Source organism: Acartia tonsa, chromosome 8 (genome assembly GCF_053477335.1).
Source record: "Acartia tonsa isolate MP-2025a chromosome 8, ASM5347733v1, whole genome shotgun sequence".
Lineage (NCBI taxonomy): Eukaryota > Metazoa > Arthropoda > Copepoda > Calanoida > Acartiidae > Acartia > Acartia tonsa.
The window spans coordinates 14760115-14870789 of NC_137267.1; the positions used below are offsets into that span (position 1 = coordinate 14760115).

The 110675-nt window shown below is 31.4% G+C and overlaps 5 protein-coding genes across 5 annotated transcripts; 4 read left to right on the forward strand and 1 right to left on the reverse strand.

The window, feature by feature from the left end:
* The first annotated feature begins 2197 nt into the window (after positions 1-2197).
* On the forward strand, positions 2198-76653 carry LOC145326080 (uncharacterized). Its single transcript, XM_080169183.1, has 17 exons — positions 2198-2250; positions 38135-38317; positions 49275-49396; positions 62650-62758; positions 62948-62992; positions 63326-63407; positions 63989-64032; positions 64558-64737; positions 65057-65147; positions 65349-65525; positions 65874-65983; positions 71418-71573; positions 71930-71989; positions 72304-72486; positions 73129-73260; positions 75390-75520; positions 76080-76653. The coding sequence occupies exons 1-17, from the start codon at positions 2233-2235 to the stop codon at positions 76135-76137; spliced, it is 1881 nt and encodes a 626-aa protein (XP_080025309.1). The 5' UTR covers positions 2198-2232; the 3' UTR covers positions 76138-76653.
* Positions 76654-79496: 2843 nt separating this feature from the next.
* LOC145325423 (uncharacterized) lies at positions 79497-84472 on the forward strand. The gene is made up of 11 exons (XM_080168410.1): positions 79497-79646; positions 79953-80042; positions 80669-80770; positions 81191-81277; positions 81674-81759; positions 81856-81885; positions 82673-82740; positions 83196-83281; positions 83509-83615; positions 83870-83898; positions 84282-84472. Exons 1-11 carry the CDS (start codon positions 79551-79553, stop codon positions 84377-84379), a joined length of 879 nt encoding a protein of 292 aa, XP_080024536.1. The 5' UTR covers positions 79497-79550; the 3' UTR covers positions 84380-84472.
* A 4803-nt stretch (positions 84473-89275) lies between these two features.
* Positions 89276-93856, forward strand: LOC145326081 (myosin light chain 1-like). Its single transcript, XM_080169184.1, has 5 exons — positions 89276-89541; positions 89947-89977; positions 91386-91781; positions 92090-92160; positions 93097-93856. The coding sequence occupies exons 1-4, from the start codon at positions 89536-89538 to the stop codon at positions 92122-92124; spliced, it is 468 nt and encodes a 155-aa protein (XP_080025310.1). The 5' UTR covers positions 89276-89535; the 3' UTR covers positions 92125-92160; positions 93097-93856.
* On the forward strand, positions 89836-98104 carry LOC145326082 (myosin light chain alkali-like). Its single transcript, XM_080169185.1, has 5 exons — positions 89836-89889; positions 93953-94119; positions 96494-96580; positions 96978-97119; positions 97385-98104. The coding sequence occupies exons 2-5, from the start codon at positions 94060-94062 to the stop codon at positions 97438-97440; spliced, it is 345 nt and encodes a 114-aa protein (XP_080025311.1). The 5' UTR covers positions 89836-89889; positions 93953-94059; the 3' UTR covers positions 97441-98104.
* A 5469-nt stretch (positions 98105-103573) lies between these two features.
* On the reverse strand, positions 103574-107338 carry LOC145326083 (myosin light chain 1-like). The gene is made up of 5 exons (XM_080169186.1): positions 107199-107338; positions 106713-106725; positions 105623-105801; positions 105034-105235; positions 103574-104865 (listed from the first exon to the last, which is right to left on the reverse strand). Exons 1-5 carry the CDS (start codon positions 107199-107201, stop codon positions 104816-104818), a joined length of 447 nt encoding a protein of 148 aa, XP_080025312.1. The 5' UTR covers positions 107202-107338; the 3' UTR covers positions 103574-104815.
* Positions 107339-110675: the final 3337 nt, after the last annotated feature.

Below are 110675 nucleotides of genomic sequence, written 5' to 3' on the forward strand. Positions count from 1 at the left end.
AAATGTATTATGGTAAAATGGTTGTTGATAGAGTTTTAAAAATATGCTTAAAATGGACCTTCTTGTATTTATTAGAGAAAAGCTTCGCTTTAAAAAAAATGTTTTTTTGCTCTTTCTTAACTTTATTCCTGATATAATTAAATATTTGTTAATATATGTTAAACTAGCGGCTTCGCCCCTAGCCTCTAGGGGCTTTGCCCAAGAGGTGATAAAAAAAAATTATTGCGAGAGACCATAAAGGACCATGGAAACTCCTTCAAAAAAAAAAAAAAAAAAAAAAAAAAAAATGGGGGGGGGATTTTTTGGTTTTTGGGGGGGTTGGGGGTGTCCCACCCCCCGAGAAAATAGCTTAAAACCACCACAGGACCAATAGGTAGATACCCTGAAGAGTAGAATCCGATCGGTTCAGTGGTTACCGAGATCTTAAGGGACAGACAGACAGACGGACGGACAGACGGTCAGACGGACAGACGGACAGACAGACATCGTTCTACTTTGTATTATAGATTGCAAATCAATCTGTAAATAATTCATCCAAAATGTCTCACTGTTTAAATGGAAAACCCATGAATTTAAATTTACAAACAAGGATGACAACATCTATAACAGCGAAGCTCAACAAATTAAATGTAAAGTGAAGTAAAAGACAATCGATATACATATTACAATTCTTGGTTGAAACGTTTAGACTACACGTAACTTAATGAATCAACCAATCAAAATTAGTGAAAAGACTCGAAAGTTGTTGGGTCAACGAATAAGAAAACGTTATTAAAAACTTTGGGGACTATTGTACTAAATAATGCATTGTCCCCTTCCTTCTTGGATTATGATACTTTTATCAAATAAAAAAGGCAAAAAAATGATTATATTTAGATTGCAACTGTTATGGATGAACGGACGTACGGACTGACCCAAAATTTAGAAAACCTAAAGCATAAAAGAGGAACAAATAAATGCACACAATTAACCTAAGACAAATATGTTTGAAAAACGGACTGTAATGAATCATAGAAAGCTATCGTAAAATATTACAACTGAATTACAATGAAAAATGCATCTAATTCTAAAGTTCAATATAACTTACTAAGTAGTCATGGTGTAAGAAAAGACACTTTTATACATAGTCACTAGGGTCAGCCTCGTTCCAAATATTTTAAAATCATATTATTTAACACTAGGACTTGCAGACCCACGTAGTGCAATGAAAGACCAGCTTACGTCTAACTTTAAGATTGAACTGTAATATAATATTTAATTCGCTGCTGTTTGGGATTTTATTGTCCTTGTTTTACATATATTACATATGTATAGATATTCGTCTAGTAGTATGCATATAAAGATTGGTTGTCTGATAAAGAAACAATTGTTGAAAGCATCTTCTTGCAGTAAAAAAATCGTCCAAATTGCCTAACCCCCCCCCCCCCCCCCATATTTGTATATTGTATATATATAAATAGATTTTAGGGGGGTGTAATGTTCATTCTGAAGATTGACTTACGTAGTTGGTACACAATACAACATGAATAAAATCATTTGTACAATAAAAATGATCTGACAAACAAATTGAATACAAATATTTTAACTATGTGCAAAATATTACCTTTTGTAGCTAGCTAGTTAAGATTTTGGGGAAGGAAAAGTTAAAGCTTAATATTACATTCTTTTTTAATGGCCAGGGATGAATGGTTCATTACAACTGTACAGTAAAGTTTTAATCAACGTTATCTTATTCGTTGGGTAATTTTATTCAATTTTGATTGGATGGTTCGAAACTTTTCAACTACCAATTTAATCTACAGAATAGGGAATTTTGTTTATTATCATTCAAAATTTGGGTAAAAGTTTAATGTAAAGTCCAATTTCCTCTTCAACCCTAAATATTTTTTGTTCAAACGCCTCTATACTTCTTTATGACATGATCATTCTTATATATACTCTATTTTGTTTAAATTTGTTTTTAGTAGTTTCAAAAGTGCATCGTCTTACAAATCCCACACCGCGTAGAACACATGAGTAAACAACTATAGCTTAGTGCAACAACCACCCAGGATTTTTCGGCCCCCTCTTCCATTCACCCCACAGGCGCGTATCATAAGGGCTCCCATTGCGCTGCGTATATCATGATGTTTTGACGGACGGGTGGGTGGCGTACCATTTTTGGGAGGCTATCTATAGAGGTCCAAAAAGTTGGGTCATTTTCATTAGTTCCTTTCTAGCCTTCAATACACCATGAGGCAAATTGTGTTGGTAATGATAATAATTAGTTTTATCAGTTAAATACATAAATAAATTTCTATGTATTGGGAGATATACTACAATGCTATAACTGTTATAGATCTTAGAGTAGTGAAATTGCACTTAGATTTTATGCTTTAAAGAATCAAGAATCTTGAATCCTTCTATAGCATAAAAATTCTTATAAGTGATGAACAAATTAGTAGTCTTCATAAATTAATTGAGTACTCGACTGTAAATTGCTTTTTGTTGTTTTCTATTTTATTTTCTATATATTTTATAACAAAGTACTATAGACATAAGAATAAATTAGCTACTCCCAATACACAGAAATCTATTCGTGTACATAACTTTTCCATAAAATAATATTCAGTGAAATTTCGTCGTAATTGTGGTTATTTGTTGTTCTTGCTGGAAAAGTTAAACCAAATTATCAAGTTATAATCAATATGAAAATAGATCTTTTTCATGAAAGTTTGCTTAAAAATGATAAAGCGGTTTATTACTAACAGAAGATTGATTGAATTTTATAGAATTCATAACTATTTTAGAATTTGGCTAAAATCAAATTATTTTAAGTTATTTAAAAGTAAACATTTTTTGAGAAATTAAAATTCAGATAATTTTATTCCAGAAAATCAAATAAAACATAAAATTATTTAAAATAATTGAAATTTATTAGAATTACTTTAAGATGAAGTTTTAATACTCAGATCAAAATCAAATGTTTGAAAAGGACACATTATGCAAAGTCCAAATTAGTTTTTTGATTAAATATTTTTGTGACTTTAATCCCCACGGGTTGTCTGGTAGGTGGCTGTCTGTAATCTGTCAAATGATACCCTTAAACCTTTTCAAAGAAGTTTTATCATGTATAGGGGCATAGCCACTGAAGAAAAAAAACGTTATCTTATCAGATGCTCTAAAAATTAGCAAAATGATTTAAGGGCATAAATAATCAATTTACAAAAATATATTCATTTAAGTGAATCAATCTTTTGGAAACACTAATCAACCTAAAAATATCTACTAGTTCAGTCGTTTTCGAGAGCTTTTTTTTACACGTAGACCCGCTTAAAGATCATTAACAGGGTGTTTTAAAACAAAAAGTCTGTAGAGTACTGATAATCCATCCCTATTATATTCCAACCAAATAGAAAATTATTGTGGCTGGTTATTTAACCAGTGCAAATTCCTTGTGGGGGGGCCCTAGTACTGTAGAGCCTATACCTGCGTTGTCCTAACCCTGCTGGGCCACAGTATCCAATATAACCTAACCAAACGTGACCTAAAGTAATTAACAAACTACCCCCATTATTTTTAATTTATTAGTTAAAAATAAAAGGGAGTGGGTGGTATGAGAGCTTAATAAGTTAATTTCTGTGAGAGCGCCAATCCCTGTTATTCTGATTTTTTAAACCCCAAGCATCAAGAGGGATAAGTACATTCCCAATAATGTAAAACAAAATTTCTCCTTCTGTAGATTAAAACTATTGGTTGACTAATTGAACACTAGAAATTTCGAGCCAACTAATTTAATTTTATGAAAAATACCCAGGGTTAACGAGCCGACGAATAAGAAAAGGTGCTTATAAAACTTTGGGTACCAGTGAATTTTAGTATCTAATATCTCCTTCCTCCCTGGGGAAGACCAAAAGTTTAAATCCATTTGAATTAACAAAAGCTAAACATTTATGTCTAGGGAGGAAACTCAGGGAATGAGGGAGGGGATGATGAAAGTTAAATTAAAATACAACCCTAATTACTAATATCTATCCAAAAGCAACGTTTAAGACATTGGATTTTTTGGTGAAAGAATGAATTTCATTCTATTGTCCAATCCCTGTATACCTTATGTTTGTCTAAAGATGGTCAAACATGGAAACATGGAAATGAAGTCTAGTTCTTTAGTCTGTCAGGGATGGAAAGACTTGATGAACGTAAAAAAAAGAGCTTTGGGTGATTGGTTGGATAATTTTATACTTAGTGGTATCTATTCAGAGGGTGTTGCAACTCCCTGAAAAAAAGCTTAAAACCTGGCCTGACCTATAACTGAAATTTCTCTGAAAGTTATAAAATGATGGATCCAGGATTTTACAAAATAAAGCATTTTTTAAATAGTTAGACACCAATTTTACTTACAATTTAATAAAAGTACCCAAAGTTTATATCTAATGAATTCTTATTTTTAAAACTTATTTACAGGCCAATAATTGTCTGCCTATAAAAGACTAATAAACCAACCCTTTAATACGTAATAACAGACATAATCCTAATGGAATACCCCTTCTCTGACGTATGTTAATATCCTATTGTTATTCTAAGGCACATGTTTAACATCAAAGGGTGTAAAAACTGATCCCTACTATAATTATCAGAGAGAGAGAGGGGACGATGGGCTGTTTATTACACTAGTCTCCATAGTCATGTAATAACGTTTTCTTATTCGTTGGCTTATCAACTTTGGGAACTTTTACTGAATTTTGATTGGTTGTTTTATCAAGTTGAGTGTTAAAACGTTTCAACCACTAAATAAGGGGTAATTTTGTGTTTCTTCATTGGGCATGTTCATCAATTTATCGGCCATAGTCTTATCCCTTTAGTTCCCTTGTAATTATGAACATTTAAAAGTCTTCATAATTCACGTCTCTATGTGTGTATTTAAATTTATAAAATTGGCTGTAAAAATAAAGATAAAAATGGAAAGTACATATTTTTTATGCTAAAATTTTAAATGATTTATGTCCTTAAATTTTTGGTACTTAAACTAAACTTATACAACTAAATATATGTTCTATAAACAGCTCCGTAAAAACTAGAATACAAATTACAAAATTTTATAATAGTTACTTATCTCATCGTATTACAGACAGCTTTCCGCGGATATTAAAATGAAAATTGTGCGATTAAAATCAGTATTCAGTATTGATAGACCCGAGGGGCCAAAGGTCCGGTCTAACAAAACGTGTATTGATTTTATCATTTTTATTGTAATATTCCTCGAATATTTTCTGTAATAAGATGCTATACATGATTTTTCAGTACGACTAAGCACCGGTCCTAATCCAGCGGATATTATATTACATCACATATTATTAGCAACGATGATTGAATAGATTTGCAACTTTGGCTGGTTATTGTTTTTCAAATTCTTCCTTTGCTAACAAATGAACTTGTTTATATGAAGTTTTATACATACAATATAATACTAATATAAAACATAAATTTACGACTATCATTGATTATATTGGAAGCACCAAATTCCGTGAACTTTTTCATGGAAATAAGAAAAGTGCAGAAATTTCTTGCAGCCATAAATTTTAGAATTTGCTTCATACATTAACACACATTTATGCATAAGAGATGTGCAAATACGAGCATTTTTTATAGCAGCTTAGCTGCTTTATTAATAGGGTATGTCCGTCCATCTACAGTTTTAGGTACTCTAGACTCTTGAATATTCTTACAATCTAGTCTTTACAGTCTCTATACAGTCTAGACACTAAAGTGTTCACTCAGTCTACACGATTTATATGTAATCATCAAAGGCTTTTATATGTTGTTCTAGGTTAGGCTAATTGAAGGTTATTCGAGAGAAGTACCTAAATGGGGTAGACCTCGCAGGTTTAAAAATTATGTTTTAAATTTAAAAAAGGGGGGGGAGAGGGGTTTTGCGATGTCATTATAGTTTTGATGTGATATATTTTTAACTTTTTTTGCTGCGCTACTTATCGATATCATTATACTTGTTTTTATGCATCATTTTCCCCCCACAACGAAAATGCCCAATTTCCCCCTTTTAAATCGCCTACATACACACACACATATACACACACACACACACACACACACACACACACACACACATACAACCTTTAAAATGTCAAATTAGATCATTTTCTGAAGTTCACGATTTTGTTGCAAATTTTGGAACATTTTCAGCTTCCCTATTTGGAGATTTTGATATTTCTAAAATATTTTAGGGGAGTAGGAGAGAAGGGGAGATGGGTGGCAACAAATTTTCCTTTTAATTTCCAAGAATCTTAATATTTTGAATACAAATAGCATTTTCAGTACTTTTCCTGAAACTTGCACCTTTTCCCCTTCTCCTCCCATCAAGAAAATAGCTTAAAACCAGGCATATAATATTTTGTTATAAGGCATAAAAACTCAAGACCTTTGAGATCGTATAAATATATTTTGTTGCAAAATATTTAGAAAGGTTTCTTTAGACATTAAAATGTTTTTTTTAACCATCTTATACGATACAGGCAATGGGACTTTTTTGAGATTCCCAAAAACTTCGCAATAATATAAATGTTGTGATCTTTTTTTGATGTTTTTTCTACGAAATTGAATGCAATCGCAATAAAGTTTTTTTTATAGATCACTCTATAAAGTATACTGTAGATGGGGGGAAATAGATAGTTAAATGGTTAAAAGATTTTAAAATCATTTGGGACTTCCCTCAAAGAGCCTGTCGAGGACCGACAACCCCCACCCCCCCCCCCCATTTATTATAAATAAGAGTTGAGTAGTTATGTCTTGAGCATGCAAAAGGACTTTCCTTGGGATGCCTATACCTGGGGTGCCCTAACCCTGTGGGCCTACCCAGTATCAAATATAGCCCAGCCTAATCTGACCTAAACTAATTAACAAACAAACGAAATTATTATTAATTATCATATAATCCAGCCGAGTGTTAAAAAGAAACCTTTTTTCAGTTAAAAAAATCTATTCTTAAATCTATGACGATTTTGATGGGAAGAACCCTTAACAAATCAATAATATAACGCACGAACAGAACGTTGCTTTCATCTTCAATACACCCATGTTAAACTATTATCCTATTACTGTATCAACATAAACTTTATACTATAAGTCAGGGATAAGACAATGGCCGATAAATTAATGTACATCCCCAATGATGATACACAAAATTCCCTATTATGTAGATAACAATTATTAGTTGAAACCTGTGGGCATTCAACAAAGTTATTCAAATTTAATTAAAAGTCCCCAAAGTTTAAATGGATAAGATAAACGTTTCATTCTTGTCAACAAAATGTTATCAGGTTTAACATGGGTATAAATTTTATACAGTTTTCTTATATTTTATTGTACATTTATATTCATTGATTTATTGATGTTATGCTTTTGAATTTTTTTTTGCAGTTACTACTAAATCCTAAAATTTAGTTCATAAATGTTTTTAAAAATACGAAATTTTCTAATAGCAATATTGAGTAGAAAGCATGGATAGGACAATGGATTTAAAATTAAACTAGTGTAAAATTTTGCCTTTGGTCTGGTGTATCTTCTAATCATTGGAAGGAGCAAATTCTTTAGATTAGTTTAATTGTTTTTAAGCATTTTTACTGATAAATTTGCTTTGAATTTTATTATACAATAACACGTTTTGATTCCAATATGTACGAAAAAAAGTATTTTTCTTAAGATTTTTATTTCGACTACATAAAAAAGCTGAAAAGTTTTTCGTCTGTTATTTCCCTTTCCTTCCTTAGGGTGGTAAAATTAAAATAGATGTGCCAGATTAGTTACCCAATTTTGTATGTATATGACGGACATACATCCAGACAGACTGACGGACGGACGGACAGACGGACATACATCCAGACAGACTGACAGACGGACATACATCCAGACAGACTGACGGACGGACAGACGGACATACATCCAGACAGACTGACGGACGGGCAGACGGACATAAAGCCAGACAGACTGACGGACGGACAGACACACAGTTGATAGATTTGTGTTTAATTACAGTCTTATAACACTAGGTATGTAATAATTGCATTCTGCAAATTATGTTTCTTGTCACAAATGATATCTAATAATTATTATCAACAGTATTAAAAATATACAAAGAAAATTTGAAAATTGCATAGCTAAAGCAGTGAGGACTTTGTGTAGAATTTTGTTTACTTTGGCGAATTTATTATTAATCAATTTTACAGATTTGAAATAAAACTATTATGGAAAATATTCTATCAAACTATTATAGTGGTATTTCCAATAGTTTTATAATAATGTTTTCCTATTTGTTGGTTTAACAACTTTGGGGACTTTTATTGAAAATTGATTGATTGGTTAATTAAGTTGACTGTCAAAACGTTTCAACCACTCATTATAATCTTCAGAAGGGATAAATTTGTGTATCATCATTAAAGTACACATAAATCAATTAGCCATTGTCTTATCCCTTTAGATCCCTTGGAAAAAGTATATTTTAAAAATATAAATATAAAAACAAAGATTTATAAATAAAATGTTGATCGCTTGAAACAAGTAAACTGATTAAATCTATTAAATTACACTTATCCGATTTAGAAAATAGTCATCATCTCAAATTCCCCATCATAAATGTTTATTATTCTTGGCACGAAGTCACCCTAAAAACTCTTGCATAAATACCTAACATTACCAAAAAGAGACAAAAAATGAAAAGTGTTTTCTCACTTATTATACCTCTTTTTCTTCTTATACAATTGCAGTTAATTTTTTTGTACAATTGCACGTGCAAACAAGGACATTCAGTAGCGAAGTAATAATCAACTAATGTTTATAAAGGAAGCTTTTTATTGTACCTATAAAAAATGACGTCATATTGGCCAACCATATGTCAATAAAAATTTATACTGGCCTGCTATTGGTAATTTATTGCGTTTATTTGCCTATCATTGGTCATAGGCATTGTATGACGTCATTTTTATATGCACGATAATCAGCTTCTTTTAAAAAAAAATATTTTATAAAAATATCTGGAAAAAAAGGAAATCAAAATAATTTTATATTTAATTCATAACATTCAATTGAATTGTATTTCAAATAGACACGAACGTGGACAGGCGGACTAATTTACTAGTTGCTGAGAAGCTGTGCTCCTACAAAATGAAATGCCTTACCCTCCACTTTATTAACCGTTACAATTTTCAATGAATTTCCAGAACCAATGAACAAAATTAAACACACAAAAATTAGAAGATTTTTTATTCTTGAGGTAATGCAATTCTAAATTTGCTAACGTTTTTAGTTGTTGCACCTAATTTTAATTCAAGTTTTTGGATGGTTTAACCTTTTACAAAATTATGGCTTCTTACATTTTTTCATTTTAAAACTATACTTTAACAGTTTCTTTGCTGAGAGAGAGAAAGGACAACGGAAGGTCTTTTTCCTCAAAGTAACTTGTTGAACAAAAAAAACCTGATTTTAAAAATAAATTGTAATTAAATTTCGGGTATAGTCCCTTTCGTACTATCGCACCTTATGGGGCGATTCTTCGTATTATTCACAGTAGCTTTTCTCCTATTTCTAGCCCCTGCGGGGGGCTCTAACCATACGGGACTAATTATCTAACCCTGTGGGGTAATCATCTAACCCAATATAACCTAACCTAACCTAAAATAACCTATAAAGCCATTTTAAAAATACGACGAATCGTCCCATATGGGGCGATGTTACGAAAGGGACTATTCCCGAAATTTTTATTCCTAACACGGTTAACACTTTACTTGTAAAAAATCGATTTATCTTTTGTTGCCTAACCCTGTATTCGTGGTTTCTTTGCTATTTGTAATGGGTTCTATAAATGGTTTTATAGCATGAACCAAGAAATTTGTCAGCCCAAATAGATTTAATTTTAAGGGAGTTTAAAACGATTCAATTCTTTCTTTAATAGTTAGTTTTTAAAGCATTTCTTAAAAATAACAGGATCTTAAAAATATTTTGCCATTTTTAGGCTAAAGTACTTTTTAGAATGGTTTTATATTGTATCTCATAGGTTCTTGTGAAGTTTTTAAAAAGTTTTGATATTCGTCTAAGAACCAGGGAGTGCGGGAGCCTTATACAATTATACTGTTGTCCAAAGTTTGAATTTTAAATGGTTGGTTCCAAACTATTAATGTCGAAACTATTCAACAAATATCTTTAATCAGTATAAGGAGTAATTTTGTTTATCATTGTAAAGTATATAAAATAATTTGTAATTCATTATCTTATCCCTCAAAATCACTGCTTAAGGACATAAAAAGGAGCATTACCCTTTGGATTTAAATATAAAAATAAGTGAATTTTTCAATAGAATTAAAATAAACTATAGTCATCTCCGAATATAATTTAAAAACTTTAAAATCAAGGTTTATCTTTCTTAACAAATACTCATATTAGTTATTTATGTATTATAGACAGATTTCCGCGTATATTGAAATATTTAATATACGTTAAAATAGTCTACAATATTCTATACTTGATTTTTTAGTATGGCTAAGAACCGGTTCTAATCCAGCGGATATTATTACCCACACATTTACCTAATCTTAGTTCCAATCCCCGTTTCTCACGACCCTAATTATTTAACTATCCTTGTCTAAAACATTGATAAATTAAGACACTTTTTTAGTCTACCTCGACATCTAACGAGACTATAATAAGCAAACACTTTCAAACCTAAATTGCAGTAGAGGATATTTAATCTGAAGAAAAACTACCATTAATTTTTCTGCAAGTCAAAAATGCAATAATATTTAAGTGAATAAATTTAATCTTGTGCTAAATTTCTAAAAATTTGAGGAAAAATAGATTATCACGAAAACGAATGAAAATATATGATTATAATTTCTAATATTTATATGCTAACAAAAAAGCAAGTTGGCGAATTAGTATTATTAAAATATCCAATTAAGCTCTAGCAGCGCAGCTAGTTAAAAGCTTGTCAGTCCGTCCTTCCGTCACTAGATCATAGTAAGTTATATCTTTCTTGTTTATGGATGGATTTCAAATTATTTAATTAAAGTTAATAGCAATCATTCGAGCGGTTTTATCAGGGAGGGTAAAGACATTAGATTGATAATTAAATTAGTGCCCAATGTTTATAACACGTTCTCACAATTTTTGCTTAAAAGCTTTTCATGATATTTACATTAATCTTCATTATTGCTAAGCTAGCTACTAATGGTCATAATTGTTTTCGTTAAATAAATGGTCCGGATGCCCGTGTCTAATTAAGCCACTTTAGGAATATATTAACTTCAACTTATTAGTCTAATCTAATTTAAATCAATATCTTTTATAGTTTTTAGCTTAGCTTTACAGTAAATTAGTTTTTAAACATTTTTTAGCTTTGCCCCTATCATCTAGGGGATGGGCGAACCCTTTAAATTTATGCCTTAAAATGAAATAACTTTAAACTTGTTTAGCCATATATTGAAAAAATGTTGTACATCCGTTTGTATGATCTTAATAAATTGAATATCATATTGTCGACTTGTCATATATTTCATGTAAAAGTTGATGTTTAGCGAATTTTACAGCGAATAATACTTGATGCTATTGTCTGATGCTGTGAGTATAGGTGCAAAAAATATGACGTAACAAAAAAAATTAGCTAATGAGAGGCCGTTATTGACCAATGGTAAAATTTATAGTGGACTCTCATTGGCTAATTTTTTTTGTTACGTCATATTTTTTGCACCAATACTCACAGCATCCTATTGTCTTCGCCCTTCCTGGCAAAAAAACCTTCAATCTATAATTTAGAAAAAAAGGGTCTACTCAGGCATCTTTAGGGATAGGACAATGTGCAATAAATTGATATACATCCCCAATGATGACAAAAACACACCTTCAGTAGAATGATAATTGATTAAAACTTTTGGACAATTCTAGTTTGAAACAAAATTCAATGAAAGTACCCAAAGTTTTTAGGCCAACTAATAAAATAACTTGGTTATAAAAACTTTGGGTACAGGTGTAATTTATAGTCTAATGTCCCCTGCTTCTCTGGGTCTACTAAAGTTAGTTTATACTCTTAATTATACACAACCCTATACATAATTATAACTAACAAAGATGACAACATCCATAAAATAAACAAAGAAGGTGTATCAACTTTTTTGTTTATAGCTAGCCGGTTCTTTTAGTAAGTAGTAGATGTAAAATTTTTCATAGAATTCAGATATGCAATCGGTTTTTTTGTAGACCTCTTATTTTTTAAGTAATTTAAGTTTTTTAAAAAAATAATTAAGTCGGTTTTAAGGTACTAAAACGCAACAAAATAAAAGAAGAAAATGGCCAGGAAGAACAAAAATAGTAAGATCTTTAATTTGACACCTTACTTTTAAAATTCTGTTGAGTAATTATTGAAAAAATCTATTTTTTTTAACCTCGGTTTAATAAAAACTTTAGACCTAAATATTTTCTCAAACAGACATAAAAAACATGGGTTCATATATACCTTTAGAATCAGAAAAATATTACGAATCCATTGTAAGCAAAATTGAAAAAAAGTAAAAAAATAACAAAATATAAAAATGGCCAATTGTATTTTTTGTTCTGGCAACACTATCGTCTTCCCTTTTTTACCCCCTCTTTACCCCCTCTATACCCCCTTCCCATTTTTATAGTCAATTCAAGAGTTAAGACGTTGCCTGTACAATGTAATATGATATTTTCATATAATTCCTTTTATTGTAGTTTATATACTATATTGTAAACTTTTTTTTCAATTTTGCTTACAATGGATTCGTAATATTTTTCTGATTCTAAAGGTATATATGAACCCATATTCTTTTACTTGTGAAATGATAAAATTGAGTTCAAAGTTTTTATTCTCGTGGGTTTAAAAAAATCGATTTTTTCAATAATTACCTGACAGAATTGAAAAAGTAAGGTGTCAAATTAAAGATCTTACTATTTTTGTTCATAATGGCCATTTTCTTTCTTTTTTTGTTGCATTTTAGTACCTTAAAATCGACTTAATTTTTTTTTTTTAAACTTAAATTACTTAAAAAATAAGAGGTCTACAAAAAAAACCGATTGCATATCTGAATTCTATGAAAAATTTTACATCTACTACTTACTAAAAGGACCGGCTAGCTATAAAAAAAAAGTTGATACAACTTCTTTGTTAAAATTAAGATGCCACATACTTTTTATGGTATTCTCAAAAAGTCTTACCTAAAAAATCAAAATACAGGGAGGGAAGAGACATCGGGCAGTTAATTACACTAGTCTCCAAAGTTTTATTACAACGTTTTCTTATTGGTTGACTTAACAACTTTGTGGACTTTTATTGAATTTTGATTGGTTGGTTGATTAGGTTGAGTGTCCAAACGTTTCAACCACTAATTGAAATTACAGAAGGGTTAATTTTGTGTATCTTCATTGGGAATGTACATCAAATTAACGGCTATTGTCTTATCCCTTTGGATCCCTGGTCAAAACAGCAAAAAAACGTTCAATGATTGACACCAATAGGAAGAGTTTAACATGCCATTTATTTACCCACAAACATACAGACAGACAGATGGACAAGCCCTAGTTGTATAAAAGCTGTGTTACCCAAAATATGTATCATGTATGATTAATAATAACATGGGCTCTGTATATAAATGTATTGTTCAGCTTTAGCAAAAACCTTAGAGTAAAGAAATAACACAGAATTCGTGAAGATTTTATATAGTTAGGGTTGTCAAAGACTTGTAAAAGTTAAGCTAGTCCATAAATGTGGTTTGTCGAAGGGAGGTAGGGGGAACATTGGACTGTAAATTATTGAGTTACAACAAGTTTTAAAACCATGTTATCGCATTTGTTGGCTCAAAACTTTTAATAACTTAGGATTGGTTGATACCAAACTACCCCAACTAATAATCGTAATACAAAGATGTGTGTTAGTTTTGTTTATTATCATTGGAAAATCACATCAATTTATCGGCCATTGTCTAATATCTTAAAATACACTGATATGAAACAATTTGTCTTTCAAAGCCCTGTCTGTAAAAGGCGTGTCTATTGGCATGAAATATTACTTACCTTACCATGAAACGCATCTATGCTATTATCAACTTTTAACATGGCAATTTTTTAAATTTGATTAAATTAAAAGTTAGCTCTGTCAAATTTGCTAAAATTCGTAGATTTTTATATCAAAAGTATTACTTCCAAAAACCCCGATATATATATTCTTTTTAGATCTAATAGCATTATATTTTTAAACTGGAATTTTTTTATAATATTAAAAACTATCTTTTACATAATCTGGGAAAGAAATGCATAAAATTGTTATGTATATGATAAATTAACTTGTATTTAAATTTGTATAAATCCATTTATATCCCAATAATTTGATAATCAATTTGTGTATGGCTTGCCCAAAAGTGTACATAAAATATCTGCTTTAAAGGGGTAGTATATATAGAGGTTTACTGGCAATTTCCCTCGAGGAGCCTGTTGAGCAACAAATCCCAAACCCCTCTAATTATTTTTAAATTAAATTGAGTATAAGGTGAGGGGATAGTTCAATGGTTTGTTTGTTTAGTGGAGCTCAGTGCTCAACTTGCACTTTGAGGGAAAGCAGGGAAAAAATACATTAATATATATATTTATACATTGTTTGAGTATTCCTTTAATAATAAGGTATAATCTAAAAAGCAGAGAAATTCTATTATCTTTATTTGATGCAATATTCTCTAATATTAATATTTCTCGTATATATTTCATGTGGTATGAGTTATGGTTATAAACGTTACTTGCATATAAACATAAACACACATAATTAATTTATCTAAAGCTATTGACTTCCCCCCCCCCGCACCTTCACATCTATTTTTTAAAGCAAAACTTTTCTATAACTAAGGACGATCTTAAGGTCATGTCTGCACATGATGATTCCAGAAACAGTCAGGTACGATTTACAAATCGTAGCAACTCTATAATTGTATCCAGAAAGTCCATACTTCAATTTAAATCATGATGATTTTAGCTTTTCTATGATATAATCTGATTATTGGAGCAATGATTCCTAGGACAACATAGTATTGATAAACTTAGTAATATATATAGAGTAGTTTTGCCATTTTGCAATAGTTACTACATTTTACAATTAAAATATTTAAATTTGATATTCCTTTAATTTATTTTTGTATTAGCTTTCAATAAAGTTTAGGCCCTACCCAGCGGGTTCTTAATTCTTTATATCATCTTCTTTCTACATTGCACCATGTAAAGTTAGATTAAACAAAGTGGAGAAGCTTCTTTCACTCATAGAATCTATATCTGTAAGAAACCGTTAGAGGAATACGTGAATTTGTTGGCTGTTATTCAATTTTTGTGTTGATTCCTTATACCACTTAGCATCCAGTATATAATTTAGTTGGTCCGTCATGCTAAACTCCACAATTTTTAGTGATTTTATACTTATGGATATTCTCATCCTTTTTCACCTAATAGGTATTTGATTAATTTCTCCGTCAGTAAAAAAGATCATTGTTGAGAAAATGTTGTTTTCGTTATAATATTTTTTCTTCAGATTTGAAATTTTTGCCAATTAATTATTTTATTTTTTAAACTAATAGGACGCATTTTGATTTTTTTAAGAATGATGGCTAATTTAAGATTTTAAAGGTCTAACTTAATAGATCTGTTTTCTAGAGTTTTTGGTTTATATGAATAGAGGAATAAACTATCAAAGTTAAGTCTTTTATTTCACAGCAACAACTAATCCAATAGCCAGACTTCTTATTCATACATTGTGTAGCAATCCTCATTTCTAAACATTCATACTCGTAAATTTATATTTAAGAATTACGTCATATTTATGAAGTGTAGGTATCTCAAGGGATAGGATAATGGAAATACATTTTTGTATATCCCCCAATGATTATAAACAAAATTACTCCTACTGTAAATTAAAATTTTAGTTGAAAAGTTTTGATAATTCTAATTTGAAACCAACCAATCGAAATTCAATAAAAATACTCAAAATTTGTTTAACGAATAAAAAGTAAGGTTTTTATCCGCTAAACCACTGCACTGTGGGGAAAAAAAGGCTGGCTTGTTCAATTTGTGGTTCACCCTGTTATCTTTTTTTTTAAAGACGTATTTTATGATCATTTTGGATTAGGTTAGGTTAATAAAATATCAAAAGATCCCCGCAGGGACAAGGTCTTACAAAATTCAATAGATGCACAGTCTAATATCCAAAACTCCATTATTTTCAAGATTTTTTTTGTAAATAAGTCATATAACTATTTGTTTGTATAACCAAAATTACGTTTCCTCTATTTTACTTTGTTTGTATTTTACTTGACTTTTTTATTCATTTATTTTTTAGACATTATTTTATTGCTTAAAAAACTATTGCATGTTGCCAAAACTATACATAGAGTTGCTACGCATATGATATAACTGACAAATCAATAAATTCTTACAAGGTCAGTTTTAATGTGAAATATGTAAAATTGAAATATCTTAAATGCGGGGTTTTTTAACGATTTATGTCCCAAGATGATTAACATTTTTTTCCATTTAAGCCTTAGGGTAGTTTGATGCAATTTTTTGCCTCCCCCCCCCCCCCTTTGATTGAGAGCCTCTGTGGTTTAATTATGAAAAGATTAGATGCTGAGTTTTAAACAGCTAAATTATAGAAATGCCTCGCTTTTGATAATAGCCATATAAAATCAAAATGTAAAACTTAGCTAGTATAGAAAATTTAAATGGTCTGCGGAAATGAACAAATTTAAAACATGAAAACGAGGCATTATGTGATTCAAAGAAAAGTCGGTAAAATCGCACATTTCGTCAGTAGTTTACTTATCACCCTTATAGCTCTAACACTGACGACTAATTAAGACTACTACTATATATTGTTAACGATAATACAAAAAAAGGGACAAAAAACCTTACCCGAAAAGAATATCTAAATCAAAGAGGGGTTCAAAAAGTCCTCTAAAAGATGAGTAAATTTGCCTAAAAATGGAAGGAAACGTTCACATTTTGTAATATCCTATTTAAAGTATTTTAGCAAGAATGATAATTGCCATAGAAACACCACAAAAAAAAACATCATTCTTATGTATTTTCACTGAAATCAATAAAAAAAAACTAAAAAATCATTGTTAAGAATCTTTTTAAAAAGGCATTTAAGTTTTACGGATAATATTATTAATATCTTTTAAAATGATCGAATAGTTATTTGTCACATCGTATTGTAGACAGCTTTCCATGGATATTAAAATGAAAAAGTATAAATTTATACATGTTTTGTTAGACCTGAGGAGCCGAAGTCCCTGGCTAACAAAACTGGTATTAATTTTATGATTTTCATTTTAATATTCATGAAAAATTGTCTGTTATGTGAGGCTATACCAGAAAGTATATTGCTATTAATGAACATAAAAATATCTTTTATAAAACTGTATACTGAAGAGAGAAAAAACTGTATATTAAAAAGGTAATCTGATACTGTTTAGTGCAAAAGTTCACAAAAGCATGAAAGATAAAGTAAGAAGGATGAAATTATAATTTTTAAGCACTAGCAATGGATGTAGAATATTATGTCGTCAATTTAGTTTGCTAACATGGACATCATTTATTGGTAAGTTCCATTATCTAGTAGGAGGTTAGGGGAGGAGATGGATCGTTGTTTAAGCCAGTTACGAGTTTCTCTTTATTATAGTACATGATAATCTGGTGTAAGAGTCAAGTAATGATAAATCCAAATCCACATAGACCTGTTTATCTGTAATGCACTATGACAAACATTAGAAAATATATATCCTTATATAAAAGTAACAGGTTGTCTGTCTGACTATGTATAGAGTAGTATCCCGCTAAACCGATATGGTTCTCCTTCACATTGAAGCTTCTTTATAATCAAACAAAGCTAAATAAAAATAAGCATAGCTCTTCTAGATTATAGTATTTGTTATTTTTTTAATTTTCTATGCAATTTTTTTTCTGAAAGTAAATTCAGTGATTACTGAGTATACCAGGGATCTAAAGAGATAAGACAATGGCCGATAAATTGTTGTACTTCCCCAATAGTGATACAAAGAGTAACTCTTTCTATAGATTACAATTAGGTGTTGAAACGTTTAGACACTCAACTTAATTAACCAACCAATCAAAATCCATGAAAAGTTCCAAAAGTTGTTGAGCCAACTAATAACAAAACGTTAATATAAAACTTTGGGGACCAGTGTAATCAACAGCCCAATGTCCCCTCACTCTCTGTATGTATACGCTATTGTTATATTCTCGTGATAAAATCACCATCACATAATATTCCTTGCTTATGATTTAGTGTGTTCAATAAACTACACCCAAAACATTCAGAATAGCAAATTGTTACCACAAAATCTATCATTTCTTTTAATTTAATTTGATTGTTTTTTTTTACCTTTTATCTTATTTGCTGCTAGCCTCTAAGTGTTATATATTCAAGGGAGTAAGAAGGAAGCTTAAAAATAGCCTTAAACCAACCTAAGGTTCAAATTTATTAATAGATTAGCCTAACGCCATTCTGGAATTAACTAAATTTAGTACTTATTGGAATCCTAAGCTTCAGACAAAAAAAACTTCACTACTTTATATAATAGTATTGTGATTTTTTTTGCAAATATGACAATTTTGCGTACATGATCGAACACTGCGCCTGCGCTTATGTGTCGTCTTACTTCGCTGATCTTCTCCTGTATAGCAGAGCAAAGCAACTCTAACATCTTATTTAACATCACTAATTTGTTTGGTATAGAACTTAAAATGGAAACACGAGATGGGTATTTATTCTCAAAAATCATAAAACATGCCAAGTATAACGCATTCCTGTAGAAAATCTTGAATTTTCGAATTTTCAAAGCCGTGATTTCTTATATGAAGGATACAGTATACATAATAATGACATAATGATAACATTTTAAAGTTGGTGTCAAAATACATAATTCAAAGAAATCATTATCATTTAAATGCGGCTATTCTTTCTAGATTTTACCTAGTTGTTATAGGGTAGGGCGTACGGGCCTATAAATTTAGAAATTCTTCGCTTGTAATGATAAAGTAAAAATCTTACTTTTTGACGCAGAAATGAAGAATTTTTCATCCTTGTTTTTTTTCACTTCCACGCCTAAACCTCAGTTAAGTTTGAAATCAGAAATCTTAACAAGCATAAGCATTTTCAGATTAACAAAGATTAAGAACGGCTAAAAATGCTACAAGGGTGTAATATTTTTTGACATACCCCTTAAAAATCTTATGGAGCACTTTATAAAAGGAGGGGGTAGTCGACCCTCCATTTTAATCGTTATCCAGAAAACTTTTTATAATGAGGTTATGTTTTTCTTGAGGTGATGTCTCTTGGGAGGTTTGAGGTAACCTTCCCCAAGATAATTATAATTCTTATCTGGATCAATAAGAAGCTTCATTGTTACAGAGAACCATATTGGTTCAGCGGTTCGCTACATACACATAGATAGAAATATAGTCATCCAATTACTTTTATATAAGTATTACCATGTTGCCCTATTCTAATAATAAAGTTATGACTTTATAGCTTTATACTGATAAATAATAAATACCTTTATTTTAAGTAAATTAAAAAACTGAAACTCACTTAAACAAATGGCCTAATAGACAAATATTTTTCTAAATAAAGATGATTTTTTATTTACATGTGTTTTGTTTAGTTCATGGGAATTTTTCCCTTGCTTATACTTCAAATATTAACTTAGCCTTAACAGTATTTATTTAACTACTAGTGGCAGGGCCCCTAGCTTCTAGTAGCTCTGTAATTGAAGACTGAAAAAACAACCTAAAACTATCCCAAGACTTAAATCTTAAAATAAAAGGCCTAAAACCACTTTGGGACCTATGTAAAGCTTCCCTAAATATGAATAGTCATCGAAATCTTAAGCTTCCGACAAAATAACCTTTCTACTTTATAGATTTTTTCCCAAAGCATTAAATTTCAGTGCAAAACATTAATTGCTAGTGGGTGAATATAATTTCAGTAACTCTAGTTAGCAGCCTACTTTGCGGCTTAGAAAGATAAGGACGGTTTACCTGCAGTTTGTCAGGGGAAATTATTATTAAAGGATGTCTCAGCTGGGGCTGCTAATTGTTGTGGCAGCTAAAGAAAATAGCTGTGGATAGGAAAATAATATTGATTTTAGTTTAGTAGGCTGTTAACTATAATTGCGGCTGGGTTTATATCGTCCAAAAACTGTTTTTAGTCGATTGCAGAAGCGTGTTTAGATGTTTAGTCCCTTTGGTTTTAACAAATACTTAAATCACTGTTTTGAAGTGCTTATGCTGTTGTCAAATGTTGAAAGAAAAATCCATAGAAACTGCATTTTTTAATGATTTAAAATTTTTAAAACATGTCTTTGACCTTAAAGACCCAGGGAGTGAGAGAACATTGTAAAATACACTGGTACCCAATGTTTTATAACAACATTATCTCATTTATCTTAAAAACTTCGGATACCTTATTTAATTTTGATAGGTTGTTTCAAAACTAGTAGTGTCAAATCTTTTCAACCAATAATTTTAGTAAACAAAATTAGTGCATCATCATTGGGGTTGTTCATTAATTGATCTCCAATGCCTTGTCCCTTAGGATCTCTGTAAAAACTGCATATTCACCTGACCCGTTCCATCCACAAAAACGCCCAAATAATTTCTGCATAACATCTAATGCCAAAAATATGAACGTTTACCCACGTAAAAATATGTAGATATTGCATGTAGGGCTCGGCACCCGAGACACAACTAGGACGCGGATTTGAACTGTTTTTTTTTTTAAACTTTTTAACCAATAAATTGGTCTAGAGAGGAGATACTTTTATTTAGATTTTCCAGGTTAGATATAGCTAAATAATATTTTTTGCGGTTAGTTGTCCGCTTGTATTCAGCCGCTTAGCCCCGGTTTATTTTCTTCATATTTTGGTAAGATTGTTTAATACAAATTTTTACCTCTAAGAATTGATAAGAATTTTAAGATAAAAAATAAAGAGCTATTCTTTAAAATTATGCTTCTATTTTTTCAACATTATGTTAACTCTAAAAACTTAAGTCTACAAAAGCTATCTTGAAATTATATTATGAATACAGTCCTAAAAATGCTTAACATAAAGTGTATATCAAGCACAACCCTTCCCTCGCTTATGTTTTATATAAATTAAAATTAATATTTTGCAGTTTTTTCCTATGCCATTGCGGATGCCACTAACCCTGCAGAGCATATACCACAGTACAATATAACTCTGTTGGGCTACGCATCACCCTATACAACCTAATCTAACTCTGCCTAAAGTAAACAAACATATTTGATTTTAAATTAATATTAAAATATTACGGGTTTGGGGAGGTTGACACAGTGATGAAATAGTTTTATGAACATTTGTCTGTATTTCTGATTAAACTACGACGCTTATGTATAAACTAATAGAACAATCACGACAAGCAAATACAGATAACCTTTCCTTACAATTTCTTTTTAGGGCAATATATAATTTTTTGACAGCATCAAAAAGTTAAGAATTAACTTTATTTTAGCAAATTAAGCTGTAAAATTGTTATCTTTACATAGTTAAGATAAACATATGATTTAATCACACACACACAAACACATACACAGAAATATTTACACAACAATGAATAAGCCACCATCCTCTACACATGATGACGTCCATACATTCGAACGAATTAAGTTGAATAACAATTTATAACAATGATTTTTGTCAGCTTTAGATATCCATAAGTAGAGCAGCAATCACAAGCATTTATTTTATATTCAAGGTATACATAAGGCCTCGCCTCTAGTCTTAAGGGTCTGCAATTCATGAATAATGGATTTTTAAAAAAAATTTAGAAATTATTTAGCGGCTATTCCCCTGGCTTCTAGGGGCTCTGTTTCCATGGTGCAGGGAGTTGCTAATAACTTGAAACCCTCCCAAGACTTAAATCTAAAAATAAAATAGCCTAATACCATCAAAGGATCTACATGAAGCTTACGTAAAAAAGAAAACCCTATCGGTTAATTACTTATAGCGGTCTCAAGCTTCAGACAAAAGAAAACCTTACTACTTTATATCATAGGATTACATTATTTAATCAGAACCTTTATATGGATATGAAAGGACACCTATAAAACTCTTATGTGCGAATACCATGCATGGAGAAACAGCAATGACTTGGGTCATAAATTCAGGTTGAATAAATAGGTCTCCTGTCGATGTTTTGGTGTACCTATTATTACTCATTTTACCATTTTTTTAGCATAATGGGTGTTTTCTCTCATATCGCCTTGTTAAGAACATAAACCTCCTCGCCTCTTATTTTTGATATGAATTGAACTAGAACAGGGGAAGGGTGTAATTCTTGTAGTTTTCACCTAATTCTTTTAGTATAAAAAAACTAAGAGATGTTTTCCATAAATTTGTACCATTTTATAGATCTTAGTTAACTTTGCTACCCTATTTGATAATCATGGTATAGACTATTCTAACCTTTTGACACACACACACAAACACAAACACATACACACACACACACACACACACACACACACACACACACACACACACACACACACACACAAACACACTGAGATAGAAATCTGACTTTGATGCATTCTGCTTTTTAAGGTGAAAAAATAATTCGTGTGTGTATCATTTTTAAGTAGCGAAGCTACTTAACAAGCCACTGTCATGGACCTGTCTGTCCGTATATTCTAAATCTAATATTCTTGTCTCTCATCAGTTGAAAGTTTAGATTTTTTATAATAGTTGATCGAAAAAAAGGAAACTTTTTAATTTTAAATAACTTTATTGTTTTTCCTTTAAGTAAAATTGTTCTTGGTGATGTATATGTGCGTTTATAATATCATATTTTTTTTAATTCAATATTTGCTGAAAATTCACGGCAAAGTGTATTTTTTATTTTCTTATTTACGTTCATGTGACAAAATTATTTTTTATTTTTTCAATTTATCATTACATAGATGACATTTTCTGTTTAGAAAAAGTTCTTTTGTTATTTTAAAAAAAATTACGAAACCTAAATTTTCATCATTTTATGAAAATTAAATTTAAATTACTTATAGTTCCTATAGAGCACTAGGACTGACTCCCCCCCCCCCCTCTTATTTATTTTTAATTAAATTAAAAATAAGAACGTTATTTTCCTCTTCGGGGCTACTCAGCACCTAACATACCCTCACCTAAAGAAATCAACAACCACAAACCACAATCCCCCTTAATTCAATGTATTTTAAAATAAGTTGGTGGGAGGGGGGTTGTTAAGTGCTTTCTGTACTCGACTAGGCACATTGTAGGAAACCACCTATAATACATTAAAAATTTAAAAACACAGAATTTTAACATAATTAAATATAATAACAGATTTAAGTCCCTATTCTGATAATTTTAGTGTTTGAATTTGATATATCATTATAATTGTCGTTTAGGCGTAATGTTTTTAAACAGGCTGATGTTAGTTTAAATACTATTATTAACAGTCAAGCTTTTCTATACCTAGTGCACGTTCTTATGTCCTTCTGTTAGCGTGACGGTTAGCTTTGGTTGTAAAGCTATGAATGCTGTAATCGTCCTATCATTTTCAAACTTTTACTAAAGATTTTTGTTTATCAGAAGGATCTCATGTCCATTCAGTTTTTACTACTTTGACAATGAATGTATTCTTGATTGATATTTAAATGGCGATTCCTTAGATTATCAGCACTGTTATACTATGATTATTAATGTTTGTTAGTTCATTTGTCTGATTTGATGAGCTTCGCTTTTATGGATGTCGTCATCTTTGTTTGTATTATTAATGAGTACCTCTAGAAGGTTGATACAACAAAACATAATTGGCATCTTCAATTTCACGGATGTTTTTCTCTTTCTAGCATAGCTGACTTATTAACTATCAGTTCATTTGAATGAGATTTGTGTAAGCGTTTGTATAATAAGGCCATGACTGTTTGTTTGTCTGTTATGATCAGCTAGTTTTAGATATTTCATTTAATATTTCAATTATAGTAAGAAATTGTAGTTTTTCATATATTTATTAATTAAAAATCTTTACTTGACCTACTAAACAGGAATATGTTGAAGCAAACAACAAAGGCTTTGAAAAAAATTCGGTTCTTAAAGAGACATAACATGACAAACGTTGAAAATAGTGTTCCTTCACGACCGTAAGCACAATATAAAATAGGCTTGAGGTTAATTTTTAGTTTTAAAAAAATAACCTGGATCTTAAGGGCCAAGGTAATGGACGATAGAATTTATATACATTCTCAATGATTGTAAACAAAATTACCCCTACTGAAGATTTAAATTATTGATTGAAAAGTTTGGTCATTGCTAGTTTTAAAACAAGATCAAAATTTAATATAAGTACCCATATTTTTAGTTACCATGATCATAAAACTTTGGGTGTCAGGGTAATTTACAGTACAATTTCATCATCTGTGGAAATATGGGGTAGTAAATATTTGGCTATATTTTAAAATGAAAAAAAAAACGTTTTTATGCGGACGTAGTTGCACACCCCTGAAGACACTTTGCAATCCAGACCAACTTTTTATACAAATAAGACTGCCATGGTGTTTTTGCCATTTAGCATATTTTTAATGAATGGCAGCAGCAAATTAAAATATTTGCGTTAAAACAGTTACACTTTTTAAAAGTTTAGTATGAATTACTATTTTAAAGCAAAAATATTTACATTTAACAGTAAAGTCTAAAGGAGGAAAAATGATTCAGTCAAGCATGTTTTTTTTAATCTAATCAAAATTTCTGTAGTTTTGTCTAAATATTTATGAATGTAAGAAGAAATATGCTCTTCTGTTCTTCTTAATTCTATTTATCTCAGAGTATTCATCCCTCTTATTATCTTGTTTGGTGTCATAGCTACTCTATAACAAGAGACTGTGGCATAGCGCATCCGCTTGTTGTCGGGTTTGAATCTCGACCAAATATAACTTTTAAAAAACAGTTCATTTTGCTGATTTGTCAGATGTGCGTCATAAATTGTAAGAGTAAGGGTACGCCTTGGTCTAAATCAGGCGCAACTCATAACCATGCACAAAGGTCATGCAATCAAAGGTTTGTATGTTTTACAGCTTAATACTAAGAGTAGATGAAAAATAAACAGCATGGCCCATAAAAGATTATTTCCATGCTCAGTTAGGACTTGATGACGAAGTTTACACAATCAAAGGGTTAGTTGTGTGCTTCAATTAAACTTGGATAAAATTCAAATATATTAACATGAAAATGCTTAAATTTGTTTTTTTAGTTTAACTTTATTTAAAATTTTCACATCTTTATGGTGTGTTATGACTAATGGTGTTTTAAATACCATTAATGAATTTATTTAAAATCATTTGAAAACATAAATCAAAAATTATAATTTTGTCTTTATTTGTAACTGTTAATGTCACATTAATGATGCGTCCTAAAAGAAAAATTATGGCCATAAGTAGGGTTGCAATTTAATTTACATAATTATAAAAAAAAGTTGCCTATTTTTACACAACTATGTAAAATGAGAGGCAAAAACCTTACGAAGTCTATATTACAACACCCCCCGCCCCCCCCCCCCCCTGCCCATTCGATTAAGGAGTAAAAATTGTTATCTGAAATGTCGTATATATTTATGGTTTTAAAACATAGATATTCGTACTTTGTTAACTAATATGATGTAAAGACTGACATACTCTAGCAATCAAGTAGCTGCAAAATTAAGATTTTCTATTTTTCTATTTTTACGACCCTTCGCTTGTATGGATGTTGCCATCCTTCCTTGTTTTATCTAGCGATTTATGCTTTTTATTGCTGCGCTACTTTAAATTTGCTATAGAATTAAGTTCTAAAAATAAAATGTATAATATGTGACATAGCTATTTAGTCCTTAGACACTTACATATCTTTAAACGTACTGTTAAAGGAATCATCTTGCAATAATTGAAATTTGTAGGTCAATTTCAACATGTTTTAATGAACGAAAAGAGCTAACCGTTACGGACGGAACGACACTAGTTATAGAAATGCTTTGCTTTTAATAATACAATTGCAAGTTTGGCTATATATTTTCTATCTAAACTCTTTTTTTGTGGTCTTAAAAGTACAATCATACATAAGCATTCAAAGCATTTAGAGTAACTCAAAAAAAAACTTCAAGAGAATTTAGGAGAGGAACTACTTTTTATAAAAAGGGAACACATAAGAAAAAAATCTGTATATATATGAAAGAAATAAAAACATAGATTACTTTGAATCAAATATGTAATTAAATTACTGAAAAAAGTCCATAATTTTAAACGAGAACAACAATTTTTTTAAATGCCTTTAAAAACATTATATACATTTTTCTCAATATTTAGCTAAAATGGCTTAAAATCAACCATATTAACACTAACTTTTCAAACTTGGTACATTGGACGTTATTCTCCTGGATCAATTTTGTTAACACAATGACATTTGTATGTCTAGACTATTATAGTAAATTACTAGACATAAATGCATAGCCTTTTTATATATTGGAGCTTCACTATTATGTATAAAATCATCCTTATATATGCAGAAAGACAATATAAAAGATTCATAGACCATTATTGTAAATCATCAGACATAAATACAGCGATTTTTTTTATCAATTGTTGCTGTGGTTCTTATGTATATAATCATCCTTATATATGCAGAATGACATTATGAAATATTCATAGACCATTATTGTAAATCAACAGACAAAAAATGCAGAGCCTTTTTTATCAATTGTTGCTGTGGTTCTTATGTATATTATCATCCTTATATATGCAGAATGACATTATGAAATATTCATAGACCATTATTGTAAATCAACAGACAAAAATACTGAACCATTTTTATTTATGGTTGCTGCGCTTCTTATGTATATAATCATACTTTTGGATGCAGAATACAATAATGGAGGATTCATAGACTATTATTGTAAATCAACAGATAAAAAATACATAGCCTTTTTAAAATATTGTTGCTGCACTTTTTATGGATATAATCATCCTTTTATATGCAGAATGACATAATAAACGATTCATAGTCTATTATTGTAAATCACCAGACATAAATATATACATAGCCTTTTATATGTTGTTGCTGCGCTTATTATGCATATAAGCATCCTTTTAGATGTAGAATACAATCATGAAAGATTCATGGCCAATTTTGTAAATCAACAGACAAAATGCATAGTGTCTTTTATATATTGTAGCTGGGCTTCTTATGGATATAATAGTCCTTTAATATGCACAATGTAAGAATCATAGACTATTATTGTAAATCAACAGATATAAATAAATACATTTTCCATATGTCGTTATGTAAGATTCATAGACTATTATTGTAAATCAAGAGACAAAAAATGCAGAGCCTTTTTAAATTTTAATATATTGTAGCTGGGCTTCTTATGGATATAATCATCCTTTAATATGCACAATGTAAGAATCATAGACCAGATATAAAGAAATACATTTTCCATATGTCGTTATGTAAGATTCATAGACTATTATTGTAAATCACCAGACATAAATATATACATAGCCTTTTATATGTTGTTGCTGCGCTTATTATGCATATAAGCATCCTTTTAGATGTAGAATACAATCATGAAAGATTCATGGCCAATTTTGTAAATCAACAGACAAAATGCATAGTGTCTTTTATATATTGTAGCTGGGCTTCTTATGGATATAATAGTCCTTTAATATGCACAATGTAAGAATCATAGACTATTATTGTAAATCAACAGATATAAATAAATACATTTTCCATATGTCGTTATGTAAGATTCATAGACTATTATTGTAAATCAAGAGACAAAAAATGCAGAGCCTTTTTAAATTTTAATATATTGTAGCTGGGCTTCTTATGGATATAATCATCCTTTAATATGCACAATGTAAGAATCATAGACCAGATATAAAGAAATACATTTTCCATATGTCGTTATGTAAGATTCATAGGCTATTATTGTAAATCAGCAGACAACAAATACATAGCCTTTTTAAAATATTGTTGCTGCACTTTTTATGTATATAATCATACTTTTTTTATGCAGTATTACATAATAAAAGATTCATAGTCTATTATTGTAAATCAACAGACATCTTTAAATTATAGAGTTTACATATAATAGAATTATTTCTCAAATGTTTTCATAATTGCGCGGCAATAACAACCTATTCTTTTAGTAAAAGAATGGTAAAATAGATATGATTCGCATTGTATGGAAACAGTTTTCCGCAGGGAGTAAATGACAAACTTTTTGTATAGTTTTCCTGTACGGTTATAATCCAGCGAAAATTAATCGATTTAATACTAGTGTAATTTTAATTTTTTGAAAGCTCTGCTAGGTCTATAATTTCTAGCTCTAATGGCTGACTTTATAAATTATGCAGTTTAAAAATTCTCCGAGTTACTCCCGCCTCATCAATCCTCTAAATGTCCGGACAACGTTTTAAAGTTGGATACTAAAATGGATTGACGTGTATTATTAAATTTACATTATTCGTATGAATACTGTAATCTAAAATAGCCTGATTCAACCATTCATGTATCTGATTGGGTTTGAGGGTTTTAAAGGGTTTAAGTCTATGATGACAGTAATTTTTTTAGAAATGCTAATAACTGTGCTGTTTTAATATTTCTTACCTACAGAATCTTCTCTTGTCTGATTGCCCATGTCTTCAGGGATCTAAAGGGATACGACAATGGCCAATAAATTGATTACATCTCCAATGATGATAACACAATTACCCCTTAAGTAAATAACAATTTGTAGTTTAAAAAAATCTTGTACACTCAACTAATTTAACCAACCAATCAAAATTCACTACAGTCCCCGAAGTTGTTAAGCAAACAAATAAGAAACATTATTATAAAACTTTGGGGTCTAGTCATTTTCAAATAACAGAATAATTCATAAAAATATGACTTGCTAGACTATCTATGTCTGTTACCATGTAATTTGTTTGAGATTTAAGAAACTAAATAAATTTTACACCTTATTTAGTCCATAACACCGCTAGACGAGATTTTCCTCAGGGGTAGCTATTTTAACAATCAATTCTAGAAAAAATCACGAAACCTCTTAAGGTAAGGTGAAAGTATATTTATTATGTAATTGAAGAGGGATGGGTAAGAAGGGGATGAAAAGGTAAGGGGGTTGTTGGAAAATTTATTTTAGAATTGTTTGTCAGAATCACATTCCCTTTTCCCTGGGTTTTCCTTAATGTGATTTAAATGATTTTTTATCCATCTTCTTAATCACCGTTAGAACTTTATAAATCAGTGAAATACATTAATTCGTCACATACAAATATTTTGGAATTTAAAAGCCATTTCAAAATGGCAGAGAGAGAGAGAGCTGGGGGGAATTGGTCTGTTAATTTCAATGGTACCAATGATTTTAAAATCACGTTTTCGCTTTATTATTGAATATCTATTAGTTGGTTTTAAACTAAAAGTGTCCAAACTTTGGAACCAATAATTTTCAATTTATAGAAAGAATAATTTTGTTGATCATCACTGGGTATGTATATCAATTTATCGTTCATTGTCTAATACCTGTCATAATTAGGGTAGATGAGAACAATCTCGAGTATATAAATCTACAAAACTTTTTCTCCTTATACTACAATAGTGGCTACGCCCCTAGAAGCCTCTAGTGGCACTTTAAATGTTTGGTTTTTGTTGCGTTCAAGTTTCTACGATATGTTGCGTAATAGTCTCTTTGTACAATACCTCGCAATGTTACGTAGGAGTCTCTATACTTAAAATACAAATTTTGATTTATTATTATTTCTCTTTGGAGGGTGGTGGTATCCTCCCCCAAAATAGTTATAAACCTTCCCGGGACCTATGAGAAGCTACCCTGTTAAGCGAGATCCTTCGGTACAAACAAACACACAGACACACAAACAGACATCTTGTTACTTAGACATAATTTGGTGTTTGAAACGTTTGGGCACTTTACTTAATGAAGTCCCAAAATTTATTTAGCCAAAGAATGAGAAAACGGTTTAATAAAACTTAGGGGATAGGTGTTTAAAAAAGCCCAATGTCCCCTTCCTCCCTGGAAATAATAGAGACAAGACAAATGTACATATGCACATTTACAATTCACAAACCAAATGAAGGAAAAGTAAGATGATTTAAAAACAAGACCTTAAATTATTAAAGGTACATTGTTAACTTTTATGGCTGCTCTACTTTTGAACATAATTGTTCTTGTTCGAATATTTGATAATTCCTACAGCTGTGACATTACTTAATGTAAATCACACTGGTACCCAAAGATTTATAAAAACGATGTCTTATTCTTCTAAAAAACTTTGGGTACTCGATATCTATATTGATGAGGTGTTTCTAAACTATTAGTGTTCAAACTAGAGGTGATTGTGTTTATAATCATTGGGGTTAAATAACAATATATTGACCATTATCCTACCCCTTAATATCCCTGCATTACTGCCATTGTAATTCAAGAAAGCGCCGAGTTAACAACACTTTAAATGATTTACAAGGAGAGAACTTAATGGTGTACATACGTAACAACAACCCCTTCCCTTACAGAATAGCCTAAACCTTAATCATTAATAGTACTACAAAAATAAGCCTTACAACCTAAATAATAACATAACCACGATTCTCTATAAATTATGGAACAATGGGCATATTTGTTGCTTATATCTTAATGAGCACACAGAATTTTAATTTAAATATGAAATTTTGCGGATGGAATGGAACACCGAACTTAACGAGACAAAGTGATGTGCATTAAAGAGCGACTTTGTCATATCTTTACTTTATTTATGATGTTATCTTTAGAACTCGTGTTTTAGGTTGGGGGGGGGAGGGTTGAAGGAAGTCTATCATCCCCATTTTCAATCTTACTTTTGAAAAAAAGAGTAATCAAAGATTTGGGGAGGTTTTTTTCCAGGGGCGATTTCTTGGGAGAATGGAGATTTCCTTCCCAAAATAGTTATGAACCTTCCAAGGATTTTGAGAGGTGCATTGTAAAGAAACACCATCAGTGGTTAGCGACATCTTTCAGTGCAGATATACAGGCACATAGACATCTTGTTACTTTGATCTTTAATATTGCAGATACAGTCTCTACTCAGTCCAGCTTTTACACTATCCACGGATTTCTCTCTGTTTTGATATTTTATAATATTACTGTGTTGCAGTTTGCTGTTTTCTGCAAAAATAAAATGTAATATCAGCTTATTGTTGCTTTACTCTTTTTATCAAAATTGTCCTTTTTACAGACATTTATTAAGGGTTTATGTAATGCTTATTTTCGGATATTTTTATTACCAAAGTCAAATAGCGTCCTTTTAGATGTTCAAAGTATAACCGTTTTTAAAAAGGCTTGTCAGTTTTAACTAATGTGTTGTCTTTTTAGTATCGGATCTGCTCTAGAATTTGACCATCTCAGTACGTTCAACTGCGGACAAACAGCTTATATTAATTTGAATAATTAATTTAATAATTCTTATGAAAAAGTAAAAGAATGTGTTAATGTCTGTCTGTGTGTATCGAAGGAATTGGCTAACCGCTGAACTGATATGGTTCTCCTTTAAAGTGCAGCTTATCATAGGTCCAGGAAAGGTTTATAACTATTTTGGGGTAGGTTACCAACTTCACAAAAGAAATCACCCCACACCCCTCTCAAAAAAAAACATTTGATGCTTATAGGAAAATAATTTATTATTGTTATCTTGTTATTGTTGAGCTACTTATGGACACAATTGCCCTTGTTTGATAATCTAATAATATGAATCTAAGTGTTAATATTATATTATGAACGGAAAGTCGTGCGTTACGCACCCCCCAATAAAATGTGTAGAACAAATTTAAATCACCACAGCTGTGATCGAACAAAAACTAGCAAAGCAATGTCCATAAAGGCGAAGCTCTAAAACCAAACGGTAGGACAAACGAGCATTAACACATTAACATTAACGAGTAGAGTGTCAGAACTTAAAAAACAGAACGTCTAAACAAAATTAACTATTATAGACGCGATATATCGTACCCAACTGTTACAGAAATCAGCATGTAGATTTTGAAATCGATAGGACATTTCTGACATACCTATTTGACATTAAAATTAAATATTAAATAGCTTATATATTAAGATTTATTTCTAAAATACGTTTAAACATTAACATAATTTATATATATACTAGCGGCTACGCCCCTAGAAGCATCTAGGGGCACTTAAGGTAGGAGGGGAAAAGTCGACCTCATCTTATTTTAAATTTGAGTTTTAGAAGAGTAAAACAATATTATTTTTTTTAGGGGGGTGGGGGTGAAGACACCCACACCAAAAATAGATTAAAACCTTCCCAGGACCTTTAAGAAACTTCACTGTAAAGGAGAACAATATCGGTTCAGCGGTTAGCGAGATCCTTTGGGACAGAAAAAAACGCTTACTACTTTATATATTAGGATATATTTAAGGTTAATGAGCAATGAAAATTATTAGCTACTTTAAAAAGGCTAGAAATACATACTTATTTAAATAAAATTGCATTAATGAAGTGCATAAGCTTTTAAAAACGCATAAAAATGTACATGATTTTAGTTTCGTATAAAGTACACTAAAAAAGAATAAAATTAATGCAAATGTTTAATTAATAAAGTTTATAGGCTTTAAAACGTCCTATTATTCAAATTAAATAACAAGCCCTAACTTAACAAAAAGAGAAAAAAAATAAAGGGGGGGTGGGGTGCATAAGTGCAATTATACCAAATTTATGGTTGTAGTTATGTGTAATAAAGAAATTCATATGTACAGATTATAACCTTAGATAGGACAAGCATAATAGGCAATATCCCTTTTATCTACAACGAACCACTCAATAAACATCCCCACATCATTAAAAAAGGGCTAAGGGTTGGCATAGACGTCCAAGGATGGGAGTAAAGGGGTGTTTTCCCCCCTCAAACTTTAAAACCCCACATTTTACCCCTTCAAAATAAAAAGCTTGGATGTCCCTGAGGAAGGGATGGTTAATGTAAAGAAAAACTATTTTACCCTCAACTTTACACTAAATTTAAATTAGGTTAGGTTATGTCAAATTAGCCATTTAGGGTTAAGCTTGCGAAGTTAGATGGCATTTGATAAATGATACAGGTTTTATGTTTCTAAAAATAATGTGGGGAGGGGGGGGGTGTTTAGGTGTATCCAGTGGCAATAAAGTGACTTACCCTATAATCTTCTTCTTGAAGGTGCAAACAGAATGTAGATGGTAGCATTACAATAGAAAGATTGTATGCATAGAAAACCTTACACCAATGTCAAAAAGTGAACTAACATATACTAAAATCAAAATCACTGAACCCACCATAATAACCATATAAAAATAAGTTTTTTTAACTATGCTTATTAGTTTATAAACATAAATTTTACTTAGGTTATCTTGTAGAATTTGTAATATAGTGATTAGATGACCTTAAATTCACCAAGGTGTTATTTTGCATTTGATTTCAAGGGTTATAAAACTAAAAATGTTAAAGTTAAAAATGACAGAAAATCACACATACTACAAGTTAACAAGACATTGATTAAACCTTATATAAGCAGTCTAGTGGTTAAAATCTGTTAAAATTACCACCTAGATGCATTAGTTGTTGTTATTCACTGTGTTGAAAGTAAATTTAGTAATTATATTTCTACTACCAACAGCATTATCTGAGATTTTACCTAGCACACCGTACTTCTGTTTCAAAAAATTTTACAATCAGAATGATTAATAATTTTATAAATATTTTAAAAGATATAGTTTGAAAAGTTTTACCTCAAAATTTTTATGACCAATATGAATCTTCCCTATATATTGATATCCTAGTATGTTCTAACTTACACACCTCTTGTTTTATAAAAAAATGTAATTAGGCTTAAATAATTCAAAACAATGACGGATTAATATTTCCCAAAGTCACCGTAAAATATTACAAACCCTAGAACATTTAATTTTCGATGGTGTATTATAAACGAGCCATTAAAAATATATTATTTTTGCCCCACCACCGCGCCAGAAAGAACTAATTCCTAATGACAGAAATATGGCCGTTTCATCAAATGGTATAATGCATTGTTGGGTATTGTGCAGGGATCTTAAAGGATAAGACGTTGACACTAACTAATCAAATTTTAATAAAAGTACCCAAAGTGACACAACCCAATCTGTCCCGATTTTGTATCACTTTTGAAAAGTGCGATTCCTGTGACGTCATATAAAAAGGGAAGGGGGGAAGAAAATCTCTTCCCTTTTCTCCCATCTCTTTTGAAGAGATTTTCTTCCCCCCCCCCCTCCCTTTTTCTTTCCCGAAACGTATATGACGTAACTGGAATCGCACTTTTCAAAGTGATACAAAATCGGGACAGATTGGGTTGTGTCCCCAAAGTTCTTTAGCCAGCTAGTAATATAACTTGGATATAAAATTTTGGGTATCAGTGTAATTTACAGCCCTATGTCCTTCTCTCCATGGTAGTTTGTAATTTAATTTTACATGGTGCGTTTTAAGAGCTTCAAAATGATTTTTTATAAAAATTTAGTTTTTTACTACTAAAAAAAAACTATCAATGATTATGCTTTAATATCTAAAAATGTCTGACTTTATTTCTACTCTACTTTTATTTATTTGTGGAGAATAGTATAAGGACTTAAAAAAAGACTAATTATATAGTAACTGTGCTAAGCGACATATACATATGTATACAAAGGCTAAACCAGTCAAAATAAAGCATCCTTTTCAGCTCAATATATATCACAAAATTAAAATGTTGTATCATACTAATTTGAAAACTACATGGTAAAAGTTAATGATTTTCTCTGTTATTTTTTACTGAAAAAAAGAAGTTTTGAACTTTTAAGAAACAAGCCATTTTATTTGAGGGTTTTACATCTTCCTCCCCCCCCCCCCTCTATACGCCACTACACTACAGTTCTGTCCGACGAAGATGGTCATTTAATTGATGTTATTATTGGTGGAAACAAACTGCCTATTAGTTTGTATCTATTCTAGGCCCACAGTATGTTATACCCGTTGTTTTAGTGTTTATACAAAACAAAACCTTTGGTTTTAGCAAGAAGCAGCTTATAGTGTCTAATAAAAAATGACGTCATACAATACAAATGACGAATGAGCGGCCAGTATAAATTGTAATTGGCCAATGGTAAAATGTATACTGGCCTTTTGTTGTTTTTTTTTATTGTTTGACGTCATTTTTATTAGGCACTTCTTAAAATAATAAAAGATAATTTTTTCCCTAATATATGTATTTAAGCAAGCAAATCTTTTATGAATGTGTCTACGATTGATCTCTTTTAAGTTTAAATTTATGAATTTATTATATGATATGGCAATCAAAACATTATATTGATAGCTATAATGGAGGCAATTGTCTTTGCTTCAAATTAATTATATCTTCTTAGTTGACTTAACTTTGTTTTATTTTCTATTTTCATTTAACAAGAAGTTTTTTTTTATTATTTTTGCAATTTTGTATTTACAAAAAGATGTTGGTGGCTTGGTTGTATAATTCAACAAACTAAACATATAAACATGGGAGTGGGGATTTTCTCAGGGACCAGGGGTTTGAAACCTTAAATTTTAGCATAAAATTTTATCTATTTATCATTATCTAAAGTAATACATACATGAGATGTAACATTTTGCTAAAAACTTTTAATCAAATGGTTCAAACCCCATTAGTTTTTAAAAAATCAGATTTGGTCCCGCTACCCCTCTATTGTGTATGGCTGGCGAAAAAGTCGGAGTAAAAATAGTAAAAAAAATTTTTTAAAACTTCAAAAGCTCATCTCCCTTGTTTCTGAATTTGTTTGTTTGTGTTTTCAAGCCTGTACTTCTTTTTATGTACAAGTGTTTTTGTGCTATTGGTCACTTAAATTATTTAGGCTTAAAATGTACTTATTTGCTAAAAAGCACAATTTATACTTGCTTTATGAGGGGTTATTCAGACAGAAAAAAAAACAAATCCTTTAAGACAATTGTAATTTTCTTAGTTCATACCAAATTAAAATTGATTTTTTTAACTTGCTAATATTATTTCAGGGAGAAAAAAAATATTAATCTAGATATAGAAGTATCAGGATGTTTCACTGTCTTTGTGTACCGAAGGACCTCGCTAACCACTGAACCGATATTGTTCTTCTTTACATTCTAGCTTCCAATAGGTTCAGGGAAGGTTTATAGCTAATTTTGGGGAGGGTACAACCACCTATGCAAGAAAAATAACACCTAAAAAAATTATCCCTCCTCAGAAGTACCCCTAGAGGCCTTCAGTGGAGTAGCCGCTAGTCTTAGTTATAACACTTAATTGAAAATGCACTTTAAGATTGTCTCTTTGAAGATTTTAACTTTTTTTTGTTTATGGTGAATTGTTTTAAATGACTACTTTTTCTGATGTTTGTAATCTAAGAATATTTTATTTTGTTTTTATAAACAAATATTCCAAAGGGGCAAAAGGTTAAAAATAGTGATAAAAACTTGATTGTCAATATAAAAACAAGCATGTAAAAAGGAACCCACAGAAATAATCAATTTTAATAGAATCAATATGTAGTTTGGTTGCCTAACCCTTTTTTACAAAATAATTCTTTTACTTTTTCATTTCGTAGCATTTTAAAAATCGCTGAAAACATGATTTGTGAAAAACCATGCTGCTTTAATTTTTCCAATCAAGGATAAAGTTGTATATTTTAGATTATATTGTGTCAAATGTAAAGCATTATGAATAGAATATTTTTTTTAATAAAAAAGGATTTATTTGAATTCTTTATCATGTAAGATAGACCGGAATAGTTTGTATCCACAGAGAGGGTGACCTGCCAAAAATCTAGGATTGGCTGAATAGTCGAGTTTAACCAAAAATAAAGAATTATGTATGGTTAGGGGTATAAGAAGGTTTTAAAGTTATTTTAAATACGCTTTTATGTCAAATTTAAGCAGAAATTTATTACATTATCTGTCTTAAATTAATATCTTTCATAAAATAGGCAAATTTTCAATTTCATTAACTTTTTAAGGAATTTATTTTTTTTGTAAGCCTTTGTAAAATGGCACTATAGTTTATGTCTTTTTGAACAAAACTTAAAATAATTACTTTTTTAAAACAAAAATATATAAAATATTTATTCTAAAAAAATCCATTAATTACTTTTAAACTGACACACCCCTAATACTTAGGCTTAAAATTGACGTATTGGTTAATTTAAAAAACAATTTTAGGCAATATTTTCCATGTTATCAGTAAGATCAACACATAATTTACAAGTAGCCACTACATTTAGTCGGAAAGGGATAATATAGTTGAAAGAAAACATTTCTTTCGCCACAAAAACATTTACTATTAAATACATTTTTTAAACAATATTTTTATGTAAATCTATGTCTTACGGTTGCAAAAGTAAACAAGGATGACAACATCCATAAAAGCGAAGCTCTGAAATGGAAGGACAAACGAACATTAACACTTGTAGATTGTCAGAACTGAATAAGCAGAATATTAATGCATCAGTACAAACAATATTGTAAGTAAATTTGTTGCAAAACTGCATAAATAGATGATACTGTTTAAAGACATATTTACATTTTTGGGACTTGTTTATAGAGATGCTTTGCTTAAAACATTATACCTTGCTGTAATAGGAATCAGTTTTCAAAAAATCAGAAGAATCGGATAATTGTAACATACAAAAATTTGTTGTCAAGAAAGTTAAAAAGTAGACATGTTTCAAATGGACGTACAGACAATCTGGTATTGATTATAGAGTTGCTACGCTTTCTAAATTGTACCTAATTACTACAGGAATCATTATACAAAGTTTGAAATCGATAGGACAATTCTAACCTGTTTAGATTAACGAAAAGAGCTAACTCTCTGTGACGGACGTACGGACGGACCGACCCTAATTATAGAACAGCTTCGCTTTTAACCGACCCTAATTATAGAAAAGCTTCGCTTTTAAAAATGATAAATATGAAAACTTAATAATGATGTTTTTTATTTTCAGTTATTGTGTAGCCTGACGACAAGCGCCTGGTCGAGTAGCCTGCAACAGCACGCGCACGCACACCCGCGAGCAGGCAGACAGCAGGGACTCGGTGACCAGCAGGCGCATGCGCACGCACACGCCCCCGCCAACCTCGGGCAGCCCAAGAGGGTCACACTCAACAGAGATGGTCGACAGATTGAGGTTAGAATTTTTATCATCCCTTGTTGCACACGTGGTGCTTTCCCTATTGGTGCCATCAAGTAATAAAAACCCCCCCTTTGTTTCCTTTACCTTGCAGGGGTTACCTAGTGCCCAACATAACTTAACCTAAGTTAACCTATAGCAATAAAAAAAGAAATGAAAAATTTATCCCCCCCCCCTCCTGCTTTTTTTCAATTTATTTCAAAATAAGGGTTATCTTTCTGTGCTCAACGAGGTAGTTTGAGGGAAACCACCCACATATTAAAGTTGAAAGTTGTTATACAATTAAATTGTCTATCAAACCATTTTACTCTAATTAGTAAATTAATACCATAGCCATATATTGATACATCAATATGTATTACAATGAATATGTGCTAAAAAGTACAAAAAAGATCATGCAAACATCTATGTGGGATCGAAAATGCATAACCCAATCCGAATTACCTTTAGCTCTAATAAAACAAGGATGACAACATCCATAAAAGCGAAGCACTGAAACGGTAGGACAAACGGACATTAACACTTGTATAGTGTTAGAACTTAATTATCATAATATAAATTTATAAGAGTCAAAGCAAAATTGTAAGTAAATTTGTTGTAAAACTGCTTGATACAGGATAATTTTTATGGACATACTTACATTTTTAGGGCTTGATTATAGAGTTGCTTCGCTTATTACATTATACTTTGTTGTCCCAGGAATCAATATACCAAAAATCAGATCAATCCGATGATTTGATCACATAAAAATTTGTTGTTAAAAAAGTAAAAAAATCAACATGTTTAAAACGGACGTACGGACATTTTGGTAATGATTATAGAGTTGCTACGCTTTCTAAATCGTACCTAACTACTAAAGGAATCACCATGCAAAATTTGAAATCGATAGGACAATTCTAACATGCCTAAATTAACGGAAAAAGCTATCCGTTACGGACGGACGTACGGACGGACCGACCCTAATTATAAAAAAGCTTCGCTTTTAAAAAAAGACAACCTAAATTCCTGAAAACAAGAACAAATTCCAGTAAAATCACCTATGATGCGAGTTTACTAAAATACCCCCGGCCCCCCCCCCCCCTTAAGTTCTAACCCGTGAGTGGAACACTGATTTTACAAGGACCTAACAAAAGAAAGGACTCTAGAGATATAGATATTCAAGGGTTAGGATATGATTACCCTTCTCCCCCCCTCCCCCCCACCATAAAAAAAATCAAACTTTTGGTGGGAGTATTATCTCCCCCATAAACACTTTGAAACCCCTTAATCGAATATTTTACGAAATCCCCATTAAACTTGAATTACCCTCAATTGATATACATCGAAAATCATGGTAAATAAAAATTTTAGTAGATTAAAGTTATTGGTTGAAAGTTTGAACTAACTAATCAAAATTCAAGTTTTCAAAGCTTTTTAGCCAACGAATTAGAGAACATGGAAATAAATATATTTGGGTACCAGTGTAATTAACAGTCCAATGTCCGTTCACTCCCTGGGGATTATTAAGTACTTTCCACTAGCGACAAAATGTGATCTGACCAAATTTCCACACTGATATTTAAAAAAATGATGCATAATTCATGAATAAATATTGATATAACACTGTTTTATGTGTCCCGGGGCTAGACACAATTTTTATGGGGTTTGAAGGGTATCTTCTTCTAGGGATGAAGGGAACATTGGGCTATTTATATATTACATTAGTCTCCATAGTCTTAAAATAACGTATTGGTTGGTTTATTAAGTTGAGTGTCCAAACTTTCCAACCACTAACTTTAACCTACAGATTGTGTAATCTTGTGTATCATCATTGAGGATGTAAATGAATTTATTTGTTATCGTCTTATCCCTTTAGATCCCTGGGTTTGAAGGATACATCTTTACCTTCATCAAATAACTGGAACTTATGCAGGGATCTAAAGGGATAAGAAAAAATCCGATAAATTGATGTACGTCCCCAAGGATGATGAACAAAATTACCCTTTCGGTAGAATACAACTAAACGTTTGGAGACTCAACTTAATGAAACAATCAATAAAAATTCATAAAAGTCCCTAGAGTTGTTAATCCAACAAATTAAAAAACGTCATTGAAATACTTTGGAAACTAGTGTAATAAATAGCATATTGTCCCCTTCCTTCCTGAACTTATGTGTATTATGAATGACATTTTATGGAAAATTATCCATTTTTTGGATTCTTTTAAATTTCTTATGAATTACTATAGAAGTTTAAAAAAAAAACATAATTTACGAATTAAATTGTTTTTGATAGGCAGTGAAATTAGTAAAATGGTTATATTTGATCTAATTTATTATTAATAGATAAAGGATGGCAACATTTGTTAAAGCGAAGTCCGACTAATCAGACGGTCAAACATGATTAAAGTATTTAAGATTTGGAAATTTTTTATGTAAGCATGTAGTTGAAAAACCTAGATACGTACTTTTTTACATAGATTCTTTATAGCGTTTTTACAAAAAACGAACATTTTTTTAAAACTTTCAAAAAGTACAACTACATCCGTAAAAAATATTCTAAATTGTACCAGACTTTTTAGTAATCATTATACAAAGATTGAAGTTGTTATGACAATTTTAACAAAACTAATTAAACGAACAATTTAAAGAAATGCGAAATTCTTACTTTTCCCTGACGGATGGACGTACAGACAGGCCCTTTTCGTATAGCAGCTGCGTTACTAATAAAAAGCCTATCCCAGTAAATTGGTGTGAATTATGCATATATTCAATACACGTAAACCTTGCTTGCTAGAGACATATATCAAACCAGCATAAAAATCTGTTGTGGCAAATAAAAAAAAATTAATCCAGTTTTTAAACATTACAGTCATAATGTCATTGCTAGCTATGCAAAATTGTAGACAGGAGAAATGTTTATAATTTTTATTTATTTCATGTCGACTTGATATGTAGATTGTTTGTCATTTAAAACCACTTTTATAAGATACATTTATTTTTATTTGCAAAATTATCTGAACACCACTTGGCCCTTTTCTGTCTTAAGATCGGACAACCTAGAATTTTATATTCTTCCTCTTAGTTGCATATTTTTAACCAATTGGTTGACTGTCAAACCTTTAATAATACATGTCTATTAAGCAAATTCTCCCCCCCCAAAAAAGACAGTTTCTGAGATTTTACTGGACAGACAAACAAAATTTTGGCTATAGTCGTTTCTTCAGAAAAAAATTGTTCACAGCCTGTTAGGGAAGCCAGTAGGGAGGGGTCATTCAATAGCCCAAAAACATTGGGTACTTTAATAAAATTTTAGTTGATTGGATCCATATTAGTAGTGTCTAATCTTTTCAACCAATAATTAATTTGTTTTTTAATCATTAGGGATCAACATCATTTTATCAGTTATTCTCCTATCCCTTTAGTTTTCTTTTGGGAAGCTTGATTACCTAAACCTGAATCCTATAATATTAAGTACTAAGCTTTTTTGTTTGTAGCGAAGGATCTCGCTTACCACTGAACCGATATGGTTCTTCTTTAGAGGAAGCTTCTTATAGGCCCTGATATGGTTTTAGGCTATTTTATTTTGATAAATAAGTCTGGGTATTGTTTTAAGCTATTTTTCTGCTCTTCTATATCCCTAGATGTAGGATGTAAAGTCCCTAGATGCTAGGGGCACAGACGCTAGTCAAAATAAAATAAAAACATAAAGCTTCACTTGCAAATGAAGGGAACTTGTTGAATTTAATAATATAATATTGACAAGATTAGACAAGGCTGGGTCCCTGTGTGCCAAAATTAAAAGTGTTCCAACTTTCTGAAAATATGTTTAAATATAACATGAAAGCATAAAGTTTTAATTAAATCAAAGATCTTCAAAGATATCCTAAATTTTTTTTAAAAAGTAATTTTTAAATCCTGCGGTGAAAAAATATCTTTTTAAATAAATTAAAAATAAGAAGGGTTGAGTAGTTTTGTTTGTATGTCTATCTCTGCGTGTCCTATTCCTATGATCCCCTAATCCATAAGGGCTACCCAGCACCCAATATAACCTAACCTAATCTGACCAAAAGTAATAAAAATAACTAATAATGACTCCCCCCCCCCCTCATTTATTTTCAATTTATTTCATAAGGAAGGTTTATGGGTATCAGAGTTCACTTGTTTAAAAGCACTTTTTTTGACACTTAAAAGTATATTTTGTTGCTTACATTGTGGAAACACTACGATATTGTCCGTGTCCTATCTGTTTAACAAGTGATCGATAATTGTACCCGTTACAGGTGTCAATATAAAACTTCTTAATACATATTATTTATCATTAATTTGGTTGAATTGCAATTAATAACTTGTCAAAAAAATGTTATTTTAATAATATTTTATTAATAATTAGTGAGTTACCCTCTTTATATCTTTAGTTTAGGTTAAGTAACGTAACGTTTTCGATAGTCCCATAGGGTCTACTAAGTAAGTTTATTAATTTGAAATAATACATAACATTGCAATTTTTAACCCCTTTAACAAAATATTTAAAGAATTTCGCAATAAAGTATAAATACTTTAAATTATAAATTAATAAAATGGTCTGAAGCCTTTTGATTTGTTCTCCCGATCATTTTTCATCTATGATTACCAATTGTTTGGTGCTGCACCGCAAAGTGCCTATCGAGCACTGATTCTCCACCCTTTTTAAAATATATTAACAATAAGGGGTAATGGAAGATTTTTTCCTATGCTTAGTCCCTGTGGGTCTACATAGTACAATTTAACCTAACCTGGCTTAAATTTATAAACAAACAAGCGAAAAAAGTATCATTCCCCCACCCTTAATTTAAATTAATTTAAAAACAAGGTGCGAGGTTTCTCTGCTCGATTATACACTTAAAGGGAAATCACTAATTGTTTTTAACAAGGACAATTTTGTCTCTAAAAATAGCAGAGAAATTTATTTCAAACTTCCAACACCATGAAATACAAATTTAGGGGGAAGTCGGTGGCTGCTATTCACCATTCAGCCAATTAATTTCATTTGGAATTGCCGACAATTTAATATTTTGTTGGCATGGAGATGGCTTAAAACTTGTTTTTTGGGGTATAGTCCCTCTCGTAACATCGCACCTTATGAGGCGATTCTTCGTATTTTTCACGGTAGCTTTTCTCCTATTTCTGCGGGGCCAATTACCTAACCCTGTGGGGCAATCACCTAACCCAATATAACCTAACCTAAAATAACCTATAAAAAGCGACGAATCGCCCCTTATGGAGTGATGTTACGAAGAGGACTATTCCCGTTTTTTGATATAACTGAAGATAAGTGGGTAAGAAGGAAATAAATATGAAAAGGGAGTTGTTGGTCAATTTTCAATTTAGAATTGTTTGTCAGAATCATATTTCCTTTTTCCTGGGGGAAGTAAATATTGCACTGTATACTGTAATTTTTTAAGAAAGGTCACCAACAAACAATTGTTCATAGCCAGTATTTTATTTTAGTCAGACCTACGTGCTAGCTAGTCGTAGAGATGCTGCGCTACTCTAAAACTGATATTTTTTATTGTTGACTATCCTTTTCTTGGCCAAAGTTTGATAAATGCTTTTTAGATTCGTTTTAGGGATGCTTTTTAACACGCATTGTTGTCTATGAGAAAAATATATTTAGTAACATCCCTCGTATTGCTTCGTGGACCACAAATCACCCCCCCCCCCTCCCTTCCAAAAACAAAGGAAAAATGGTTTTCAATTTTCTTGTACTTGGGGGCTTTTCTAGCCTTTAAAAAAGCTTTAGAAGATTAGGGGGGGGGGGGTGATTGTTGATATTTCAAAAGCTTTCAAATGGGTATTGTAATTGTATATTTAGTAGCGATGCCAGTCTTTTATATGAAATGTCTGTCAGTCCATCTGTCCATGAAACATTATATAACCACTAAACATCTCCTCTTTAATTAACTTTACTTATATATCAATCAATTATTTATTTGTGCTTTGGTACGTATAAATGTTGTCATACTTGTTTAGTAACTATTTCTAACAGGTTAAACAAGCTGGGACAGAAAAGTTATCTTTAAAATATGATTAGATATTTCCAATTATATTTCCAAATGATGTTGTTTCAGGAAAGCTTCACAAATGTCATATATAGATTTTAGCTTTTTTTAATACATCTACACACTTATATTACTAGCAACTTCGTTCTTAGAGGCTTAATCGAACCTCCACTCCATATATGATTTCTAGAGGATTATTTTAGGCTAGATTTCTCTTAGGAGGGTCCCTGCCAAAAATAAAAAAAACCTCCCAAACCTATAAGAAGCTTAAATGTAAGGAAAACCAAATCAGTCCAGCTGAAAGCAAGATCTAAAGCTACTCACACAAACATCCTATTATTTTTATACAGATTGTTTGGTTATGTTTACAAACATTCTACTGTTTTTGACGAATCACCTAGAGGCTAGAGTCACAACCACCGCCAGTTTAAAACATAAAAGTATAAAAATTATGAATATAAATGGTTAATAATTCAAAATGAAACAAAAGAAGTTTTTAAAAGATATTTATGGGAAAGAGTTAATAGCTTCATTAAACCTTTCTATAGACTTGCCAGGGAGGAAGGGGATATTAGACTATATGCTACAATTCATAATATCTTCTTTGTTGACTTAAAAACTTTGGGTGCTTCTATAGGGTTTTGATGGAATAATTTATAAATAATAGTATCCAAACTTTACAATCAGTAATTTTAATCTGCAAACGGACATTTTGTTTATTATCATTGGAGATGCGTACATATTATGTCTTGTGACTTTTTTAGCCATAATGATAAAACATGTAGTTTTAAAGCGAAGGTTTTTAATTTTAGGATTTCGTAAGTAGGTTCGTTTTAAGTACAGGAAAGTCCTCAGATAGAAATATAGGCGTATTAAGATTATCATATCTTATTAGGTTGTTCATAACTTTGTTCTAAGTAATCAATTGCAGAAAACATCAAAATTTCTTTAAAATAGTTATTTTACTAGCTGAAAGATTTATGACAAAATATTTTAAACATTCCCCATGTTATATTTGTCCGTTAGGCAATCAATCTTATAGAATTGCTCAATTAATATTTGGCTTGTTTATCTGTATATAAACATTTATACATATACAATTTATGATTATAAAATTTCAGTGTCTGTATCTATTTATTTAATTTGTCTGTCAATTTGTATGTCTGTGTTGGTCCGTCTGGCGGTCCTAATGCCTTCTGATTTATGTTTGCCAATTTATTCAGTTCTTGCTATGTTTGATAGATTCAAACAAGATAGGCTCTTAATGTTATTTATATATTACAGCTAAATATTTTTTTAGCAAAAATTTTTACAACTTGGTTTATAAAATATACTAGCGTCTGCGGCCCTAGTATCTAAGAGCTCTGAATTTCAAATGAGTAGCGAAAGCTGAAAAATAGTAAAAACCTTCCAAAAACTAAAAATTAAATAGCCTAAAACCTTAAATGAACTTATGTAATGCTTCATTAAAATGGAGACCTCAACAAGTTCAGTAGACCAAAAACATTATTACTTTATAAAATAGGATAATTTTCATGAACTTTAAGCCCGGATCTGCCAAGGATCTTAAGGAATAAGACAATAAACGGTGTACATCCCCAATGATGATAGAAAAAAATACCCCTTCTCTAGATCGAAAGTGTTGTTGTTGGGTTTTTAGGTTTAGATATATCAAATGTTAAAAATAAAAAAAAACTTATACATATTTATATTTTTTTCTTAATAATTGCTTCAATGCAGAAACATAATTTTTGTTTTAAGTGATGAATGTATTTGTAATGGTATTGCTTTATAGCTTCCAATCACCACTTTTGTTTTCATTCATACCACCTACCCGTTAGTTTTCACATAGAAAAAGGGACATGCAAAATATCCAAGTTTGAACGAGATTAAAAGCTCTTTTTAAAAAACACTGAACCGATTAAGTTCTCCATTTTAGGTAAACTTCTGGATTGTTTTAGGCTGTTAAAAATTAAGTTTTGAGGCAGTTTTTTTTCTTTTTTTAACAATAGTTATTAAAGAATTACTTGATAATTAATAAAGAGAATTCAGCTTTTTATGTTTTATATATCTTTTTATCCCTGGATATTTTTTTACTTGCATCAATGAACGATGTTTTTAGAGCATGTTGAGTATAATGTAATCATTTAATAATTGTAAATGAATATAAATCTGTTAAACTAGGGGGCTCTTATATTCATGTTGTCTAATAAATAAAATAGATTTAGATCCATAATTAGTTAAATGGTTGGACAAATAAAAACACAGGAACAAAAAGGCCATTTTAAGGGTTAGAACATAAACACTTTTTAGTTAGTTAGATAGAGCAGTTATTTTAGGAAGTTATATCGTCCAAAATTTCGTCACTTGATCATTAGAATGAATCTTGGCCTGCTATAAATTCCTTTTCAAGATGAACGGATTGTGTCTGACAGTCCATCTAGGATAATAAATCTATTTGTTGTTTGTGTTTACATGCATTTTTGATGCCCACGTAAAAATAAGGCAAATTAGCCCCTACAACGGCATGTCAATAAATTGTCATCAATAACTTCTTTTATCAAATGTCACAAGTTAGAGACTTAAAGGGATAAGAAAATGGTCGATAAATTGATGAACATCCCCAATGATAAAACACAAGATTAACCCTTCTGTAGATTACAATTAGTGGATGAAACGTTTTAACACTCAACTTAAGGAACCAAACAATAAAATTCAATAAAAGCGCTTAAAGTTGTTAAGCCAACGAATAAGAAAACTTTGAGGACTAGTGTAATAAACAGCCCAATGTCCCCTTCTCCCCGGTATATAGTCGACATAAACAATTGAAAAGAATGCCAACCTTATGCTTCTTAGCTTAACTGGGAGACCACCGTAGCTATACCTAGACAGTGTTTTGCTGAATGAAGATTTGTAATTCACCCTTTTTATAATAATTTATATCAGATCAGTGTGTCATCCAATCAATTAAAGTCTTTTTACAAAATAATTATATTTATTAAGGCTATTTATTTATGTTCTTAACCCCTTACAGTCTGGCCCCTTGCCGCACCTTAATCGGTCGGGGGGGGGGGGGGGCGTTCAACGCCCCCCCTTATTATCTCAGTTCCTATTAGAGCTAGAGGGCTAAATTTTTTTGTGCAAGTCCCTGTTTGATAATGAATTTCCGACCTGTTATAAGTCTAAGTCAATTTTCGCTTCCTTCACCCTTTTATTTAACAACCTTTGTTTTTAGGTCTTTTTTTACTTAAAAATTTCAAACGGCTGTAATTTAATTATTTTTGAAGCTAGAAGAAAAATTTTTTTCCAGAAAATGTTTATCTTTATGTAAATTTTACATTAGAAATATCAAAATATAAATTTCAGCGGCCGCAGCTGTACTTGGTAGCTGCCAGCCGCCGCAGTCGGCGGTCGGCGGGAAAACGGCGGCGGATCTTCATGAAATTTTAATACGTTATGTAGACATGTAAGAAAAGCTTAAGTTTAAAGTTTGAAGTCTCTAAGTCAAAAATTGCGGCCACAGGGGCCTTTTAAAGATTTCTGGAGACCTGGAGGATCAGGACCTGCAGGATCATACCTGGAATCTGAAAGTGACTTGAACACCTGTATTTTATATAAGGATGTACTACTAGAGGATTTTTTAGTATTTTGGTATGATAAAATGCTTTGTTTTAGTCAAAAAAATATTTTTGCTCTTTACCTGGATGACCCTGCCAGGTTTGCTGGCATCCTGTGCCCGCCAGGATGGAGATATTAAAAAAAATCCAACTCTTAGTTATGTGTCATACCCATACTTAAAAAGTCAAGCAGTTTGGGCTCTTTATCTTTCACACACAGAAAATGAGATAGAAAAAACCGGATGGGGGGGCGTTCAACGCCCCCCCCCCCCCCGACCTTTAAGGGTTAATCTAGAAGATAAAAACATGCCTCCATTCCTTTTAAAAATATTTTGTTATTACAGAAATGAAGGGAACGTTGAAATATTGACCCAGAATTTTTTAAAATCTTCCTATCATTCCCATGCCTTCTTGGAATACTTTTTTTAAAAATGAATATTAGTTTGTTTAAGAAAACAGCTTGAAAACCATTCATTAAGTTATTATATTGGGATTGTAATTGTAATTATTTTATCGTCATTTGTCTTCTCCTGATATCCCTGACTTTTTTAAATACTGACCCCAATGTTTTTGCTCATTACCAATTAGTAAAAATATTGACATAAATTGTGTTGTCCGTTTGTTATTAAAATATTGGCCAACTTTTTGTTTTTAAGCTTGTTACATACATTTGCTAATTAGTTCCCTCTTTTAAATTAACAATAAACGGCTTTGTCCTTATCCTCTTTGTTCTTAAGTCCAGTGGGTTTTGGGGTATCCTTAACCCAACCCCCTTGAATTAAGCGCTAAAAAAAATATTATAGGGGTGGAAAATTATTTTCAGCTGACATTTTTTTTGTGGAGATTACCTACTACTAATATTAATGAATATCTAGTATGTAATTTCCTTGGTATTTCTTTCTGTCTGTAGGTCCTGCTATAAGATAAAAAGATTTATAAACACTGGATATTTGCCGCTGTCTTTGTCCAAATGTACAAATATGATGCGTTGCTATATTTGGATGTTGTCAACCTTGTTTGAATTAACATATTATCTATTTGGAAACAATAAAAACTGTCCCGAATTTGTATTAATTTTGAGAAACACGACTCCAGTTACGTCATATTTTTCTTTCCCGAAAAAGGGAAGGGGGAAAGAAAAAAGGGAAGGGGGAAGAAAAAAGAGATGGGAGAAAAGGGGGTTTTCCCCATCTCTTTTGAAGAGATTTTCTTCCCCCCTTCCCTTTTTCGGGAAAGAAAAATATGACGTCACTGGAGTCGTGTTCCTCAAAATTGATACAAATTCGGGACAGTTTTTATTGTGTCATCTATTTGTGTAGGTACAAGGAGGAGTAGACTTCTCAGCCGCGGAGCTGGATCCTGATACCGGACTTATGTGTGTACTGAAAGAGATCCAGGTGGACACTCTGGAGAAATCTCCCATCCTGGAGTGTACTCATCAGTAAGTTTTCTTTACTTTTTAAAGAAATTTTATCTAAAAAGATTTTTTGTTTAAATTTTAAGCTTATTTAAAGCAAAGATTTTCTGTAATTAGGATCGGAACGTCCGTACGTACGTCTGTCTATCTGCAATGGATAGCTTTCAGCGTTAATTTGGCAAGTTAAAATTGTTCCAGCAATTTCAAATAATAGGTACAAATTTGATTGAGAGTAGTTTTATATATAGGCATTAAGCTATAAAAATTGGAAAGAATTTTGATGAATATAATAGATTTGAAATCTGCATACAAATTTAAGGAATTTTTATAAAATTCGTTTTTTGTATATTTCTTTATCTATAAGCGCAAATACAAATTAAGTTAAATAATTTTGACATCTTTGATTGGTGGATTGAAAACTATCTGCTCCCTGATTGGAGAAGCTTAAGTGACGTACATCATTCAACCAATTAGAGCGCAGGTAGTTTCCAATCCACCTATCCTATTGGTCAAAATTTATTAACTTAAATTGGATTTGCGCTTTTAAATAATGAATTATATAAAAAACGAATTTTACAAAAAAAAAATCTTTAAAATTTTATGCAGATTTCAAATCTATTATATTCATTAAAATTCTTTCCAATTTTTATAGCTTAATAGGCATTTAAAAAATATGTACATTTTTACCAACTTTTTTTTTATTATGATATTGTAATCCTTTAAGATTGCTTTTTGGAATAAAGATTTCCAGGTCAACAAACTAAAATATTAAAAATGTCTTTAAACAGTATTCTGTATTTAAGCAATTTTATTTAGACTCATACATTTATATTCTGTTTATTAAGTATTTATGTTCGTTTGTCCTTTTCTTTTATTGTCATCCATGTTTAAAGAATGACTATTACTTTATAACTTCTTTATCTAAATTTAATGATTTACAAAATTCTGTTATTTTATGCTAAACAACGCTATAGGCTTGACTAACTTAGAATAGTTTATATTCTTCTCGCTTTTCAACTTTATATTTTAATAATTTAGTTTTTTTTTTCAATTGGGTTTTACGTCTTTAGTAGTAAAGTTATTAAAATTTCAAAATTGTATTGCCTCTTGTATAATTACTAGTGGATGCGCCCCTAATATCTCGAGATTTTTATTCGAAGGGGTAGGGAAAGCCATAACAGGCATAACACTAGCTTAAAATCATCCCAAGACTTTAAACTAAAATAGCCTAAATCACTAAAATTGAGAACTCAGTCGATTTAGTAGTTCGAATTCTTAAGCAAAAGGCATGAAACCTTGCTACTTAATACTTAAAGGATAGGTTCATTTATATATTTGTATAGACTAGGTAATTTAACAAATGAAAGACAAAAAAGATATTTATTTCAAAACAAACACATTTTTTGCATTCGTCTGTTTACATAAGTACAAGCCTTTACAAAGTTGATATAGCGTCTAATTTTTAGTTGCACAGTTTCTCTATAATTTTACGTTTTTCCGTCTGTCGACAAAAGCGTTTAATAATACAGTGTAAAATATATATATTCACATATAAATCTGCAATTTTATGGATAAAAATGTCTTTGTTAAATTAGTTTAACAATAACAATGCTTTCATTAAAGAACTCATGGCTTATTATAGTGTTATTTTTGTAAGAAAGTTCACACAAAGTGAGGAACTTCCCTACTTCAAGGCTATTTTCTTGGGGGATTGGATAATACTAACTCGATATTTGCATCCGCCCCCCCCCCCTGAAAAAAATTTGCATGCTGATGAAAATTATGCAGTTGTTTATGTTTTATTTGCAACAAACTGTGAATCCACGAAAGGCTAGGACCGTCGCTATCCTATTATATAATGTAACTAGCGGATTCGCCCCTAGCCTATAGGGGCTTTGACCCAAGAGGTGATCAAAAAAGGACCAAGGAAATCTTCAGCAAAAAAAAATGGGGGGGATTTTTTCGTCTTTTGGGGGGGGTTGGGGGTGTCCCACCCCCCAAGAAAATAACCTAAAAACCACCACAGGACCAGTAGGTATATTCCCTGAAGAGTAGAATTCAATCGGTTTAGTGGTTACCGAGATCTTAAGGGACGGACAGACGGACAGACAGACAGACAGACAGACAGACGGACGGACAGACATCATTCTACTTTGTATTATAGATAAGCGTTTTTGTCTATCCCTAAGGATCTCGCTAACCGCTGAACCGATATTGTTCTTCTTTACAGTGAAGGATCTTATAGGTCCTTGGAAGGTTTTCAACTATTTTTGGAGAGGGTGTCTTGACCCCCCTCCCCCCTAAAAAGAAATTTTTAAAACTCTTTTGAAACTCAAATTTGAAATGGGATGAGGTCGACTTTTCCCCCTCCTACCAGTGCTCCTAGAGGCTTCTAGGGGCGCAGCCTCTAGTTAGTTATAAAGTAAATTGACTATAAAAATTGGATGTTAAAGTTAATTGTGAAGGAAGTGACATTTTTTTTAAGTAGGATGAAGAGAAAAAAACTATATAGCTAGTTCATAATTCATCGAATTCATATTGATAACATATTGAATCCTTATTATCATTATCTGTAGCGTAGCTGCTATTCTACAATTAGGATCTGTCAGTAGGTTTTTCCGCCACGTAACAAAGTAGAAATTCGGCGCTTTCATACAATTTACTATTTTGAGCACTGTTACCACCTCTCCTTGGGTTTGCTTTTGTCTGTTTTACTTAATGTTAGTTAGTTTAGGTTAGGTTATATTGGGTTCTGTGTAGCACTATGGGATTAAAGCAACGCAGATTTAGACCCCGTTGAGCCAGGGCCTCTGTAGGGGTTAGATATAGAAAAAAACCTCTACTATTTTTAATTTTTATCAACAATAAGGGGGGGGGGATAAGTTATCAACAAGCTCTTTGTGTTAAGTACCTAAATTCATATATTTAATATAAATGAAAGTTTTACTGATTTGATACATTCAGTGTTTTTCAAATAAACAAATGAAATTAAATTGCAATTTTTTTATTCAAACTTTTGTTGGTGCGTTTTTTATGGATATTATATTGCTTGTAATTTTATATAACTTACTAAATTATGCAAAAATGCTCTTTTTGATTTCCTTCGTTTGTATTGAAATTGGTGCTCATACTTTATAGCAAAACTTTGTTGTTGGTAACATCTCAATTTTTGCGAAAAATTGGAAAAGGAAATATTGTTTTCTTGATTTTAATGATTTTACAAATAATAATAGTTATTTAGAAAACAATTTAAAATGCCATTCTAAAAAGGGTGGTGACATAAATAAAATAAGTATTTAAGGTTTCATTTAATACGACAGTGGCTATAAATAAATCCCAAAAAAATCCAATTTTCTTGAAATATTTACAAGCTACGAATGATTTATAAGAAGTGGTTTAGGGGTGGAAAATTAATTCGTAGGCTATTGTTCTATCCCTGTAACCACACTCTTCCGCGGCTACTACTGCACAAACAAACAAACCACACATTCACGGATTAAGGAATGAGTATTGAGTAGCAATCCACGGAGTATGATCCACATTTAGGACTTCATGACAAGAGTCGTGCAATAAAAGTGCTGTTTGTCTGTGGAACGTTTCGCCGCAAGATTTTTACTTATTAGGAGAAGTATATTTAGGAAGATAGAAATATCTAAGTGAAGTTTATAAAAGAATAAAGTCAATAAGAATTATGTATTTTTAAACAAGGATGACAACATCCATAAAAGCGAAGCTCTGAAATGGAAGGACAAACGAACATTAACAAATGTAGATTGTCAAAACTGAATTAGCAGAATATCAATGCATCAGTACAAACAATATTTTCAAAAAATTTGTTGCAAAACTGCATAAATAGATGATATTGTTTAAGGACATACTTACATTTTTGGGACTTGTTTATAGAGATGCTTCGCTTATAACATTGTACCTTGTTGTAAAAGGAATCAGTTTTCAAAAAATCAGAAGAATCGGATAATTTTAACATACAAAAATTTGTTGTCAACAAAGTTAAGAATCGACATGTTTAAAATGGACGTACGGACATTCTGGTATTGTTTATAGAGTTGCTACGCTTTCTTAATTGTACCTAACTACTGTAGGAATCATCATGCAAAGTTTGGAATCGATAGGACAATTCTAACCTGTTCAAATTAACGAAAAGAGCTAACTCTCTGTGACGGACGTACGGACGGACGGACGGACCGACCCTAATTATAGAAAAGCTTCGCTTTTAAAAAGAGTAATACCATCTGAGAAAAGAAAATCTTTTTAGAAAAGGAAGAAAGTAAACAAATACATCAAGATATTTAATTAAAAACAAATGGGAAGTCATTTTCATACAGATATCTTATCCTAGGATATCTTTGAATCCAAGAATATAAATATTTCTTTCTCACTGGGGGCATATTGCACTCTTAGGCCATTTTGCAAACGTGCAGAAAAAAGTTTGCACAATTTTTTCTATTGCCAGCTACACACACAAGTAAAGGATTCTTCTCATATCAATTCGTGGAAAACAATTACTGCAAACGCTTTGCTAACTGTTTAAAATGACATTTTTATTGTATGGTTCCTCTTTACACATTACAGTCAGGCATGTTATGAATATTCGTCTATTTTTTTCCATTGTGTATTATGATACTTCCAAAAATATTGGAATAATATTGGAATCTAGGGCGTGCGTAAGGGAGGTGACAATGCCCCTCCAAAACCAAAAGAACATGCCAAATTGACTTCCATTTTTTACACCCCCTCCCCCCCCCCCTAATATATTCTGTGCATCCCACTGATTAAAATATGTTTTCATTTACGTATACATGGTCAACAATAATGAAATCCAACAAGAATTATCCTAGCATATTATCCTAGTAGTAAGGTTTTTTTTGTCTGAAGCTAAATATTCTAATTACTACATATATGTTTTCCTTTTTAAGAAAACTTCACATATGTCAGTTACTTACTTACTTAACCCTTTAAATACAGATCCGTTAGTCTCTATTTGAACAGAGGCTATATGAGGCAAATTTGGCAATCTGCTTTATTGTAAAATAGTTTTAAAAGGCAATCAAAATTGAGTTGCTTTATATAAGTAAAATAATTGAGGGAGCACGAACCACGTGTAACTCTACCTACGGGATGGGGACCATGTGCCTAATTTCAATTAGGTCTTTGTATATCAGCCAATAGCGTCGGGCAAAACATAGACAAGTCGCTGCAAAAGAGCAGAAAGCAATTTGCTATCAAACGAAAAAGGTCCTCACCAATACATCTTATGATTTTGCCAGTCTATATAATCAGAATATTTCTTCAAATCTGATAGAAATAAAACTACAAGACTACGTGTTAACCCTAGTATAATCATCTTGCAATATTCTAATATATAAAGTTTGTTATTGTTACATATTCATATTCATGTATAAACAATAGACGCAAAACTATAGATGTACGTTTGGAGACATATGTTTGATAAACTTATAATGTATTTCTAAAGGTATAGGACTTTTATCTAAAAAAAAGATATTTTTTTCAATTGAATTTTCTCAGGAAAGAAAGCTTTTTGGGTATTTCTTTTGGTGAAATTTTATAGAAGCAAAGTTGTTAACAAAGAAATCATTATTAAAATTATTTTAAGAACATTTTGTTGGTATGGGGTAAATTAAAAGATAAAAAAATATATATCTAAAGATCACATATCCATATTTTAACCACTGCCTTTCTATTTGTCCGTTGAACTCTCTATTTATCTAATCAATATATCTATTTAACAAACGAGAGTAAATATTTGTTTGTGTGTGTGTATGTTTGTGTGTTCTATAGTTTCATAGAATATTAATCATATATATCATAGAAAATGTGGACTTTTTTCATTATTTACATTTAATATTTAGATCTATTTAAAGTGAGGCTAATAATCGAACAATACTTTTGCAATCATAACAGATGAAATATTAATAAAGGTTGGACACTAAAAGTTTTGAACCAATTAAAATCATACAAAAGTAACCTGTGGGTACGGGTGTAAATTACAGTCCAATGACCCCTCCCTCCCTGTATATTCTTGATTATCACAATTTTTAGAGCATTTGATAGAAATATTATTATCAAAGTTTTAAAATGACAAAAAATATACATATAGGGTTTATAAAATCAAAAGTATTATACAATTTTCTATTTAGATAAATTGTATAGAATTGAAATCTTTTACAACGCAGTACCTATTTACAATTCTAATGATTGATAGTTGTGGAAATATTTGTTAAACTGATTGATGTTCAACTCATTTTCATATTGTTGCTTTGACTAGAGCGGTGTCCAGGCAAAATAGTGAATATTTTTTTATAAATTTTTTTATTTTTTCTATAATATTGAAAAGTCTTTAATACTCTTTTAAGATAGAAAGATAGTAAATGATACTTTTGTACAAAATTAGTTTTTGTGTCATTCTTACAATAAAGTAAAAGTATCTCTTTGTATCTGTGTGTCTGTACCAAAGGATCTTGCTAACAACTGCACCGATATAGTTCTACTTTACAGTGTAGCTTTTCATAGGTCCGGGGAAGGTTTATAACTATGTTGGGTGTGGTACACCTCAAGGACCCCTGGAGGCCTCTAGGGGCGTAACCTCTAGTGTATATTAAGTTAAGAAATTATAGTTAAGCCGCATAGGATAAAAAGACATAATGAATACATTTTAACTTATTGAAAAAAGCATTATTTTTTTTTTCTTAGTTTATATAGGTCATATTAAGTAAAGGCTAGAAAAGCCTTTCAGAGTCAGAAGATTATAAATATATTGTTAATGGTCAAGAAATATGTTTTGTCGAAAGCACTAAAATAAATGAAATATTTGCTTTATTGTATGAGTACCATGTGACAGAATTATGTCCACATAAGACATGATAAACTTAAATATTATATGCTTTCAATTAGAATCATTAAATGTAGAGGGGATAAATATGTCAATAAACAATAACAATAAACTTTTCTACTTCTTTTCAATTCAGATATACTTTAGGTAACTTTTGAATATTAAAATAAAGGTTATATAAGGGCTTATTAGATACTGTTGATTACATTTATACTGTATTCTTCACGTTCAAAACCGTCAGGAAATCGTGAGACGTACTTGCATAATAAAGTAGCTACGCTCCCGAAAATTAGAAGGTGATAGTTATGAGTGGAAGTGGATTAATAGATTAGGAGAAGCTGGTTTTAGTTAATCTAGTTATAACAGCTCTGGTACATGAATGACAAGAGAAGAGACTAATCAATCTTGTAATCTTAATATCATTCTTATAACAATACATTATGTAATACACACAATTTACAAATACTTAAGTAGCGCATCTAGAACATTTTCAACTTGTCCGTCCTTCAAACATGATAAATAATACAGAAAATAATTTAATATGGGGTGGACGAAAGGGGGATTTCTACACTCTCCTGGCTAAAATAAACTGATTACACCCCTGCCAAAAATTATGCGTTCTTTTACAGTGACAGACACCTTCTGGAAAGGGGTTAGGTAGGGAACATTGGGCTGTTTATTACACTAGTTACCAAAGTTTAATTATAACGTTTTCTTATTCGTTGGGTTAACATTTTTGAGGAATTTTATTGAATTTTTTTTTTGTTTAGTTGTACAAATTGTACAAACGTTTCAGCCATTAATTATAATCTACAGAAAGAGTTATTTTGTATATCATCATTGGGGACGTACATGAATTTATCGGCTATTGCCTTGTCCTCATATATCCCTTGTCTAAATGGCACGACTATATTAGAAGAATCTAATATATATTACTACCAATTTTTGGGAAGTTTTCAGATTTTTGGGAATAGTCCATTTCGTAACATTTTTAAAATGGCTTTTTACAGGTTATTTTAGGTTAGGTTAGGTTATATTGGGTTAGGTGATTGCCCCACAGTGTTAGGTAATTGGCTCTGCATGGTTAGAGCCACCCGCAGGGGCTAGAAATAGGAGAAAAGCTACTGTGAAAAGCACGAAGAATCGCCCCATAAGGTGCGATGTTATGAAAGGGACTAAACCCAGATTTTCTTATTTCGAATCTTGGCATCCAAAGCCCAACTGAAGGCATTCAAAAATTAATCTTTTGCTTTCGATTTTAAAGCCATGAAAATGATTATCATAATTGGGAACATTACAACATTATTCTATAACTGTTATCAACAAAGACGAAGTATTGAATTAGGAGTCATACAAATTGCAAATATAACAAGGATGACAACATCCGTAAAAGTGAAGCTCTAAAATCAGACAGTAGGAAAACCAAATATTAGCATGTTTTTGGTCTTTATTTCAAAGATGCTTTGCTTATATTATTCTAACTTATTGTTCAGCATTTCTAATATCTGTTGAATATGATAAATAGTTTCTGAAAAAAACTCCTAATAATTATGTTATAAATGGACATACGGACTAAATGGATCGATCACTTTCCAAATCGTATTGACTGTTACAGGAATCGTTATGCAAAGTTTAAAATAAATAGGACAATTTTAAAATGTACACACCATCCCTAATTATAGAAAAGCTTTTGCTTATAAAAAAGGAGCAGCCAAAAAAATGAGCCAATCAGACTTTTTAATAAAAATGGCAGACATGCATAATTGAGGTTAGGGCTATCAAGCTTAAACTAACTTTACTGCTTTTACTCAAAATGCGCTGTTGACCAATGGCATTGTTGTGAAAGGGTCAACATATTTTTTTGAAAAATAAATTAAAAATAATATCATGGGATAGTTTGTATAATACTCAAGGTCAGGTTAGGTTAGGTTAGGTTGGGTACTGGTAATCCCGCAGGGTTAAAAGCCCCCGCTAGGTCTAGGCATAGGAAGAAGAAACAACTAATTAAACCCATTATTTCCAATTAATTTTTTTCAAATAAGGGGTAGGGGGTATTTTTTAATATAGCGTGGAAAAGCATCCAATTGCAGTGACTTGTCGTCCATGTTTAAATTTGTATAGCATGCAAAGGGTCAAGAATCAAGAAGCTACATAATTTTATAGCGGCATTTTTCAAAGCAAAACTTATCTACGATTAGGGTCAGCACGTCGATAGGAAACAGCTTCAGGTGCGGCTGCCAAACACTTTATTTACATTTTTGAGTCCACATATAGCAAAATTTTAATGGAATTTTTCAAGGCTAGATTTGATATTTTATTTGAAGCGAAACTCTAAAATATAATCAAAAAGTATGTAATGTTTTTTTACAAAAAAAAAGCTTTGTTTTGCAATTAAGACAAGAAATTAACAACTATGAAACGCTAATACAAAAGATGGATTTGATGTTCGTTTTATGGATATTTATAATGTATCATCCTTTTTTCCATGTTTCATAGAGCAAACGATGACCCCATCATTTAGGTTTTTTTTCGCTGAACAATTTTGTTTACACCTTTAATTTATAGATAAATAAATTATGCTAAAATTATTTTCATAAAAAGCGCAGCAATAACAAGCTGACAATATTGTTTTATTATGATAGAACAGTAAATGGTAAGCCAGTAATAAATAGATAATTTAACCGTTTGTATTCTGTTTTATTTTAAAAAGGTATATAGTTGTTTACTGAATGATAATTTAAATTTTATGAATTTTATACATTCGTTGATTAACAAAAAAAAAGAGCGTTTAACTTACTGGTAATTCTTTTAGTTATACATCAAGCGTACTAACATACCATAATTGAAGAGTAGCGGCATTAATAATTTTAAAAATACCTAAAGGGTTTGATTTAATAGTGAACTTATACTATGTATTATCGGAGAAAACTAGGAGGAGAAAAGATTTCTTCAGATGAAATATCCCTTCCTGGCTAATCTGCAAATTTTCACAATAATTGCTATTTTTTAACTGCTTAACATTAAAATTTACTATTAAGATAATTTTATTATAAATTTATTCACTTTGGAAAAAAACGTAAAAAATCTAAATGTTTTTGTAAAAGTTAACAATTATTGATAGACAAATCAAAATTTCATTAAAAACCTAAATACATATTTAACAAGAAAAACATAAGAAAAAAACAGTTAAAAGTTTGTCGTGCGGAAAATTTTAAAGTCTGCCTGTCCAAACGTTTAAGTGGTTGTTCAATAAAACTGTGAAATAAATCAGGTTGATTTAAAGCGTAATTTTAGGAAAAGTAAGCGAAAAAATACCAAAACGTTTTTGCTAAGAAGAACAATTCTTTCAAATTTATTTCTTGAAATAATAAGTAGTTTAATACCAGCAAAGTCTAAAATTTTCCACCAGTAATTTTAATCCATAGAAGGGGTAATTTTGTTTATCATTATTTATTGTGGATGTAAAATGTAAATCAATTATTGTCCATTTTCTTATTCCAAAGGATCCCTGTTATTAAGTAATGCCTTATATCTATAATACAAAGTAGAATGATGTCTGTCTGTCTGTCCGTCCGTCTGTCTGTCTGTCCGTCCGTTCGTCCCTTAAGATCTCGGTAACCACTGAACCGATCGGATTCTAATCCGTAGGGAATATACCTACTGGTCCTGTGGTGGTTTAAGGCTATTTTCTTGGGGAGTGGGACACCCCCAACCCCCCCCCCAAAAAAAAATTCCCCCCCCCATTTTTTTTTTTTTTTTTGTATGGGATTTTCTTGGTCCTTTTACGTATTTCGCCAAAAAAAATTTTATCAACTCTAGAGGGCTAAGCACCTTTAGGCTAGGGGCGAAGCCGCTAGTATTTGTTATTGGAGCTGCTATTCTATAATTATTTTCATTATCCATTATGTATGAACATTCTGTCAAGGGTGAGTTATAACCATATTGACTAATACACTCCGTTAGTATTTACAATAATAATAAATATTTCATAGGCTTTTTAAAAAGTACAACTACTCTATAACTAGGACATGTCCTTTAATCCGTCACTACAGCAATCTGTAATAAACAGGGATCTTAAAGGATAAGACAATGAATGATAAATTAATATATATATACCTATTGCCAATGACGAGAATAGTTATTTCTCGCATCGTATTATAAACGGCTTTCCGCGGATATAGAATGTATAATGGTTTTTATCTTATGATTGTACATTTTTATATTCGTAGAAAGCTGGATATAATACCATGCTAGACATAGTTTTTTCGTATGGATGAGAACCGGTTCGAATGAATACGAGAAAAAAAGTTACACTTTTGTTGATTTAATTATTGGTTGAAAAAATTGGACACTTCTAGATTGAAACCAACCAATCAAAATAACGTGGTTATAAAACTTTGGGTACTTTGTAGTTTAAAGTTAAATGTCCTCTCCCTTACTATTAGGTAATGTTTTAATTAGTCAATTTAAAAACCATCAGATTTTTTCTCGTATTCATTCGAATCCGGTGGATAGGAACCGGTTCTCAACCATACGAAAAAACTATGTCTAGCATCGTATTATATCCAGCTTTCTACGAATATAAAAATGTACAATTAAGCTGTTTATAATACGATGCGAGAAATAGCTATTCTTCGCTTGTCTGTCCGTCCGTCAGTCACTCCTTTCCTAAGAGCATTCAATATACAACTTTAAGTATCTGTTATTTGACTGTTTGTCAATCCTTTTTTTAGTGCTTTGCTACTTATGAATGTTGTCATCCTTGTAATTTATTTTAATTTAAATTTAAAAAAACAAAAGAAATTCTTTAAGTTTAAAGAGTAAACATAGCAATTGGACTTGAACAAATTTAACTTAAAAGACAGAGAGACAGATTCGGGGATCTTAAGGGATAAGACAATCGAGGAAAAATTGATGGATGATGATAAACAGAATTACCCCTTCTTTAGATTAAATTCGTTCGTTCGTTAGATTAAATCTATTAATTAAAATAGCTTGATCATTGCTATATATTGAAACGAACCAAACACAATATCCAAAAGTTTTCAAGCAAACAAATAATATAACGTGATTATAAAACTTTGGGTACCAATGTAATTTACAGTTCAATGTCCCTTCCCTCCCTGGACAGACTAGACTTTTTATTTAGTTGTCAATATTTATTTTTTATTTTTTTTTTGCAAGAATTCAAGTATAAACATTTACTTTTAAGTCACAGGGATCTTAAGGGATAAGACAATGACCGACAAATTGATGTTCATACATCCCCAAAAATACATACAATTACCCCTTCTGTATTCACAATTAGTAGTTGAAACGCTTGGACACTCAACTTAATCAACCAACTAATCAAAATTTATTAAAAGTCCCTAATGTTGTTAAGCCAACGAATAATAAAACGTTATATAAAAATTTTGAGGACTAAATAACAATAAATAGACCGTCCATTGTCCCCTCTCTTTCTGGTTAAGTCAAGACTAATTTACAAAGAAAAGTGAAGTGGAGGTGCTTTTGTTTATTTTATAATTTTATGGCAACATTTTCAAACTTAAAATTTTCATATTATTTTTTAAGATACGGCTAAATCTCATAGAGAAAGAAATAAAAAATAGCTTAAAATTTATCCTTTTTCAACACTAGTCTATGTTTTTTGCAAAATTGCTTACTTGTTATTGCAATTTAGGTCGTTTGCCAAAAATTATTTGCAGTTCAAAGATTTTGTCTGTTGAAATAGAGGAAGACTTGCAAATTATTTTATTGTTTTTCAATTTGGTGTCTAAAATTATGCGATTTGTATTTTTTAAAACAAAAATTACTCTTTTAATTCTTTTATACTAGTGGCTTCTCTATTGTTACAGTAATCATAATATTAAGTTTGAAATCAAAAGGACAATTTTAAAATACTGATGTTTTGCAAATCTATAGATTTTTAAAAAGCAGTTATATCTATTTTTAATCATTAATTTTATTAGCTGAGCTACTTTATGATTAAAGTCCCTCCACAGATTATGACGTCATACGATAGAATAGCCAATGAGAGACCAGCATAAATTTTACCATTGGTCAATTAAAGTGTATACTTGTCTCTCATTGGCTATTCTATCGTATGACGTCATAATCTGTGAGGAAACACCATCTTAATCATCTTCCTATGTTTCTCTTTGCCTGTCTGGGGGAAATGTGATTTTTCAGCTTCAATTCAAGACTGACGGCAGAATTTTTTTGTTAACATTTTCTATACAATTAAGCATCTAGTATATAACTTACTTTGTCCGTCAGTCTATCAGTCATGCTAAAAAAATTAAAATATTAAAACATATGTAAATGCATGTGAAAGATTTTGTGATCTTTTTTAAAAAAAAGATATTCTTGAATTATGATCACTTAACATCTGCTCCATTGTTTTTAGGAACGTAGAGAAATGTCATTACACTTACATCACCCAGTTCAAGCCAACACAGGAGCAGATATGCACAGAAAACTTCAACAAAAAGTGCCAGATCTCTTTCAAACAACAGGTAAGATTTTTTCCAGTTTGCCAGTGGCTTCTAATTTGGTTAATATCCGCTGGATCAAAACCGGTTCTGTGCCATAAAATCTTAATAATTACAATTTTCCACGGAATCAAATAATTAATGCATTATCCGCGGAAAGCTGCCTATAATAGGTTGCGATAAAAAACTATTATATTATCTATTTAAATTTAGGCCTACAACGAAACTGTACAGAAATGCTACAAGCCCGTTCAGAAGGTAAGTAACAAGACATATTTTTTTTAAAAATTAAACAGAAAAAAGGGCGTGAATTCCAAGTAAATTATTTATTGCAATTTTTGAAGGAAAAATCACGAAACAAAATTTTAGCAGAGTTTATATCTCAAGTGCCACTAAAAGCCTCTAGGTATTATATATTTATATTTGTTAGGTGAAGCAGCTTATAGTCCTATAAAAATGTCGCCATAAAAAATGACCAATGATAGGCCACTTTACATTTTAATTGACTAATGGTAAAATGTATAATGCCTATTCTTGGTCATTTGTATTGTATTGTATATCTTATATGCACTATAAGCTGCTTCTTGTTAGGTTTGCAACGGCGAGGGCGAGGAGATCTGTAAAACTGTTTTCGAATCTTCCTGCACTAACAAATATGTTGAGAAACAGCCAGGTAATTCTAATTCAGGAATTCCATATTTTCGGTGATCGACTAAATGGATTTTTAATTACTTGGATCTTACTCCAGATTATCATTTACTCTAATAAAGTGAAACTTGTAGCTGGCTAAAATAATAAAAAACCCTTTACCCCATCCGCTCCCCTGCTACTGGACTAACGAGCTGACCAATGTATGATGACCATGTTAACAACCTAAATTGACGACAATTTTTCCCTTGTCATAATATCCACGTATATTCTACTCCAACTCCATTGGTTTCTGTATCTATTTAAACATTACACTGAAAATTAAAAAATTTAATTTAGTTTAACTACGGGCGAATAGCAGCTTATTTTTAAAATGTTACAGATTTTTAAAGCAGTAAATTTGTATACCATTTCTAAATCTAAAAAACTATGTATAGCATCGTACTACAGACAATTTTTCACATATACCAAAATAAAAACCATAAAATTAAAAGTAGATTTGTTAGCCCGGGCCTTCGGCCCCCCGGAGCTAACAAAAAGGGTTTCAATCTTATAGTTGAAATCCGTGGAAATCTATCTATAATACTAATAGTGTATTATTTTAAGGCAAGTTTGTAAGTGATTCACAGTGTGAAAAGCTCCCAATTGAGGTAAATTTTAAAATACCAGATACCAGAAATCCAGCTGATTTATAATGCCGGATATCCGGTTCCGGCCGGATATCTGGCCAACGTTCGATATCCGGCAATTTACCGGATATCCGGCCGGATAACCGGATATCCGACGTCAAAAATCAGCCAAATATCATGTAACCGGATAGTTTTAATATCCGGTATCCGGCCGGATAACCGGCCAGACCGGATATCCGGCCCAACCCTAATTTTACCACTATTCATTTGATTCATTCCGACAGAAGGCCATTTTAACTGGCTTGGTTAACTTGCAAAAAAGCAATACAACTTGATAAAAATTACATCTTCTGTAGATTTTAATTATTGGTTGAAAAGTTTGAACACTAATATTTTTGAACCATCAAATAAAAATTCAATAAAAGTACCCAAAGTTTTCAGCTAAGGAAAAAGATTATAAAACATGGATACAGTGCAATTTACAGGCCAATATTCTCTCCTCCCATGGAAGTACACAGTGTTTCATAAAAAAAAATCCTACTCTAGGTTTGTGGAAAGGGTTGCACATTCGAGGAGGGAGAGGAGGAGTGTCACAGTAAGGTTGTCACCTCTCTGGTTGACCTACCTGAGGAGGTGTGTGACCTCAACCCGGAGAAAATCTGCAGGTTCACCACAAAACTGGTTCCCAAGCTGGTTCCCCAACACGAATGCACTATTGTTCCCAAGGTGGGTTCACTTGTTTTGGGGCGAATTGAATCATATTGCATCTGGACCACTAATGTTTTTTTTTGTATTTTTTGTGTTTAGTTTTTGTTAGGTTAGGTAAAGTAAAGGTTATAAGAGTCTCACAGGGATAGCACCCCGTATAGATAGGTTAGATAATATATTTAGTAGCCCGACAGGCGTTTTGAGGGAAAACCTAATTTTGTGCTGTAATTATATCAACAATGAAAAGATACAAATGAAAATATGAAATACATTAGCTTATTCAAATATTATTTTTTACGGGGCTTTTGATTATTTTTGTTATATGTTTATATTTTAGGAGGCTTGCCACCTGAAGTTCACAAATCCTGTGCCCGCCAAAAAACCCTTGATGACCAAATGGTGTCTGGATCCTACTGCCCCCGCTCCAGGTTAGGGCCCCGCAGGGTTAGGCTTCCTGAAATTTTCCAAAGATTTTGGAAATATGTTAGATTTAAACAACCCCACATAAAAAATTACGCTTACATATAGAGATTTTTCATAAACCCCTCAACAAAAAGTAGAGCTTGGTCATGCTTGCCTAAGGTTAAGAGGATCTATTGCTAATTCTCCAATCAAATTTCATTCTTTAGGTGAATCTTATGATGAGAGCAATGCTATTGGTGCTCCTCTTGGTCCCTCCAGCCCTACAGGCAACCCCGCAGCTCCTGCTCCCTCTCCTGCCGCTACTCCCCGCGCTCCTATCAATGCTCCCAGTGCCGCCGTTGATCCAGTTCCCAGCCAGACACCCGCTCCTACAAGACCTACAGGTATAATTTCAGAGACATAAAAGATTTATCTACTGAGAAGAACAACTCAATAGAACCAGCATTTCTGAGAACTTTGATTTTAGCCTAAGAAACTTCATACAAATATCTAAGACTGTAGGGTTTGAATAATAGGATTACAATAAGTACAAATAGATAGAGTTCTCCTTTGTTGGGTAGATTCATATATGATGGTTTTAGGCTATTTTATCTTTACATTTAAGCCTTTGGATTGCTATAGGCTATTTTTGCACCATCTCTTCTTTTTTCTTTTCATACAGACCCCCTAGATTCTAGGGGGACGCAATCTGGCAGTATAACAAGATAAATTTTAAAAGATTTCCTTTCTAGGTGACATTGATATAGCTACCGGCCCCCAAGAGGATTTCTCTGTTCTGAGTCCTGACAGATACGAGGGCAGCACATTCTCTCCAGATCTGGATTTCCCAGCTGATGTTCAGGTAATTAAATGTCCTATGCATTTCAAAATTGTTAAAACTTTGGAATTTAATTAACGTTAACCAATATACGAAGAACATCAAATTTTTAGCAGTAATTTTTCCTTTTGATTTAATGCAGAAGTATATATCAGACTACACTAAAAGATGTTTTATCAATTAAAGAAAAATTAATAGATTTTTGCTATGTCTGTTGTCTTTATTTTAGATTTAAGCGAAGGAAAATTCAATAAAGTGTTATTTATTTTATTTTTAAGTTGAATGTATTTTTATAAGTTGTAATAAGGTATACTGTATGTATGAACTATTCAGTGCATGCGAATGGAATATACCAGCCAGGGGCGTCCAAGCTTTATTATTTGAAAGGGTTGAATTTTGAAAATAAAAATTTTGGGGGTGCCTACGGCACCCCTAAGCTCATTTTTTTTTTTGGGGGGGGGGTTAATCTTTATTTTATAGAGGCATTTTTTGGGGGGGGGGGGAATTGAAAATCCAAAATTTTTTGGGGGGTAATCACCCCTTTACTCCCCCCCCCCTTGGACGTCTATGATACCAGCAAAATATAGCCTATTCAAGCCAAAGTTAACCTATGAGTATGGTTTCATTTGTTTGTGTCGATTACATGGCAATTATAAATATTATAATTGAAAATATCTTTGGAGTGTTGTTTTCTGACATCTACATCGGGATTTTTAAAACATTACCAAACATATCTTATATAAATCTAAATTTATCAACGTTTACTCAGTCTGTTGTCTTTATTTTAGATTTAAGCGAAGGAAAATTCAATAAAGTGTTATTTATTTTATTTTTAAGTTGAATGTATTTTTATAAGTTGTAATAAGGTATACTGTATGTATGAACTATTCAGTGCATGCGAATGGAATATACCAGCCAGGGGCGTCCAAGCTTTATTATTTGAAAGGGTTGAATTTTGAAAATAAAAATTTTGGGGGTGCCTACGGCACCCCTAAGCTCATTTTTTTTTTTGGGGGGGGGGGTTAATCTTTATTTTATAGAGGCATTTTTTGGGGGGGGGGGGAATTGAAAATCCAAAATTTTTTGGGGGGTAATCACCCCTTTACTCCCCCCCCCCTTGGACGTCTATGATACCAGCAAAATATAGCCTATTCAAGCCAAAGTTAACCTATGAGTATGGTTTCATTTGTTTGTGTCGATTACATGGCAATTATAAATATTATAATTGAAAATATCTTTGGAGTGTTGTTTTCTGACATCTACATCGGGATTTTTAAAACATTACCAAACATATCTTATATAAATCTAAATTTATCAACGTTTACTCAGTTGAATTAAATAAACTAAAATTGACTATTAAAATAAAAAGAACAATCAAAAAATTTTATATTTATTGAATGAACACTCAAAAGTTTAAAATCTTATCAAAACTCGTAAAGCCGAAGCTTTATAACTCAGACAATCGGAAAAATAAACATTAAATAGAAATATAGAAACAAAAATTATTAATTAGAAACCTAAATTCAAAAAAACCATGTAAATCACAATTAAACTGCGAAGCTGCTTTAATTTGCCTCTCCTGCACTTTATTTAATGTAATATATGCTAATGAAATACGAATAACAAACTGCCTTATTGTCCAAGGAATCACAAATAACAAAACTGTCATATCAAAATTTAATGTCAAAGCAACTGAAAACAATGACAAAAACAAAGTTTCTTAAAATATCACTTTCTATCACTTTTTTAACATACAAGAGGTTTCAAGTCAATAGGACTATTCAATTTACGACATTACGTGCTTCCCGTTACTAACGTACAGACGGACACATCCTAAATATAGCAATGCCTCGCTTTTAAAACTAAGTGACCAGGATATTTAAATGTATCATGTACTGTTGAGGTCAAGTATCACACAAATTTTTCAACAGCAAAAAAATCAACAAGAAAAATAAATGATTTAGAATAATTCTAAAGATCACTCAAATGGCTACACTAAATAAACTTAAGTTCTTATATTGCCTATAAAAAAAATGACGTCATAAAATACAAGTTACTAAACACAAACTAAATTACCAATGGCTTGCCAGTATACATTTTCATTGGCCAATGGTAGGCCAGTATGACGTCATTTTTACCATAAAAAGCATATTTTCGACTATATGTCATTGTATCAAAGTGGCCATAAATGACATATAGACTAGAAACCAATATTCTAATTAAATGATAATTTGTTACCAAAAATTATAGGATATGTTTCTTTATTAGAACTATTAACATTTTGAAAATATAAAAGTTTCTATTAAAGAAATATATATATATATATAAATAGATATTATGTTAAAAAAAACCTCGTTGATTCCAATAAACACCCATTCAAACATTCTTTGAGATCTGTATTGCTTTCCCCTCTCTCCCTTGCTCATGCACAATTTCAAAAATTTACATGTTATTGCTTTGCTTTCCTTATTTTATTTTTAGAATATTTTTGGTGTAAAAATCACGAAACCTTTCCTTAAAAGATTTGATAATAGTTATATATTGCCTTGTATCATAAACAGCTTTTTGGGTATATTAAAATGAAAAATTATAGAATTGAAACCAGTTTTAAGGTTCAGACAAACAAAACAGGTATGGTATTAATTTTATTATTTGTATTTTTATATTCGTGGCAACTTGTCTGTAATACGATGCTATATATTATTTTTCAGTATTGCTGAGAACCGGTTATAATCCAGTGGATATTAATTGGTTTCGAAGCCATGCTGGAAAATTGCCTATCAAATTTCTAAATACAAAGATTCTGACATATATAATGTCTTTCCGTCTGTTCGTCTGAGAACAAAATTTTCAATAATCTATAATACAAAGTAGAGTGATGTCTATCCGTCTGTCCGTCCGTCCGTCCGTCTGAAGCTTAAGATCTCGGTAACCACTGAACCGATTGGATTCTACTCTTCAGGGTATATACCTACTGGTCCTGTGGTGGTTTTAGGCTATTTTCTTGAGGGGTGGGACACCCCCAACCCACACAAAAAATAAATCCCCCCCCATTTTTTTTTTTTTTTTTGCAGAAGATTTCCTTGGTCCTTTTTTTTGGTGAAGATTTCCCTGGTCCTTTTACGCATTTCACCTTATTTTTTTTATCACCTTATCAAAGCCCCTAGAGGCTAGGGGCGAAGCCGCTAGTTTGTTATAAGAAAGCTATTAGCATCTCTATAATAATCGAAAAAAAATTATCGAAAAATAAGGCCTACTCTAGTACCCACCATCAACTCATTATCATTCAAAAGTATTACTATTGAAGACCTTTTTATTTTTTTTCGATTTAATGATTTTTTAATGTAGAGTAAAAATTGTTTTTGTATTGTATTGAAAGATAAAGCACTTTAAGTTACTTTTTATCAGGTGAATGCACTTGAATATATATCTACACCGGTCCTAGGACAAACGCAGGAGTCCCAAACGTCGTAAAAGACAAACACAGGAGTCCCAAACGTCGGAGTGGACAAACGCAAGAGTGGACACTTAACCTAACCTAACCTATTCTAAACGATATTTTATGATTTTAAATGCCGATCCCATGCAGGGGGCTTAATTGTATATTCATATTTTAACCTAACCTAAATTGTATAGAAAAACTTACTTAAATTAATATTTTAACACTCCTGCGTTTGTCCACTCCGACGTTTGGGACTCCTGCGTTTGTCCTGGAACTGTACACCTATTATAGAGTAGTTCTTCATTTAACATTTGATTATACTTGATTCTAATGTTTATTATCCAGAAAGGGAGGAGACTGTAAATTATTACACAGGTATCCTAAGTTTTATAACCACGTTTTCATATTCGTTTAGGTAGTTTTTAACCAATAGCTTTGAGATATTAAAGTATAATTTTGTTTGTCATCATCGGGGATGTATATTGTATAACAGTTAATAACTCACTGTCTTGTCGCTTAAAATCCCTAAACTTTATCATTGTGTAACAAATCAATTATATTTCTAGAGAAAAGTTGCCTTACTTTTGAACAAAATTGTTTTAGTTCATATTCAGAAAAAAAAATCAGAAATCTTAAAGGTTAAGACAAAGAACAATAAATTTACATACATTATGAAAAAACAAAATTACTCACCTGGAGATTAAAATTATTGGTCGAACGGTTTAAACACTACTTGTTTCAAACCTAAAGCCATATTTTGAGCCATCGAAGAAGATAGCGTTTTTTGGATGTTTATAAAAAAAATACACTTTGAACTAAAAATGCGACAGAGATACTTGAGTCATATTCCGTAAAATATGATGAATGAGCACAAATAAACTGACCGCCTAGCAACCAAACCCTGTTAAGCTTTAGTGCCCTAATTATATCAACAATTTAATGTTTAAAAGCAGAAATAGACAACACCGCAGCATATCGATAAATCATCTGCCAAAATCTCATTTGGTAATTGTTCTTTCAGTTTTCCAAGGATTTTAAAATGAAAAATGATAAAAACCAGTTTTGATATGCAAATCCAGTAGATATCCATATATGAATCGAGTTTGAAGCCACACTGGAAATAATATTAGCCTTCCGATATTTTGATTCAACATTATTTTTATGTTTATCAGGGAACATTCAAATTAAGGTCAAATTGGGTAAAATTTAATGCATTTTGACATTAAATTAAATTGGTGTCCATTGAATGCTTTCAATTTTACCGTATTACCTTGTCACTTTTGCATCATTCAAACTAGTAATACAAAAGTAATGCATTTAATTTTTTTTATAAATAATAATTTATCAAATTCGACACTAAGTTTTTTAAAGCCTCATTGACATTGACAACACTTCTCAGCCATAATAAAAAATAATGTATTTCATCGAATTACAGAGAATTATCCACGAATATTAAAATAAAAATCATAAATTTAAAACCAGTTTTGTTAGCTTTAGCCTTCGGCCCCTCGGGGCTAACAAAACTGGTCTTAATCTTTTAATATTTCATTTTAATATCCGCAGAAAGTTATCAATAATACGATGCGATAAATAACTATTCTCAAATCTTATATGCCATTTTTATCTTTTATTTCAAAATAGGCCTGAATAATTTGACATCATCACCGAAGACAATAATCATTATAAACCATCCTATAAGTATTAAATAACAGTGCAGTTATTATTTCTTAATCCCCAATCTAATATGTCATTATTTTCAGCCACCTCTAAATGAGCCTGAATATATTGATATTACTGGTGACAACAATCCTTATGAACCATTCTATGAGGATGACAACACTATTATTGATTCTTCCCCTCAAAAATAATATACAATTTTATTTTTTTTCAGCCACCTCTAAATGAGCCTGAATATATTGATATTACTGGTGACAACAATCCTTATGAACCATTCTATGAGGATGACAACACTATTATTGATTCCTACTCCCAAAATCTAAAATATTATTTTTTCAGCCACCACAAAATGAGCCTGAATATATTGATATTACTGGTGACGACAATCCTTATGAACCATCCTATGAGGACTACAACACCATTATTGAAGATCCTGCCCCTGAGACTGATGCTCCAACCTCCAGCTATGGCAATCCTGGCGCTGTTATCACAAAGGTAAATATTTCTGGCTTTACTGCAAGTCATACATGGCTTTTAAGGGTTCGGACAATTGACAATCATTTGAGGTTATTTCAAAAGTTAGAACCAACCAATCAAGATTTGTTAAGAGTATCAAGGTTTTATCCCAACGAATAAGTCCCTCCCAATCCTCTGATTAAAAGTATTATTTTCTTTTAAGTGCTGCTAGCATCAAATGATTAATAAAATAAAATATAAAGCTTTTTTTTTTAAATATAACGAAGATTTACTAATTCATATGTAAAAGAAACAGGGTCTCTATAAGTTTCCCCTTGTTGCCCATCAAAGGCGTACCCTGTAGAATCTTTCTTAGTTAAATTTTAACATTTTAGGATACTGTTGAACAGGTGAGCCAGTTTTCTCCAGCTCCTGCTCCAGTTGATCCCATCCAGGTAGAAAATAAATTTGATGTTTTCTCTCAAAGTGCTTAGCAAGCACAGATACCCCTTCTTTCTTAAATAAGATAACAAAGAAAGGAATGTATTAATTTTTCTCTTTATCCAATATTGCTTAATCTAACTTAGCCTAATTAACACCAGAAAACAACTTCACTTTATATATTTTCAATCTATTCGATAATAAGAGGGAATGGGGGTCTGGTTTAAGTCCTCGACTTTTAAAAGAAACAGCTTTTTTATTAAATTTTAAACTACAATAGTATTATTCATTTTATTTTTATCTGAACTATATTCTGATTTTGTCTCAGGCTCCTGTAGATCCCATCATTGCTCCAGTAGACCCAGTGCCCGCTCCTGTGGACCCCATCCTGTTGCCTCTGCAGCCTGCCACTTCCCGGACTCCAGGCCTCCTGGAGCCCGCAATTGCCCCTGACAACTTCTATGGAGCACCCGGGGGTGTTGATGAGTCTCTGGCCCAACCTACACAAGAGGTAATCTGGTGCTTTTTAATCAAAATACCTTGGTGATCACTGATAACAAACTATGCTTTTGATTATTGATATGATATATCATCAGTACCTTTTTATCTCTAGACCCAAAAAGATAAGTATACCAAATAGACTATAAAAGTTTTAAAGATTTTTAATCAATATAATAGATTTGAAATCTGCATAAAATTTTAAGGATTTTTTATAAAATTCGTTTTTTATATAATTCTTTATTTAAAGGCGCAAATACGATTTAAGTTAATAAATTTTGACCAATAGGATAGCTGGATTGGAAACTACCTACGCTCTAATTGGTTGAATGATGTACGTCACTTAAGCTTCTCCAATCAGAGCGCAGATAGTTTTCAATCCACCAATCACAGATCTCAAAATTATTTAACTTAATTTGTATTTGCGCCTTTAAATAAAGAATTATATAAAAAACTAATTTTATAAAAAATCCTTAAAATTTTATGCAGATTTCAAATCTATTATATTGATTAAAAATCTTTCCAACTTTTATAGTCTAATACCAAATCAAAGATTTGAAAATAAATCCGATATTCACTGTATTTAGGATTTGGCTTGTTTATTCATAATTAAGTCCCTAAATTCCTGAAAATTTCCTATCCTTGTTTGTTTAAGATCAAAGATGAGATGGTGCCCCCCGAGGTGAAGGCCCCCATGAGCTTCTACGGAGCCCCGGTGGATGCCAACGGAGCAGAGACTGAGGCTGTCCTCGAGGAGATACTTCCAGTACCAGCTGAAGAGCCACAGGTTAAACCTTATATAACAGTACCGACAGATCTCACTAAATGTTGGACCGATATGGTTCTTAGAGGTCCAGGGAAGGCTTATAACTGTTTTTTGGGAGTGCATCTCCACCCTTCCAAGAGAAATAATTTATAATAATAATAATAATAATAACATTTTTTTTCTTTACTTAGAAAAACTTACTATTTAGTTTAAATAAAAACTATAAAGTTGGAATATCAAATTAAATGCATAAAATAGTAACACATATACATGTAAACTTTTTTTAAATTCATAAAAATTACATTTATATTTGTATCCTACAGCTTTTATGATATTTTTAAAAAGTTGTAGTTGTGCCAACAAAGCAACACAAAATAAAAAATCAAATTTTTAAAAAGATTTAGATTTAATTAAAGGATTTAAAAATCGGCTAAAAGTAAGAAATTTAAAGTAATCATCCTTAACAAGTAACAGGATATCGTTCTCCTTCACAATTACCTTCTAGTAGGTCCTTGGTTGGTTTATAACTATTTTGGGGGAGGGTACCACCATCCTCTAAGAGAAATCGAACCAATAAAAGAAATATAAAAAAAAAATATTTTGTCGCTAGATGCCTCAGCTGTATGACTTATGGGGCTTCCCATCTTACAAGAGTACCATTTTGTACATAGAGGCCTTCACTGGCAAAGAAAAAGTTTTAACGTGCCGCCATAGGTCTCTAGGGGTGTAGCCGCCATTCACGTATATTTTACCATTCCTATACATTTTTGATTTTTTGTAATTTTTGTATGAATACTTTTTATAATAGCCCTAAGATGATTCTAAATATTCAACTATTGGTGAATAAAAATCATCCAAATCATCCTAAAACTGCCCATTTTAGAACCGCAGCTACTCTGTAGTTAGGTAATAAACGATTGTAAGTGCGTCCAAAAGTCAAATCTTGATTTTGGCTAAATCTAATTGACCAAATTTTCCTTGATTTTTGCAATGTTTACAAAATATAGAAACATAAGTTGATTACAATTAAGTATTTTGCTGCTTCAAATTAAAGTATCAAAATGCACATAAACAGATAACGAAAAGAGGGAATGGCTAGTTTATTTAAGCTTCAAGAAGGTGCCATTAACCTGCTTAAAATACCTGCAGTTCCTTTTGGGCATAACTAGTACTTAAACCTGGTAAACCAACAAAACTGGACTTTGTTGTTAAATACTACCCATCTCTTTTTCAATTTATCTTAAATAGGGTACGGAGTTTCTGAGCTCTACTAGCCACTATGAGGGAAACCACTAATATTTCTTATATAATTATTTCCGCGTTGTATAACATTTAAGAATAGAATTGTTCTTGTTATTGTAAACCCCATGTGAAGAAATGATACCTAAAACTTTGTAATGCTACTATTCGGTATGAATACAAATTGATGTTTAGGGGTAGGTTTAATGTAGGGTTTTAAGCAATAAAAACTACTATATCTATAATTTATAATTTATTTAAAAAATGATACACAATTTTTAGTAACCAATATAACTTAATCTTTTCTCGATAATTCTAGCTTTTAAAAAAGCTTTCATCTTTTAAATCCTATTATATAAAGTAGTAAGCGTCTTTTGTTTGTCCCGAAGGATCTCTCTAACCGCTGAACCGATATTGTTCTCCTTTACAGTAAAGCTTCTTATAGGTCCTGGGAAGGTTTTAAACTAATTTTGCGGAGGGTGTCTTTACCCCCCTCTCCCCAAAAAAATATTTTTTTTACTCTTTTGAAACTCATATTTAAAATGGGATGAGGTCGACTTTTCCCCCTCCTACCTTAAGTGCCCCTAGAGGCTTCTAGGGGCGTAGCCGCTAGTATACTATTATATAGTATAGTATATATATTTGAGAGAACATTATTGACCATTGAACCAATCTTCAAACTATCTTTTAGCTCTAGCTTTAAAAAATCTATAATGGAAGTATCGATGCGATGTATAAGATATTCGAAATTAATGTCGAGGGATAGTAAATTATTGTTTCAAGCCCTTTTTAAAGCGGTGAATACCCCCTCTTAAATTTCAAATATTCCTACATATTGAAAATTTTACCCACCCTCCAAAATAATTAGCCAGGACTTCTTTCGATTAGATATTTCATGATTTTCTGTTTAGACCTTCTATGGAGCCCCAAGAACCGGGCGAGTGCTGGCCCTGACTAGAACTGCGGACCAACAGCAACAGCAAGTGCGACCTGCAAGGCTACAACAACAACAACGACGTCCCCAACAATCCTCCCAGCAAAGGCAGGACCATAAGGATACAAAGAGTAATGGGACATTGGGCAGTTTATTACACTAGTCCCCAGTGTCTTATAATAACGTTTATTCATTCGTTGGCTTAACAACCTCGGGGACTTTTATTGAATTTTCATTGGTTGGTTCATTTAGTTGAGTGTCCAAGCGTTTCAACCACTAAAACTACAGAAGGGGCAATTTTATGTATCATCATTGAACATAAATTTGTCAGCCATAGTCTTAACCCTTTAGATATCTTTAGATTGAAAATAAGAGGGGGTTTCTCATTTCTTTGTTTTTTACTCTAGGTCATGTTAGGGTGGGCTATATTGTGTACTGGTTAGCCCCGCATGTATAAGCCCTCAGGGTTTGGGTAGAGGAAAAAGACTTTCTTCTCTCCTCTTGTTTTAAAATTGTTCAAAAATTATTCAAAGGGGTCAGTGTTTGATAGGCAAATTGAGGGAGAGTACTGATTTATTTATTAGCCATTGTTCTTTTTCTCCTATTTTAGAATGTTTTATTTTAGTTTACTTGATTATAAACTTATCCTTATATTACCTAACCTTAGGCGTTCCCGACCCCGTCCCCACAGAGGTCCTGCTAGAAACTTTAACAGAGGTTATTAGTCCATCCTCTCATTCATTACATCTTTTAATATTTTAGTAGGTATACTGTACAAATTATTCCCATGCATTTGATCTTTTTTTACATTGACATATTTTCTCCAATAAAAAAAAACTTAAATTTTGTTAGGAACTTTAATTAACTAAACTTTTAGTCTAGAGCAAAATGATTTTTTTTCTATTGTGATAAAAGTTGGAATATATTTGTAATAGTGTAGTTTTCAAAGTGAAGATTTTTTTTAAGGTCTTAGTTGAATTCATTGCTAGAATTTTAATGCTAAAAAGTTATTTTTATATGTTTAATTTATATCAAAGAAAACACTATTTTTTCATGCTAGTCTCATGGGCATTTATAACCAAAATAAAACTGTTTCTAATTTATTATATAGATTTTTAAAATCCAACCTATCCTAGTTACCCCCTTTTATCCTATTTTTTTTTGTTAAAATTATGAAAAATTATTTAATTGTATTTATTTATTTATCTATTTATTTCAATAAATTATTTGAATTATATAAATGTATTGTTTTTTTAGTGATAAGAAAATTAGATTTTTTGTACTATTGATTTTTTAAGTAGGCGAGTTAAAGCTTATGCTGTTAATGTATCATATTTGGATATTAATATATCTACATTTTGAATCGGATCCATCAATAACACAGAAAATTTAAAAAGGTGCCTAAATAATTATAGATCACATTTTAATTCATGTTTTGCTTTAAACACAAAGTAGCATTAATAATAAGCCTGATAAATCCATTTTTTTACCTCAGAGAAGAAGTTGATAAATTTCAATCTTATTTTAAACGTAATGTAGTTAAGAAGGGTATCCTTAATTGATATGGGTATGTGGCATTTCTACAACCGGCAAAAATACAGCTGTTCATATTTTTGTAAAAATTTAAAAACAAGAAACGGGTATAGTCCCTTTCGTGGCAAAGCCCCTTAAGGGGCGATTCGTCGTATTTTTAAAATGGCTTTTTCATAGGTTATTTTAGGTGGGTTAGGTTATATTGGGTTAGGTGATTGCCCCGCAGGGTTAGGTTATTGGCCCCGCAAGGTTAGAGCACATCGCTTGGGCTAGAAATTGGAGAAAAGCTACTGTGAAAATATGAAGAATCGCCCCTTAAGGGGCGTTGCCACGAAAGGAACTACACCCAAAGAAACAAAACAAAAATGTATGTAGAGGTTTGTTTATCTAAAGATTGGTTTACATCTAAGTAGCTAATGTCATTGTAATTAGCATGCTGCTAATTAAAAAAGATTTTTTTAAAGCATACTAAACCTCATTATTTAAATCTTTTTTATTGAAGATTATTATATTAAAATATGTACATACAATTTGCAATTTTCTCAATTCTAAATCTATAAAGTCAAAAATTGTACAAAAGATAAAACTAAAATGGCCTGTAAAAAGTATTTACGTAGGCAGATAAAAACGTGTACTTTAATATTTTAACGTAAAAAACGTGCACTTAATTAATATTGGTCAATATAATCATCAAAAATATATTAGCTAGAGCAGTGGCGTGCGGTAGAGGGGCTGGAGTGTCAACACTTCCTTTGAAATATAAATTTGATGGTATGCCTTTCTTGTCCCCCCCCCCCCCTAATGTTGTTATGCTTTAAATTCAATGCGTATTGCCTTCTGTAGAATCAGCGTTACATATTTATAGACAAAGAAAGAAAAATAAAGAATCAACAAAAAGTGGACAAATGTTACAACGTTTTAGACAATTCACGTCATAATTATTTAGTGTAAATAAAACAAAAAGAAAATTATGTACCCTATAAAAAGTACAAGATATCAAATCATTAACTTTTTGTAGACAAATAATTTTTGATAAAAAGTAAATGAAAAAAAAGCTTTGTAAATAAAAGTTTATCTAAAGAAACAGCAGGTTTATTACAGTTTAAATTTTATTTTAAAAACATTTATTTTACCTTTAATGAGTTTTTTTAGACAAAGTTCCTGGAGTACAAAGCATCACTATAAGTAGTAATATTGTTGGATTCAACAATCTTTAAATAAAAACATAATAGAAAGGCAGCGTGTAGCATTAAAAAATATCCAGTATTGCATCGAAACCTATTAATATCCGCTGGATCAGAACCGGTTCTCAACCATCTGCAAAATCATGTACATATAGTATCGTATTTTACCCGCGACCGTGGCTCAACACGTAGCGCATCCGCTCGTCGTCGGGAAGGTGATAGGTTCGAATCTCGGGCCGACACCGCGTCATAACTAAAGACGTTAAAAATGGTTCCTACTGCTGCTATGTCAGATGCGCGACATAAATAGTTAGAGTAGGGGGAATGCCCAAAACAGGCGCAACTCGTTACCATGCACAGTTGGGACTTCTCAGACAAAGGTCGTGCATCACAGAGAGTTGGTTGTCTGTTGGATGTTACTTAAACCTAATATCCTTGGGTGTTTGGACAGAGAAGGGTGCGTACCAGTCATCCTTAGTTCTCCTGGATTTCTGGACCAGGACCTAGACAGTACACTAAGTCGAAAAGGTCCTGGACTGTAATCCCGCCCGTACGAGGTAATCTAGGTAATCGTATTTTACACAATTTTCCATGAATATTAATATAAAATCATATAAGTAATACCAGTTGTGTTATCATAAGACTTTGGACCCTCGCAAACAACCTCGGAAAACCGGAAATAATCTTATAATTTATCGTTTTACAATTCGCGGAAAGCTGTCTATTATACTATAATTACCTATTCCTACTCTAGGTCTTGATTGCGTCTCTTTATCTTTTCTTGATAATTTAATTAAGAAGTGCTTTTAAACTTTTAGTATAAAAAGATAATAAAATATTGATTTAGGTCAGTTACAAGTTATCTCTCTAACATTGTACATTTTACCCTAACCTATAGTTTAACCCATATTTTAAAAGGCTTTGAGAGGGATCCCTCCCATTACCACAGTTAAAAAAGTTATATTTGATTATAAATAATATTTTTTCTGTGTTAAAGTTTTTTTTTAAATATTTATTATAGTTTTATAATGTGGCGCTTTTTAAAAGAGTACTTTGTCGAGCAATTCCCTTATTTTTGAAGAAATCGAAAAACAGGGGGGAATATTTTCTAGATTTTTGTTTATTACTCTAGGGTTGTTTAGGTTAGGTTATATTGGGTATTGGGTAGCCCCGCAGGGTTTTGAGAGATGCAGTTATAGGACCCGCAGGATTAAGACCACCTGCAGAAGCTAAGCATAAAAAAATACTACTATGCAACTTCTAAGGTTCAATTTCTTTTTTAAAAATAAAGGAAAGGAGGTCTTAGAGCTCAATAAACATTTTTTTTTAAATCAACTAAAATATGTTTTTTTGAGTGTTGTGGTCGAAGCGACTATACATAAGTAACAAAAGACTTATTTTAGACAAATATTTTTTTAAAAATGCGATTATTTGTTTGCATTGCTGCCCTACTGGCAGGGACCCAGGCCTACAGTCCCCAAGCACGCGCACAGGTTGCTAAACAAACAGTGGAAAAGGTTTGCACACCTTTTATTATAATTTATTTGAATTGGCTAAATCCTATAAAATTGCTTAGGCTAGCCTAGATGTGAGGGTTTCCTAGGTCTCTGATATATTCTTTTATATCCATGTAAGGCGAAGAAATTAAACCATAACTCCTAAGAGAGGAATCCTTATAGGGTTTGAACAAATAGGTTGACATTTTTTTCTTATAGGTAGTAATCCTAAAATAAATACAAAAGAACGCAAAAACTGGCCATATTTAACGAAAAATTCATTGGGATGAAAAGAAACGTCTCAAAAACAAATCATTTGTTTGATAGGAGAAAGGAATCGAAACCTGCATAGCCCTGCACTGTGCCATACAATCTGGTCTCTGTGTTCTAGATCCTGTCTGTTTTCAAACTTTACAGGTATTCTCATACTACTTTGCTTTGTTTTAGTTCTAGTTGGATTAAATTCCTTAAGTTCATTTGGATGGAAATAGAATATACGTGGATATTATGACATAGGAAAAATTGGTCAGTTCATTCATCCAGTAGGAGAGGAGAGGATGGAGTATAGAATTTGGGATAGATGGTACCGTTATCTTAGACCACTGCTAGTTTCACTTTATTCATGAACATGAAAATCTGGTGCAACATCCAAGTAATAATATATTCTAATTTTACTGCTCCTTTAAATCCTGTTGCTTCTATTCTATGATTCTTAATGTCTTTCCACCCATATGTAATGTTAGAAATTTATCTTTAGATTGGTCGGGTTATTGTTTTTTATAAACCACCTAGGATAATCCTATTGTATAAAGTAGTAAGGTTTTTCGTTCTGAAGTTAAAGATCTCAAAAATTGCTGGTCTTTTCTTTTCTGGAAACCTTTAAAGATTCCTAATGGTGGTTTTAAACTGACACTTTCCTCTCGTTCCCTTGAGCATAGAGACAAAGGAGCTAGTAAATTTGAAGGAGTTTTTCAAAATTATTGTATAGAGTACCCTCAACCAATGTTGTCCGTCCGTTAATGAACATAATTTTTAACGTCTAGTGTATGATGGACTGCAGTGGGAAGCCGGATGAATCTCAATGCCAGTTTGAATGTGAAATGACTATTGGAAATGGAAATGAAAAATTTGAAGCCTTGCTTAGAGTATATATGATTTATTGGACTAGTACCACGTTTATAACCACGTTATCTTATTTGTTGGATTAAAACTTTGAATACTTTTATTGAATTGTGATTGATAGTTCTAAACTATTCCAAACTTTTCATTTTATAATTTATATAATCTATATAAGGGGTAATTTTGTTCTTCATCATCGGGAATATACATCAAATTATCTTCCATTGTCTTATCCTTTAAGATCTTTGGGTACTTTCTTAAATTTTGATTGGTATACTCGAAATCTTGCATTTTTAAAAACTTTCAGTCAATAATTTAATTTTGCAGAAGGGATAATTTTCTTCATAATCATGGGGGATGTACAATGTACATCAACTTATCATCCATTGTATTATTCCTTAAGATCATTCATTCCTAGCTGCATGTCTTTTAATGTTTATGTTAAGTGTATGGCCGAAAATGACTGTTTCCCCGAAGTACCACCTGATGGCATTTGTTTACCAGTCGCAGAAGACACCGTCCAAACAATTGAAAGGAAACTTTACTTTTTATAAATAAATCTAGCGGCTAGCTGAAGGAAGGGGTGAGAGGGGGGGTTGTAGTTCGACAATCCACTTTCTACTTAGGCTTTATAAATAAGAAAAAAATTAAGGGGGATTTTTCTAGGGGCGATTTCTTTTTAAAGGGTGAAGTTTTCCTCCCCCAAAGAGTTACAATTCTTACCTGGACCTATAAGAAGATTTGTTGTATATTCCAAGATATTAAGCTTTAAACACACAAACAGACAACCATTTTTTACTTTTATATTAGAATTTAAATTTAAAGTTTTTTCATTTTAATTGATTTATAGAATGATAATTTTATAGCCCTTGCAATTTAAAGAAAATCATAATAGAATTAAGAATGTAAAGGTAAATTGAAATGTTGATAGTATTGACCAAGTTGCTGGAGACTGGTGGGTTGTCCGTGGGCTTAACTGTGGACAAGATGATGTCTGGAGGGGTGGTTATGACTGGTTAGCTTCTTTATTAATCTTCTTTAAAAAAAATATTTAAAAATATATCAATTAATATAATATATAATAAGATTAAAATGATTTATTCTTTTTCAGGTATCCATGCCAACATGAAAGATATCTCAAGTAAGACGAAATTATTATTTCTTGCAATAAAATTTATAATAAAAGGATAATTGGACAAAAACAAGGATGACAACATTCAAAATGGAGTAGCACATTCAATATCTACATTATTTAGAACCAGGGATCAAAAGGGATAAGACAATGGCTGATAAAATGTTGTTCATCCCCAATGATGAACACAATAATACCCCTTCTGTACATTACAATTAGTGGTTAAAATGTTTATGTACTCAACATAATGAACCAACCAATCAAAACTAAATAAAAATGAAAAGCCAACTGATGAGAAATCGCAAATTTTAACTTTAGGGACTATAATTAACAGCCCAATGTCCCCTCCCTCCCTGATTTAGAAGTCTGAACAATAAAACTATCCCCAAAATTAATAAAAAGACTTGATTATGAATATACTTTTCCTTATTGTCCTAGGAAGCAATATTCCAACAATAAATCTATGAATTAGATGAGTATATCGTATAAATTATTGCTTTTGGAGAGCTACAAATGTCTGGTAATTATTATATAGTTGCTAGAGTTGCAGAAATCATTATGCAGGTTACGAACAAACGGACAAAATTTATATTAAATACTAGCGGTTTCATCCACTAAGAAAATAGATTAAAACCATCACAGGACCAGTAGGTACATTCCCTGAAGAGTAGAGCCCAATCGGTTCAGTGGTTACTTCAGCTTCATACAGATAGACAGACAGACATCGTTCTACTTTGTTGTATAGATGACAAACAGCGATAATCTTGATTTCCTATGACAAAATAATTGATTTAAGAATTGATGATGGAAGTTGGATTAATAACACTACCTATTCTGGAGGCACCAATTCTCAGCCTACAACAGGTTATATATTACATCAACAAATTTGTTCTTGTTATTTATTACAATACTAGAGGCCTCTAGTGAAAAATTGGAAGAGGATAAGTCGAACCTCCATTTTCCATTTTATTTTTTAAAAGAAAAAGTAAAAAAAATAGGGTTGGGATATTTCTTTTGGTAGGGTTAAAGTACCCTTCCATAAATAGTTATAAACCTTCCCTACTTGACCTACAAGAAGCTTCACAGTAAAGAAGAACTTTATTGGTCAAGCGGTTAGCGATATCTTAAGCTACAACCAATTATAATGAAACTCCCTATCCCCACTCCAAATTATTTTGACTTCAAGGCAAAAATATCTATGTATATTGTATAAGTTAACTTGAACTTTTGGATAGATTTAAAAATCTTTTTTTAAAAATTTACAGACAAAAAAATGGCCTCTATTTAAAATCTGTCTTAAATACTTTTTTGTTGTTTAGATGTAATTGTAACTATCCCCCATGCAACAATGCCATCAAATGGTTTAATTAGGCTTGAATACGATGATGAACCTCTACTTCCCCAGGTATGAGCTTCATGTTTGATTTTCTTGGTCCATCGTTTTGTCAGTCATGCTATAAAGATTCAAATATTAAAACATATAGCTTGAAGATTTCATAATGTTTTGCAATAAAATAATTCTTGATTTATGAACTCTGAACTTCTGTCTTCAAACCTAATTGTCATTAATTTAATCTATGATTTTTTTGTGCTTCGCTACATATGGATATTGTCATCTTTGTTTAATTTAAGATTGAGAGATGGCACATTGTGGCCTTCCCTGAAGAGAATTATATGATGGTTCTCTGGTGTGGCACAAACCCTGCCCTAGATTATAATGGTGGATTTGTACTATCCAGGTAAAGTTACGCGGCATTGGCGCATTGGTAACGTGTTGAGTTCGAGACTGCGCCACATCGCGTTATACTAGAGACGTTAAAAATAACACCTAGTGCTATTTTGTGATGTCGTTGCATAAAAAGTAAGAGTTGGGGGAATACCATAGTCCAGAAACAAACGCAATTCATTAAATGCACGGTCAGGTCTTTCAGACAATGTTCGTGCAATCAAAATTGTTTTTAAAATAATTTCAAAACATTTATTTTACTTTTAGAACAAGAACCCAGGATGATATGAAGCCAGAGGAAAAAAGATTTAATTTAAAATAAAAGTAGGGTAACATGGCTTACAACATTAAAGAATATTTCACCATTTTATCACATATTTATTAAAAATGCAATATTTTTAAAGTAATCATAGAAAAATTTCAGTAAGAACTCTATTAGTACAAGGGTTTTAAAAATCAATGTAAGCTCTTATACTTTGATAATAAGGCCACTCTAACATTCTTAAAAACCATTCTTTTTTTATAATCCTTTTTTTCTTATGGTTCTTTTTTATAATCATATTATTGAACTGTTATTCTACTTTTATTTCTCAGAAATTTAACAAGAAAGCAAAAGTGCAAAGTCAAGATAATATCATGAAAATAAAACTTAATTAAATAAAATCTTTTTTTAAAAACCAGAGTGAAGCTGCTTTCAGAGAACAAGCCACCAAGTTTGGAATTGATTATGATGCTATGTGTGTTACTGACAACACAGCTTGTGAAGCCAATCCTTAAAAATATAGAGAGAGAGGATCCTAATCCTTAAACTATCTAAATAATTTATTTTCTTATGCCTTCGAATAAATAAAACCTAATCAAAATTTTGAATATGACTTTTTTACACGCGAAGCTACTCTATTATTCACTTTGTCTGCAAGTCCGTACATCTATCCGTCAGCCAGTCGTAACGCTATAAGGGAAATGTGATAGACTTCTGATTTTTTATGATCAAGTTAAGTTACTTCTTTACAAAGAGAACACAAAATATAATAATTTTAATGATCCCTGTATATATTACTTAACAAAATAGCCTAAAACCCTCCCGGGAACTATGTGAAGCTTCCCTAAAATGGATAACTCAATAGTTTCAATTGTTATGGAAATCTTAAGCTTCAGACATAAGAACCTTACTACTTTATATAATAGAATTATCCTGTTTATTCTGTGCTATTTAAGAACAAAATCCTGTCTGCAAATGTTTTCATCCTTCTTGACATGCGACCCTAGCAATGCCCCGTCACCCTGAACAATTTTTAAGGTCTGAAGGTGAGCGTTGGGACATTTTACCCATTTTTTGTACTTTTTAAAGAACAAAGTATAATATTATAGGCGTGCAAAGGGTTCTCTGTTTTCGTTAGCGAAGGGGAGGTGGGACTTTTTGATTATGGGTCTAGGGGGAGATGATATTCCTACTTTTCATAACTAGCCTAAATTCTAAAATATTTTAATTGAAATTAACTAGACAAAGAAAATAAATCGAATTATCTTTTTTTTAAATTGTGTAATTTCCGTAAACAGTTGTTAATTAAAACGCAATCATTTAGAAGAAAAAAATTTTTAAAAGATTTTGAATGGAGAAAATGGGAAGGGAATGTTAGCTTTGAGCGGTCAGTTATACAAAGGGAAAGGAAGAAAAGGGAGGAGGGGACTATTAGGAGAAGCAACATTGAGCAAGGGAAGGTTGAATCTATGTATTAGATTCCTAAGTATTTTAATAGCTATTTTTCTATCGTATTATAGACAGCTTTCCGCGGAAAAAAAAACATGAATAATTATCCAGTTTTTATTGGCCCCGATGAATTAAAGGCATAGGCCAACAAAGCTTTTATTAATATAATGTCATTATTTCTATTCATTTTTGTTTGAAAATTGTCTCTATTCGATACAATACATGATTTTTCAGTATGGCACAGAACCGATTCTAATCAGGTGTGTAATAGTCGGTTTGAAAGCCATATTTTAGAGTAAAATTGAAACTGAAAAAAGAAAAAGAAATACTTGAAAATGAGGGGATATACAGTTGTAAATGAGAAGGACAGTTCATCTAATAATGAGCAATCCCTAGAGAGATCACTTCATATCGCCCTTTTAGAGATGGGGATTAAAAATTTGGGAAAAGGGGGGCAGGGAGGTGGAACAAAAATGGACAATTTCATTAGTTTGGAGAAGAGACCATTTGAGTAAAATGGGAAGGATGTCGCAGCCTAAAATGACTGTACAACATTCACACACACACACACACACACACACACATACTTACTCCCAAACACACACGCACACACACACACAAAATCCAGGGACAACTCAGGTCAAAAATATTCTAGGTCAGGTAAAAATGGATGGATACTCTCTCTAGGCCTCCAGAATTCGGATAGTTAAATTTTCTCATGAATTTTTAATAGCTGGAATCAAAAAAGTGTTAGGAATACCTATTCTTTAAGAGACAAACTTAGCTGGGTAAATTATAAATAAATTTGATATAGGTGAACAAAATTTTCGTATATTACCCCGCTTAATAATTCAATGAACTTCAAACTTATTCTTAACGATATAAAAAAGTTTCCCTAGTTTAATTTTTGATATTAAGTTTAAAGGTAGATGATAATAATAAATGAACTTATCATAAAAATGTTATACCTAACTTTTGAATGACTCGAATACAGAATAATAAAATGATTTAATGAGGGAAAATTTGATACCACAATACCTCCTTTTTTAAAGCATGAGTATCTTTTTAAAATAATGAAATTTGTATTGTGTATTGTATTGAGAAGATTATGTGTAAAATTGAGAGATAATAAGAAAGAGATAAATAGAGAAGGCATTTGTAGTATTCTGCTTATATTTGTCCGTGTGTGTGTGTGTGTGTGTGTGTGTGTGTAAGTGTGTGAGAGTGTGTCTGTGAGTGTGTGTGTATGTGTGAGAGTGTGAACGTGCTCCTATTCCTGGTCTAAATGACCGGCCTGGACAGCTACTCTGTGAACGGACAGAGAACTTGTTCTACATACAGAGTGGCCATGTTATGGTGTGATAGCCAGGGATGGAGGGATAGAACATGGCATTATTAATTAATCACCCATCAAGTATTCATAATTTTGCTCTTATTTAATTGTACATATAATAAAGAAACATTAGGGGTACACAATCAACCTCTAACTCCCTGAATTATCTTAGCTAGACATAGATAGTAGAGATAAATAGAGTATCCAAAATTTTGAATAAAATATTTATCAATATACATTACCTTTCAAAGTCTTTTTATTTATTATATTTAAATAAAAGGTGTTTTTCCTCTAAGAGCCCTGTTGAGCACTTGAACCCCCTCACCCCCCCCCCCCCCCTATTTGTAAAACACATTGGAAATAACAATAAGGTAAAGAATAATTTTTGGTCAGGTTTTATTGGGTACTGGGTAAGATTGCAGGGTTAAGGCTCCACAGGTATTGGCCCCTTAGATTTATGGCCCCCGCAGGGTTTTTGCTAGAGAAAACAGCTTCCCCGCACCCCCTTTATTTTCTGAAAAATAGTGGGAGGGGAGAGGTTCATGTGCAATGAGCAAAATACCAAATGGGTGTTTAAGGTCTACTAATAAACAAATACACACTAGAGAGAAAAAATAAGATAAAAGAGAGACAAAAATAGAGAAAACTAGATATTGTTAGAGAGTAAGGACAAATTTAGATGGAAAGGAAATAGGGATGATAATATAATTAGCGAGAAAAATCTTGGATAGACAAACGGACAAATTAAGATATATAGCAGATGTTCACTTGTAATAAAAAAGAACGGGAAAGAATATGTGATAAACATATAAATCAAAGAAACCTTTAAAAAGAAGAAAAACATTGATGCCTTTTCAAGCATGAACGACAGGCCTACGGGCCAAGTAAATTATATACTGTGTGTGTACAAAATCTTCACCAAAACTTTTTGCTGTCTATCTAAAATAGCAGCTGATAAAATTTTATTTTCCCTAAGGCGTTACGGACTGACGAACGAACAGAAAAAAGTGAATTAAAGAGTAGCTTCGCTACTAAAAAGGGAATGGGATAACAAGAGAGTGAATGATAGAGGACTTGAAATTGCTTACTTTAAAACTTTAAACTGGCACCTTAAAGGGAATATCCTCAAACTTCAAAGGGACAGTATATCTTTAATAAAGACAATTACGTCCAATACTAATGAAGCTGATGAAATTATATAAGCAAAACATACGGTCTAAATATTGAGAGATTTAGGGAAAGATGCAAAAGATACAAGAATTTTTTCAAAAGAAAAATGTTAAAATTCTAATTATAGAAATTAGCTTGTACAAGCTTTGACTTTATATGAACAAGGGGTGACAACATCCAAAATAGCGAAGCTTATTATAAAAACAATCTGTCAAACAAGACAGAAAAACAAACATTAAGAAATATAGAGTAACAACTCATTTAATTCTTTAACAATCTAGAAGAAAGAGAAAAAAATATTCCATAAAAATACATCCCAAAATTACTTGAATACAGGATATCTAATAAGGACATAATAACATTTTAAGACTTGATTATAAAGATGCTTTATTTTTAACATTATGCATTATAGTCCTGGAAATCAATAATCCCAAATAAAGCTAATATGATAAAATATTTCATTAAAGCTAAAATCTTCATGCTTTAAATGAACCTACAGACATTTTGGTAATGATTTAGAATTGCTATGCTTTCTATATCAAGGAATCATTATTTCAAGTTTGAAATCAATAGGATAACTATAACATTAATTATTAATTAAAGAACTATTTGTTTATATGCCCTGATGGACCTTAATACTAGAAAAGCTTTACTTTTAAAACGAATCTTTTTAGTTTAAAAAAAAATAATTGTTAACAAATTTAACAATAGAAATAATAATCAATGCCAAATAGTAACAAACTTTTTTGAATAAAAACATGATTTAAGCTGATCTACCAAATCTGTTATACATCAAATAAGCTGAATTTGATTGCTCTTGAACCTATATTAACATAATCTTGTTCAAGTAAAAATGTATTTTAATAAAATTTCCTATTATTATCATTGCCTATCTGTTCCTAGTCTCTTTGAGATTCAAACCCAAATGAAAAATGTTCTAATTGATATGGTAATTATAGACCCACATAAATTTTAGATATAAAAATTTTCCAACCAAATCAATCAAATATAGACATTACAAAATTAAGTACTAATAAAAACTAAGACTTCTGACAATAGTAAAGAAGACTTTTTATTTCAACAAATGATTTAATCTTTAATTCACATCCTGTCAAAAATGAAGAATTAAGTCTCTAAAAATAAACTAAATGCAGTAGACACATCGGGTGAACCTTATTTTAAAACAAGTGTGATAAAAAACATGCTATGATTCATGTTGCCTATCATATTTAGAATACCTAAAATTCTTTAATTCTATGAGCTGTCCCTTTGAATTTAAGAAGGATAACCCCCTGTAAGTAATATAAGGAGGGGGTTGGGGGATGAAAGGGGATATCTCCTATCCTCTAAATATATACAAATATGTTTAGAAATTGTCCCTGTCCTGCGAATGTAGGGGTTACAGATAGGGGGGGGGGGGGATAAAGGTTCCCATAGGAGGGTTGGGTCATATTGAAGTATGTAAGTGTATATGTGTGTGGATACCTAAACTTTGTCTCCTCTCCTTTTAAATATAATTTTCTTTCCCCTCCCCCTCTCTCTGTCCTTTTTCAGGAGCAGGATCTGAGCTTTCCACCTGGGGTTGCTGGGCTGGAGGACGGCCACAGCTACAGTGCTGCCACCTGCCAAGTATAAATACTAGGGTCAGTCCTGTTATTCCCCACTTCGGTCCGGCCTTCTGACAACGCAAGTCTGTGGTGATTACTGAGAGGATTAAACATGGCTGTAAGTGATATTCAGAATTATACAGTAGCGCAGCTACATATTACATCATAAAATTATAAATTATATTAAAGTGATACAAATATTAGATTTATTTTCATCATAATGGCCTCATATATGAATTAAAACAATATTATTCATAGGTCATTAAAATATTTAGGGCTATGTGATTTATTGACCTTTGGAGCTTCTTTAAGTTGGGTTATTAAAATTCAAATTTATAAAGCTGGTTGTCTCATGGGCAATAGAGTAGCAATCATTTTAATAATAGATAAACCATTTTAAATAAGGCAATAATAACTAAATTTTAATTATGTTTTCAGCACGATCTTACCAACAAGGACATTGAACGTGAGTGGATTTAAATCTTTTACAGATAACTTTTATTAATTATTATTTCTATTACAGGAGCTTGGTCTTAAGAAACGTGAGGTTGACGGTATGTTAACATTGCGAACTTGTAATTTCATCCCTTGCACCCCAAAAAAACCTTGAAAAAAATCATAGTTCAATTAATTATTGATTGATTGATTATGAAACATTAACCTCCCTTGCAACCCAACCTAACTAATCTTATCCTTATTTCCATTTATTTTAGGTTTCATCATTTGAATGCTTACTTTTATTTTGCTTGGTATCCTTAAGTTGCTTTTTATTTTATCAATTTTGCTTGTTTGTTATATGTTTTATTGCTTTTCTCAGGTTAATCATTGATATAAAGGCCTTAAATATAATGATTGATTTAAAAAAAAACAGACATTAATCTTTATGTTTCTCCAAAAATTAAGAGCTCACAAATAAATAATTCTAAAATTATTTAGATATAATTGAATTAACCTTTGAAAAGCTTATTAAAATCCTTTTATTATTCTTCAGGGATAGAGAGAAAGGTCAATGAAAGGTATCTTAATCTTAGCCACAAATCTTTTGTCCTTAAAATATTGATGTATTTAAAATGAAGATTAATTTGACTGCAATTGACCTTTCCTTCCCTGTTATAAAACATACATGTTTTGTGTCATTGGCATTCTTATTATTTAGCTGAAGTTATTTTATTCAATTAAAAACCCATATCTAAGCATTCAGATAAAAATGTAATTGAAGCTACATTTTATTTCTAGTTTTTTTTTCAGCTAAATAGTTGGAACACAAATATGTTTATGGAAGGAGTTGACAATAGCGATAAAAATTGATCCTTACATTTTTTTCCTAGGATAAAAATTTTGCTTTGGGTAGAATTACAAATTAAATAATCAAAGGAAGATAAATTTATCGTTCATTGTTCATCCTTATATCCCTGCATATTTGTTTATTTAGAGAGAATCTTTTTTCAGCACCTTGAGTAAATTACATCATTAATTACTCATCTTTTTATACAGAAATTTCTATGATTTCTCTAAATAATCAATAAAAATATCCTGTTTACCTTTATTAAAATACCCTGTATTTGTTAAAATTTAAAATATCTATGTTTTTCTTTTAATAATTTCATTGATTTTCTACCTTATTTCAAGTTATTTCTTAAAGCATCTTTATACGATTTTTTGCCTTTTTTCAACTAAACTGCAAAATTCAGCAAATTATGTTCTCTTTATCAATAATATTGTTTTATTTTGTTTTGCATGATCCTTTGCTTATTGTTAAATGTTTTAATTTATGTCCTACAAAGTATTAAGTAAATGAGAATTTGATATATTGGGGGTATAATTAGGCACAAATGTGTGTATCTATAGATTATTTAGAAAATCTATTTTAAATTCCATTTACTTAATTCATTCATGTTGTGCTTCAAACCCCAGACAATGCAACAATCAAAATTGAAAACTGAATTTTTACTATCTTTTCAGCCATCGACTTTGCCTTCGATGTCTATGACTTCAAGGGTGATGGCAAGGTTGACGCCTTCTACCTGGGTGACCTCATCCGCGCCTGCAACTTGAACCCCACCCTCAAGACCATCGCCGAGATCGGCGGTCAGACTGAGAAGGGCAAGAAGACCCTTGCCAAGGCCGACTGCTACCCCGCCTACAAGGCCGCCAAGGACTCCAAGGACCAGGGTGGCTTCCACGACTTTGTTGAGATCCTGAAGCTGTACGACAAAAACAATGACGACACTATGCTGTCCCATCAGCTCTTCCTGCTCCTCACCAACCTCGGTGAGAAGCTGACCAAGGAGGAGGCCAAGAACCTGATGAATGAGCTGTGCGACCCTGAGGATGAGGATGGTTTCATTCCCTTCAAACGTAAGTTGATGCAATTTTACAGCAACAAACCACAAAAAAAATAAGATCAATATTTTTTTAGCAAATCACCTTAGAATTTTAAATTGGTGACTTTTTTCAATCTTAGGAATATAAAACATGAGTAATAATTAGTCTATAAACAAAACTGCAAATGATAAAGCCTGCATGTAAACTTTATATCCTACAATAATAGCATTTTAGAAAATTTATAAACGAAAATAAGGCATCTTGAAAATTTTAAATTTACGATTTTTTTATAAAGAAAAATATTTTTTTGCATCTTCGTTTAAAAATAATTAATTATTCAGCCTTCCTGGAGAAAATGTGCGCTGCTGAGAAGTAAATATTTCTCTAAATTCTCACAATTCATCCAGCTAAAGTAAGCAAAAAAGGTTTCCTCCCTTTTATGTGTCACCCTGTTGTTTATATTGATGTCAACCTCTCCTGTATCATAAATTATTCCTTTTTTCTTTTCAAGCTGATTGTGTAAAAGCTATCCTGAAAAGATAATTGGTTTAATGTCCAATAACTTTCCAAATAAAAGACATGGAAAGCCTACCTTGTTTTCTTAATCTTTGTTCCATGTTTAATTTGTTTCTGTATCTGAGTAAAATACAAATTATAGGCCCAAAACTTACAGAAAAAATCACTTTCTGTGCACTTTTCAATGTTTACAATTTTTGCTCTTTCCAGTCCAGTAAAGGCATTTCATTTTTAAAGGTTAAACTTTAACTTTTAACTAAACTTTTTTGTGTTTATTTTTGACTGTCCACTCACTAGTATTTTTATGTTTAGTGAGCTAAGAAAAATGCTTAACTCATTCCCAAATGCATGTTTTAAAGAAAGGGTAAAGAGGAAAGGGGATGTAAGTTGTCTGCATAAATTTTTGTTATTTTGCTTGTTTGTATTTACCTTGTGTGCATGTTATCCTTTGTAAACCCCATAGTGTTGTAAACTTTAAAGCATGAATTTTCCAATCAATAATTTAAGATTTTATAAATGTTAATTAAATACTTTTACCTTTATCTAAAGCAAATTTTTCAATTTCAAACTTTTCAAAGTAATTCAAAAGTCCAACACCCAATATTTGTTTTCCTGATGAAATATTTTACTAATGGATCATCCATACCCCGATATATATATATTTAACACTTTTTTCTCTCCAATGTAATACATAGCATGGCCCTTATTAGCCTAAATAATTTATTAAAACAATTGGTGATCCATTGGTAAAAATTTTTTGCTTTTTTTATGTTTTCATTGTTTCTAAAGTACTTATGGCTTTGAGTAAAGAATCAACTTTGAATAATTTCAGCATTCTTAAATCGCCTCATGAGCATGGAGTGAGAATGGAAGCAAGGTCTTGCGGCATCTCATTGTCCACCACCATCAGCGATTCGTGACCGAGGTCAACTCAAAAAAAACAACAACAACCAAACAACAACCTCCATCATTGATCAAATTGATCTGAAATATTTAAAAAATATATGGATTTACTTACAGCCCTGACAGCGTGGGGACAGGTAGGTTAAGTGTACACAAAGCCCGCCAAAATTTCTTTTTCCACCATTTTTGTTGTTGACCATCTACTCCTGGCACAGGCGGGGGGCGTGCACACTTACAACCTTCTCTGCTCACTCTGTCTGGGTTCTATAAAACCATTTTGACTCTAGTTCCTTAAATACAAATTTTATAAAGAAGAACTGCCTGTAAATCTTGGCCAATTCTTGGGGTCAAAAAAACTCTTTTTTTCGTTAAATTCTTAAATTTCTATTGTTATGTGATAGTGTATTGTATAATGTTTATTTGTTCGTAATAACAGCAACTTAAAGAAACTGTATGTAGACCATTAAATATTATTTTTGTAATCCTCTCTAAAAACTAATCTGGCAAAGAAGATCTTGTGCTAGATTAAATAAAATCATCACCATGTCTTACTTAACAATCTACATTATTTTGATTACTAGGTTTTTATACTTATGTTCGCGTGTTACATACCTTCAGCTTGTAAATATATTGTTAAATTAATGTGTAAAATGAAGCATTTGCTGAATAAGAACATCTTGAAAAAGAAAGACCAAGTTCTTTTTTTAATTTATTATTATTATTAAATATTTTTTAATGTTAGATAGAAAGATTGATAAATATAATCCTTTGTTTTTTTCCTAAAGGCGCCAAGTTCGCTTTCGACATCTATGACTTTGAGGGTAAGGGCAGGATTGACCTGTTCTACCTGGGAGACTGTCTCAGAGGTCTCAACCTGAACCCCACCCTGAAGATGATCACTGATCTGGGTGGCACCACCAAGAAGGGAGACAGTTTCATCAAGCTTGAAGAGGTGCTTTGCGCGTGCACTTACTAGTTTATAGATTTTCATTCCTAGAATAGAATATTTGGTTTTACAAAGATACTGTAGAAATTTAGATATAGAATAAAAAAATTCTTAGCATACTGAAAGAAATAATAATTTAGAATAGCGAATTAAGTATAAACGTTTGGATTGCCTTAATTCAAGAAGTTTGACAACATTTAATAGTAGCGAAAATCCTTAGCTGAGTTTACTTTATTCTTTTCTTTCATTTTAACATTTAAAAATCTTCATTTTCTGAATTTTAAGAAACAACAGTGTTAATAAAATTATTGTACGATACCAAAATTTTCAAATGCGCTTCTTTAGTCAAACCGACTTAAAATTAAACCGAGCGGTTATTTTACAGCGAATCGCTTCTTCCAAATATACATACGAAAACATTAATTAAACTCCTAATATTGATAAAATATATAAGAATTGTGTTTTGATTGGTTTAAGAATAAAAATAATATAGATTAGCTAATTAACTTTCAATAGAATAGTTTCAAATTAATATTAAATGTGAATAGAATAGAGAGTGTGTACTTAAAATTGCTTACAACGCAACATCCTAAGTTTGAAAAATGTAATATCATTCAAGAGATCTGCCCAAAAAACGTATGTGGTCAATTTTTCATTGGAGCGCGAAGCAGACGAAATTTATCCGCTAATTACCGGCCAGATTTCTAAATTTAGAAAATTGGGGAAATTAAAAAGTATACTTTGCATATCCTTACTCAGGGATAAAGGATTTTCGCTTGTAGATTATTCAGTAAAAATTACTTGCAATCAAGCAGATTATTCGTCAATTCGACCCAAAATATTTGATAGGTTTATTCAAGACAAAAAAATATATTTTTTTCATGGTCCTATCCCCAAATCCTGTATCTTTTCGGATTCAAGAATTTACTTGAGCAAGCAGGAATGTTTTTCAATTTAGAAAATGTCCTTGGGCACACTAATAGGGGCAAAGTTCCCCAAGCCAAGAATTCCAGAGCTTTCCATTGCAAGCTTTCTTTAGAAATCAAATAAAAGTCACAATTTGTAATATATCAAAGTAAATTTATATAAGAAAGATCTCCTTAGATATTATGAAATTATATTATTTCAACAAATTACAAGTTCTAAAAGTAGATTTATATGATGAAATTTAAACCTTAAATTTTAAATACACCTAAAAACAAAGATGTCTAATGAACTGGTCAATTTTCCACTGCTTTCCAAGTATTTACTTTAAATTGTTTAACTGAGAGTCAGAGAAAAGTATGCTTGCTTATATTTTGAAAGGATAGAGAAGCTGATTTTTTCTTTGAAAATTTAAATTTTCAGTTGTTTCTATTAATTACTTTAATTGTAATATTAGATAATTTATTTTTATTTTTGTAGAAAGATTTTAAAAAGTCACACAAAAAAAATATTTTCACTTGTCTTTCTTATTTGGACCGGTTCTTATCATCTGTCTAATTCAAACATACTTTACATCTTTTCAAAGCAAAAATGTGCACATGTCAGGAAGGGAGGGGATATTGGGCTGTTAATTACACTAGTACCCAAAGTTTTGTAACCTCGTTAACTTTTTTGTTGACTCAAAAACTTTGGCTACTTTAACTAAACTTTGAGTGGCAAACGTTTCAACAAATAATTTTAATCTACAGAAGGGGTAATCTTGTATATATCAATTTACATCCATTGTCTTATCCCTAAATGTCCCTGGCACAAGTGCTGAATTCTAGCCAGTTGTAACTTTCTCAACTAAAACTTGACCTTTCCAACAAAAAATGAAATGAGAAATATGAGAATCCGAAAAAGCTTAATAGAAGTTGATAATGTTACTTGCAATGCAAGTTGCAAATGAATTAAGCATTTTAAAAACAAACACTTAAATTAAATAAAACCTCGGATGAAGAGTGTTTGCATATTCTATAGTGGAATGTTTATAGATAATAATAGGAAAATTCCTTAGCATGGATTTTTCTTAGATATTTAAATTAAATGAGAAACATTGTTCAGAAAACAAAAAAAAATATTTTTCTTTTAGTAATTTGTTGCTAAGTTGTAGATTCTTTTTAGTTCTAGATTATAAATAGAAATTCCTTTTTGATGTTGCTTTTTTAAAGTCTGCAAGTGACCAGTACAATTTTAGTTTGCTTTGATTGAGAAACGGTGGAATTTTTGTGCAACTTGTTATGGAACAAGATAATATCATTATTTTTTCTGGTCATACTTTTCTTTTACAAATATTTAGCTCTCAAAATAAGGCACTGAATTCATTTTAAATTATGTCTTTTCAAATTAGAAATAAAAATCTTTATTTCCTTATTACTGCATTTATGAGGATTATCTAAACAATATATTTATTTAGTTCTTCCCCATCTACAGCACTGTGAAGCAGTCCAAGGACACTGGTACCTTTGAGGACTTCGTTGAGTGCTTGAAGCTCTATGACAAAGTAAGTTTTATTGCTTTTTTTATATTAAAGGCTATGCCTAAAGGCCTCTAACTAACTCTCCACTTTTGATTTTAGTTTTTAAAAATGAAAATTTAAATTTTAAAATGTTAGGAATTGGGGATCTTTGGAGGATGGAGATACCCTCTCCACAATAATTATTATCCTTCCCTGGACTCATAAGAAGCTTCCCTTTAAAGGCTAATCTCTTCAGCGGTTAACGAGATCTTTAGCTAAAGACACAAAGACTGAAACACAGACACATCCTTTTATTTTTATATAGAGGAAACAAGGAGGTCATAAAACTTGTTTCTTATATTAATATATTAATCTATTTTTGCCTTTATTACCAAAAGTAACCTTGTTTTGAAAAAAAATTTGACACATACCCCAACTTCAGATGGAAAACGGCACCATGATGTTGGGTGAGCTGGAGCATATTCTTCTGTCCCTCGGTGAGAAGCTTGAGCGTGAGGAGGTTGACATCCTCATCAAGGAGTGCTGTGACCCTGAGGATGATGATGGTTTCATTCCCTATGAACGTAAGTATCCCTTTCTAATAGTTTGCTAATAAGTAGAATTTTTGGATACTTTTTGAATTTTGATCGGTTGGACCTAGCAGTGTCCAAACTTTTCAACCAATAATTATACCACATAATGGGTAATTTTGTTTGTCATCATTGGGGATTTATATTATCTTATCATTGTCTTATAATCCCTGCTAATTTCCGACTTTAAGCAAATATGTATATAAATTTGAAAGTATTCATTTGGATTACTATCCATTAAAAATATTCTTTAATTTAGCTTTCCTGAGAAGAGTCTGTGCTGGTCCTCACCCCGAGATGTACGAAGATTGGTAAACAATCAATCAATCAACTCCATCTCAAACTCCCTTTTCTCTATCAAAATTTATCCTTTAACCAATTCCTGAAATATCTTTACTCCCACAATGTATCCCTGTAGCACTCCTCCAAACCCAACCATATTGCTAATACAAATGTCCACCAATTTGTGAGCTGCATTTCTGTCATCATTTCCATCATTTCACACACTTTGTTAGAAATGTTGAAATCTTATAATACTCAATTTAAATTTTCATCTTTTTGAGTATTTTTATATTAAAATGTCTAGACTCTTAGGCCACCGAAGTCAAACAGCAAATTATTTTTGTTGTCTCTTACAGTTGATGTTTCCATCATATCAAAAATTTGATTCTATTGTATCAAATTAAATTGATTAAGATCCAAAAAAAGGTTCTGCACTAATCTTTACTAATTTTGTAATTTCTCATCTTTATTAATATTGTTGTGACGCCATGATTATATAAAATTGTAATATCCACAGTTGAATTTTGTTATAACATTGTATCGTTAATCTTATTGTATAGTTGAAAATGTAAAAAATAATTATGTAGGTGTTGTGGCTGTGTTATACACATGATTCTTTTTTATTTTGCCTTCATAATTAATTTTAATTGTATACATGCTGTTTCTGCTCAAATAAAACAGATTATATTTAGTAAAACATTTTCCTTTATCATTATACCCCATGGATAGATAGGTTGTTATTAAAAGTTTAGAATGGGTAGAACTTGACACAAGAGATTCAAAAGTATAAAAACAAGGATGACAATATTATATAGTAGCAATTCTTATTAATATAAACAGTAAGGGAAAAATATAAAAAAGATTTAAAGAGAATAAAATTAGCGTGTAGGGGAATAATCACAAATAACAGCGATTGTGTTAAGTTTCTCTTAAAGAAATCTCTTCTCTCCTAAGCATTATGGCGGTCAAAATTCAACTTAGCAAAGATGTACTCTATTGTCAAGGGAATCCTCTCAATGAATTTGAGAATTTTTCTTATAAGAAAAGACAAGTAATACTAATTCCTCCATAGTCGCAAGTACAGACAGACTAAGTAAGTGAGTAGCTTCGATATTAAAGAGTAAAATATAAAAGATCTTTTTAAAATACAGAATTAAGCTTTTGTCTTAATAACAATAATGACAGGGCTCCAATGAAGGGAATCAGACCATATAACACATATATCATCTGAAAAAGTTATTGAATTTTGTTTAAGGTTCAAAATTTAAAATTTCTTTCTTTGAAAACAAGAATGCGCATGTTCTAATGGGAGCTAATATGATTTTGTAATAATTTTTAATTTCAAATTGCAGTATATACAAAATATGACTTTATTGGCAAAACAGGTGTTAAAGCGTAATCATCCCCATCCCGTCCACTTCTTCTTGATGAACGAACTGACCAGTAAACTAATTCAATGTCAAAAACCTAAATTAACGACAATTTGTCCACTGGCATAATATCCACATGAAAATTTTACATAATCACTTATAAATATTTTAAAAAGAGTGAATCAGAGCTTTATAAAATAATGTGTTTTTAAAAATTTGTTTTAAAATTCGAAATAAATTAGAATGTGTAACATTATATTCTAAGTAAGGTCACTTTTCAGAATAATAATGTTTTAAAGCACTGAGATATCTTTTAATTTTTTTCTTTAATTTGGTCATTTAAGTAAAAGTACTATGTTATATCGCTTTAGTAATAACTAACAGCTATACCCCTAGAGGACTCTAGGAGCACTTGAGGTAAGGGAGGGGGGGGGACACCGCCCCTCATTTTCTACTCTAAAAAGGAAAAGGAGAAAAAAAAGTATATAGAGAAGTATATTTTTTCGGTGTGATTTCGGTTTGGAGCAAGGAGGTACACTCACCAAAAATAGTTAAAAACATTGCCTCGACCTACATATAGCTTCACTGTAAAGGAGATTCATATCTATTGGGCGGTTAGTGAGATCCTTAACTACAGACGAAAAAAAAGCTTTAGTACTTTATATAATAGGATAGACAATATTTCCATTTTTCCTTTCTACTACAAGTGTCAGAAAGACCTACGGACACTTCTGAAAATTGCATCAACCAAATTGAATATGAGAAAAAGTCAATAAAAATTGCAGGGATTGTAAACTGCATTTTTATTAGAGATAAATATGTGATAAAGATAAGAAAGTGAAAATAGTTACTTTCAGGGTTGTGGGAATTAATTTTGCCCTGTTATTAAAGAGGTAGGATGTTTGTCTGTATATAAGATCTAGATAATCCCTTAAGTTCTATTAGTCACCACAACTTGTATTAAATAGAATTAAGTTTATAAACATCATTATCAATTGTATTTCAACCCAATGCTTTCATATATACTATTGGTGGATACCCTAGCATCTAGGGGATAGATATTTTAGGGAAATCTAGAAATTACATGGCAAAAAAAAAAACATTACGGGACCTACGTAAACCATCTCTATTATCATGGAGAACTTATTAAATTCAGAGGTTATAAAGATATTAAAAGACAAAAAATAAATGACTACTATATTTGTTCCTTAATCCTTGAAAGATAACTGTTTGTGAAGGGATAAGAAAGCTGAAGTTGACCCAAATATTAATAGCTGGCCCTTATACCCACAAATAATAATATGTTCCACCAATACTACAAATAATAAATAGCTGGCCCTTATATATACCCACAAATAATAATATGTTCCACCAATACTACAAATAATAAATAGCTGGCCCTTATACCCACAAATAATAATATGTTCCACCAATGCTACAAATAATAAATAGCTGGCCCTTATATATACCCACAAATAATAATATGTTCCACCAATACTACAAATAATAAATAGCTGGCCCTTATATATACCCACAAATAATAATATGTTCCACCAATACTACAAATAATAAATAGCTGGCCCTTATATATACCCACAAATAATAATATGTTCCACCAATACTACAAATAATAAATAGCTGGCCCTTATATATACCCACAAATAATAATATGTTCCACCAATACTACAAATAATAAATAGCTGGCCCTTATATATACCCACAAATAATAATATGTTCCACCAATACTACAAATAATAAATAGCTGGCCCTTACACCCACAAATAATAATATGTTCCACCAATGCTACAAATAATAAATAGCTGGCCCTTATACCCACAAATAAAATATGTTCCACCAATACTACAAATAATAAATAGCTGGCCCTTATACCCACAAATAATAATATGTTCCTTCATTCCTGCAAATATGGAGATTTAGTTACAATGTTATGTTCAAACAGTTAGTTGAGGAAAGAAATATTTTTAGCCCCTGCGGTGGTTCTAAGCTTGCAGGCCAAACAGTGTATTATCCCTGCGGGACTCTTTTAACCTAACCTAAACGAATTTGTTTTTAAAAGTTGATTTGTGGTTCATATTCATTAATTGAAAACTGCAAATAAAATTATGTTACATATTTCGTTCTAAATGCTTTCTTAGAACTTGTGTCGCTTTATTACAGTTCTCTGTTCTTTCCTTTTAACGGTTTTGCGAAAACATAAAATTGAGTGCTATGCTGTGTCATTTATCTAACAGTTAAAAGATTTGGATCAACTGCAGTTCACGGTAAAATATTCATGGTAACTAATATTTACAAAAATCTATGAATTTTAAAGGCTGCTAGCTGCCAAACGACTGAATTTACAGATAATCCACACCGTTTAAAGCGGCATAAGAAGGCCTTCAAATAATCTGGAATAGCCAAGATTCAATGATGCACAGGGAAAGCTTCACTAAAGAAAAAACGCGTGAAATAGGTCTTTTTCGCGCATTTCTCTGCACTACTAGATAATTTTGCATTATTGATTTATGTGTATTTTAGATTATTTGTAGGCCGCTTAAAACAGTGTGCGGGCATAATCTATACGTTTAGCCGTTTGGCAGCTAGCAGCCTTTAAAATTCATAGATTTTTGGAAATATCCGTTACCAGGAATATTTTACCGTGAACTGCAGTTGATCCAATAATTTATAGAAAAGCATCTAGTAATTTTACAAAAATGAAAAAAAAAGTTTTAAGAATCCGGCGGTTTCCCCTAAAGTGAATAATCAAGTACAGAATCCCACTTTCAAATTTGTTTTGAAAAAAATTCATAAAAGGTAAAAGGGTAGTTTTTCGCCTATTTGTTGATTATTTTAGGTCAGGTTAGGTTGGACATTTGCCCCGCAGGGTTTAGAAAAATAATGCCCGTTTAGGCACTCTGAAGGAAATCACCAATATGAACAGTATTCAAAAACAACTCAGAAATATAATTTACAAATGACCTATCAAGCAATAGTAGTTAGCTTACAAAAATCATAAACTGTGCTTCTAGCAAAGAAGTTTTTAGGCCTTTTTTATAAATCATTTTAAAAATGATTAATACCCTATTAAAAATAGCATAAAGCCAGACTAAAGTTCCCTAAAAATTATAATGAAAATTTAAGAAATTCACAACAAGAATTTTAGATACATACTTTTACATGAAGCATAAAGGATTTGTCAATTTAGGGAAGGGGTTGAAATAGATACTTTTACAAGAGAGGGAAAATATTTCTGATTTTAGAATATCCTTATAGTTTAGCTATTTATACAACAAAGTTGTTCATTTACAACAAATAGCAATTTTTAAAAGCTAAGCTTTTCTATGATTAGGGTCGGTCCGTCCGTACGTCCGTCCGTAACGGATAGCTTTTTTCGCTAATTTAGGCATGTTAGAATTGTCCTGATCTGATTTTTGGTATACTGATTCCTGGGACAACAAAGTACAATATTATAAGCGAAGCAACTCTATAATCAAGTCCTAAAAATGTATGTATGTCCATAAACATTATCCTGTATAAAGCAGTTTTTAAACAATTTTACTTACAATTTTGCTTCGACATTTATACATTCATATTCTGATTATTCAGTTCTGACACTATACAAGTGTTAATGTCCGTTTGTCCTACCGTTTCACTGCTTCGCTTTTATGAATGTTGTCATCCTTGTTAACATATATTTAATCTAAGATTTTTTTTTAATTTAAGAAAATATTTATAAACAAGATCAGTGTTCAATACAAATATAATTTCATATTGCCCTTTCATGTACAGGCATAAAAACCTAATATAACATCTAGAAGTTATTTTCTTTAAAAATACAGAATACGCAAAATTACAATCAGATAAACCTACCATTACTTTACAGACAGACATCAAATTATTGCAAAAATAGACTGAAATTTTTTCTAATACTTGTGGCTAATAGAAATCGAAAATACGAAGAACATTGAATAATGGCCAAAAAGATCGAAATTTCATTTAAAGAGAAATGCATACATTCTACTCCATGAACTGCATAGAATATAAATATTATATAAAAACTGAAAATCATATGAAAATAAGGCAGGGCACTTAACAAAACCTCTTTGGGACCACTGTTTTGGAGGTCCAAAAAGAACTTTTTTTGTTGCATTTGAAGCTCTTAATGTATGTATGTTTTGGACAAAACAATAACTAATCATGAACTTAAGTACTATCTTTATTCAGCCTTATTTATTGTGCCTTAAACTATTGCTGTAACTTTTTGTTAGACAATTGAGCCTTAAAAAAGTGTATTTCAAAAATATGCTTTTCACATTTACGACTTAACTTTTTGGACTCCAAGTTGTAACAAACATGATTTACACTTAACATAGTAAACCCCTATACTGTTAAAAGTGTCAAAGTCAGAAAAGTACAGTGCTTTTTATCAGATAATCAACATGAGATATTTTTTTATTATTTTTTGGTATTTAATTGAGGATATTATTCCAATTCCACATGATGCATTGCCAGTCAATAATTTTATAATGATTTCTGATAATTCCAATCATATTTGTGAAAATATTTGATTTCTTCCAAGATTCAACCAATTAAGTTGAAAAAACTACATGAACTTTATAAAGCTTACCCCTAACTATTCCTATTAAAAGCTTCTGTTATATGCACTAATTTAAAGGTCTAAGGGAAGATTACTATGTCATTAAGTGTTCTATTCTAATTTCCCTGATAAGTGTAACAGACTAATGTTTATAGAGTAGCTTTGCTTAAAGTTAATAAGTAATAATAAACACAAAGAATTTAGTTGCACGTTTTATATTTATCTATCTCCTCGAGTTCATACAATATTCAATATAATATATATATATAAGCGAGAAATGCGCAATACCGCACAGAAGAATTTCCTGTGTCAGGGGTTGAGATCCAGCTGTGTCCAGCGTGGAACGCGGCATCCAGAGGGTATACGCGCACACACTCAAGCTACCCTTGTCAACTGCATCCTTGCAACCCCCAACCTTGGATAACTATAGATGGTAAGTTTGGCTGATTGATTGATTATCCAAGATGGCGGGTCACGTGACAGGATGACAAGCGCATCCAGAGTGTCTGTGTTCCAAGATGGCGGCGGAACAGTGTTGCTATGCTGCCAGTGTTCCCGGTGGACAAGCTTTATCCCAACTCTGTTTGAAATGTATAGAAAAATAGAGAATATTCCAAAAGATTTTTTTCTATCGAACAAAAAGATGGTCTTTATTATACAGCACTTTTGGATTAAGCTGGATGTTTTTTTTTCATCAATTAAAAAAAATTATTGTGTTCAGTCATTCATGGATCTTATAAAGGTTGTCATAGAGATGTTACCATTAGAAAGTGCAAGACTGTTAGCTGACCATGACCTCTGACCTCCCACTTACACACCAATACATCACTCATCACCTTCCAAGCCTGAGCCAACCACAGAGCTGTGTCAAGTGTGCACTAGGATGGAATGTGACCAATCACAGCTCATGATCGAACCCGGAACAAGGAATCCGAGCAAAGACTGGGGCAAGTGGGTGGGTGTGGTCATCCGTCACGGGCAGCCAGCAAGTATGCTTTTGTTTTTTCCTTAGTCATAAGATTCCCTTTTTTGGTACAAGAGAGGCAAAATGCTTCGGCATGAACTCTATGGATCCTCCTCAGATAAAAGTTATCACATTATGCAATAAGCTGGAAAAAGTTCACACTCTTTTACACAAATTACAAGATGTTACATAATTGTGTTTTTAAAAATAAGATGGTAATTTTTACAATTTTGATCATTAAGATTGAAAATTGATCAGTTTTTTCTAAAAATATTGAAAAAGATCAACATTTTTATATAATTTACTATGTTCTGCTGTTCTCAAGAGATGGCAGTGGTTGTGATTTTTGTTTACAAATAAATCAAATAAGTCATGTTTCCTTTGGTTGGGCGCGGAACACACATAGTATTAACATAGGATATAATAATCATATATAAGATGGGGATAATTAAGTTGGAAGTTGGTGTTGTGGTGGGCTTAGGCCTTGCCGGTCAGCCTGTCAATGAAGGGTGTGTAGGGGAAGAATCCTGAAACAATTAGGAACAATTAATAAGGAAATAAAATTTCAATGATTTGTAGCAAAGTAATGATAATCTATGAAAATATTGATGGAATAAGAACTGTAAAAATGTAATTTTTTTTAGAAATTAGCTATCATGAAATATTTTTGAAGTGAAAAAAGTATTCGAACTCACCATCCTCATCCTCAGGGTCGCAGAGCTCGGCGAGCAGCTTCTGGACATCCTCCTTGGGGATCTCGTCACCCAGGTTGGACAACAGGTTCTCCAGCTCAGCAAGCATCATGGTGCCGTTGCTGTTTTTGTCGTACAGCTTGAGCAGCTCAATGAAGTCGTGGTAGTTACCCTGAGACTCGGGAGTGGACAGGCAAGTGTTTACCTAAACAAATAAAAATCTATGAAATTAAATGTCAAGAATTCAAAGGAAGAAATTTTGGTTGCTGATACTGTCCTCAGATATTGGTCAATAAATTCCTCAATAGTTAGGGTAGGGGATGGTGTAAAGTCATAAAGGGGGGGGAATGGTTATATTAGCCAGCTAATATAAAGAAATTTTGTTTGTAATCATTTTGAATGTATATCAAATTATCCTACATTGGATTATCCTGTAAGGTCCCTCAATGGGGAGATTATTTTGTTTATTTTAAGGAAGAAAATTAGGTAATGAGTTTTCTAAAGATAAATTGAATAGGACTAGTTTGGTCTCAAACATTTCTTAAGGATTAAAGCTAGAAATAAACTAGAGGATTCCTGTAATGATCATTACCTTGGCGACAATGTCGTCGAACTTGGCGAATTTCTTGCCTTCCTCATCAGTCTGGCCGTTGGCAACGCACACCTTCTTGGTGGTGTTGAAGCCTAGGGCGTACATGACGTCACCGAGGTAGTACATGTCGAGTTCACCTTTGCCATCCCAGTCGTAGATGTCACAAACCTTCTTGATAGCTGAATAAAATAGGCAAGTGTTAAACAGAGAACTTTGCTTTTTGACGCAAATATAGTGCTTCTTAAAGTAATCATTAGTAAAACAGAATATATCATATTATCTCAACAAATTTTTGGCCGTTTTTTGATTAAATCTGAAAATCAGAATGTGGAAGGAAATTGCTTATAGAAAAGCCTTGCATCTTTAAACAGTGTAAGACAGACTTATTTTTTTTCCATTTAACATAAATATTTATAGAAAGCTAACATGAATTGGACCAAATTGTATAAATATTCAAACATAATGACGTTTTCAGATTATAAAATAGTATTTTATAATAAATAATTCAAAATTTTATAAGTTGAAATATGCAAGTTAATAATTATTTTGACCCCATTACTGACCATTGTGTAAAATGTTAAAATTAAAAGGAAAGACATGTAAAAGTATTAAACACACACACACAAACACATTGCCTTCATTCAAAAATAGACCTTGTAAAGTTGCCAAAAAAAATGTACGGGCTCACTCGCCACCTATACTTTCCTCTATTCACCTATCCTTTCCTTAAACTACTTGCCCCCCTCCCCCCTTCCCATAGTTAAGAGCATGAATTATCCCTTTTCTGCCCATATTTTTCATTTTCGTCCATTTTTAGACCCTTTTTTCTAGAGAAATCCTTGTATGTTTTTTTTCATGCCGAATAAATTCAAAGTTACGGGCAATATGCATGTTAAGATTTGAAAAATTGTTGTTTTGTCTCTTAAATTGGGATATTTTGTTAATGCATTTTGATTTGATTTTTTCCATCCAATTTTAACCTTTTCAAATGCATGCTTTTGAGTTTTAAATGGGCAAATTTTAGGGTATTTATAAGGGTTAAAAAGTAATTTTTCGGTGGTTTGCAGAAGTAAAAAAAGTTGTCTCTTACCATCGGCATCAGCCTGAAAAAGAAAAATAATAATTAGTAAATTATAGAACACATTTTTATACACTAGAAATAAGCCAAAAAGCATTCAGTTTTGATTTAGACATTTTAAAAGTAGTACTTTTAGATAAGAATTAGATTGAAAATAAGATATAATATACATTTTACAATTCTGCCTTTTAAATTAAATCTATATTTAAAGTAATTTTCATATTTTATTACTAATTTTAGGATAAAGGAAAATTTAATGATATTATTTTCTAATTATTTCTTGCATCACTGTAAATCATTTTCACTTTTAGAACAAATAATTAAGTTTATAACTCTGACTACTAAGTATTTCAATACATTTAATTAATATAATTTTCAATAATTAATTGAACTTTTCGCCGCATTAATAACAATAATTATTAATTTTTATCGCAATTTATAAATAATTAAATAAAATATAATGAAATTTAATGAAATATTGTATGTAAATAATCTCACCATTGTGAACGAGTTTTTTGCCTCTCTTGACTGAACTGGAGGAGGAGCCGAAGTGACTACCTATTGTCTCCCGTACACACTTTTTATACCCGAGGGGTCCTATTCTAATCTCCCTCCCCCTCCCCCTAGGGAACAATTCCTTTGTATTGACCTGTGTAGCGAGGCCTGGGTGTGCAGGGCTCCCCTTTTTCTTTAGCTCTGTTTGGAAAAAGCTATTGTTACCCCATTGAAAAGTACTGTACCCGAAGGTCTATTTTCTCTGTCGACCTCTGTAGATCCTTCCCATTTTTACTATTATATCCCTCTGATAATATAAATAAATGTAGAAAGCTAGCCTCCATTTGTATTATTTACACCCACCTCCCTTTGTTCTTTCCTTTCTGTTTCCTGAACCTATTGTTATCCAGGGGACAAATCCAGCAAAAATCCAGCCCTCAGTACTCATTGCTGGTTCATTTAAGGTGACTAATATTTCAGTCATGGCCAACATCAGATACTTCTATAAAAATTTTGACATATTTTATTAATCATCTGATAAAATTTTCGAATCAGCAATTTTTTCTCTCTCTAAAGATATTAATAAACGAAGGGGAAAGGGATAAGTCAATTGCAGGGTAAGGGGAATAGAAAATTCTAGATGTAATATTCTGGTGGGGGGAGGGATTGTAAATGGGAAGGAAGGGAGGTAGGAGGCTGAGTCAAGCTGGCCGGCAGCTAGGGGGCAGCTAGGAACAAAATTAGATTTTAAAAAATAATTTCATATGCTCATTTTTAAAACTTTCCATTGAAAAATATACTTTCATAATCTTTATACTTTTATTTCATTCTTATGCCTAATTCTTAAAATATAAACTCATATTAAAAAAGATAATTTTGTTTAAAGATTGACCTCAAATAGGCTATCCCTAAAAGTTTGTGTGTGTGTGTGTGTGTGTGTGTGTGTGAGTGCGTGTGTGTGTTTAGGCTATTCCTGGCCTGGGCCAAAGTAAGTCTAGTTGCAAGAGGCCAAAAATTGAAAATTGGCTCACATAGCTCTTATTACTCATACCCATACACACACACACACCACACACTCACATTCTAAATGCGCATAGCAGAAGAATTTTTGCCCACACAAATTGAAATGCAATTAAATCAGGGATCTTGAGGGATAAGACATTGGAGGATAAATTTATACATCCATAATTGTAAAAAAAGCAATTTCCTGTTATGTAGAATATATTATTGGTGGTAAAGTTTAGACACTGTTGATTTGTATATGCATATCAAAACAAAATCCTAACTTTAAAAAATTATTTTAAACTAACGACTGGTCTTATTTGCAACCCAATGTTCCATCCCTCCCTGAATTTAATAAATTTAGTTGTTTCATAGAAGCCCTAGTCGAAAATTAAGTCAGAAGTCTAACCTTCATTTTTTAAAATCAACCCATAAACAGATTAATCATTTTCTATCTGGCATTTAAATTAAACTTTGGTAAGGATACAAAATTTGGCCATTTTTATCTTGAATATTTTTTTTAAATTTTGTCCAAGAAGAGGTAAGGGGGGTGGGACACTGCCCTGACAAGAATTTTTGTGGTAGGACTGACTTATTATTTTTCTCCCCTTAGGGCTCCACCCCCCCCCCCTTACACCTTTACCTTAACTTAGGTTAGCTAAGGTTTTAAAGATGAAAGGTTTTTAATTTTTGAAATAAGCTTGCTTGAATCTATACGCGTATTTTTTGTCCAAATACGCTTCGCTACTTTGCCTAATGTTAAAAAGGGGTTTCTCCGTTTCTTATTAGATTTCAACAAAAAGGTGCTTTGCGTATGTTATGGGATAAAAAGCGTTTTACATTTACAGTCCCTTTTTACACTTGCATTAGGAAAACTCTTTTGTAGTAGCTTTTTACAGTGCATTTTCCGTAGCAAAGAAACTATTGATATACCAATAATTATTTTTGGCATCGTATTATAGACAGCTTTCTGCGGATAGGAAAAATATAAGATTATTTCTGGTTTAGTTAGTCCTAAGGTGCCGAAGGTAGGGCTAACAAAACTTGCTGAGAACCGTTTATAATCTAGCAGATATTAATCGGCTTCGAAGCCATACTAGAAAGAATATTTCTACGTCCAAAAATGATAAAAGTACATAATAAGGTGGGTGGCAATAAGTGTCTATCCGTGTCTCTAAAGATTTCGTAAATGGCCGATATTGATATAGATATATGATAATGTGCAAATGTTTTTTATTTAAACTTATTTTAATAGAATAACTAATAAACATAATTACGGTAAATTTAAAACAACAACTAAAAAATTCCAAGTCTGTAATTCTAATTAGCTGTAATTTAAGTGTAAAATAATGTAAAAATTTGTAAAATTACTTGCAAAAAAAACTTTTTGCGCATTCATCCGGACCAAAACAAACTTTGCTATTTTCACGGAAAAGTTTTTTTTGGGCTGCTGAAATAAAAGATTTTAAAACAAAGTTGTTGCAACGAAACTTTTGCTACTGTACCTAATGTAACTTCCAACCATTTGATTGCACGACTTGAAGTGCTATCTGTATATAGTAATTAGTTGGGCCTGTTTATGGCCAAGGCATTATCTCTACGCTTTATATGGACGTCAAGCGTGTGATATTGCAGAATTCAAAACTATATTTTTTCGTCCTTACTATGCAGCTTTTATTTGCAATAATAAAATGAACTTTGCTGCTGTCTGTCGGCCACCCTCTTAAAAATTATGAAAACTTAATTTTTCAGAGGTTTCGTGATTTTCTATGAATTATCACATATTTTCTCTCGTTCGTTTTTCGACAACTGAACATCTGCTCTACAATTTACTAAGTCCGTTCGTATATCCATAAAGTTTTTTTTTGGCTGCGCTCCCAAACGGATGTTGATTTAGAAAGCGTAGCAACTTTATAATCGTTACCAGAATGTACATACGTCCATTTTAAATATGTTGATTTGTAAATCTTTTAACAACTAAATTTTTATATGATATAATTATCCGAGTGTTATAACTTTTGGAATACTGATTCCTAGAACAACAATGTACAATGTTGAAAGCGAAGCATCTCTATTATCAAGTCTTAAAAATGTTCGTTTGTCCTACCATTTTTATGGGTGTTGTCATACTTATTAAACTTTTCATTACCTAAAAAGAACCAAAAGAATAACTTTTTGTCTAAATTTTAAAAATAGGTCTTTAATTGATAGACGCCTTAATTAAAATATTTTCTAATTTTAGCCATCAAAAACTAATCTATGTATAAATAAATTTGAAAAATTTCTTAGGGGAAAATACCTCTCTTGATAAAAGAAATTCAATGCTACGATGAGGCAAGAATGACAATATCTGTGAAAGCAAAGTAAAAAAAACAAATAAAAGCTAAAATTGGCTTCAAAATTAATATTCTAAAGCTTAAAAAGCCTTATTGTCATATTGTTATGTTGTCATATTCTTTCTACATGAAAGTTTGAACT

Coding starts and splice junctions, on each gene's coding strand:
- LOC145326080 (XM_080169183.1), top strand. Junction 38,318..49,274: donor GAGATGGTCGACAGATTGAG/GTTAGAATTTTT, acceptor CTATTTGTGTAG/GTACAAGGAGGAGTAGACTT. Junction 65,984..71,417: donor ATTTCCCAGCTGATGTTCAG/GTAATTAAATGT, acceptor TTATTTTTTCAG/CCACCACAAAATGAGCCTGA.
- LOC145325423 (XM_080168410.1), top strand. CDS start 79,551: ATGCGATTATTTGTTTGCATTGCTGCCCTACTGGCAGGGACCCAGGCC. Junction 81,886..82,672: donor CAACATGAAAGATATCTCAA/GTAAGACGAAAT, acceptor AATTGATTTAAG/AATTGATGATGGAAGTTGGA. Junction 83,282..83,508: donor ATGAACCTCTACTTCCCCAG/GTATGAGCTTCA, acceptor GTTTAATTTAAG/ATTGAGAGATGGCACATTGT.
- LOC145326081 (XM_080169184.1), top strand. Junction 89,978..91,385: donor TAAGAAACGTGAGGTTGACG/GTATGTTAACAT, acceptor CTATCTTTTCAG/CCATCGACTTTGCCTTCGAT. Junction 91,782..92,089: donor TGGTTTCATTCCCTTCAAAC/GTAAGTTGATGC, acceptor TTAATTATTCAG/CCTTCCTGGAGAAAATGTGC.
- LOC145326082 (XM_080169185.1), top strand. CDS start 94,060: ATGATCACTGATCTGGGTGGCACCACCAAGAAGGGAGACAGTTTCATC. Junction 94,120..96,493: donor GTTTCATCAAGCTTGAAGAG/GTGCTTTGCGCG, acceptor ATATTTATTTAG/TTCTTCCCCATCTACAGCAC. Junction 97,120..97,384: donor TGGTTTCATTCCCTATGAAC/GTAAGTATCCCT, acceptor TCTTTAATTTAG/CTTTCCTGAGAAGAGTCTGT.
- LOC145326083 (XM_080169186.1), bottom strand. Junction 105,236..105,622: donor TCGACGACATTGTCGCCAAG/GTAATGATCATT, acceptor TTATTTGTTTAG/GTAAACACTTGCCTGTCCAC. Junction 104,866..105,033: donor CGACCCTGAGGATGAGGATG/GTGAGTTCGAAT, acceptor TAATTGTTTCAG/GATTCTTCCCCTACACACCC.